Genomic DNA, 144,179 nt, shown 5'->3' on the forward strand with positions numbered 1-144,179 from the left:
CATGGATGATGGTGAGGACTTCTTGGTAAGTAGCCACACATGCTGCCCTTGCACATATGTATACATCCCATCAGAGCCATAACTAGACATTTTGGTGCCCTGTGCCAGAAAGAGCATTCCCCCCCTCCAATGTTTTAAATAAGGACATTAAAGGGGCATGGCACACTCATGTTTTCATTCATATAAGCCCTATCCCTATTTGGGCCCACACATCAGGGCCATTGTTTATCTGATTGTCATTTTTTGGGATATTGTGTTGAAGTCACCCGTTTTTCCTTAATTCTGATGTGAACCTTAGGGAGGGGAGGTGTAGGTTTGTGTTGGATTCTATTTTGTTTATACTGACTCATAACTATTTTTTATTTGATGCACAGTTATTTTACAGCTACACGGTACTGCCATGTGCACCAGGTTTGCCCCCAGTGTCACCAACCTCTATATGGGCCTCTTTGAAGAATGATATATCTGGGGAGGTCCATTTCAGGTAAACCTGGTGCCTTATGGCAGATTATTGATGATTTATTTATTATTTGAAAAGGGGGTTTAGATTTGGTTTCTTCCTTTATTTCTTATCTTAATTCTAATACATTTGGCTTGACTTTCACTCACCATGCTTACTCTAAACACATGAACTTTCTTAATATCGCCCTCTCGGTCAACGACGGGTGTATACATACAAAAACATTCAAAAAGGAGGTGGATTGCAATAATTATTTGCAATCTACTAGTTGTCATTACCATAAATGGAAGTAAAAAATCCCAAAAGGGCAATACTTGCATCTTAAATGCAATTGTTCTAATATAGGGGATTACTATGAACAAGCTCATGAGCTAACTATGGCTTTTTGTGAACAGGGGTATTCAGATGAGGTTCTTTGTAAAGCATTCAAAGAAGTTGAATCTTACAAGAGGGTAAGTTTACTCATCAAGGAGAAGTAAAGCTAAAAAGGATCATAAGTATGAACTATCCTTTATCTCTAGATACAATGTATGCTCAAATCAAATTAGAGGGATCGTGAACAAGAATTTTTCTACTCTACAGATGGATAAGGTCCTATCAGCATATTTAGGTGAGAAACATGTGGTTATTTTTAAAAAAGCAAAAAATTTAAAGAATTATTTAGCACCAAGTTTTTTTGTGAAAGAGTGGGAACACAGTAACTAATAATATAGGCCCCAGTTGGCTGGGGATGAAACCCAATGGATGCCACAAGTGTAGCAGATCCAAATGTATCACCTGCAAGTTTATGAGACACAAAAGTAATGAGTTTTGTTCTTCCTCAATGGGTACCTCCTTTCCGACTGTCAGTTTTGTTAACTTTCAATCAACATATGTAATATATTTAATCACTTGTATCTGTGGGGTACAATATGTAGGGAGGACAATAAGAAGTTTGAACACAAGATTCCTGGAGCATAGAAGGAATGTACTTAAGGAAGGTTCTCTACATAGTGTCTCCCATCATGTAATGTCCAAGCATGGTGGAGATGTCAAAGTACTCTCATTACAAGGTATAGAATGAGTATTACCAACACCAAGAGGGGGGGGGATAGGTACAATCAATTATGTACTAGAGAGGCCTATTGGATCTTTACTTTGGGGACTCTAACCCCGAAAGGTTTAAATGAGAATATAGAAATGAACAATCTAAGGTAATCATCTTTGGAGGATAGGGATTCATGAATGACTGGGGGCTCCTTAGTACAGTGAATTATGGTGATTCCTCTTAATATCTGGTGTGAAGGTATTGTAGTATGGTCTACTTGCCTATTGATGTTACTATTTGTCATATGCTAGATACTCATGGATTAGATTTATTAATCTCAATCTATATTTATAAATATGTGGTAGCTTAATTTTTTTATTATATACAATTGATCATTTAGAATCGACCATAGGGAGCCCTTGAGAGGGCCTAATTTGGTGTATAACTATCATTATAAGAATGGAGGTACGAGTTGATATTGGCCCTCCTTTTTTATGAGTTTGAGCGTTACTTGAAGGATTATAACTTCGTAAACAATCATTAATATTATTTATTTATTTTATTTAGTTTTTAGAATTTGGGTAGTAGTATTTCTCCTCGAATAATTATTAGTTTATTCAAAATCTAATCTGGATTATGACTATAATTATAAAAATAGAGGTATGAACTGATATTTACCCTCCTTCTCTTTATGAGCATGAGCGTTACTTTAAGGATTATAACATCATAAACCATTATTATTACTGATCTTTTAGAGTTTGGGTAGTAATATTTCTCCTCGGACAACTACTAACTCAAAATTAAAATTTGAATTATGGAATGAATGTAATTATAATGATCTAGCTTGTATTAGAACCAATGACCTTTTGCTGATAGAGTCAGTGCTTTAACCTATTGAGCCATAGACTCCAGGTATGTTTGACAGAGAATTTGGGGTTCATTTAAGATCATGATTGATATTGTTACTTAGCGGGAGATTTAATAAAGCTTGGAGAGAGATAAAATTGGAGATAAGTAGCACCAACCAATCCGCTTCTAACTGTCACATTATAGGCTGTGTTTGAAAAATATTATAGATAAGAGAGGGAGTGCCAAGCGCTCACAGTGGGATACTAGATGCGCTAGTGAGTGAAAGGGGCAGCAAGTCTTATAGAAGGAAACCCCTTACCTTCTCAGTAATATAGATCAATAAAGGATGAGACAAGCCAAAAGCTTAAATCAACATGCAAAGACTGCGCCTGTGTGTGATTGTGTGGGTAAGCTAGTATAAATATGAATATAAGGTATAAATATAGATATCACAAACAAATATAATAGCTAAGGCGCCAGTGTGAGTGCACTGTGTGCTTATCTGCTGGTCAAATTATATATTGGTTATTAATCTACATTTCCTTGTTGTATTGTAATTATTAGTTATTATTATTATGAACTGTATTGTATTAGGTGCGGGTGAATATGAATAATTAAGCCTGTTTAAAATATCTATTTAATATATCTGCTTTTTTCTCCCTATGGGTGATATCACTAGATTTGAAGGGATTAGTAATGTTTGTCTTAATTAATTGATTATTTTAATGCACCTGAAATTTGTGATTGGAAGCACTATAAGGTTGGGCTATGACTGACCCTCTGAATACATCCGCCTCTTGAGAAAGCCGCCAAGTGCAGAGAAACGCGTTGAGGACACGGTTGTGTTTTCCGGTTGTGACTCCATCCTTAACTGTATGTTGCAGTGCGAGACTTTTGCCTGTCCTTCTTTCCCCCCAGCAGCTGACACGCTGTTTGGAATACAGCGGCTTGCCGGGATCTTTGTGAGGAACGCAGGTGATCTTTATCACGGGATTATCAGTGCCAAGGAGGGGTCAGTCCTTGCTCCATAATTTCTCTACATTGTTGAAGAGTTTTACTGCTCATATGATCTTATACATATTGTGACTAATTTTATATGAATTAAAATTTTCAAAGTGGTTATTGAGAAGCGCAGCCGATTATTTCCGTTTTTAACGTATTTGCTGAAGTATTTGCACATGCTTCATATTTTGGCAGCGGCTTTTCTCTAACATCAAGTCTTTAGGGGAGCGCTTATACTCATCAGTCTCTCTTTTCTTGATTTTCAAACCGGTAAAGAATACACAATCCGTGACCATATAACATGCAACAGCGAAGGAGTGATATATCTGATAACCTGTCCCAGTGGTCACCAATATATAGATAGGACAAGCAGGAAATAAAAAGTACGCCTCTCTGAGCATATCAGGAACATACGCAAAGGATTAGAGACACACAGTCTCTCCAACCATTTTAAAAATTTTCACAACCAAAATCCCAAAAAGATGGAGTTTATTGGTATTCAGCAAGTAAAAAAGAATTGGAGAGGTGGCAACTATATTAGGAAAATAAACAAAGAAGAATTAAGGTGGATGATTGATCTCAAAACTTTAACACCTCAGGGCCTCAACCTTGACAATGAAGTGAGAGCAGTCATCACCGGGTAACACGACAGACTTGGTAGAATATGTTCCCATTATATTCAATCCTACCATAACCATTATATTCAATCCTGCCATAACCTAAGTTGTCCACACAAATCCACTTAAAGCCAAGGGCCCATATACTGTTTTAAGACATAATCGCATGTGCTACATGCGCAACGTTTAATTTTAAACTTATTATGACCTTTACCAACATTACCTATATCTCTCGTTGTTTCCATCTATCCCCATTTTAATTGTATAGCCACGCAAAGATAAGTGTGATCACCGCAATTGGACAAATGACCTATACCTTCGGATCACCAATCCAATTATTGCCCATATATATATTAAGATTCTCCTTTATACAGCCTCTATTTTATTGTTATTTTATGCATTTTTGCAACTAGTCTGTCAGGACAGATTCTCTCTTTCTCAATCACATACACCTATTTTATCAACGCCCCACCCACATCACCATGGAGACGGATAGCCTCATGACATCATCCATTATTCAGATATACTGTAGATTGCCCTCTTCCAAGATGGCGCCACATCACTCCCTTAAGAAGGCCTGAAGGCTGTGACGCGTCCGGAGTACCCATCTCAGACATCTATTCATCTACCCTGGGAGTATTACCTATCCTCCCTACATATTTATGTCAGTTGATTATGGTGTATAATATATTACATATAGATCATAAAAAATAGGTCTGAATCATATGATCTTATATATATTGTGACAAATTTTATATTAATAAACTTTTTCAAAGTGATTATTGAGAAGCGCAGCCGATTATTTCCCTCTTTACCGGTTTGGGTTGAAGTAAATGTCTTGTGTTTTTTCGTTGTTGATAAGTTTAATCTGCAGGCTTGGCAGGATCCGCAGTGGGAGAAGCCTGGTGTGATATTATGGCCTGTCAATGTTGTTTGTGTTGCTCGTTTCCCTTTTATATGGTTGTGTACCTACAAACTCCAAACATATGTCTGAGGTTTGGCGCTTTTTTGTAGATGATTTTTGTTTTTTCCGGAAGTATGTAGTTTAAAGACTCATCTTCTAATAGGATGTGCCATTGTTTATAGTTCTTGTTGAATTGCGTTATGAAAAATGTATTTGGGCCTTTATGTTTTATTTTTTCATTGTAGGACAGTAGGGTGCTTCTGTCTAGATTTTCTATTGTTTGTATTGTGTTAGATAATATATCTTTTTTGTATCCTTTTTCTAAAAATAGTTTTTCCATTTTTTTTACTTTGTGCCTGATAGTCTGTTAGTTTGCTGCAATTTCTGTGTATACTTTTGAATTGGCCAGTGGGGATATTGCTTAACCAGTTAGGGTGGTGTCTGCTATTGGAAAGGATGTAGCAATTTACATCAAATTGTTTCTGGTACGTTTCTGTGTGGATCTGTCTTCGATGAAGATTGTTATGTCTAGGAAATCAACTTGTGTTCTACTGTAGTTACTTGAAAACTCAAGGTTTCTATCATTCTGATTGAGGTATTGTAGAAATTCTAATAACTCTGTCTCATCACCACGCCATATGAAGATGACGTCATGTATGTACCTACGCCACAGGACTAAATTTGCCCCGAACTCATGCTCTGACCAGATGGTTTGGTCCTCCCACCTGTTCATAAATAGATTAGCATAGCTCAGGGCAAATTTTGTCCCTATAGCGGTGCCTCTGTCCTGTCTGTCAAGGTGCCCACACACATAGCGATATTTTACACGATCTGGCCAATTCCGACGCATTGGAACGACAGATCATGTAAAATATGGCCAAATCGTGAGAAAATCGTTAGTCCCCACTCACGATCACGATGCGCGTCCCCGCTGGTTGCACATCGCATTGTCAGATCTGCCGTGCAGTAGGGCAGATCTGACAATCTGGGACACAATGCACTGGAAAAAAAAAAGTTAAGATGCAAGATAGATCTTAAGTCAGATTGGATGCTTTTTACTCTAAATTGTGTGTAGGAGCTGCCGGGTGAGAGTTCAGGGGAAATCGCACACATCGTGGGATCGTGTGCAGATCGCTATGTGTGTGGGCACCTTAAGAAGTGTCTTCATTCCAAAAGTAATTATGTTCTAGAATAAATTGTATACAGTTGGTGATGAAGCGGGTTTGTGACTCTGTCATGTTCTCGTCTTGTAGTAGTTAATGTTTTGTGGCTTCTAATCCCTGTTGATGTTCTATTACTGTATATAGTGATATCACGTTGCTGGTGCATATCCAAAAAGCTTCAGACCAAGTGATGTTTTGTAGTGTCTGTAGGATATCAATGGTGTCCTGTATGTATGATTTTTGTGTCAGTACTTTTGGTTGTAAAAAGAAGTCAATATATTGTAACAGCTTTGAAGTGATGGAGTTGATGCCTGACATGATTGGGCGTCCGGGGGGATTTGTGGTGCTCTTGTGGATTTTTGGTAGATAATATATTACCGGAATGACTGGGTGCGCTTGTGAAGGAATTTGTATTCCTGTTGAATCAAGATGCCCTTGTTCAAACCCTCTTCTAGTAGAATCTTTAATACCTGTTGGTAATGGGTGGTGGGATTATTTGGTAAGACTACGCATGTTGTGGTGTCTTTTACGATTCTTGTGCATTCTTTCAAGTAATCTTCCTTGTCGAGTAACACTACACCCCCCCCCTTTGTCGGCTGGTTTGACCACTAACTTGGTATTTTTGGTTAGTTACCTCAGGGCGGTAGTTTCTCCTTTTGTCAGATTTAGGTTCCTTGGTTTCAATTTGGTTTCTATATCTTTCCCGACCAATTTCTCAAATGTCTCTATAAGTGGGCCTTTCATGTGTGTGGGGTAAAATGTTGATGGTGGCCTGAGGTCTGTGTGTTTGTATTCTGTAGTGTCTGATGGAGGGTTGTTGTTGCGTGTAATTTGGTTTTTCATGAAATATTTTGGCAGTGCCAAGTCCCGGATGGTGACAGTGGAAACTTACTGTTTGGATATACAGTCCTTCTTCAGATGTGGCTTTAGAGTGTGTGGCTCACCTTGTCCGTAGTTACCTGAGGTGACGGCTGGGGTGAGATTCGTCTCCGGTTGCCGCTGCTTACTGTGCCCTTGGCAGTAAGTACCGAACCCATTTGGGCAGGCACATGAATCTTCTATGATGGGGGTACATGTAGATGGTGTAGGTGTGTTTGCGGTGTGGTGAGTCCGACAATTAAATTAGATTTAATATGTAACAACCTCTTTAAAATAAGGAGCCATGATGCTAGCCACAACCAACGCTGTCAGGCCGCATACACACTAGACAATGTGTGTATGCAGCGATATCATTAGCGGCGGGACCCGGTGGGGGTGCCGACATCGGTAAGTGTATACACACTTACCGATGTCAGCCACGACGAACGACGGTTTGAGCTGCATGTACAGTCGAAGGGGGATATCGTTATCGTCCCGTGGGAGACCGTATTGTTCACTGTTCTGTGCATACACACTGAACGATATGAATGATACATCATTGTACGATATCGTTATCGCTCAGTTTTATCGTCTAGTGAGTATGCAGCATTAGACTCAGGAAGCCTTGTTACTCTTGTAAGAGCGTAATGCTGGGTACAAACTACACGATACTAGATCGTTACCAACGGAACAATATGTCGGTCGGCCATACACACTGACACTAAACGATATATATTGTGTGACTGCACGATATATAGATCAGTGGCCACATCCAGGAACATGGTATCGTTCAAGATATCTTCTGATCGGCCTGCACTGCAGCTTTATTTGCATACATGGGTACACTCTATTATGTGATAGCTACTGTACTGTGAGATTAACTCCTTCTTTAATGCATGATCAGGGCCGTCAAGAGCAGTGAAAATCCCAGGTACTGGGAGGGGGCGTGGTCAAATTGTGGAAGTGCGGCCACGCCCACTCCCAATTTTTTTCAAAAAAGTAAAATGGGAACAGTAGCAGATTTGTCCCAGTCGGCCAGGGGGCAGAAGTAGAGGGGGGCGACGACGATCAGTGCAAGGGAGAGAGAGGAGACTGCAGTCTGTGTTTGACCTAAATTATTAATGATGCAGTTGGTCAGAGTTGTCCTGGAAGTACGTATGTGCTCTTTCCATATAGACACCAAGACGTTTTACATCAGGATGCAGGTAAAATCCCGACAGTTGGGATGCGGCACCTAGAATGCCGACACCAGAATCCCAACACCTGTCAGAATCCCAGTGCCGGCATCCCGACGGTAAGGAGCGGGGTTAGGGGGAGGGCTAGGCACTAGGGAGAGGGTTAGGCACTAAGAAGGGAGTGTTAGATTTAGGGTGCGGGGAGGAGTAGGCATGCCCGCCAAGAGCCGCACAGGGCCTAGATAAAAGGGGGCGTGGCCTAATCATGGAAGGCGTGGCCACGCCCCCTTAGGTAATTAAAGAAAAGTTTTGCAGCGCCGCTGCGCGCTGGTGAGAGGGGCGCAGTGAGCCTCCTCACCCCGGGGCATAACCAGTGGGGGGCATAGGAGCAGTGGTGGAACTCCTGGAGGCAATGGAGTCATTTGCCGCCGGGCTCCAGCCCTTAAGGGGGCACCTGGCTCCATTGACCCCCGGGCTGCTCTGGGCACTGCTATGGAGATGGAGCACCGCTGATCGACGCTCCACCTCCAGCGGCGTCAATACGGTGGGTGCAGCCACACCCCCTATTTGCCGGGCACCCACTGAGTGTGTTACCAGCGGGCGCCCGGCTCCTTCTTTCCCCCCGGCAGTAGCCGGAGGAACGGAGCTCACTCCTGAGCTCCACTTCCGGGTCCCACAATGCACTATGGGACATCACACCCAGAGTTCCGAGGAGCGGGCGCTGGGGACAGAAGGCAGCAGAACTGGAGCGGGGTTTCAGGTAAGTATTGTTTTTTTTGTCTTTTGTATGTGTGCGCGCTTGCGGGGGGGGCTCACTACAGGGGGCATTACTGGGGGCTCACTACAGGGGGCATTACTGGGAGCACTACAGGGGGCATTACGGGGGCTTACTACAGGGGGCATTACTGGGGCTTACTACAGTGGGCATTACTGGGGGCTTTCTACAGGGGGCTTGCTACAGGGGGCTTACTACAGGGGGCATTATGGGGGCTTACTGCAGGGGGCATTTCTGGGGACTTTCAACAGGGGGCTTACTACAGGGGGCATTACTGGGGGCTTTCTACAGGGGGCTTGCTACAGGGGGCATTACTGGGGCTTACTACGGGGGGCATTACTGGGGGCTTTCTACAGGGGTCATTACTGGGGGCTTACTACTGGGAGCACTACAGAGAGTTTACTACTGGGAGTTTACTACAGGGGGCTTACTACTGGGGGCACTACAGGGAGTTTACTACTGGGAGCTTACTACAGGGGGCTTACTACTGGGAGCACTACAGGGGGCTTACTACTGGGGGCACTACAGGAGCCCTTACTACTGGGGCACCGCAACGGGGGACCTCTACTGGAGGTACTGCATAGGGGGACCATTACTGGGGGCCACTATATAGGCGGCACTGCATAGGGGGACCTCTACAGAGGGCACTGCACAGGGGACCACTACTGGGGGAACTGTATAGAGGGGCGGTAGCTTGGGCTGGCATAGGTGCTGGGGGGTGGTACATTTTAATTTGGGGGGGGCACCAACATTTATCTTGCTTCCGGGCACCTGGGATGAAGTTACACCACTGCATAGGAGACTGCCGTGACTGCTTCTTATCTGCTGCGAGCAGTCTCCCAGTGCAGCCCAGCACACAGCAGTGTGTGCTGGGCTGCTGTGATGTAAGAGGGGGGTGGTGCCGGACCCGGGCCCCCACCGGCCTCTCCAGCAAACCCGGGCCCGGGTAATTAGTACCTGCTCCCCCCCCCTCTCGGCGCCCCTGGGGGTAGGTTAGGTTTAGGCACTAGTGGGGGAGGTTAGGGTCAGGCACCAGGGAGGGAGGGTTAGGGTGGGGAGAGGGGGAGGGTTAGATTACTGACCAATAAGTGCTGGTATTCTAACCCTGTCGGGATGCCGGCGTCGGGATTCTGACTCCCGAGAGCCGACATCCCGTACCCAACCCGTTACATCAAATACTTGATGAACCTACCAGAACTTTTATTTGTGTAGAGACACTTTTTTCTTATTTGACTGTTGACTATAAATGACACAGGTACACAAAACAAGGGATCATTTTAATTAACTTGTATTTACATAACACATCAATGTTACAGTTTTCTAAGAAATATTCACAAAGATTTTAAAGAAGATTGCATATTTAAGTAAATACTATATATATATACTATTTATGCTGAGACAATGTAAATATATTTACCAACATTTAAAACTTGGTTCTGCATTTACTAACCCTACAGGTTTCTTAACCATTCCTCACCGTTTAGCAATGGCATACGTCAAGATATTGCTGGTCAGGAAATCTCACATTTACATCTCACATCTGTGCTAAATATGTCCTGTAACTAGTAAAAAATTTTTTTATTAGAATGATGAAAAATAGAGCTGTGCCACCGTAGTGTGGGTTTAATGCTGAGAAACCATAATGGAAAATGGTCAGACTTATATGTAGTGTAAAACATATTTGAACTTTGCAATTTGTCATTCCATAAAAAAAAACACAACACTATTTTGAATAAGGGCTGACTGCTGCTACACTATTGAATATAACTTGACCGCTTGTATAGCTGATAAATAATCTGCGCAGTCTGGACCTCATTCAGAGCCGCTCGCAAAATGCGAGCGCTCGCTCTGAATGAGGGCGGCCGCTTCTAAGTTCAGAGCCGGCCTCCTGGCTGCTTGCTAGGCTGTGGGTGACCACCCACAGCTTTAGCGAGCGGCCAGGCTGATGGTTGCAATGGTCAAGACCATCGCGACCATCGGGGCTTGCGATGAGACCCTTGTGGTAGGGTCCCGTCTAACGCAAGCCCGAGTAAGATTTCAGCTCTTTCAGAGCCGGAAGCTCACCACTGACATCACGAGTGATGTCAGTAGGACCGCCCCCAAATGGCAGGCGTTCCGTCGGGAACGCCTCCGTTTGTGTAGCCACCCCCCCCGCCCCGCCTACAAAACGGGGCGAGCTGACGATCACCATCGCAGGGCCTCAACATCGACCCACTTGCGAGCGCATAGGCGCTTGCGAGCGGGTCTGAATGAGACCCTCTGTCTTTCTATCTATCTACCTGGCACCGAGTTATTTCCAACTCTTTGGACTATTGAAGAAGCACCTGGGTGGAAGGCGCTTCTCAACCAACAGTGTTCAGCAAGCCGTCATGTCCTGGCTTCAGGTGCTTGACACTGATTTCTTCTATGCCGGATAGAAGTATGGGTACTGTGTTGAAAAATAATCTGTACCAAGGTCATACTATTGATTTATACGTATATGTACGAGTTGAATAAAGTTACGCAATGAGAGGTCTTGTTACTTGTTTATTGAACCACCCTTGTATATTTCAAGAAAGTGAACCAAAAGCAACCTTGCATCTGTAGATGTCTGGTAGGGGGGAAATCTTTTTTCCAGGAGTGTAGGGGTAATGTCTTGAGATCATCTTTCAAATGAGAGTGCTCCCATCTTTGTCATTGCCAAGGTTGGGGAGATAAAGGGACTTAGAGACCTCTCCCCAACACCATTTTTTTCTTAAATTTTATTTGTTTATTTTTTACAAAAACGTGCATGTGCAAAAATGGCACGTGCTAACTGAATCACCACCCGTCCACAAGTCCCTGCTGAAAATTGGGACCGGCAGGTAAGATAAATTGTTTTGGATTTTTGCAGCATACTCTTCACAACAGAGGACAAGTGTGCGTATGACGAGTCTCACTCATCCTTGGTAGCAAAGGAGTCAATGATATTTTAGACTTGTCATAAAAGGTAAATAACGAAAGAGCAAAACATGCTTGCTGCAGTGCTTTTGGTGTTTGTGTCTGTATTTGTGTGAGTGCACCTGTATTTATGGAAAGGACATGGTTTTGCAGTCCACTCTGGCAATGTCTGCAGTGTTGCAAAATGTGCTGGCTAGGCACATGAAGGCATCTAATAATGCATATAAGGCCTAAAATTAGATTGAATTTGCAGAATGAGCTGATTTGGGACTGAGGACAGGGCTGTAGAGAGCAATGACAGGTCAGGGTGATGAGGAGGCGTGGTCAAATCATGGTGGCATGGCCACACCCACCTGAAAAAATGAATGAAAACTACTATGCGCATCGCCATGCAGCACAGAGGGCGGGCAGCATTCTTTTCCCTGCACAGCTGACCAAACCCCATTAAATGCCTGGGCTCAGGTAATTAGATTCCACCTACCCCCACCTAGGCAATCCCCCTGATTAAGGAGTTGGAGAATGCATATTGAGAGTGGGGTTCTTTGTTTGGCGGAAGTCGTACATTACTTTCACTCAGCAAAAAGATATGTTGTCAGCTTAGACTTTCAATTAACTAAAAATGGTTTCCCAGGGGCGGCATGTGAGCATACACCAGTGAATAAGCCAAGCAGACAAGTAGATGCATCTACACAAATAGAAAGGCTTCCACATGTTTGGTACTTTCAGAAATGACTTTCATAGTTATGCTGGGGCATTACTCTATCTATATGAAAAAAGGTGCTGCTAGTAACATAAAGTAAGATAATTCAAGATTTAGAGTAGATTCCATACTCTGGACAAGTCTGCAGACACTTATTTTATTCATTTTGTAAATGATTTCACTGATTTCTTCCTGTTTCCAGAACTAGCTATAATTAAAAATAATACGTAAAATAAGGTAGAGATACTGTGATACTGTGTACAGTTGAGTACTATTAGAACAAAACACTATGCTTGCTTTATTGAATATTATGCCTTAAAACTACAGTTCTTCCTATTTATAACTCCATCTTATAACGCAGGCCAAAATTGGTGGCATAGAGAGGGCAGTGTTATATGGGCAAAGGGTGGCAGATAATAGAATTAGTACATTTTTTGCAAAGTCTATACATGTTAGAAAGGAAGGATGGTTGTATAATGGATGCTGGTGTAACCAGAGATGGATGATTGATAAAAATTAAAGCTACTGTTCATACCAGTATAAAACACCTCTTTAGTTAGATAACCTATGTAGCATTTTTATGGGTATCCACATTGTTTTCTGATAGTAGTCATTTGCCCGTGGTATTTGTGAATATTGGAGGATTGGCGCCATCCTAGGGTTAGATACAGGCTGGCACTCAGGATCCCAATGGTCAAAATCCAGGCGCAGGTATCCTACCCCCAAACCTAACCATCCCTCCCCAAAGCCTAACCCAACAATAATACATGGTGGTAACTCCCCCAAGTAACAACCCTTTTAATTACATCTTTTGATTATAATTATTTTAATTTGTACTGGGTATGCTGGTGCTATGCGCAGTTAATTAATGTTAATATTAATTTGTAACTAACTTAATTTATATTGAGGCTGCTTCATAAATGTAGTTGCTTAAAGAAGTGTGAGACCCAAGTACTGCTGTCCTGTAAGATATGGGAGGATATCTGTCCCTTTTATTGAACATTGTACAGGTGCACTCATTGGGCCTGATTCAGAGGTGCATGCAATCCACATGCAATGCCGATGTTCAGGTAGTTGAGCAATTATTTGCTACCGTGCATGCACCAATAATCCTGAAAACCCCTACGACGCATATATTACACAGTGTGCTGCAATTGGGAGTGATAGGCGTTCCTGAGTGGTGATTGCAGGTGGCCAGAACAGAATACAAAAAAAGTCTCATAAGAGTGTGGTGGGCGTATCAGTAACAGCCAGGGCCGTAACTACAGGTGTGTGGGCGGCACTGCTGCTCACCCACAGCCCTCTACATCTGGCTATCAGGGTAGAAAGGATCCTTGCAGACAGAATCTTGGCAGCAGTGCCGCCTGGAGCATCCTTAGTAGACTTCTGACAAGCACCCGCTGCCCTTATCCATTCCTGAGGATGCTCCGAGCATGGCTCTAATTCCCGGCGATTGTGGCCTTGCCCCCTCCATATAATGCCACATGGAGGGGACGTGCCCTGCACCAGGCCAGCTAGTTACATTGCAGGTAACAGCGCAGTGTTCTCAAATGCACAGACACAGCGACAGAGGCCAAGTTCAGACAGAGAAACTGCACCTGCCATAGGCTGGTGTAAGTGCCAGTGGTGGCGTGTCAAGAATCACTGGTGGTGTTACAGCGTTCAGAGACGCTAAAAGTGGGTGTTTCAGGGTTTGCTCATTCAGACGCAGGATACTGCACCAGGGGGAGGCTGATATGGCTTTTGCATATTAACGCTCCCGCGACTCCACAAACAGAAGCAGCAGAGCCCATCTCTGAATCAGGCCGAATGGCTAGAACCATATAACAAGTCCATGGTACTGTAGATATTGTTTTGTTAATTGACACTCTACTGTCGCTCTCACAGTGGATGGATAATGTGGCTTCTTCCAAATGACCACGTGTCACTATTAGGCAGTATTTACAGATTGAGTATGAGACAGTACAATTATTATTTATCTGTTTCAGTGTAATGCTTTTTATGTCATCTAATAGTTGGCAATTTATCAGGCTCAAAATATTGTATTACTATTTATTTGTAAGTAATAAATAATCTAGTAAATGGAGTAATGGAAATTGGCCAGTATTTGTTACACTGGCAATCCTGTCACACATAAACCCTGCAAGTATATGGCTGTGGTATGTAAGCACTGTCTCAGGAGAATATTACATAATCTTTCGCTCGGTAACACAAGTATCTATTCTACATTACTAACCATTAGTCACAGCGTAAAGACAGGGGGATATTAGAAACTAGTTTTCAGTTCTTTCTCGAATGTTTTCTAAGGACATTTTCAGCTGCTATAACCAGAGCTCTGTTCGCTGGTCCTCTTTATCCAGACATCAGGCATATCTGGCTTGCTGTTTGGTAGTACAACTGAGTGCTCACTACCTTGGTTTGCTTGGATTTTCCATAACATATTAGTCTGTTTTGAGGATGTAGGTGAATCAAACACTGTTTCTCTCAGAGCCAGTCTTAGCGTTTCTCTCTTTCCATTCAAATTACCCCTCTCACTGTGGCAGGGGGAATCGGGAACTTCCAGAAAATCTGGTGAACAGCTTGTTGAGTCGGCTATTTTAGAACTCTGGTCAAAATCACTAAGACAAGTTTCATTTGAGTCAAGGGCATCAAAAGAACTACCCATTGAACAGAGGCACCGAGAATATTCATACATGTGGCTGTTTCTATCTGCAGAATGGTGCATGGGACTGCTGCCTTTAGGGCTCTGCAAGTTATTGGGCTGGGTCTGACACTGTGAATTATGTACATGAACCTGATTCACCACAGATCCATTCCACGTCTTGCTGTTCACCCTCTGGCAAATACATTGTCTGCATGATTCCTCAGACTCTTCTCTGTCAGTCCCATAGTTACTCTGTCTGTAGGGCGAAGAGGTCTGCAAAGCAGGGCACTGGCTAAAAACTTTGTGCCCAACAGTATTATCCTGGAACTCTTGGACTTCTTCCTTCTGAATATGCTGAGATCCCATTCTCGGGAACTTATTCTCTGACAACTGCATGTCCTCAGATAGAATAGATGGACGTTTGGAGAGCTTGCTAGTTGTGGTGCTATTGTCAAAACTGTCACTAAGGTTCCTGGCTAAAGGCTGAAGCTCATACTGTTCATTTTCTGTGTTGGATTCCTGAACTTTCCTTAACCTGCCCTGCTTCTCATTCCCACCACAAACAAATGTGCCGTTTAATCTCAAATCATCAGAAGATTCCTTCAGACCATTGGCACACGGCCATAATATTTGTCCACAGTTCTTCTCTGGGCCAAAGAAACAGCAAAGCGACTGGAAGAAGAAGCTGGCAAAGCCGCAGCTGATGCATTTAATCATCATAATAAATATGCCCAATTTTCTGTATGCCAGCACAGTTGCTGGCAACATTATTACCCCAGTGGAAAACATAGTGGAGGCCGCCATCGCTGTGGCACAGCTCATCTGTTTTAACGAGAATGCCACACGGCTGAGGCGGTCAGGATGCGGGCACAAATGATAGGAAATGCAGTAGTTTACTGTAAAGTCAACAGAGAGACCAGCTGCCACTGAAACAAACAGAGATTCTACTACATTTAATTGCCATTCCAAAAGGACTAAGAGACCAACTGTGACCAGCACTGAGCCTCCTATGGCTGCAACAGAAAATAAACTAAGTAAAACATTCCACGTGGTAAGTAACAGAACCACGAATGAAATAGCTACGGAAAATCCAGTTATCATCATGATCTCAGTACTCAGAGTATGCTGCAGGTTAAACAGAGCAAGGTTACTTGAGAACCATCCATTCTGAAGCCCTGGTGGTGCATTCTTTAGTTCATTTGTCAGCCATTGGTTTAAAGTATTGTAGAATTTTTTGCTTTTGCTGTAATTGAAGCTATAATGATACATAGTATGAAACTCCAGAACTAAGACGGTCAGGTTTCCTTCTGCATCAAATCTGGGTCCAATGTCATAAGCCTCAGGACCATCGCCTCCTTGTTCTCTTACCATCATTTTTATGCAGTGAAGTAGCAAATCACTTGCATATGGGAATGAGAATTGGTTACAGCAAAGGTTGTGGTTTTGGTCACTCTGTGAGCATTGCCGACTTTCCATCCAGCGGTGGAAATCTTCCATGAAGCAAATGTTTGACTTTTTATCCTGATCAGAGTAGTAAAAACTTTGGTTTCTCACCTTATGGCAAAGCTCCAGGAGCCACCTCTGATCATCAGCATTACGGAGGGTAAAAGTAGCATCTTTTGTAAGTGTTTCATTTATCTTTGGATTGAGATGATCGCCATTATCCACAGGCATAATGCCCCATACCAGTATAATTGGCATATGCTGTCCTTCTCCATGTTCCTGATGTTCAAACATGAACTGGTGGCAGTATTCAGCATCATATCTTTCAAAGGGGTGGCTCTGCCGAAACATCTGAACAGAAGACATGACTGAGGAGGGCAGTTTTAGTTTGGGGTTCATGCATGCGATGTAAGCACCACCTGCTGCCAGGGCAGCAAACCAACAAATCCAGATGTACCTGAACTTTATCACCCCACAGGGAAGGAGCTTCTCAAACAGCAGTTTAGATGTTTCAGACAGTGTACTCTGTACACCCCCAAGCTTTTGGTAGAGAGAAAGAAATAACCTTTTATGTCCATTGCTGTTCCAGTAATCTTCTGATTTGTAAGTTGTACATTTGACTGTAATATATCTTTCATAAAGTACCATGGTGGCAGGAAGCCAGGTTAGCATAAATGTCATGTTGACTAATACAGAGGTTCCCATGTAAATAGCAAAGCAACGAACCGAGGTTATGCTGCTCATGTAGCTAGCATAGAAAGCAGCTCCACTTGTCACACAAGATACTAACATAAGATAGCCAAAATGGTGCATAGTATGTTTCACCCATTGGAGCATTCCCGCTGCAGAGTGTTGTATTTTGCTGAGGTTCCACAGGTCAAAGAACACAAAAGTGTGATTTGCGCAGATACTACTAAGAATGATAATTGCTATGAGGTTAACAAAGGGGAAGAAAGTCATTCTAAAGACCAGCTTGTACAAAAAGAAAGAAATCATCAGTGAGCCAACAACAGACATCAAGACCATAAAAGTGATAAAAAAGGAACGAAGGTAAAAAGATATACTTAGAAAAATAGCAATTATCGCCAGGACTGGATACACAGTATCCAAAACAAGATAGTGCTGGAACAGTTTTTGTTTCAGCCCCAAGTCCATTCCAGTGATTGCTGTGTAGTTATCAAAGAGATCCCAGGACTCTAAGTTGTCTAGATAAATGTCCATCATTGATGACCCTTTTTTGGCTGGCAAAAACATCATGCTGTACTTCAGAGATGGGACTTGGTAATCTGTGGTCTGGGGGCTGAGAAAGTCCCTGTCAACTAGAAAATGGAGCAGTTGATAAACGGCACTTGATCGTGTGCACTTTTCAGGCACTTTTGTACACTGAGAATGCTTTTCTCTTTCCAACCTGGAACCTATGCAGGAAGGTGTGAGAGCTCCTCTATGGTAATCTGGAGCACAGGAACGGAGAAGAACCAATGTGTGAGCGATGTCACTCTGCGTGATCTCCATGCATGAAGACCGGTTGTACAGGACTGAAATATAGTTTCCAAGAGACCAGCTGGGACAACACTCCTTGTTGTCATCGTGTTCACAGAGCTCTGGGAAACTGGAATGTGAACGGATCTAGAAAAACAAAGCCAGAAATAGTTATTACACAGAAATTACATTTATCTTTCATAATGCTGGTAGGATGTAGCGTATGGATTACCATCCTTATTATGTTGGTTTCTACAATTAAGCTTTATACTCTAAAGATACAAATTAAACAACAGAAAATAACCTACAGGTCCAGCAGCAATTTTGGGTGTTTTACTTTCCTGATATTATATGTATAATATAGTAAGCAGGCATTGGATAGGGAAAACACTTGGTGCCACCTGTTACAATAACATTTTAACATTTAATATTCCATAACTCAATAAACAAAAAATAAAGCAACACAACAATGAATATTTCCAACTAAAAAAATATCCTAGGCCATTAGCAGGGTTACATGATCATTTATTTGTTGAATGTAACCCTCAAATTACTATTATTCATTAATTTCTCACAATTGAAAGTACAATGGAGTCTTGCATTTACTAATTAAAACATAGATATTTTGCATGATTCTCCTCGCTGAATACTATCAGAGAAGGCTACAGCATTGTGTGATATAGACAATATTCAAAAGTACCTACTGAAAACATCAAACATTCTACAATATGTCATGATGCAGTGCACAATGTTAAATGCTTTCATTTTATAATTAAACTACAACCACCAAGCATGTGTATGGGAAAATCCCTATTGCTTTCACTGTGGAGTGGTTTTTAGTTTTTCGTGGGCTAGGGGTCACTAGTCATTCAGATGGCAAAGTCCAGTGCTGGTATCAGCACTTTTGGGGGGACAGCCACACTTTTCATCCCCTCTGATTTTGCCATAACCATAATATGCAACAGATACAATATAGGCTTAAGTTTTTGGTATAGATTATGCCCAACTCTACATCAGGCCCTTAGTGACAATGTGCAATGTACTTTCTAGAGTTAAGGTGGGTACACACTGCACAGATATATCTGCAGATGATGGTCGTTCATACACACGGACCGGCCATCATCTGCTTCTGGCCGGGGGTATGGTGTAGGCAAACCGCCCATACACACTGCCGGATGGACAGATATATTCTGCCATTGGCTGTGCAACACAGCCGACGTCATTCACAGACATATCGCTGGCCGACGGGCACAGACATTATATCTGGCCGACGGGCACCAGATATAATATATCTATCAGTGTGTACCCAGCTTAAGACTCGTTGTACCAAAAGCAGCAGTCACAAGTAGTTTCCCTTGATTGTCGGTTATACTGTAATTGGCTGCTGGGGTGGGATGTTCTGTATGTGCATGTTATTTATTTAGATTACTTTTTTGTCCCTCCAACTATATTGTTAGCTTAGCGACCCCGGTACATTACACTGGAACAACTGGAGGAGATTGCTGGCCAAATGTAATAGGGTGAGAGTTTAGAAAACGTGAAAATGAGAGTCCGAGAACATACAAACTCGCTTGTTTTTAGACTAAAAAATCTCTCACGATTTAAGCTCTTATCCAGATGTTTTTCCATTTTGAAGATAAGACTGGACCAATTTGAGAGGTTACTGCTAAACTCTCACATTTTCTAAACTCTCACCCTATTACTTTTGGCCCTGCATGTTTTTTATGCTGACCCACTACCCATAGACACCAGCTCTATGCTATATAGCCTGGCAATGTTTTTCATTACAGCAGTTGGACCCAAAAGTCTTTGCTGCCTTGTTATAGTGGAAACTAGTCCTGACTGAATAGCCTTGGGCCTTGTTGATCAATGGATAGTCGGCAAGATTCCTGTTTATTAGACATTTATTTATTTTATTACACAATGCACCTTGTGTGAATAGTAGTTTGTCTTGTACCAGTGCACATCACTGTCTGTCTAAACAAAGACTTGACAAGCAGCTCCCGCCATCCCTCCTATGGCCAATGTAGTTGAGTTCCGAGGCATGACACACATACTGTAGGAAGGGGAGCAGGGACTTCTCAAGTTGCTCACACGGATCCAAGATTAAAAACAATGTATGAAACTACAATAAATGCCGCTCAGTGGATGCAATGTGTACTGGTGCTTGGCAGACAGGTAGCAGCACAGCGAATGTTTCTCTCTTGTGCAACAAAGTGATCCTTGTCAGAATTTGAGAATACATAAATGTGGGCACTTCTGTGTTTAATTGGTGTCAGTTTAATGATTAAACACAAATACTCTGCAAATCTGACCCTTGCTGGGCTCTCCTGGAGTTTCATGAGGGCTGCTTTATGTCATGTCTGGTGACTTCCACACTGGACTCCTAGCACTATAGTCTACCCCCTTTGCTACAGTCCTGATCAATGGTGTATCTTCTGACCAGGCCCGTATCCATAATGGCACATGGCAGGGTTGCCCCCTATCCACTTTGTTATTTGCCCTTATAATTGAACCGCTTGCTTCTCAAATTAGATCCCTGTCCAATATACAAGGTGTGCAAGTGGGACATACCAGTCCCAAGATTTCTCTCTTCGCGGCTGATATTCTCCTATTCCTGACCCAACCGGCAATTTCTCTCACTAACCTTTTTTCTATCCTTCATTCCTACAGCAATGTCTTAGGCTGCAAGATTAATTATTCCAAGTCGGAAGCCATGCTGCTCCATATTCTCCCTCGAGAAGCCAAAATCCTCAGAACTAACCCAAAAAGATCAAGTATTTGGGGATTTATCTGCCTTCCTGCTATGATTCTCTTTTTCATGATAATGTCCCACCTCTGTTCTCTAGAATGCAGGCCGATTTGACGTCCTGGAATTGGCTTATTATTTGGTGGCTGGGTAGGATCATAGCCGTAAAGATGAATATTTTACCAAAATGGCTGTATCTTTTTCGGACCCTCTCCATAGCTGTTCCCGCCTCATTCCTCAGTAATATTCAAAAAGCCCTCATCTGCTTTATTTGGAACCACAGACCGAATTGCAGCCAAAACCCTGGGTAGGTCAGTTCCAGGAGGTGGTAGAGGTCTTCCTGATGTTAAACTCTACTATTTGGCCTCCTATTTCTCCCATATTATTGCCTCCTACTCTCCCCCAGGTTCTACTTCCTAGCTTGACATTGAATCGGCTTATGTTAACCTCCCAGATTTGACCCCTCTATGGGTTCTATCCTCTGCACACCAACACAATGCATCCTAACTGCTCCCCAGTTTTATATTTAATGCCAAACTTTGGGATTCCTACTCTCTCAAGATGAATCTTACCTCACCAACATCTCCCTTGACCCATATTTGGCATAATCCCCTGTTCCCTCATGGATTTTCTACCACAAGGTTTCATAATTGGTCTTGAGTAGGATTAAATTCCCTGCTGATTTTTCCGAGCAGGGTTAATGGTTATCCCTTTCTGAACTACAAACCTTCCCAGATACTTAAACCTTATGAATTTCTTCAAATTCTCCATTCTTTACACTCCTTACTCTCACTCTCTTTTCTGCAAGCCCTTATTCCTTTTGAGAGTCTGTGTAAACAATACCCTTTGTCCAAGAGCTTGATCTCCCAGCTTTATGCCATCTTTCTGGACATCACCCTCCCCCTGTTGAGGCTCCATGAAATTGTTTAGGAGCGAGACCTTGGACCTCCTCCACACGATGAGGCCTAGGATGACATGAGACTAGGGATAGCCAAAAGCTCTATCACAACCAAAATAAAAGAGACTGTATACAAGATTTATTATAGCTGTTATTATAAAATGTTCCCGTCCTCCTCACCCAATTGTTGGCGGGGTTGTGGCTGCAGGGGTACCATACTCCATATAGGGTGGACCTGTCTGAATATGGGACTTAGTTCATGGCCTTCTGAATTCCCTCTTGGAGGTTCCAGTACCAAAGGATCCCTGGATATTTTTGTTGTGCTTCCCCCCAGACCCCAGCAAATTTTCCAGAAAATTAGCTGTACACATTTTGGCAGCGGTGAAATCCTTGATTGCTTTAAATTGGAAAAATACCTCTTCCCCGCCTCTCTCTGCACTTGAGACCCTCTGCACTGAAGATTTTACATGTTGCGGCCATGGAGGAGATAACTTATTGCCTTCATAATCGAGGACATGTTTTTACTCACGTTTGGGCTCTCTGGCTGCTTGCTGAACACAGACCCACATCCCCTTTCTTTTGAGTATTATCCTCACGAATGGACCCATGGGCAGCGAAAGACGCGTCCTTTTTTACTTCTTCATTTCCACTTTTGCTGTTGTTTTCTCTTATTTTTGGTTGCTTCATGTATATTTATCCTTGTGATACTGTCTCATGGCTCCCCTTCTCTCCTTCTCTTGCCATAATCCCTGTACTTCCTTCAATCTTCCATTAGTCACCTCACTTTTGTTATTTTCATTTTGTTTACTATTGTCTTTAAAATTTGGTCTGTTTTGGGCTTTTGTTGCCTCTTTTTTTGTGTTTACTTCTATTTTGATTGACCATTCAAAATAAAGAATTTAAAAAAAAATTCTGCCCCTTACTGCAAATGTATCCAAGAGCATACATGAAAGCAAATTAGCTGCATCATTTACAGTAATATTATATTACTGAATAATACATTAAACTGGAAAATGTGCCTTCAGTGAGGTAAACAGACTTGCATTAATGTGTGGTATTTTATATTAATACAGTATTCATTTACACAGTATGTGGTATATGTTAAAGGGCATGTTTTATATGTTACTCACCTTCTCTTTTTCTATGCGGCACATAGATTGGATTGCTTGCAGGTTCCACAAACTCCCTGCTGTTTTGGACATGAATACAAGTTGCGAGTAGCTCTTTGCTGAAAAACAGATTATATATTTGCAATTATTGAGGAATTAAAAAAAAAATTGTTAATAACATTTAATGTATTTTTAAAACAAATTTGTGCACCAATTCTAGATCACCATACAATGCGATTGATGGTAGGAGAGACCTCAATCAGTTTGCATAGTGTACAATAATACATATATATCTCAGATCTGATAACGGGCTATATATTCTATTGCACGGTTTGTCAAACCACACAATAGTAAATCAGTCCTCAATTGTTTATGGCCCAATCCTCAAAAATATATTTGGTGTTGGAAGTTATGTCTTCTGTACTGAGATATGGGTGCCACCACTAAACTTTCATTACAACGATACAAAAACACATCGGACCAAGGGGCCCATTTATCAATCATTACATACTCAATGTGATCTGGGCGCCTTATTAGCACCCAAAATCGGATTGAAGTAAGCAATTATACCATCGGAGTGTATCAAATAGGCTCCAAGTGAAGGGACCACATCTCTTCACTCCACCCTCGGGACTCCTACACATGTGCAATATACTGACCACTCATGTGTGGCGGCTATTGCTGGGGTGTGTTCCGAAGGAACCCTCTCTTGGCGTCTAATGATATCTTCGCATTCCGGAACTTGGTAAATCTGACAGCATTGCAACCCCCATAGAAACCTATCATAGGAATCGATGGAGGCTGCGGCTGCTGTCGAAAATGGAGGGACTGCAGCAGATATCGGGGATATACATTCAGGGGATACATAATATTTGCAGGTACCCCCCGAAAAGGGGTATTTTCGGGGAGTATGCCACAAATATTTTATGGTAACTAGGCCCCCAAGTAAGTTCTCTTGCTGTGGAGCACTTAAAGGTCAATCATTATTTTATGAAAATATAAAATTTTTATTAATTGGGGATCCTTGTCAGCTATTAGCAAAATATTTTAAAAAACTTAACTTATTTTTGTACTTTAAAGAGCATTTCTAATTACTTTAAAAAGTAAATAAATAGAGCTATGTCTTATCCACTTTATTAGTATTTGTTGATATGGGAGACAGACTAATTGAATATTGGTTTGATAATCCAGTATTTTCTGTCTCCTCCATTACATTAGATTATATTTAGCTTGACAGATTGATTGGTGTTTGTAAAACCAAATATCTGTTAGTTTATATTATATTATTTGATCACACTTCCCTTAAGCTGTGTTTTGAATAAGATGTTTTGTGATTATTTGACCATGTTCTACAGATGATGAAGATTTTCATTCATCCTTTCTGTTGTGTGTGGATTAATAGATTGACAGTCAATGGATAGACACCAGAATGTAGACCGTAAATAGGTCGACATGGTTAATAGGTCGACAGGTAAATGGTTAACATGGATTTAGGTCGACATGGCCAAAAGGTAGACTTATGTTGTTTTTGTTATTTTAATCCCGACCATAACCCTCCCCCTAGTGCCTAACCCTAACCCTCCTCCTGGTGCCTAATCCTAACGCTCCCCCTGGTACCTAACCCTTCCCCTGGTGCTTAACGCTAACACTAGTGCCTAACCCTAACCTTCCCCCTAGTGCCTAACCCTAACCCTAAAAATTATTAAAAACAATGTGTCGACCTTTTAACCCTGTCAACCTATTCACAGTCTACCTACTGTTGTCTATCTATTGACTATCTAGTTTTATCTAGTATGAGGAGATTGTTTACACACAGATATTAAACATAGCACATATGTTAAAGCATTATTCATTCCCAGCCATGTCATGTTATGTAGCTTTTGTGTAATACATTTCATTTGTATGCATCAGAGGCGTAACTAGAGTGGTGCAGTCGGTGCTGGCCACCGCCGCTGTCTGTAATGGCTGGGCTGCTGACAGCAAGTGGGTGCGACACCTGTTTAAATTTGACGCCATCCGTGAGCCAATCACGGCTCGCGGATCGGCAGCCAATCATGACTCACTGCATCATAGCTCCACCCACGGCTTTTGACACCAGACGCTGCCAAAGCGATCCTTCAGTTCAGCAGACATCTGATGAAAAGCCGCCGCAGAAGAGGTGAGAAGACAGCGCCGATTACCAGGACGGGCCAGCGGCAGAAGAAAGAAGATGAGGACCCGGAGAGGGCTGCAGCTGGTGGGAAGCAAAGAGCTAAAGAATGCTCCCCACTGCAGCCTCTCCTAGCTTAATGATTTGACGGCCTTGGCCACCAATAATTTACCCCCCTTTGCCCCTCCCTAGACCACCAGGTGTCCCACGTTAGGCCCGTGGGTGCAATCAAGCCTGTGGGGCATGTTGGACGAGCAGAGGGTCTGTGCCACAAGTATAAGTGACTCGGAGCATAGGACCAGGTCACTTTATGTGCCCAGAGGTAGGCAGGCAATAACCTGAGCCCCGGGGATTGGCTGGGCATTAGGCCCAGGCCACTCTTTACAAACGGATAGGTAAGTGGAGTCCTACTGTGTGGCATAATGTGTATAGGGGCTGTACTAAGTGGTGTATGGGGCTGTACTGTGTGCTATAATGTGCAATAAGAGGCTATACAGTACTGTGTGGCATAATGTACAATAAGGGGTACTACTGTGTGGCATAATGTACAATAAGGGGCTATACTGTGTGGCAGAATGTAAAATAAAGGGTACTACTGTGTGGCAGAATGTGAAATAAAGGGTACTACTGTATGGCATAATGTGCAATAAGGGGTACTACTGTGTGGCATAGTGTGCAATAACGGGTACTACTGTGGCATAGTGTGCAATAAAAGGCTATACTGTGTGGAATAATGTGCAATAAGGGGTTATACTGTTTGGCATAATGTGCAATAAAAGGCTATACTGTGTGGCATAATGTGAAAGAGGCTTTACTGTGTGTCGTAATTTAAATTGGTACTGTTACGTGGCCACACCCCTTCCCTGCAAGACCACGCCTCATGCCTCGGTTATAACTAATATTATACGTATGTTTGTAAAAGTCTCCATGTGTTTGGCAGAACTAATTGCTGGCTGAAAGTATTTTGCATACAATTCTAGGCACGTGGTATAACTCAGCCTATATATTGAGAATATATATTTCTAATCCTCTGCACAACATATTTCATAAATTTGTAATCCATATGCTGTGGTATATATTTACAGAATAATTACTGATTGTGAATGACGGTTGTGTTATCCAAACCCTCATGTATTTTATAATCTGTGTACTGTGTTGCTCTACCAAACAATTTTTCATCAAATAATGTACATGGATTATAGTTATGTTATCCAGTTATAATTGTGACATGTCACATAGGAAGAGGAATAGTGTTAACTTTATTCCATGATAGATGCTATATGTACAAGGGTTGTTCAAAAAGTAATGCCTAAATGCGCACAACTCAAATTTTATTATAGATACAGATTTGAAAATGTGCAGTAAAATACTCTGAAGTCTTAGTAACAGAATGACTATACTCAAAAAATTCACCATCTGCCCTCAAAAATCTTCTCCACCTCTCAACCCAAGCTGTGAATCCACTTTGGAAAAATGCCAGTGGTTGGTGTTTGACCCAGGAACGTATGGCGTTTTTAACAACCTCTATGTCTTCAAAATGTTGACCACGGAGACAGTTTTTGAGAGGGCCAAACAGATGAAAGTCAGAAGGGGCCAAATCAGGACTGTATGGTGATGTGGCATTATTGCCCACCCCATTTTGGCAATGGCCGCAGATGTTGCCATCGAAGTTTGAGGTCTGGCATTGTCGTGGTGTAAGATGACATTTGACAGTGGAATTGTTGACCTTTTTTTGTGGATGGCTTCTTTCAGCTTCTTAAGTGTAATAATGTATCGATCACTGTTGATAGAATGGTTTGGTTCCAAGTAATCAATGAGAATAACACCTCGGCTATCCCAGAAGAATGTGGCAATGACTTTGTTTACGGATCGCTGTGATTTAAACTTTTTTGGCGAAAGTGAACTTGGGTATTTCAATTGCTTTGATTGAGCCCTTGTTTCTGGGTAATAAAGGAATACCCAGGTCTCATCTCCTGTAATTACATTTTCCAAAAACATCTCAGGGTTGGCTTCAAAGTTGGTCATTGCACACTTCCACCCTCTGGGCCTTATGATCCCTGGTTAATTGCTTTGGAACCCACTTAGCACACACTTTACAATATCCCAAATCATTGATTAGTGTTTTTACAGTGCTATGGCTACATTCAAGTTCATCACTGACATCTCTGATGGTGACACAATGTTCTTTCTAAATCATGGCATCGACTTTGTGTCGGTTCTCTGCTGTCACTGCAGTTGATGGTCTGCCACCACGAGGTTTGTCGTACACGGACGATTCTCCCAATTGAAAACGCTTCATCCACCTTCTGACATTGCTATAGTCAATTGTACGCTCACCATACACTTTTTTCAGTCTTCTGTGGATTTCTGTAGCACTGCAGCCTTCTTTTTCCAGAAAATCAATGACGGCTCTTTGTTTCATGTTTGATTCCATGGTATTTCTTGGACTACCTAAACAAAAATACATATATAGCTAGCAGACATATTAAACTACAAACTGACAAAGTTTCAAATAAATATTGCATATTATTTCAGAGTTATGAGCATTTAGCCATTACTTTTTGGACAACCCTCGTAGATACAGTAGGCAGCATAGGAGATGAGTTAATAGTATGAGAAGTACGTAAGGTCAGAAGTACACTTATCATACTGTTACCAGGTTAATAGTTTCTGGCTTCGTGAGTAGCTGAACTTTAGCTTGATTGATAATCGGGTGATATAAATTAATTGAGGGCGCACTCTATTTCTGCACAGGTGCTATGCTTAAAAATATCACAGCTACCTACTGTTAAAATGGGATGTAGTTACACGGCTGCTGGTCTCAATCCCGATGCTGGAATCCCGGCAAGGGAGTTAAGATCTTAATCCCTACGTCGGAATCCAGGAGGACGCGTGCCCGAATGAAGGTAAGCAGGGACGCCCTTAGTGTTAGTCGCAGAGGGGAGCGTTAGGTTTAGGTAAGTTAGCGGGGTTAGTGTTAGGTTTTGGGGGTGGGGGAGGTTAGGGTTAGGCATCTCTAGGGGAGAGGGTTGGGGTCAAGCAGCACTGGGGGGGTTAAGCACTAAGGGGGGAGGGTTAGGTTGAGGCATGAAGGGGGAAAACATAGGTTTAGGCACTAAAGGGGAGGTTTAGGGTAAATATGCTTACCCGACCTCTGTTAGGATACCAACCATCTGGATGCTGCTGTTGGTATTGTGACAGGAGGCATCCCGACAACCGGTATTACATACCCATTCCGTTAATATATAGGACAGCTCTTTGTTTTGTGTTCAGTCAGTTCTACTTAATGTGCTCTAAGTAACATCACTGCTATTAATTATAGATTTGTTTTGAGATAGCAGAGTGGAAACATCATTCATGATATTAAATAGTCATTACTGCAGGATTTTTAGTAGAGGGTTTCTTTTGGAACAGAGGAGCCACTGGATCCACCCCTCCCTTTTAGTGGCTTATCAGTGTAAGGTAGTGGGTATTCACACATAAAAAGTGAATACTGTACTAAAGGATTGATATGACATTTCATTATACTGAAATACTCAGATCACACTGTTCTAAAATGTAGTGAAATATAATAATAATGATAAGCTTCTATTCATAGGGCATTTATATTGCCATGCACCCTGGAGAGTATGGGATTAACTGGGATCATCTGGGTGCAGGCTTTTCTCATAGATATTTCCTATCAGGGGCAGAACAATGCATCATTGGGCACCAGAGCAATATATAAGTAGGGGCACAATCTCCAGGATCCCCTGTCCTGGTGTCAGCCAGGAGCTTGCAACCACTGCACATGTGCCGGTCAGATGAGCTCTCCGAGCTGCCCTATAGAGAGCTGAGTGGGGGTCTCAGGCAGCGATCAGTTTGAAAGTTGACAATATCGTACTTTATCATATACTGTAGCAGTTGTACTGTAAGTAGTAATTTGGTATATTAAGCATTGATCATGTATGAATCCCTGTCTGCACTTCTAATGTTTTGCCTTTACTGCTATTCTGTAAATAAATGTGTATAATCTACTACATAATTAAATGTGGTAGAAGCACAACTATCTTTTAGAGGTTAGAGTAGCATCAAGTGACGGTAGGGATGGCCATCGATTGTTTCACCATCGATAGTCTCCATCAATGGCTCCATCGGAACTTTACATTGATATTGGTACTTTACATTGATATAAGGAAACCATTTATGTAAAACCATTGATAGTTTGAACCATTGATGAGCATCACTACTGTGTGATACTTGAATGCATATAAAAAAAGGATTTTCCTTCTGCAATCCATCCTAAATGCCGCAGTGAGTCTGGTGTTCCTCTACCATCAGCTGCACAATTCAAACTTCTCAACCTCACCTTGAAGACCCATACCAACTCATCCACTTCATACATCCTTCACCGGGTCACTAGAGACACTCCCACTCATTCTCTTTGATTTGTCTGACATATGCCTCTCTGGTAACCTCTTTCCCCCAATCCTCACCCCGTCTGACCAGACTCTCCCCCACCCTCAATCTTTCAAGCACGTTCTCAAAATACATATCTTCCTGTTAGCCTTTGCTAACCCCACCTGGTACACCTCTCTCTGCATGTTGTAACTGCTCTGGTTCCATGTACATTCCAAGTCGCACTAGATGCTGTTGTCTCAGTTTTGCCGTCTCTCTCTAGACAGTAAGCTCTCACGAGCAGGGCACTCTTACCCTTTGTCTCACGTCTGCACATGTTTCATCAACCTCGTCTGTACTTGTTTTAGTTGTATGAGTGACTGTATTTGGTATGATTTGTAAGTCTGAGTGTTGGTGCCTTACAAATAAATGATGATGATGATGATAGTATGTGGAGATCAGCAAGGCAAATGTGCTATGAAAGGAGTCTGTGCGATGTAGCAAAAAAGGGTTATGGGCAATGGGCCTGATTCAGAGCTGTACGCTATGCCGATCAGCAATCTGCGCATGCATCTGAGTCGCACTGCACATGTGTCAGGGTACATTACCGTAGTCGCTCGGAGCAACTTTGTACTCATAGTGTGATTGATGGAGAGTGAGCATTTGGGGAAGGCAATGGGGAGTGTTGGTAAAGAACACAGATGTATCGCTGATGATTTGGGGGCTGGTCACACCCTGTGTCTGCAATCTCGTACGCAAGAAATATGGCTCCCGTATCTCAGCTCCCACGCCCGTTCTGCAGGACTGCACTTTGACTGCAATAATCGAATGATCTGTGACCGATGCTGCGTCTTTGTACTCAGATGTTTGGGGGGGCATATCAATACATCGACCGCCGCCTGCGTCATTTGCAGCTGCGTTCAACTCTGAATCAGGCCTGATATGCAATGGCACAAAGAAGGGATGTGTGGTTGGGGCTGTGTGGATTAGTTATCTGCACTTTACATATTGTTTTGCACAACAGTCTTGCAGTTTTTCTCTGTTCATAGCCTAATACAATTTGGAAAAAAAATTACATTTCAATTCAGTTACAATTTACATTTTATTACAGAACATTTTGTTGAGATCTGCAAGTACCTGTCTGAGAATAAGAGGCTGGTCACTGCACACTTCTACCGGAACCTGGAGGTTTTACAATGATTATCTTTGAAAGTTTGGAGTGACCAGAGAATTATATTTTTGTACAAAAAGATTATGACTAACAAACAATCATTTTTGTGCATCTTTTAGTGTATTATTCTCCATTTTTATGTTTGCACAAATGTATTCTACAGTAACAAGCATATATTATCAACTATTCTACATACCCGGGGGCCCACAGAAAAAGCCATCTACACCATCTTTTTGCTCCACCATCCTACGGTAACGAGTGTCTCTTCTGGTTACTTGAAATAGCTTCTCATTCCTTCTGCTGGTATCAAGGTCATCCAAACTGACAACAAAAAAATGAAATAAATAACAAAACATATTGAATAAAAACTTAAGCTGCCCACACACATAGCGATATTTTACCGATTTGGCTGATTTCGACGAATCGTGACGACAAATCGTGTAAAATATGCCCAATTCATGAGTTTCTACTCACGATGCCGATGCGCATCCCCACTTGTTGTACATCGCATCTTCAGATCTGCCGTGCTGTAGGGCAGATTTGCCAATCTGAAACACAATGCACTGGATGCACGATAGATCTTAAGTCAGATTGGCCATTTTTTACTCCAAATCGTGTGTAGGACTGTCAGGGAGCTGCCGGGGGAGAGTTCAGGGGAAATCGCACACATCGTGGGATCGTGTGCAGATCGCTATGTGTGTGGGCACCTTAGTTACTCTGGTGTATCAAATAAAGTCATTACATTTATTAGAACAAGTCACAGTTTAAAATAAAGACAGATGTGTAATAAAAAATAACAATCACAATATTCAGTCAAATAGGGATTGATAAATTGCCACATATAAGTGGAAAGTTGGTATTATACGACTTTTCTACTTATACACTGAATAAATTCAATCCACGTGTGCTCAGTCGATAGATTCAAAGATATGGAAATAACGAAACATAATATTATTTCATGGATCATTCCTGCAAGATCCATATAAATGTCCACAACCCATTCAGGATTCCTCCCAATAGTCTGGAAATTAGAAGCTCTGTTTGGAGTAAGGAGGGTTGCTAATCCCAGATGGACGGTATCCAGAAACCCTCCAAAGAGAGGGCCTGATTCAGATTTGGGACTAGAGTAAAGGTCCCCATACATCTGCGACGGACCACCGTGATGTTGCGATGGGATCGGAAACACTGATCCGCTGGTCGGAAATGCCGGCCGGGGGCCATCAATGTTCCGTGATCTGTCGCAGGATCGGTGAAATTCTATATGTTAAAATTCACCGATCTGCCAATAACGATAATTTTTTGATCGTAATCGGCATATCTGTGAAATCCAACATGTTGGATTTCCCCGACCCTGCGATGCCGGGTTGCAGGATGGCTACATCCCAACGATCTGTCGCAGATGTATGGGGGCCTTTAGAAAGAGCAAGTAACTGATCATCTTGGTAAAACCATGCCGCACTGCAGGTGGGGCAGATGTACAAGGTGCAGAGAGATATAGGCCCTCATTCAGAGCCGCACGTTAACAACAGTACGCTCGTTGCGTTCCGATGTTGACTAACCGCGCATGCGTCGGTGTTACACTGCGCATGTGCGTACGGCAGATTGCGAGCTTTTTTTCTCTCGTTCCTAAAATAGCGTACAGGAAGTGACATGTCAAATGTGATTGACAGAACAGGGCGTTTTTGGGTGTTGACGGGGGTGGAGATGAAAAAACGCAGGCGTGGCGAGGCGTTTTTGGGGCGTACATACATTAGCAGATGCGAACGTCAAATGTGTTCGGACCGTCTCATACGTCACTGAAACATCCGCTTTCCCTTCAAAATGCTCGCACAGCTTAGGGTCAGGATTACTCGACCACATTGGCGATGGCCATCTCCTCCGTCCCGGGACTCCACGATGGTGCAGCGATTAATCGCGGCTGGTCAGTAAAGTAATTAGTGTTGGATTGAAATCCGGCTTGGTATGTGTTTGGAAAGCAGTTTATTGGGATAGCACAAAAGCGTACGCAGGTGGAAATCAGAGCTGCTAATGTCATGATTACACAATCAATTAGCGTACATTTTTGGGGTTTTATTTTGGCCACAATTTGGTGGTTATGGCCTATTGTAACAATAATGTCATCATCTTTTAATTAGCTCCCCTTTTTTTTGGTTTACTGTGGCATTTGCATCGCTATGTGATTTTTTAAACGTTCCTTAAAGAGGCCTTTTTTTTTTTTAAAGAGGGTCAGTTTTTGCGTTTAAGGCCAGGATTAAATGTAACCCATTTGTACAATAATGTCACAATACAATGTCAGTGTTTTTTTTTTAATTTATTGTTTACACACAAACAAATTGGCCTAATATTGAATTGCCTTTTTTTGTGGCCAAGATATTTGATCCAAAAAAAAATATAACATAACTACTAACATAAGCGTAAATACAAAATTTAAAAACATTTCACAAGAAAGGAGAGGGAAGTTTTGACCAGAAAGGAATATGAGCCAAGCACAGAAGGAGTGTGGGAAAAGTCGCCATTGCTGTCACCGTTTTCTCGCCCGTTTGGCTGGGTGAGGGTGGGCGCCAGACCGGGTCCGGGATGCCATCGGGCTGGCCTGTCCAGAGGCAGATGTTGTGGCCTCTGGACTAGGCACAGGGCTAGGCACATTTGGAGGATTGGCTGATGTTGTGCCAGAGGTGGAGGATCCGGATGTTCCGGCAGGAAGGGAGGTCGGCTCCACCATGTGCTGGCGAACGAGCTGCTCCAGGGCATCGGTGATGCGGATGTTGGCCCTGGTATTTTCCGCCAGGGCCTGACCAATGGTCACGATGGCCGCAGCATTTTGCTCCAGGGCCTCAGCCACCCGTAGCAGACTGGCGTCCATCCTCTGCAGAATCTCCGTATGGCAATCCGATTTAAAATTGAGTTCTGTGAGGAGGCCCACTGCCTGCGAGGGGGCACGCCCTGGACTGGCTTCTGCAGGGTCCTCAGCCGGATGCACTGGTTCCTCCCCTGCAGAGCCAGCAGAAATTCTGCGCCCAAGGCTCCCCTCTGGAGCAGACTCATCCGCCTCTGTCTCTGTTAGGAAATTGGAGAAAAGACTCACATTAGAATCTACATATTGGCACAATAGCATTTCAGAGTTGGTGACATCACAAGACTTACCTTGGCCAACATGAGGAGCCGCAAAGTCTGGCATGTCCGTATCCATGTTGGACACGCCAAACACCTCCACAGCCTGCACACACCCCTGTGCCATCTCTTCTAAGTCTGTCAACTCCAATGACACAGGGGTGGGACCCCCACCTGTCCCCCTTGCATGCCTAGCCCTGTCGGCAAGTTTTTGCTTTAGACGATATTTGAAGTCTGCCCATCTGTGGAATGAATTTGGAACCATTATCCTTTTTTTTACAATGGGGTTTGTTTATAGGATGGGAAAGTGTTTACTTACCGCCGTTTGACATCCCGGGCTAGACGGACATAATCACCCACCCTATTGACAGCAACGGCGACCTCCTCCCACATTCTCCACTTCTGGCTTTGGCTCATATTCCTGGCTGCCTGGGGCAGGATGTCAACGCACTTCTGGATCAAAACCTCCATCTCCTTGCTTGTGAAATGTGGCTGCCTTTTTTTTTTGGCAGCTTTGGCGGGTTGACTGGGGCCAGCAGTCTCTTCCATGTCATCCTCCTCACCTATTTGGGTAAATATGCAGATTTAGCCACTTCACAACTTGCACAATATTATGTTTTAAAAGAATCATTGACACAAAATGCATGAAGGCCTTACCGCCGCAATTTTGACCATTGTTTCCCTGGTTTGAAGCCATGTCTCTGCTTCCAGCATGAAATCATCCAGAAATTCTATGTGATTTCGTGACGTATTTATACATGCGTCCTTAGTTTGCGGCCGCATCATTGATTGTGCGTCCCTATGATTCATCCTTAATTTGTGCGGGAAAATAAACCCTATTTATGGCTTGGTGTGTGTGGAGTCGAGGTGGGGTTGTTGGAGTGTTGTCGGTTAAGTGGTTTAGGATTTGGTTGTTTGCGTTTGGAGGATTTGGCAGAGTTGGTTTTTTGTTTGTTTTTGCTACATTTCTTTGGTTTTTCCGTTCGCATTTCTTTCATTTTTTCCACATCCTTTCCTGATTTGGTAAGTTTTGTGCATTCAAATTTGTGGCCAATTGGTGTATTCTTCTGTTTTGTGGTTCGTTAATTTGTTTAACACTCATTTCATCTTTTTTAGTTTTTTTTGGTTTTCGGACCCAAAGAAGTTTTTTGTGGAAAGCTTATATATTCGATTTGGGTAAGTCCATTTTTTGACTTGCATTTGCGAATTAATTAACGCATTGTTGACTGTTGGTGTAGTGACTTGCATTTGCGAATTAATTACCGCATTGTTGACTGTTGGTGTAGTGACTTGCATTTGCGAATTAATTACCGCATTGTTGACTGTTGGTGTAGTGACTTGCATTTGCGAATTAATTACCGCATTTTTGACGGCTTATTCATCATATAATCCAGTTTTGCTTTTCCCTTTTCCATTTTTTGGGTCCATTTGAACCCTATTTGACGTACGGTGTGCAATGTCGTTTTCATCGATGGCCAAATGTGTTTTTCCGCTATTTTCTGTGTTGGCTTGCAACAATTTTTAAACCAAAAAAACACCCTCTAAATTTTTGAAGTCTCATTGTTGGCTTTTTTACAGTTTATACGTATCATGACAATACCCCGGCATGTAAGCAGCTATGGATGGTATCAGAAAGCTAAGTTGTTTTTTATTACTTTTGGGGTGGGTCAAAAGCCTTACATTGTAAACTTTGAATTTCAGGTAGATCTGGGGCGAATTGTTCTGGCCCTGCTCCCGGAAGACGACCAACCTCAAACTCGTCCCAGGCGTAGGCATCGTAGGCATGCAAGGCCCCAGATATTTCGAACACGTGTCACCCTTTTTGGAATGCCCGATGATGAGGTTTTAAGACGCTACCGTCTACCTCCCAAAATCATCATAGACACTCTCTCATTAATAGAAAGTGATCTTGAGCGGCAAATTGACAGTCCAACAGCAATACCACCACTGACGCAATTTATGGCGGTGTTACATTTCTGTGCCTCAGGATCGTTTCAAACAACAGTGGGAATAGTGGCGGGCATCTCACAATCCTCCTTTTCCAGGATCCTGAGGGCAGTGATGGAGGCACTTTTCAAGCACCTCCATCATTTTATTCAAATGCCTTTGGATATGGGTGCCCTTAGTGTGGCCAAGGCCAATTTTTACCAAATAGCTGGCTTCCCACACATCATAGGGGTTGTGGATGGTACTCACATACCACTTCAGCCTCCAGCACGGCTGGAGGCAATATTTAGAAACAGGAAACACTATCACTCCCTGAATGTAATGGTGGTATGTGATGCCTCCCTCCAGATCCTGTCCCTGAATGCTAAATTACCCGGAAGTGCTCATGACTCCTTCGTCATCCGGCAATCAGGGATATGGCAGAAATTAACCAACCTACAAGCTGGTGATGCGTGGCTTCTGGGTAAGTGGAGACCTTTAGTACATAACAATGTTAAGCTTGATACACAGTGTTCCTGATGTGGTCTATTTTTGTTCACAGGAGACAGTGGATACCCTTGCATGTCCTGGCTGCTCACTCCTTATTTGGCTCCCACACCAGGGCCACAAAGTGCGTATAATTCCGCACTTACAGCCACCAGGCAAGTGGTGGAGCGCTGTATCGGCCTTTTAAAAGGCCGATTCAGATGCCTCCACCGCTCTGGTGGCGAGCTCATGTATGTGCCAGATATGGTGTCGAAAATTGTGGTCCTGTGTGGGATATTTCACAACATTGCCATAAGGAGTGGTGTCCCAATGCAGCCAGAGGATGCCTTACCTGAGGATGGCCCCCCCGAGGTTGGTCGAAGGTCAGTATGTGGGGGGGCCATACGCGATGATGTGGTGGCCAGATTTTTTAGGTACGTTTGAACAAAACTCCAGTGTTTATACCTAATGTGTTTGTGTTTTTTGGCGAACATCTAATTTATTTTTATTTTTCTCACCATCTTCTGTTTGTTCACATAATCTTTGGCACTCCAACGCTCACTACTTCCTGCTACCCTTACCAAACCTGGATCTGGTCCTTTTGGGCATATATTCTGGAACCCATATCGCAACGCCATGTTTGTGGAATCATGTTGGCATGGTCCTTCGTCAACCAGTTCTTGATTTTGTGTTTTTATTTAATTATTTCTTGGTATGTGTTGTATTTGAATTTATCACTGTGTATTTTTTTTGGGAGTGACCACTTTGTTTTCTCTGTTATGTTGTGAATAAATGTTTGAAGAGTGAAATGGTCTTCCTTTGTTGGGACGTTAACAGCAAGTGTAACCAGGTTAACACAAGTTACATTTGACTAAGGGGTAAACCAGTACTGACGCCAGTTGAGCAAAACTGAAATATGTTTTCAGCTTCCCAATCCACACCAAAAGGAAGCCTGGCCCAACCTTGGGATTTGTAAGATTGGCCTAAGCAGCTTGCGCACCAAGTAGGAACCTGGAAAATGTAGAAATCTGTAATTGATACTACACCCAAAAAGGGACATGACATTGTTACTGTTATGTGTTTCTGGTGTCTGTTTGACATACAAAGACAAAACACAATCTAACTTTTAAAAAATGGAAATCCTTGCAGGAACTTATGTCAGGCTAAACTATCTTGGTTTTGGTTTTTAAAAATGAGCCACAACGTATATTTGTCTAAATAAATTTATTTGGGAAATAGAAAAAAAAAAAAAAAACTAATGCCGAAGGAGGCCAGACAGCCGGTCGAGGGCCACCAGAAGGCCGATTACATTTTGGCGCATCTGCCCCACAACATCCGCCACCTGTTGCCGACGCCTCTGTTCCTCTGTGGGTGAGAAAAGTGTGTGGGTTAATACAACAATAGGGAATCCACAGAAAAACTTTAAAAAAAAACAAAATCACTCCTAAACCAAAAAACAGAAATAAAAAGGGTGGGCTGGCAAAAATACAAGGCCTAGGTACAAATTCCCACAGGTATGATATGTGTATGCTTAAATCACCAGGAAGAGGTAAAGGCAAACCTTCACAATCAACAAAAGTCAAGCCACAAAAACACGAAGAAAGGCACGACACATGATTACATACAAACAGTTTGTGCTTTAAAAAAAAAAAAAAAAAACATACCGGGAGACAAATCGGGAGCTCCGGCCAAACCTCCATGATCCTCCTCGGAGGATCCGTCATTCCCCAAAGAATGGGGCGGAGTTATGCTGGACTCCGGGGAGGGGGTAATTGGAAGAGGGGTGGGTGGAGGAGAGGGGGAAGTGGGACGGAGGGGAAGGAGGCCCGAAATTTCCGGGAGAGGGTCTGGGAAGGATGGGGAGGAGTGGGGAATAGGGGAAAGATTTGGGGTGGAGTGTTGGCTGGGGGTTGGGGAGAGTGGGCGGGAACGCCGTCTGGATGGACGTTGAGGGCGGAGTCTTGGCTGTCCCCCTAAAATATGTCAAAGAAATTGCGTTTAGTTTATGGACAAATCCGGGCAACCAAACCAAATAAAAAAAAAAAAAAAAAAAATAGCAGTAGAATTAAAAAAACAGAAATAGAGGGGAAACATGCAGACGCAGATATGAGTACCAATAATAAATAGAACAGACAGGAAAACATGCAGACGCAGATATGAGTACAAATAATAAATAGAACAGACAGGAAAACATGCAGACGCAGATATGAGTACCAATAATAAATAGAACAGACAGGAAAACATGCAGACGCAGATATGAGTACAAATAATAAATAGAACAGACAGGAAAACATGCACACGCAGATATGAGTACCAATAATAAATAGAACAGACAGGAAAACATGCAGACGCAGATATGAGCACAAATAATAAATAGAACAGACAGGAAAACATGCAGACGCAGATATGAGTACCAATAATAAATAGAACAGACAGGAAAACATGCAGACGCAGATATGAGTACCAATAATAAATAGAACAGACAGGAAAACATGCAGACGCAGATATGAGTACCAATAATAAATAGAACAGACAGGAAAACATGCACACGCAGTTTGCCCCACAAACACAAACATTAAAACCACAATACATAACACTTACTTGCCACGATCTGCATGCGAAAGCATGCCAGCAAGCGGGGCGTTCGCCGTTGCAGGTCGGACCACCTGCGCTCCAGCTGCCCGATGTTGCGGCGTGAGCCGAAGGACCGCAGGCGGGACCGTACCTCCGCATACGCGGAGCGCTTCTGCCGGTTGGTCATGGGTTGAGGCTGGCTGGTGATCCGGCGATCCATGACCTCCGTAAGCACCAGCAGCTCACGCCTGGTGAATGCGGAGGCTCTCATGATGGCAATGGTGTTTTTCTTAAAAATCATTTTTGATAAAGTGTGTAAAAATTTTCTGATTGGCTAATGTATTTTGGAAATTAACAGGAGCAATTTTATTGGTTAGTGTATGAGTCATGTGTTCGACAGGGCCAGAAATCTCTGGAGAGTTATGATAGGCTTGATGCAGTGACATGCATAAGCAAATTTAAATAAAGAAATGAACCCAGGGAAATATGCGGGGATCCACAGCAATAGTACAATTGTTTAATTGTGGTTCACATGTTTTTTGAACAATAAAAGCGAATGTTTCATCCGTACGTATTCTGCGGGTAAACACAAACACGGACAAGAGTAAAGTTTCTTGCATTGTGTTGAAAAAAAACAAACAATTAAGCTAATTGATACATTGATTGGCATGATACGATTGATGGAGGTAGGCAGAATAAAGGAGCAGGTAATCGACATCTGACAAGGCCACTTCCTGTTTATACGTGTGCGTGCGTTCCTTTCAAGCCATTTCGGGGATGTACGCTCGCTATTTCGTACGCTCGTTAGTTAGAGGAGGGGTCGTCAGAGTTTAGGGAGGAATTTTAGATGCGAACGAAAATACGAGCGAGCCCTTGAATTTAAATATTTTTGTACGTACGCCTAACGTACGTGCGCCCGCTTGCGAGTGGGTCTGAATGAGGGCCATAGATTTGGGAGGTGTGTCCAAACTGAAATCTAAATTGCAGTGTAAAAATAAAGCTGTCCAGCATTTGTGGGCTGCATGCAACAAAAAGAAATGTACTTATTTGCACCCCTTGCAGTGCAGCATGGTTTGTCCAGGTACACAGTTACTTGCTATAACTTACTCTATTCCTAAATCTGAATCAGGCCTAGTGAAGCTAACCTGGAACATTCTCTGACCTAAGGCTGGAGCCTGCTTCTTATTTTAAACTGCAGTGCCTGCATTCCCTGTGTAATCTGATAAGACTGCAGCCGCTGCCACGTACATACTGCAGAGAATAAACAGAACTCCTTAATACCTCTGTACTCTTTCCCCGCCTGTTAGTGACCATTGCAGTGGCGTCCCTTCAGAAACACATGCTGCTGCTGTTCTGAGCAGACACTACAGCTCCCACATTTACGCTGTTACTTCATCTGTATCGGCCAGATCAACTGCAGCTGGTAAGTATGTCCTGCACGCTGAGATCGTGGTAAAAATTCGGACCTCAAAGTGGACCTTCAGAGGTAAAGCAACGGAAAGGGCGCGAGGGGGCTCTAGGCTGGAATATAAGGTCACATGGCAAACTGGCCTATATGGGCATGAGGGGCTCTGGGCTGGCCTGTATGGGCATGAGAGGGCCCTGGGCTGGCATATAAGGGCATGAGGGGACTCTGAGGCATATAAAGAGGCATGAGGAGCTCGGGCTCTGGTATAATAGGAACATAAATGGGCATGACTGAATACATATAAAGGGGCATGTGAGGACTCTGATCACCTGTAAATTGGCATGTGAGGGCTCTGATGGCATATAAGGTGCTTGTGGGACTGATTGCATATAATAAAGCATGTGAAGACCTGAAATCTGAGAAATAAAATGGTTATAACCCTACTGAGGTTTTGGCCATACTCCCTTTGCACTTCCCCTGCCTGGTAACCTGAAAACAAAATGTGGTAACCATAGGTGTCACATTTGGGTTTTGCAATATTGGCTCTTTTGTGAACTTAGAATTGCACTTGTTTATTTTATGGTGAAAGCAGTAGTAAATCTATCTATTGGTGTCTGACGCTTTATTAGACTTTCTAAGGTCATTGAGAACTAATATTTGCTAATATTCTTAAAAGGGTTGTCCACCTACAAATGCCTTTAAAGTTTAAAGGGATGTGCAGGCTTGGATAGGTTCGAGTTTGCACGCTGAGTTCGGATTTTTCCCTCCAAAAAAACGGAACTCAGAAATAGGCAAAACGTCATCTTGCATGGACAAACATCATCATTCCTGGTCCAGGAATGATGATGTTTGTCCATGCAAGATGACGTTTTGCCTCTTTCTGAGTTCCGTTTTTTTGGAGGGAAAAATCCGAACTCAGCGTGCAAACTCGAACCTATCCGAGCCTACACATCCCTACTTTAAAGTAGGGATGTGCAGGCTCGGATTTACTCGGATTTACTCGGTTCTTATCGCCACTTTACCACAAATTCGGATTTATTATATTGGCTATCCAAAACACATGATAGGCGATAGCCAATAAAATGCCGTTTTGAGATCCGAGTAAATCCGAGTAAATCCGAGCCTGCACATCCCTACTTTAAAGTATTGGATTGTGTTTGCTAAACATTGATGTGTTCTTCTAGCTTCATTATGTTGTTAGCCATAAGTACACATCTGGCAGAGTGGTTTATTTTCAGCAATTATAACAAAACTGTGTCATAATCTAGATCAATGTTTCCCAAACTCATTCCTCAGGGAGCTTTAAAGCTGGCCACACATCTAAAGATTATCTGTCCAACCAGCCGAAGGGTTGATTGGTTGGAATGAAAATCTGGTTAGGTATGAAAGCAAATGACAATCAGCAATTTGCTCCCAAACGCTGGAAAATGGACAAACACTGTTTGAACAAATTGTTTAGATCAAACATTTAACAAACTTGTCTGAATGACCATTTTCATCTGTTTTCTGGCATTTAGGAGCAAATTGCTGATCATCAGTTACTCCCATACGTTACCAGATTTTCATTCCAACCAATCAAGTAGTTGGCTGGTCGGACAGATAATCTTTAGATGTGTGGCCAGCTTAACAATGCATGGTTTCCATATTTCCTAATAAAACAAATTATAACAGCGCTTCACAGGAAGGTTAAGTCCTTTGCGGGAGCTGCTTGACAAGCGAGAAGTCCTATCTCGCAGGGTTTAGTAGTTAATGAGAAGTATGTCAAGCGCTACACCAGTGTCAAATAATATGCCTATGTGTGCACCTGTATATTCTATAATAGAATGTATACACAATCCAATAATTGTAGCATCAATTTTACTATTGCAATGCTTGAAATGGATAAATAATTGTGCAAATATCACATAGCATATGATATACATCAATTAAATACTTATAGCATATAAAATCATTGGCAACACTGTGGTACTGAAATGTGTTGCTGACACAAATAAGTACTGACTGTCTGTCAGGTGAAGCGATATTGGTAGAGTCAATGTCCTAACGAGTGAAAGGAACACGGCGTCCCGTGACCTCTGAAAGTTTATGTTCCAGTAGTAGGAAGTCTCAAATGAATTTTGAAAAGTTTATGCTTTCCGATTAGTGCTGGGTGTGCTGGTATGTTGCCCAGTATATCTTCAGGCTTGGAGGGGGGACAAGTGTCCGCGTGATCAGTGTGTTGGCCCGGACCTGCCACTGACACCAGTGGTCTGTGGCAGCTCTATGCTTCTATAGGAAGTCACACGCTGCTGTGACCCTCTGAATGTGTCTGAGCCGGTCTGGGGAGGAGGCGTGCACTGGCTAGGGTGTGAGAACCTGACACCGGGTGCTTCCTCCACACTATGGGGCAAACTTATCTGATCCAACGCTGGATATGCCGTCCTCCCGCCTCCTTGTTGCCCTTATCCTGTATATGGATCTTCCGTCTTCCGCCTCCGTCCAACTGGGATGTTCTCGCGAGATCCCTCTGGTGACGCGATCACGTGATCAGAGCTGTGTGGAATGATGCTGATGCTTGTAGCCAATAGTTGCCAGTAGTTGCCAATGTTGGTGTCCTGTGTTTCCAACGCATTTCAGCCTGTAAACGGCCTTTGTCAAGGATCTTGTGATGTCAGTGGGGCCAGCCCCAGACGGTAGGCGTTCCCATGGGAACGCCTCCGTCTGGGCAGCAATGCCCCCGGCACGCCCACCAAAGGGGGCGTGCGTCACTCAACATCGACAGCACGCCCCCTTTGGTACGAGCCAGCTCCGTCATGCGCATGTGCACTGGGCCACCATCGACTCGCTTGCGAGCGCTCAGCGCTCGTGAGCGGGTCTGAATCAGGCCCTGAGTTTGGGAAACACTGATCTAGACCAATGGATGTAAATGTCAACATGATTCTATAAACACAGTGCTAAAAAGCACAGAAGGTAGATAGAAAGACAAAACAATCTTGTTAGTAAAATATGCAGGAGCCATCATTAATAACTAACCTGTTTCCTATGATTTACTGTATGTCTACAAATTATTCTTTGGTAGCAGTGGGGTCACATAAGATAACATATGGCAGCAATAAGAAATATTTTTTTGTGCAAGTAATCAGTAATTAGGCAATAGCCTGTCACAGAGAAGAGGCCTGCAGTGAAGTGGCAATCGCTGCACACAAATGTTTGTGCAAGTTATTAATATTCTGATAATAGCCTGTCCCAAAGGGAATCAAGCTCAGAACGCAATTGCGATGGAACAGAGTGTAGGAGCATGCTGAGTGCCAGGGATGAATCAAAAGATCCTTCTGTAGCAATTCTCCCCATACGCACAGATGGTAATAGCTATCTGGGCCAAGCTCCAAAAAGCTACAGTAAGCTGGCCCAGACTGCAGTCCCTATTGAGAATAAAGGGGAACGCTGTCTGAGGTGTTACTGTCTGTTGGAGCTATCTCTGATATCTCCTGTCTCAGGAATTTCTCAAATTGCCCTGATGCCCAAACGATACGGAAATGGTTTTAGCCTTAATTATTATTATTATTATTATCCTTTATTTATATGGCGCCACAAGTGTTGCGCAGCGCCTTACATAGTACATAGAACTAATAGGTGAACAAGAAACAAGTAACATACAGTACATTACAGTACAGGACAAGGACACAACTTATATACATTGCTGAAAGAGTGATTAAAGCACTCACAATAAGCTGCCGGGAATTGGCGGTCCCGTGTTAGGTGCCCTAATGGGGAGTAGAGAGTAGAAGAAAATGTAAAAAGAAGCACATGAAGGAAGAGGTCCCTGCTCGTGAGAGCTTACATTCTAATAAATAGCCCTGACTGATGTCTAAAATACTATTGTTTGTTTGGTGTGACTGCTGTCTAGCTCAACATTTCTGTAGGTGTTCTTTTTTACAGTGACTTAATTAATCTCTCTTGTAGTTCAACTAGGGCAGCAAGAGAGTAACCTTTCAATCGTGAGGTGTGTTGCTTTCTATGTTACAAGAAGCTTAAATCAGAATCCCACATTTTTACATATACTTTGGAGAAGCAACATGTATGCAGTTTATTCATGTCATGCATTACACAATATATATGACTTTAGGGCATATTTGAATACTCTCCAGAAATTTCCTGGAAACTCCAGAATTTCAGGGAGCTCTCCTGGTATTCCTGAAAAGTAGGCCAGATTCCCAGAACCTGGCCACATCCCCAGTGAAGTGGGCGATACAGGGGTTCGATGATGCCATTCGTGGCTAATCACTTCATCGTGGCTGTGCACCCTGAGGCACAATGCCAAAATTTGCAGCATTGTATGGTGGGGGGCAGGGCAGCAATGACGTGAATATCGGCACCACACTCCCCTGCACCCCATCTGGATCTCCCCTCTCTGGAATCCCGAAGAGGTGGACAAGGGTAGGATGGCAAGTATAGTGGCGGTTGAGAAGCACCATATACATATTAAGTTTTTTAACTGTTATTTTCTAATACTAATCACAACCAGAGAAATGTTACCTTTGCATCTATTAATAACACTGTAAAGATACATTTCTCTTTTGGGTATATGACATTTCACTACATTATATTGTGTATTGTGTACGAGTAGGACAATGTAACATTTGAAATTGCTGCTAACACTATCACTATGTTATAATGGGACATAGGTGTACTAATTTCTATGACTGATCTATGCCCGATACAGACATATTGCTGTGCTTTGAGTTGGATGTACTGTATCTTGGGATACATTTAACTCAACATACACAGGTTAGTATACTTATATTGCTACAATATTTTTATGAGTATGTTTGGAGTGTCAAATATATCCAACTCTAAATGAGACACCTAGTGTAGTCCTTTATTTTTACACTGGAGATACAGTCGTAAAAATAAAGGATCAAACTTGTCCCGTGACTTGTCTCAGTAAGTAGCATTCAAAGCAATTGAAACTATTCATGTAATTAAAAAATAAAATAAAATGTATGTTATTGGTGTCCTAACCACTGTGGGCCTGATTCAGAGTCGAACGCTCTGACCAGAGCGCTCGCTCTGAATCAGGGCCCTCCTCCAAGAAAATGGAGCGTCCTCCTGGACGCTCGCATAGCTGTGGGTGACCACCCACAGCTATAGCGAGCGTCCATGATGATGGTCAAGACCATCGCGACCATCGGGCTTGCGACGGAGGCCCTGCGGTAGGGTCTAGCTGCCGCAAGCCCTGGAGTGATTTTGGCTCTATCAGAGCCAAAATCACTCCCACTGACATCACTAGTGATGTCAGTGTTGCTGGCTTGAGACGGTAGGCGTTCCCATGGGAACACCTCCGTTTGGCAGCCACGCCCCCAGCACGCCTACCAAAGGGGGCGTGCTGTCACTCAACATCGACAGCACGCCCCCTTTGGTGCGAGACCCGGAGCGACGGAGAGCCCGTCGCTATCCGGGTCTCGCGCATGCGCACGACGGAGCTCCCTCCGTCATGCGCATGCGCAGTGGGGCAACATCGACCCGCTTGCGAGCGTCCTGCGCTCGCGAGCGGGTCTGAATGACCCCCCTGTGTTCCATGACAAAGTTAATGCTGGGCATACATTATACAATTATCTAGGTGATCCCACTGATAAGGGCGGATCGCACAGATAATGGTCCTGTGTATTTGCACGACATACAGTATCTCAAAATATTGATTGGTCGGACATGCTGAATCGTCCAGTATGTCCGTCGCGGTAATTTCTGTAGTGATGTGTGTTTAAACTGCGGCATCTGTTTTCTTTTCTGTCTATAACTTGGACCCATAGTTCATTAGCTGTTTGAAATGGATAACAAGCTGATGGCCTAAGTGAGATCTAGTCATAAAACTAATGGTATACCTGTTCTTCTCCCCATGCGGATAGACAGACAAAGCCTTTTTGTAGCCAGTGTTGCTCTGTATATTTTTCCAGGTTGTTAATTTCCTCCCAATTTCTGTGTCTCTGGGCTCAAAACCCTGCTGTAGACAGAGAATTGTAAATGACAGATGTGACAGGAGATGGGAGAATGCGAGCATAATAGTGGTAAAATGCATGAAGGTGTTTATCTGACCTACATCTTGTGCCTATTATTCACAATATGCCCATGACTTGTATTTCTATAGTACGAGACAATTATTCCACTTGTCTAAGTCTAGCTGCAATTTCAAATTACTGTAGCAAAAATCCTTATACATTTGATGTATACTACACTATGCAAAAGCTACTAATCATTCTTATGGGGTCTATTCATGATGTTAATTATCAGGGTCTGTCCGGACCCTGATTAACATTTTAACTCGCCAAGGATTCCGGTGCAATTCAGAAGTGCTCCAGCGCAGTGACAGCTGATCCAAAAATCAACTGTCCCGTTAGCGATTTCACTGTTCACGCATGGAGTAGTGAGACAAGTGCATATGAGTGATCTACAGGTCATGCATGCGCATAAGGGCCCTGACGTCTGGGGGAAGGAGCCAGACAGGGGCGGAGGGATCTGAAAGGATTCCTTTCCGCAACCCGGAACTCCTTCCCATAGGGAAGGAATGGGTATGCAAGCCCGGAGCGGGAGCACTCGCCATCTGAAGATGGCGAATGCTCCCGTAGTCAAGCTCTGAAAATATTGCATTTTCAGAGCTTGATGAATTCTGTCCTCATACTAGTGTATGGGGACAGTGGGCCATTCCGCCAGAGGAAGGTAAGCAGGAGATATCTGTGATACTAGTGTACGGGGACAGTGGGCCATTCCGCCAGAGGAAGGTAAGCAGGAGATATCTATGATACTAGTGTATGGGGACAGTGGGCCATTCCGCCAGAGGAAGGTAAGCAGGAGATATCTGTGATACTAGTGTACGGGGACAGTGGGCCATTCCGCCAGAGGAAGGTAAGCAGGAGATATCTCTGATACTAGTGTATGGGGACAGGGGGCCATTCCGCCAGAGGAAGGTAAGCAGAAGATATCTGTGATACTAGTGTATGGGGACAGTGGGCCATTTCACCAGAGGAAGGTAAGCAGGAGATATCTGTGATACTAGTGTATGGGGACAGCGTGCCATTCCGCCAGAGGAAGGTAAGCAGGAGATATCTGTGATACTAGTGTATGGGGACAGTGGGCCATTCCGCCAGAGGAAGGTAAGCAGGAGATATCTGTGATACTAGTGTATGGGGACAGTGGGCCATTCCACCAGAATAAGGTAAGCAGGAGATATCTGTGATACTAGTGTATGGGGACAGCGTGCCATTCCGCCAGAGGAAGGTAAGCAGGAGATATCTGTGATACTAGTGTATGGGGACAGCGTGCCATTCCGCCAGAGGAAGGTAAGCAGGAGATATCTGTGATACTAGTGTATGGGGACAGTGGGCCATTCCGCCAGAGGAAGGTAAGCAGGAGATATCTGTGATACTAGTGTATGGGGACAGTGGGCCATTCCACCAGAGGAAGGTAAGCAGGAGATACAGTATCTGTGATTTCTCCTGCTTTACCTTCATGATGAAAGGCCTGATAACTTATTCATTTTCACCTGCTTTTGTAAATATTAAGTGATGAGGAATAGACCCCCCCCATATGTTATAACGAAACTGGTAAACTAAACATAGGAGGCTGCTTAACTAAGCAAAGGTTCTTTTAATGCATTGATTGATGATTTAAAGAGGAGCCCAAACTATTGTTTTGACGTATGTCCTGACATTTTTGAGATGTGTCCGGTTTTCCCTTAAGTCTGTAAAATTGGTGCTTTGCAGTGGGAAAAAGCTCACCATCAAAGGGTTGGAAAAGTCTGGCATTTGTCCAATCAGGAGCCCTGCCAACGTACACACCAACATCAGGACCAAACAGATTGCCAAGATGGGTAGTGGCCAGTCAGTTATCAGCTGAGAGTAACTGTAAGTAAATCACAATTATATGAATTATTTATTTGAATTTCTAATTAGGTAAAGTAGCAGCATAATAGTTATTGTTCCCATGAGCAATTTACATTTATTCAGTTTACTTTTATTATAAATAGTGCGGTGAGAATGTTAGCATAATGTCTACATGTAGTACCACATATGGGTTTAGAAATAAAAAAGTGCACTTATGGTTAGGGGCAAAGCGAAAAAGAGGAAGTGACTTTGTGTCTGATTCAGAAGGGGGCACAATGTGATATATTTACACAGTTGAACGATTATCGTCTGACTGCACATGCATCTTGGTAAAACTGCGCAAGTGCCAAGGTATCTTAGCGATGCCGCTTGCAGTCAGGATTTCTTTGCAAAGTGATTGACATTCAGGGGCCGCTTTGGGGAAGTTATGGGGCGTGGCAGCAAAAATGCAGGCGTGTCGCAGACATTTTTGGTGCCGCGTCTCAGCATACTACTGTGGTCTTGTATGCAGAAAACATGCCGCCAGTGTCTCAGTTCCTGCGTCAATAGTGCACGACCATAGGGTTACTCCATCATCAAAGGATCCTGGACCACCGCTGCGTGTTTGTATGCACTTGCTTAGATCTGCGGAGCTGCTGGTGGGCATCTCAATACATTTCAAGTCGGCTCCATGCATTAGCGTATATTCATATGGGATCACAGCTGCGATTGCATTAGCATACAGTATCTGAATCAGACCCTTTGTACCTTGGTAAAACCATGTTGCACTGCATGTGGGTCCGATGTAATGTGCAGAGAATTAAGCCGAGTACACACTATACAATTATCAGGCCGATCAGCCAACAATTGTATGATGGGTCTGATAATTGTATTATGCTCCTGCAATGGACAGATGGAGAGGTCTGGATCTGATGTACTGCTCACGGATCTGTGTGCACCCGTTGAAGACAGCACAGAATGAGCTAAAAACTGCTCAGTGTAAACGGGTGCACACAGATCCGATAATTGCTTTGTCAGGTCTGAGCGTTTGTTGGATCTGCAGAATATATATCTGCTAGTATGTACCTGGCTTTAGACATGGGAGAGCTGTGTCCGAAAGGAAATCTAAATTGCAGTGTAAAAATACAGCTGTTCTGCATTTGTGGGCTACATGCAAAAGCAGCCAGTGTTTACCCCACATGCAAGGAAAACAATAATAATTTGCACCCCTTGCATTACCACATGGTTTGTCCAGGTGCAAAGTTACTGGCTTTTTTCTGCTATGGTCCCAACTCAGAATCCGACACTTAGGGCCTGATGCACCGGTACTGTAGACACTGCTATGTCCACTCTGATATCTGTTGCCGGAGTGGCAGCAGCGATAATATGCAAATTCTAGTTTCTCCCTTCCCCTGGCATAGTAGCCTGCGTTTATGCACACTGTAACACTGTCAGTGATTATTCACATGCCACCATCAACGCACCTTCCCGGGCAGCACCGTCACTATGCTTCTCCACCTGACCATGGCCGCTGTGGCTGCGGCTGTACATCTGAGAACGCAGCCGCTGTCACTCTTACACCCGTGACACTCCCATAACACGGCCATGAGACAGACTTTTTTTGCGCTCACTACATGCCACCTCCCAGGAACGCCCATCACTCTGCTGCCCAATATCTGATACTGTCCTTCCCCAGTTGCAACAGTATCTTTGTGCGTGCACTCCATATAACACGTGCGCCATAGGGGATTTCTGAACTCTTCAAGCATGCACAGTGGGAAATAATGCCAAAACTACGTGACCATCAGCATTGCGTGCGGATTGCGTGCGCCTCTAGCTCAGGCCCTTCATTTCTTTCAAAATTTCACAAAAATCTTTTGTAAAATGAACGTATATTATACATTGTAGAGCATGGATACAAATACATGCACAGTGCTTTTTATACATTTGTATTTGGGCATATAAGTAGGAATGCTCTGTTATATTGTTAGATTTCATCGTGTGTAATTTAATTTGTGATCTGAACTTCTAATTGATCTATTCATGATGGAGCTTACATTAATGTTAAGTTACACTTAACAATAGCGGTGTTTAGGTATATAAGTTTGAATAAATATATAATATTGCAATTTGCTATACACAATGACACCTAGGATTATATTGGACATACAGACACATACATATATATTATTATTACTTATATATCATCACCTTGAAAGAAGACTAATACTGTCGAAACGCGTCAGTGGTGGATAGGAGCTACACTGTTATCGGACAGGCTGAACATCAGAGAATACTATTAAGCTTCTGATATGCCTGTTTATTGCTCTTGTCTGGTACGCAGTACGTGTTGTTTAGGTGTGTGGTGATTAAAGGATTTTATGCTATGAGAAGCATCTTTTCTGTTCTTTTTGAGGTTCAAGATTTACTACATTGGCTCAGAAAGACCCTGGCTGGCGAATACTTCGCTAAAACTGGATTTTTTTATTTATGAAATTGAGACTTTGGGAAATTAATTACTCCTGTAGGTACAGTTCCTTTACCTATTTATCTTTGTTCATGTTTTCCCAATAAGGAGCGCATGTCCTATTCTGTTTATACTCTGATGGAGTTGCTTCACTGTCACAATATTATAATAGAACCAATAAGAAGACTAGACTTTAAGCTTTCAATCAACTTGCTCAGGAATTATCTGCCCGCATCACACACAAGATCAACTGCAGTCAGAAAACCAACTGCCCCTGTCTGAAAACTTCTGCAGAAATATTCAGTACTTCCACCTTTTTCTGTAAAAAAAAGAAGAAAAAAAACCTGCAGGCAATATTTAAACTTAAAGCCTCATACTTATGCCACTGAGCATGTCTGTATTGCATTTGTCCAATTTTGCTAGAACTTTATGCTTTAGAGACTCATTGGATAGATTTCTGCAGGCCATGATATCAGGATTCAGAGCATATTACCACAGTTATTGCTCTAAGTACTTTAACTCATTGGAGGGGTTCTGCAGAGAATTGTTGCTCTATGTACATTCTGCAAGATGTGGTGTTTAACAGTGGATTATTCTTCCGAGTTACAATGGGGGGCAATTCTACTTTGGTGGTTTGATTCCTGTTGCCATCAATATAGAATAGGCTTTTCAGATGCATTTAAAGATGCCTTAACCAATTTTCCAATTGACAGCCACATTATTATTATTATTATTATTATTATTATTATTATTATTATCCTTAATTTGTATGGCGCCACAGGGGTTCCAGAGCGCCTTACAAAGAACATAAAAAAACAGAGACTTACAGTACAAAACATTGTAGGAAAAGGACGTGGTTTATAAACATTGCTGCAATAATGATCATAATACTCAAATAAGCAGCAGGGTGACCAAAATCAAGGATTAGGTGCCGTTGTATGGAGTAGATGATAGTATAAGTAAAGGACATGATGGAAGAGGGACCTGCTTGCGAGAGTTTACATTCTAAATGGGAGGAGCAGATATACAGGGGTGACACGAATGGAGGAGACAGTGAAATGGGGACAAAGATTTGGATTAGCTTGCAAGAAACTCATTGCTGACTTTTGTGAGGGCAGTTTCAGTGGAGTGGAGAGGACGAAAGCCAGACTGAAATAGGTCAGACAGGAAGTGGGAGAAAAGCAAGGCAGTTGTATACAGTACGCTCAAGGAGTTTGGCGGCATATGGGAGGACAGAGATGGGGCGGTATTTAGAGAGAGTGTTAGGATCAAAGGATGGGTTTTTAAGAATCGGGGAAACAAGGGCATGTTTGAATGCAGAGAGGATGAGAGGAAGAGATTGAAGAGATGTCCAGAATGTGAACTGGCAACAGTTGGTGGCGGGAGGTTATTGGGATCATGGGGGGAGATGTAAGGGGGGAGGGAATTGAGAGTGTCAAAGATTCAATGGGGTTTGGAGGACTGGGAGGAGATAAGGTTCTTAAAATATGACTGTTTAGAGAAGGAGAGGTCTGCACCGTAGATTGAGAGCATAAATTTGAAATGGAGGAATTCTGCATTGGAGCACTACTTCCTCCAAGGTCGCTCGCCAGTTTGTGAACCTCAGCCCTCAAGGCTGCATCTCTGCAATTAATATTTCAGCTCTCCAGCTGCACCCCAGCAGTCCAGCTGCACCTTGGTTTTCGTAGTCACATCTCGGCCCTCAAGGCCGCATCTCTGCTGGAACTTCGGCTCTCAAAGCCACATCTCAGACTGTATACCTATCAGCTGTTCAAGCTGCACCTCGGCTTTTAAAATCAATATCTAGCCCTCTAGGTCACATAGTTGTTGGACTATAAGTTCTTTAGCCACACTCTGTCAACTTCTCCCTTGCATATCTCACTCCCTCCTGAGGTCCTACAATCTGTTGATGCCTTCTTCCAAGCCTTACATCTCCTCCCAGATAAAGCAGCTATGGCTGAGGCAAATCTGTGTTCTATTAAACAAGGGCGGAAAGCGGCGGTGAATTATTGTACCGAGTTCCGTAAATGGTCTGTAGATAGCAGATGGAATGACCATGCGCTATGTAGTCAATTCTGTCTCGGTCTGTCTGAACAAATTAAGGATATCCTGTTCCAACATCCGATGCCCGAGACTCTGGATAATCTTATGTATCTCACTATCCGCATTGACTGCTGCATAAGGTGAGCGTAGGGTTGAAAAGGACTTTTCAGCTTTGTCTCCTTGGTCTCCAGCATGGGATTCCTCGACAGAGCAAGGAGAACCCATGCAGATAGGGGCATTTTGCCTGTCCACAGAAGAAAAGCTCAGGAGATGGACTCTAGGTCTCTGTCTATACTGTGGAGGTAAAGGTCACACTGCCAGCTCCTGCCCATCAAAGTTAGGAAAATCTGCCGGGAGAACTACATGTAGGCCTAGCATTTGTTTCTTTCAAAAATTCTTTCCTTGTACCTGCCCTTATCCAAGTATTTGGAAAGGAAATAGTTACTACTGGATAGTGGTGTGGCCGGAAATTTTATGGATGTTTCCTTCTTTAAGACTCTAGGAATTCCATCTGAAGTTCTTACGTCCTCCATCTCCATCTGTGGGCTTGATGGTAGTTCATTATCCAGTGGTGTTATTAATTCTCAGACCCTGTCCATATGTCTCACAGTGTGAACTTTACATACTGAGTCCATCTCCTTTTTCCTGCTACTTTGTCCCTTGGCTCTGATTGTCCTTTTTTTTACCATGGCTCAAAAACCACAACCCGATTCGTGACTGGAACTCGAGTGAGATCATCCGATGGGGTTCTAATTGCATATGTAGGTGTGTTTTTCTAACAGTCCGGACAGTACAACTTAATCCATCGTCTGCTTCTTCGGAATTGCCTGTCTCATACTATGATTTCCTCAATGTTTTTTCCAAGAAGAAAACTGATACTCTTCCCCCACATAGGCCTTAAGACTGCGTCATTGATTTGGTTCCTGATGCTAAGCTACCCAAAGGTAGATTATACGCTTTATCTATTCCAGAGAGTAAGGCTATGAATGAATATATCCAGGAAGCGTTAGCCAAGGGCTTCATTCATCCATCCAAGTCACCAGTTGGCACAGGTTTATTTTTTATGGAAAAGAAAGACAGGTATTGATTTTTGAGGCCTCAACAAAATCACTGTCAAGAATTCTTACCCTTTACCGTTGATCTCCGTTCTGTTCAACCAGTTAAGAGAGGCAACTATCTTTTCTAAAATAGATATTAGTGGAGCGTACAACCTGATCCATATAAGAAAGGGTGACGAGTGAAAAACGGCATTCAATACACACTCTGGACATTATGAGAATTTGGTAGTGCCATTTGGTCTCACCAATCCCCCAGCAGTCTTTCAGGATCTTATTAATGATATTCTTTGGGCAAATTTGCTGTAGTATACCTTGATGAGATACTGATTTATTCCCAGTCACTGGATCAATACCGTAATCATGCCAGATCAGTACTACAGAGACTGCGTGAGAACCATCTTTGAGCCAAACTCGAGAAATGTGATATATCATCACTTCTAGTGGATTTTCCATGGGTGTTGAATTGGGTCTGGCCAACGACTCTTAAGGCAATCCAACGTTTTTTCGGATTCACTAATTATTATCGGAGGTTCATCAGATCCTTCTCCGGTATCGTGGCACCAATAGTGGAGCTGACTACAAAAGGAGCTGATAAGGTTAATTGGTCCACACAAGCTATCCAGGCTTTTGACAACCTGAAGACCGCTTTCACCCTTGCTCCTGTCCTTCGACATCCAAATCCTGAGTTTCCATTGTTGTGGAGGTGCACACTTCTGAGATTGGAGTTGGAGCCATTTTATCTCAGAAGAATCCTCAGGACAACAAATTGCATCCCTGTGCTTTCTATTCCAGGAAATTTGTCGTCGCCAAGAAAAATTATGATGTGGGTAATTGTGAATTAATTGCTATTAAATTGGCGTTCGAGGATTGGAGACACTGGCTGGAGGGGGCCAAACATCAGATCACTGTCCTGACAGATAATAAAAATTTGTCATGCTTTGAGACAGCTAGGAGATTAAACTCCAGGCAAGCTCCTTTGGGCATTATTCTTTACACATTTTAATTATGTAATTTCCTTTCGGCCCGGATCTAAAAACATTAAAGCTGACACTCTCTCTCAAAGTTTTTCTCCGATTCAGCAGTCTACTGCCTCTGATGAGCCCATTATTCCTAGTTCTCAGATACATGTAGCTCTACATGTAGCTCTACCCGCTGATGCCCTTCTATCTTTTCAATCGCAAGCTCCATCTGGGAAACCTCCAGAACTATTATTTGTTCCCAAAAGACTCAGAGAAGCAGCTCTGGCAGATTTTCATTCCAGTAAAGCAGCAGGTCACCTGAGTATTTGCAAGACTCTTGAATTACTCTCCCATTCTGTATTGTGGCCATCCTTTTCCAAGATGTTTGTGAGTTCGTTTTGGCCTGCAACATTTGTGCCAGGCACAAGACTGCTCAGGTCACTCCCACCGGCCTTCTACTGCCACTCTAAGTGTCTTCTAAATCCTGACCCATATTGCTATGGATTTTGTTGTGGAACTTCCTCCTTCCTCACGATGTACTGTCATTTGGACTGTGGTGGTTCGATTTAGTCAAATATCAGATTTCATTCCGTTAACCAAACTCCCCATTGCTAAGGAGCTGTCCACTCAATTTCTCCAACATATTTTCAGACGCCATGAGTTACTGCTGGACATTGTTTCGGACCGAGGGACAGAGGACCTCATTCAGAGGTGCTCGCAAAATGCAAGCGCTCGCTCTGAATGAGGGCGACCGCATCCACTTTTCGACCCGGCCTCCTGGCCGCTTGCTAGACTGTGGGTTACCACCCACAGCTTTAGCGAGCGGCCAGGTTGATGGTCACAATGGTCAAGATCATTGCGACCATCGGGGCTTGCGACGAGATCCTTGTGGTAGGGTCTCATCTACCGCAAGCCCCAGTGAGCTTTCGGCTCTATTAGATCCGGAAGCTCACCACTGACATCACTCGTGATGTCAGTGGGGCCGCCCCAAAATGGCAGGCATGCCGTCGGAAACACCTCCATTTGTGTAGCCACCCCCCGCCCACCTAAAAAATGGGACGAGCTGTCGATCACCATCGACAGCTGCCCCGTTTGTAGTGAGTCCCGGAGCAAGAGAATTTCTCACTAGCTCCGGGGCTTGCGCACACGCAGTGCGACCGCTGCGCATGCGCAGGGCTCAACATCAACCCACTTGCGAGCGCATAGGTGCTTGCGAGCGGGTCTGAATGAGACCCAGAGTTCATTGCTCGCTTCTGTTCTTCTTTGGGCACCAGTCTTAGCTTATCCTCTGGCTACCATCCCCAATCCAATGGGCAGACGGAGTGGGTTAACCAGTCTCTGGAACAGTATCCCCGATGTTTTGTTTCCAAATGCCATAACGACTGGGTCAGCCATTTACCTTTGGCTGAATTTGCATTTAATAATTCATGTCACTCTGCCTCCGTAGTCTCAACTTTCTTCTGTACCACAGGACTGCATCCCAGAGTGATTTCCTTTGAACCTAATGCCTCTTCGGTCTCTCGACTCCGCTCCGCCTGGAAAAAGGTACACCATTGTCTCCTCAAAGCTTCCTTACGTTCCAAGCCACTGGTAGACAGACACCGGAAACTAAGTAATTTCAAAGTTGGGGATTTGGTCTGGTTATTGGCTAAAAACATCAGGCTCCATCAGCCTTCGCAGATGCTTGGTCTTAGATATATTGGACCATTCTGGATCATTTCTTGGGCTAATCCTGTCACCTTCTGGCTTAAACTGACCAGCACACTCAAAATTAATAATAAGCCAGTATTCTTCTCTAAGTTCAGATTTAAACGTCCTGGAAGACCATCTTCTGTGGTTCTGTGATTCTTCAACATCGGATTCAAATCCATCAAGTTCTTCAATTCATCAACAGTAATCTCAAACCGAGCCAGCTCTCAATCCAGCATCTTCGGTCCCAATCCGATTCTGCCCATTCCTTCGGTATTATATATCCAGTCCCATTCCAACCTGCTGTTCAATAAAGTCATTCTATTCCTGCTCTCGCCTTCGAGCCCATCATCCAGTGCCGTATCTCTACTTCCCCACATCTATACATGAGAAGTCCTGACTCAAGCCACCTAAGTTCCTTCACGCCTCTCAAGTCTCCTCTTCAGCCTTCCACGTCTGTTCCAACCCAAACCAACCCTCAGACATGACACAGGGGAGATGAAAACTAGTTGGTCATGGTGTGGATGTGAGAAAAAGGGGGAGGAAGACCAGTATTAGGAATGGATGCAGTATGAGATAGAGACAGTGCAGTAGATTTGTAAAAATACAGGAGAAAGCACAGTGTGGGTAAATATGTATGCACAAGGACAATAGTTTATATTTAGGAAGAATAAATGTGGCGATTTTATGGGTGCAGAAATTAAATACTAAAATAGACAATGAGACATGATAGAGATTATGTAAGAAAGTACACCTGGTCTTTCAGTCTTCACAACTCCCACCACCATATTAACTGAGTAACCAATGCTGATTGGTACTACCCTACTTACACCAGAAGAAAAAGATCTTCGGAGATCTCAGAGACTTTATATGTACTGCAGAGGGAAGTGGCATTTGCTAAGTTATTCTCCAAAGGGCCTGAGAAAGCCCAGCAGCTAGGTATCCTCATGGAGACTTAAATAGACAGTTCTCTGACTCTCTTAAGCAAATCTTGCTTCCAGTTACCACCCACATTTCTTCCACTGACATTTTGTTAACTACATGCAAATAGATTTCACATGCCTACATGTTATCCAAGTTCCCCTTAGCGGAATAGAACTACAAATCTAAATATTGGGGCAAATGTATCAAACCTTCTAAAGAGTGGAGAAGTTGGCAATAGCAACCAATCAGCATCTGCCTATCATTTTATAGAATGTACTTGATAGGTGCTAGCTAGAGGTTTATAGGTTTCTACTGCATGGGCAACTTCTCTACTCTTTTGAAGTTTTGATAAATGTCGCCCATTGACAGCTACTTACTATCAGCAAGTTCCGATTCTACTGCAGTAAATAAGGTGGTGCAATGACATTCAATAAAGCCTTGACCTTGATATTTGTCCTGCAAGTCAAAAGGGTATATTTACTAGAGTGTGTGTTTTTAGATATGGAGATGTTGCCCATAGCAACCAATCAGATTCTACTTAACATTTATCTACCACCTTCTAGAAGATAATAGCTAGAATCTAATTGGTTGCTTTTGGCAACATCTCCACTTCTATAATACCACACTTTAGTATATATAACCCAAAGATTTGTTTAGTCTGTCCAATCTGTTCATCATTCTCCTCAGCAATGTACACAGGGACTCACTATAATTGTAGACCATATTCCTATAATGCTACACTGTATTCCTTTCCCCACGTTGCCTTCCACACTTGTCAGAAACTCCATCCAATACATCTCCTGTCTACACAGCTTCCCACAGATCATCATATCTGATAGAGATAATGCAATGTGGGTGCTGAAGTAGATTCCAGAATAGATCAGTTGGTTTCTTTTCTTGGTTTGATTTTGTCCCAAAATCTCTGACAGAAAAATACAGTTTGTGTCTGTTACAAGCATTTTGTTCCCAGATGGGGTCCAGTTATATTGCTTCAGTTTCTCCTTCCCATACAAGTGGCCCTGATGGTGAGGATCAACCAGGAGCAAATTACAGTAGATACTTAAATTGTTTTGTTTCTGACCACCAGGCTAATTTTGAATTACATCTGGATTATCTCTTGTAATGGATTTCTTTTTAAAAGGATTACATCTAAGGATCACTCAAACAACAGAACTGTGGATCAAATGTTACTGTTAAAGATAATTCAATACAGAGACATTTATATCTTGTTGATATATTTCCACAGCATCATATTAAGAAGATAGCTGCAACTAATATTGCGACTTACCTCCCAGAGTACACACAAGGAGTGATCCCGCTATAATTAGCAGTATGCGTTGCATATAGTTTTTTTTACTGCACCGTCTGTTGATTTTGTGATTGTGGATTTTTACAATTTGTTATAAATAATTACCTTTATTTGTAATTTTCATTTCATTTTCCCACTATTTGTATGAGTGCATGGATTATCCATTGATTAAATACAGTATACGATCTATTTATGTAGATCATGAGCTACTAATCTGCAGCCTTTTTGTCTGTTTCATTTAGTTGGATGCATTTTAGCAAAAAGCTTTACAGGTAAAGAATGGAAATGTCCTACCTTTTTGGCATCCTGAATGCTTTATCGTGTCTTGCAAAAGAATAACAGATGAAAAATAGTTAATATGATTCATTTCTGAGATCAACAAAGAGATAGAGAGCTGAACTGAGACAATCCTACGCCTTAAATAACAACATTAATATGAGACAAAAATAATGAAATAAATGCAATTTCTAGGCACATTAATAAAGGGTGCAGTGTGTGCTGTGCACAATGGTCCCTGGGTCAGGGGTGACCCCTGCACTGCACACCCAGCACCCTGTGCATACCTCACACTACTAAAGGGCTTGCCAGCAATTGAACCTCTTTGGCCGATGCCAGCTTCCCAGTGATAACTTGGAAAGATGGCGCAATGCTTTGAAAGCAAAGACTCTGGCACTGTGCCAGTCATTGTATCTCCTGCGCATTCACCATTACTGCAAAGATGGCACCGGCCACAGAAGATAGGGGGGGCGCTGCATACTTCCCCACCCACCCAGGCGGTAATATACCTGTGATGCAACTTAAAAAGAAAAATTAGTCGATACCGCAAAGGTATTTGACATCAACATCCTTATTTTGTAACAATCATACTTCAGATACAAATGTTCTTAAAATGTCCCTGACGATGGTCCTGATGAACGTGCAGAGTCATTCATACACACTACTACCATGCAGTCTGTGATCCTCATCTCTAAAAACCATTTGTGGAAAAGACCGTGACTCCATACATACATACATACATACGCTGTTGAAGGGGGATGTAGTCAGCATCCCAGCATGTGGGATGCTGGCGGTCTAAATACTGGCGGGATCCCGCTACCAGTATCCTGACCGTCGGCATCCAATGGTAAGTATCAGGGTGTTAGGGGGAGGTTAGGGTGCGGGGTTAGGGTTAGGCACCGAGGAGGGAGTGTTAGGTTTAGGATGCGGGGAGCGGGACCAGTGGCATCCCGACAGCCGGGATTTCATACCCAACCTGTTAAAGGAGCATTGGCAGAAGCCTTTGACTGAAAGGTTGGTAGTACATACACACTTCCAGGTTTACCTGAGATTGTACCATCGCATTGCAATAATATTAGTACGAATATAAAACCAAATCAGCAAGCGCAACCTGTTTTGTTGTGTTAAAACATCATAGGTGCGTACACAATGTTACAATATCTCAATAACACTATCTGCAAGATATTTGTGTAGCTGTGTACTCATCTTATAGCAAAAACACAGAACAAAAAAAAACAAGGTGCTTTCAAACATTAGTAGAATAATATAGCACAATAAATAAAATCAAAATTCAATTTGCTGCAGAGAACCAACTGTGATGGTTCTAGAAAGAAAATGCAAACAGAAAGAAAATAGAATACCTGTGCAGTAGGTATTAGCACAAAACCAGGTATCTCATACAAATGATTTAATAAGTAACAATTCTAAAAAGTGTACATTGTTAAAATGCCAAACTGTCTAAGATATATGCTGTAGCTAAAAAGTATCTACTTGTGGGTGGTCACAAGGGTAATGCACATCTAAATCAGGAATAATCTTTTCCGTAGGACCTTGATAAAAAAAAATAAAAAAAGGAAATGTCCAGTATTGGTTTTTAAATGAATACTCCATAATATAGGAATCAAAACAGATGTGCTCGCAACCGGGTCGATGGGTAGCCCTGCGCACACGCAGCGGCCGCACTGTGCGTGCGACCGAGAGGGAAACTCTCTTGCTCCGGAGCTCGCTACAAAAGGGGCGGCTGTCGATGTTGATCGACAGCTCGCCCCTTTTTGTAGGCGGGCCAGGGGGGTGGTTTCCAAAACAGAGGCGTTCCTTAAGGAACGCCTACCGTTTTGTGGGCGGCCGCACTGACATCATCAGTGATGTCAGTGGGGAGCTTCCTGCTCCATCAGAGCATAAAGCTCCCTGGGGCTTGCAAGTGCCCAGACCCAACCTTAGGGTATGGTCGCAAGCCCCGATGGTCGCGATGGTGATCACCATCGCGACCATCACCCTGGTCGCTAGCTAAGCTGTGGGTGGTAAGCTTGCGACCAGGAGGCCGCATCAAAAAGAAAGAAGCGCCCGTCCTCATTCAGAGAAAGCGATTGCTTCTTGCGACCGCCTCTGAATGAGGTCCAGAGTTCCAAAGAAATGCAGCAGTCTGCAAAAACAGGTAATCTAAGCTCAGAAAGTCACGTGAGCGTGATGAAATGCGTTAAGGGCTCCATTACCTAATTGTCCCATACATCGGAGAACCTGAATGCCTTTACCCCGACTCTCCAAGGTCTCTGCAGCCGTTAGCAGGAGAACTGTGAAGCACAGAATCCGAGGACGCTCGGACGGACCTGCTACCTACATGTGCTTACCTTTCGGGCCTTCCTTCTGGTTACAGTAAGTGCCAGGCCGCCCACTACAAACACCGGGATTCCCGGACTATACGGAGGAACTGTTAGTCATCGGCTACCCACCGCTACCTGTTATTAACTGGGATTAGATTTCACCACTACCAAAGACTAAAGAGCTAACATCTCCTAATCTAAATACAGAACCATATATCCACATTATTGTTCTGAATGGTGTTATTAACAATTGGTTCACGGGTGTTTTAATACAGGAAGAATGGATATCCCTGTTTTAGCAGACTGCTGCATTCCTTTGGAACTTTGTATTGATCACTTTATTGTGGAGTATACATTTAAAGACCAATACTGGACATTTAATTTTTTATTTTTTTTTTCAAAGTCCTACGGAAAAGATTATTCCTGATTTACATGTGCATTTCCTTTGTGACCACCCACAAGTAGATACTTTTTAGCTACAGTATCTATCTTAGATAGTTTGGTATTTTCACAGTGTACACTTTTTAGAATTGTTACTTATTAAATCATTTGTATGAGATACCTGGTTTTGTGGTAATTCCTTTTATTTTCTTTCTGTGTATATTCATCTTATGCCTGATAGGTAAAATCTCCTTGACAAGCCCATCTCCAGAACTGCCATTGACGGTTATAACAAAAACATATACTTAGATTTCATAAATTCATAAGACATCTTTGATAATGTGTGTGGACATTCCAAACTACACTTAAAGGACGATTATTTCTATGTGACATAAAAGGGCATTTTAAATCTTACCTTACAGTCACTACATGATGTTGCATTGTTTGTGTTGCCCTCTGGTTATTTCCCCACTGCTTCCACAGGCAATCTGTGGTCTGATGTGAAGTGTCTGTTGAAAGATTGGCACTAGGCTGATGGGAACACAGTGTGCTCATATCTTCATGGCCTGGTAGTTGGGGTACTGTGTAGCTTGACTTGCGCTCCTGGTGGTTGCAATGACAACACTTTGGTTGGTTATGTGTATCACTTCCATGGGGAGGTAGTTGTCCATTGGATCTGTTCATGGCAGGTGTGTGAAAATAATTAGATGTAGGCGTACGGTCTCTCACACAACTGGCTGGCTCCTTTAGGAAACAGTGATGGAGCTCTTGTACATTTCTAGTGTTTGGAGTTTCATGATCTTGTGCCATATTGTCATTGCCACTTTCTTGACACTCTTCTTCGTCCATTAGATTTATGCTAATTAAGAAAAAAATGTCCACATAATTATTTAATATGGACCTTTTCATTCCTACTGAGGTAGGAGACACCAACAGGAAATTAAAAACATTTGTAAACATTCTTAAAAATAAGCATTTTTGGGAATAAAAAATATAAAAGTAATGTCTACGAATGAATGCCCACAAAGGGAGTGATGGGCATCATACTAGGCAGCCGCTAACTATCCAAGAGATAGACACAGCAATCATAATCAAAATATATACCAAGATCAGAGCAAGCAACATAAGAAACATTTCCAATCCAGGCACAAGGTCACAAGCCAGTTAACACATGCTCACACATCACTGGGCTAAGCGGTATTGGCTGTATGTCTGTCACTTCTGATAGAGCACCTTATGTGGTGCACTAGGAAAGGTTCATTATGACTACACTGTCTCTTCCATCCATGCTACAGGGTGACAGTACATCTTGCATTTATTTATACACAGGGGCTGATACAGAAGTGGATGGTAATCACACAGCTGCTGCTTCTACGATATTATGCAAATGCAGCAGGAGGCTTCTTGTGTAAATAGAGACCTACTACCAGCTTCTGTGATCTGCTAATGTGTCCAATGACAGATCACCATTGGGCAGGCATCAGCCATCTGAGTAACCCTAAGGTTACTGAGAATGGCCACCAGAACTCTGCTGCAGACGACGCAGACAGTGGCCACTGCACCCCTACAAAACGGGATTTATGCCCTCGTTTTGTCAAATGCACCCAGTCCCCGCCCCCAAATGGCCACAGCTGTCCAGGCTGCAGTGTCCAGGGCCTTGTGACCAGGGCTGCAGGACCATTGCTAGACATGTGCTCTGCAGCTCTGGGACATGTCGGTATGCAGTCGGGAAGCCGGCGGACCTTTTACCGACAGCCGGCTTCCCGACTGTCATATCCCGGAAAGGGTTAAATGACAGGCGTCGCAATCCCGATGCCTGTCATTTTACCTACGCCGGGAGACCGGCGCCCGGCATCCCGATCGAAGGGATGTTGGGCGCCGCTGCGGACAGCCACGGGGGGGGGGGTTAGGTTTAGGGCTCCTGGTGGGGACTTGGGGTTAAGCACGCTCCCGGGAGGTTAGGGTTAGGCTAGGTGGAGGGAGAGTTAAGGTTTAGGCGGCGGGGAAGGAGGGGTTAGGTTTAGGCACTTAGAGGGGGGATTAGGGTTAGGCACTTGGGGGGAAGGTTAGGATTAGGCATCCTAAAGGAGAGTTAGGGTTAGGGGGTTAGAAATAGGTTAGTATATACTTACCTTCGACGATCGGGATTTCCTCCTCTGCCGGGCTTGTGGTGTCGGGATTCCAACCGCTGGGTCATACTGATTCCGACATGTCCAGTTAAACATAATCAGTATAGTATCCACCTCTGAATCAGCCCCACAGTTCTTAAATAATAGCTACTGCATCTCACTGAGCTTTACTTAGTGTACCCAGAGAATACATGCACCAAACAAACATACAAGTATAACTACCATTCCTGCATCCATCCCTGCCCTAGTCCCATTAAAAGAAGCCAGAGAAAGCTAGAAACCACATATGTGACAACTTTTCTTTATATCATAAAAAAGAAAATGGAACAGACATTGAAGATTAGCATAATAGCATGTAATTAAATGAGAATAAAGTACTAAAGTATTTAGGGTTTATATGATGCCTATGCCTGAGCTACTTGGAGTTAGTGTAGCTCCATCTGAGCAACCTATTAATCTGCATATTCAGTAGCCACCTGCAAGTCATGAGCAGTGTACCTACTCCCGCCTCCAAAGGCACAACTAAAAGAAGAAGGAAACAAGAAGCAGGGAACGGAGTCTGTGGACATTCCCAAGCCTCCACCATGCAGTCTCAAAATGGTGGTGACCTTGTTTGCGTCATCACCATCCCTGCAGGACTCATTAACCGCTACTCAAATACCCCAAAGAACAATGATATATATACAGTATTGCTGATCCAAAATAAGTTGTGACACACAAAAGACCCAACAGCCTCTCGCTTTTTCTAGCATATATATTTCTAAACCTAGTGATCATTATCTCATAACAATATAAACACTTCAAACTTATCTAAGAATAAACACACGGAGACAGTAATAGATTTTAAAACAGACCAGCTATTTATTTAAGAAATTAATTCAATTATTTTAAATATTGTATGGTAGCTGGAAGGACGGCACTTACACAGAGCAGCCCAACAATGCAAACTCAACAACAAAAAACAGCATTGTGGGCGGAGTCTGCCCCGTGGATGTCAAACCCTGCACTTGGGTATTAAGCATAGACATTCTACCAAACACAATACCATCCTTAGATGGCTGTACTGCCCCCGTAGAGGTGGTACAGTACTTCTCTACACATAATAGAAGGTGAGCACACCCAATGCACACACACTACACCCGGGCTGATGATAAGCCGTACTTCCCGCCACACAAGATTATAGCTAACAAACAATGAAACTTGGGGAAGAGAGCGCGGGCAAATTAATCCCAGGAAAGAGGCCTTAGGCTTGTAAGCCTGGCCTTAAATACACTCTGACCCTACTCCTCCCACTAGGGATTTCGTAGGTTGGCCCCAACACAATGATCACCACCCTGGCCAAAGCCCAGCCTCCTGGTTTAAGTCAATCCTGGCTCATTCGAGCCCTCCGTTATTCTAAATCTAGTAACGGCTGATGTGTTCCCAGTGTGTGTGATCATTATCTCATAACAATATAAACACTTCAAACTTATCTAAGAATAAACACATGGAGACAGTAATGGATTTTAAAACAGGCCAGCTATTTATTTAAGAAATGAATTCAATTATTTTAAATATTGTATGGTAGCTGGAAGGACGGCACTTACGCAGAGCAGCCCAACAATGCAAACTCAACAACAAAAAACAGCATTGAGGGCGGAGTCCGCCCTGTGGATGTCAAACCCTGTACTTAGTGTTGATTTTAAAATGAACCTCTATATACCCCTGCCTATACCTTCTAAAATCCTTCCTATAAACCTCTAAGAATAACGCCAATTTGCGTATGCAGTCTGACCGCAAATAAAGACAGGAGTGGAATCTGTGGTTCCAAAGCACAAGTATTATTCAGGTAAAAGTTCAGTCAGTTACATGCAATTGATACATACACAATTTAGGCGTAAAAGGAAATAATACAGACCCAAGTACAGTATACATACGCTGCGCCTCCGGACACGGAGATAGGCATCAGTAAGAGACCCTCAGTTCATACAGCATTCAGCATGGACTAAAAAACCAGTATCCGGGCACACATATTTATCCCCCCCAGACTAAAACAGGACAATGGGGAAGTTTCTTGCTGATGTCATTGGTTCCCAGAGGAGAAGCATATGTTACAGCACATTTAACAGGCTGGTTCAAATAGACTCTCCCTGCCTCTAACAGCAGGGGAATCTTTCTAGTAACGCCCTCTGTAACATTCTAACATTTAAACATTCTGCGATCCATAACTTGAGTTTGATGATGCGATATCTCCACCGATAACACCGGAATGCTGTAAAAAGCGTACGCATCAGAACAAAACCAAACACAACTTGCTTATCATGTATAATACCTTAGTTATCAAATACCTTTATTTCTCAGCATTTAAACTAACTAAACCAACTTAAATCATACATTTTGATGCTTATTAAACCTTAGGAGTGAATATGAAATGTGTGGGTATTCAGGGTTTGGTATAAAGATGTATTAATATGTGTATGAAGAAGGGTGCAGTTAACTCTCACTGAGTGAACATTTTAGCAGTGTGACATGCTGGGCTAGATAGTTCTACATGCCTTCAGCAGGCCCCCACTTGTCCTGTGTTCAAAGGGAAAAACCTATTTTGTTCTCCTAGACTCTTGTGTGAAATGCAAATGTATTATCACCTCAAGCTGTGAAGTTTGGGGCCATCCTGTCTAGGATTCAGACAAATCCAATTGTGTATATCAACGCCTGGATTATATTACAATTGCCACAACTTTACTTTATCTGCATCCAGGGATTCCCAATTTGTATGTAAAAATACCCATTGTCTATTTCTATTTACTTTTACTCAGAAAGCTTGTTTTTCCAGTTGCCCTTGGTAGATTAACATTGCCATCTGTTCTTAGCTCCTGAGTTGTAACTTGAAATGACGCTGGTCATAAAATGGCGTCTTGCAGAGTCTTGTTTCTAAAATGGAATCTAGCTGCCATTTGCAAGATGGCGTCGCGCACGCTTCAATTTTAAACTGATCTTGTCTCAGCTAATAATCCAGTTTTGACATTAGGTATTAAGCATAGACCTATTACCAAACACAATACCATCCTTAGATGGCTGTACTGCCCCCGTAGAGGTGGTACAGTACTTCTCTACACATAATAGAAGGTGAGCACACCCAATGCACACACACTACATCCGGGCTGATGATAAGCAGTACTTCCCGCCAATACAAGATTCTACCTCAGAGAATCACAGCCAGTCACCATACACACTAAACCACCTGACCTATGCTAGCTAACAAGCTCCCCACAAACAAGACCAAACCAGCCTCCGTCAAATGCACCCCATCAGGCCTATAGAGATGCTTATCACTGTACCGTATTACGGATGTGTAATAACAAAACTTCTATGAGACAGCATAAATTTCGCCACAGCATCATCGATCTTTTTCGAGCCTCGTCCAAAGCCTTAGGAGAACGAGCGCCACACCACTGTTGCCTAGGGGTAATGCAGGACCACATAACCGTACAGCAAGACCAAGCACCCATAATGAGGAGGAGGTCTGACACAATGTTAAGCCGTAAATCAAGGGCAATCCTGGAACCAATATCGTTCCCACCTAGATGTATCACCAGCACTTTGTGTACCCCAAATGCCGTACTGCGGCTACAAGAAAAATTTGTAATTTAAGATAGGGTACATAACAGAAAAGCAACAGACAGGAGCGTCACACAAAAATTTTTGATTATAACTAAATTCTAAACTAAGCAGTAATTAATGTTTAATTTGAATGACAAACTTTACAGTATAAAATTTAAGTTAATTAAAATATATTGTATATCCAGTTTAATTTTAGCTGCCTAATGAAACATTGAACAAGCGCATTTTAATTTTAAGTTTTTAATCTAGATTAGCTTTGACAACATTAGAGAACGATAAGGAAAAACCAGGGAGGGAAAGGGAGGGGGGTTGGATGGAGAGAGGAAAAAACAAAACAACTCGGCGAGAGGAAAACCAAAAACCTGCTGAGGGTCCGGCAAGCTTTCTGGGGGCCAGCGAAGAAACAGGTTTCGAGCAGCCGGAAGCTGGGTGGGCAGTGACGCATTTGCTACAGAGGTGGCGAAAAACGACACTGTTGGCCAAACGAACATTGAGTTAAATTAAACACGAAGCACTTACCCTACTGCTGGTGGACGAGCCTGACCGCCCAGCGCCTAATTTTTTGCTTTTTTGTATATTTATTTTGTTTTAATAGATTGGTTTATGTGTATATTTGTTGGGGATATGATATATGGCTATCCCGGTTTTCACTATATTGTATAATATAGTTTTATTTATATATTGTTGTCTATCCATAGACATTGATTTCCAGCGATTATCTCATCGATGGTGAACTATAAATACTCAAGTCCAGGAATGATGATGTTCGTCCATGCAAGATGACGTTTTGCCTCTTTCTGAGTTCCGTGTTTTTGGAGGGAAAAATCCGAACTCCACGTGCAAACTCGAACCTATCCGAGCCTGCACATCCCTAATATATACACACACACAAACGTCAGGCCCAGCACTCCAGAGAAACTTCTAAATAAACTTCAGGTGGTGCCCTCACAAAGTAATGTAATATACCAAGGTGAAGGTGCGGCACTCGTCCCAGCAATAAATGACACTCAGATCAAATATAAGTCATCAACGTTTCAGGGTTTATTCACTATCTACATCCTGAAGATAATGTATAAACACTGAAATGTTGATGACTTATATTTGATCTGAGTGTCATTTATTGCTGGGACGAGTGCCGCACCTTCACCTTGGTATATTATATATATGCTCCAATAGGACCGGCACCTTAGTCCTAATGGCTCCGTGCCCTCTGGATCAGTTAATCTATATGTACAGCACAAACAAGCAGCGGCACTCTGAGACTTTTTTCAGTGTCGAATAATTGTATTCACACAAGGTTTTGAAAATGTAGTTTGTGTGAATACACTTATTCAACACCAAAAAAAGTCTCCGAGTGCCGCTGCTTGTTTGTGCTGTACATATTTATATATATATATATATATATATATATAAATGGCATAAAGCTTGGCACTCCTCCTCAGTCAGTGATTTTCGGGTGCCCTCCGCAAGTAACAAAAAACTATAATGTAGAAAGTGATAGCAGCGGCACTCCTTAGTAATAAATCAATAAACAGATGAAGTTCTAAACTTCTTTACTTCAACGTTTCAATCTTTTGGATTTTCGTCATATGGATATATGGAAAGCCTCCCCATACAATCCTGCCCACACAGGGTCGGTGTGACCCTGCCTAGAACAAGTGTCCAGTGGCACCTGTTCCCGGATGGGGTCGGAGCTGCTGCTGATGTGTTCAGAATGCAACCGCACAGTCAGAGCACAGGTCGGCTCCCGAGTCCCCTCATCAGTGTCACGTGACATATCATGTCTGTGATGCTGATCACTGATGTCGGGCTTCAGGAGCCGCTCTGCGCTCTATGCAGCAGCGCTGACTGTGCTACTGCATTCCAAAGAACACAGGGCCTGATTCAGACCTGCTCGCGAGTGCTGAGCGCTCGCAAGCGGGTCGATGGTGCCCTAGTGCGCATGCGCGAGACCAGCATAGCGACGTACAAGCCGTCGCTATGGGTCTCGCACCAAAGGGAGCGTGCTGTCGATGGTGAGCGACAGCACGCCCCCTTTGGTGGGCGTTCCGGGGGCGTTGCTGCCCAGACGGAGGCGTTCCCATGGGAACGCCTACCGTCTGGGGCCAGCCCCACTGACATCACTAGTGATGTCAGTGGGAGTGCTTTTGGCTCTGATAGAGCCAAAAGCACTCCTGGGCTTGCGACAGCGAGACCCTACCGCTGAGTCTCGTCGCAAGCCCGATGGTCGCGATGGTCTTGACCATCGCGACCATCTTTTTGGCCGCTCGCATAAGCTGTGGGTGGTCACCCACAGCTATGCGAGCGGCCAGGAGGCCGCTCCAATTTTAGGTAGGAAGGCAATGATTCGGAGCGAGCGCTCTTGTCAGAGCATCCTGCTCTGAATCAGGCCCATAGAGCCATCCCATAAGGTAAGTAATCAGGCAAGGGGGGAAGTAGGCTTTGTGTGGTGGGGGAGGGACTAGGCTCCATGTGGCGGGGGTAGGGAGGGTAGGCTCCGTGTGGCTTGGTGGGGGCCCCCACAACTTTGTTGCTCGAGGGCCCCCACATGCCTTAATCCGGCCCTATTTGTTGAGCATTCAGAGAGCGAATTAATGCACGATACATTTTACTCTGTATCAACCCCATATTCTCTGTCTTCACAAAGTTGTTAAAAATTAGTTATCTAGCAATTTGAAGCTCAGTAGTTACCCTTAACGTCAAGTCTCACAGGTCTCTAATATACTGACAACTGTCCCCAGCAACATACAGTATATACAGTTAAACATTTAAGGAGATAGCATCAGTCCTGACCTCAGCCCAAATTTAATATAGATGAGGTTTCCCATTCTGTCTGGTAGTCCTTTTTAATCATTAGTTTTTTTATCTTTTAGGAATTTAGGAAGTCTAGCACAGTGGTTCCCAAACTTTTTTGAACTGCAGAGTGCATCAGAATTGTTATCATGGCACCCCTAAGCCAAAAGTGTGTTATTGAGAAATTCAGAAAAAAATGTAGTGAAGTAGTAAAGTGAAGTAAATTGTGCTTACCTGTCATCCTTAGGTTCATTTATGTAGTGGATGACAGGTTTGCGCTTCTGTTTGTCCACATATTTACATTACATTGACCATAAATAATTTGATTTGGTGCTGGACCACCAACCTGAGGCACCCCTCACTGGTCTAGCAGATAGGGCATAACTCAGTCTGATGTGGTCTCCTAGGAATTTGGAATGATCTAGGAAGACTTGAGAGGCAACTAGATCCCCTCAATGACCCACACTGGCATATTGTAAGTAGGGGTGTGCACCGGCCACTTTTTGCGTTTTCGTTTTGGATCTGGATCTTTCTTCGTGTTTTAGATCTGGATTAGTTTTGCCAGAACCACCCTTCCGTGTTTCGGATTCTGGGTTTTGTGTTTGGATCTGTATTTTTTTAGAAAAAAGCATAAAAACAGCTAAAATCACAGAATTTTTTATTTTGTTTTGTTCCTATGCTATTATTAACCTCAATAACATTAATTTCCACTCATTTCCAGTCTATTCTGAACACCTCACACCTCACAATATTGTTTTTAGGCAAAAGCATTGCACCGAGGTAGCTGGATGACTATGCTAAGCGACACGAGTGGGCGGCACAAACACGTGGCCCATCCAGGAGTGACACTGCAGTAGCAGACATGATGGCAGTTTGAAATACTAGGCCCCAAAGAGTACATACCTGGCGCTGCTACTTTGTTGATGCATGTGCGGCTAAGGCGCACACAAACACAGAAAAAGAAACAAAAATAAAATGTTTTCATTTTTTGGGGCACTTTGGGGGTAACACCACCCTTCAACAGACTACCCAGCCCTTGACTTATGACACAGGCGCACGCTTGGCGCTGCTACTTTGTTGATGCACGTGTGGCTAATGCGCACACAAACACAGAAAAATAAACACGTTTAAAATGTTTTTATTTTTTGGGCACTTTGGGGGCTATACCGCCCTTCAACAGACTACCCGGCTCTTGACTTATGACACAGGCGCACGCTTGGCGCTGCTACTTTGTTGATGCACGTGCGGCTAAGGTGCACACAAACACAGAAAAATAAACACTTTTAAAATGCTTTAATTTTTTTGGTCACTTTGGGGGTTACACCACCCTTCAACAGACCAGCCGGCCCTTGACTTATGACACAGGCGAACGCTTGGCCATGCTACTTTGTTGATGCACATGCGGCTAACGCACACACAAACACAGAACAAGAAAAAAAAGAAAATGTTAAATTTTTTTGGGCACTTTGGGGGTTACACCACCCTTCAACAGACCAGCCGGCCCTTGACTCATGACACAGGCGCACGCTTGGTGCTGCTACTTTGCTGATGCATGTGCAGCTAACGCGCACACAAACACAGAAAAAAAAAATTATTTTTTTGCACTTGGGGGGAGCACCCCTGATGGACAAAGCACCCCCTGGACAACACTGCAGCACCCCTTTAGGATTACAGTGACATAGGAGCCACTATAGCCCCCCGTCTTGTGTGTGCACACAGCTACTATGGACAACACAGCCTTTATGGGACAACACCACTGTACAACACAGCCCAGCCAGCCCATTTGGACATTGGACACAGACCCTATGGACAACAGCAGCACCAGCACAGCAACCCCCACCCTCCCTCTATGAACAACACAGCCTTTATGGGACAACAGCACTGCACAACACATCCCAGCCAGCCCCTATGGACTTTGGACACAGCCCCTATGGACAACAGCAGCACCAGCACAGCAACCCCCACCCTCCCTCTTCACTGTCCACAGCCGGAGTGAAAAATGGCGCTGATGCGGGGACCTTTTATAGAATCCAAAACCCGCGAGAATCTGACAGCGTGAGGATGCCTCTTTCTGGGAATCAAGTCTGGCAGGAAAACCCGAGCCGGACTCAGTTCCCGGATTGGATCAGGGGTCTCAGGGGGTTTCGGATTTCTTAAATCCGAACCCGATCATGCCTAATTGTAAGTCAACCAGGTTGGGATTCCTTACTTTGACCACCAAAACACAGACATATTATTGCATGCATTAGGTACATCATAAACCTCATTACATTATGGCAAGTCAATTGTACAACCCTACATACCTACTGATATTATAACAAAACCAATAGTAAATCAATTTTTTGTAAAGAAAATGTAGAAAGCTGTTGCAACATAATTTTATGGAGCATGACTAACACCCTGCTATCATTTCTACATGCCCCAGATGACCTGTAACCACAATACCATCATAGAGCTTCTGTCACAGTGTGCCAGACCCTGGTCATCTCTTACCGGTCCGGCAGCACTGGTGTACTGGCGAGCAGCGGGTGGGGAGAACCCGACGCCCGCTGCCGGCAAAGCCTCCTCCGGCTCACTATCCTCCTTCTCGAAGGACGGCTGCTTCCGGCTTCTGCTGTGTGCAGGTGGCCGTGGCTCCCTAGGGGCATGCGTGCCGTCCTGCAAAAGATTTAAAGGGCCACTCATGATGACGTCTCCAGAGGCGTCTATTAGCCCTACCTTTAAAAGGAAGTTGCTGGGAACACTCCTGTGCCAGAGTATAGGCTCCATAACATTCCCTCCAGCATTCCTAGTGCCCATCTGTTATCCTGATCTTTGACCTTGACTTGTTATGACTCCGATTTTGCCTGATCCCTTGTACTGCTCCTGATATCTAGTTTGACCTCGGCTATTCCCTGTGACCCGTCTACGTCTCCTCCCTGGTACCATTTCATCTGTTGGTATTGACCCGGCCTGTCAACTACGTTATTCTTTTGCACGACATCCAGTACTCACCAGCAACTGTATAGGGAAACCTAACCTGAGGGCCGTGACCTGTGTGTCGGACGCAGCAAAGTCCAAACCTTCTTGCGAGGATCCCTGGTGAATACTGCCGGCACATTAGCCTCAGACACAGGTCTAGCCAATTCCTTAAATATGGGCTGCATCCACTATCCGTCCGAGAGTTTGCGAAAGAATACTCTGGCCCCAAAAACATGGATGCTGCTGGTAACCCGAGATCTGCTCGAGAACTTACTTGCTAGAATTGAGAAGCAAGAACAGGACCAGGCACAGATTATGCAGTGTCTGCAGACCCTAATGCAGCAAGTCGGGTCCGCTCAAGCACGTCCGGTACAACCAGGTCCATCTGCTACTGCACCTGCCGCAGGAACTTCCGCACCAATACAGATTCCGAATCCAACAAAGTACGATGGGGATCCTACAGGCTGTTGTGGATTCCTGAACCAGTGTTCGATCCAGTTTGAAGTACAGGCTGCAAGCTTCCCTTCAGATAGGACAAGAGTGGGTTATATCATCTCGCTATTGTCAGGTCAAGCATTGGCCTGGGCCTCTCCATTGTGGGAGAGGAATGATCCGCTAGTCAACAACAGCACTGAATTCCTGAAAGCCTTTCGGAAGGTCTTTGATGAGCCTGGTTGGGTATCCTCTGCAGGGCGGCCATTTTACAGCTGCAACAGGGAAATCAATCTGCAGGACAGTATGCCGTGCATGTCACGGCCAGGGTTTCTCGGCATGGTAGTCACCGGGTATTACCTGTGAGGTCATTATGGTGGGGGGTCTCTGGCAGCGGTGCTGGTGTTTGGCGAGGGGCATTGGCTGCGCGTTGTTCTGTGCTGACACATTGTCACTAGGCCTGGTGAGGTCTGGTGGTGTTTCCATTCCATTTGCATGGGCGCCACCATCTTGCCTGCGGCCATTTGATTCCAGCTGTCCTATCCTGGTAGGTCATGTACTCATTCCAGCCTGTCACAACGCGGCACTGAGTATTTAGGAAGGTCCAGAGCCTTCCTTCCTTTGCCAGTGCAACGTGTTTCTCAGCTGCGACTGAGAGAGAGTACCTGTGCCTTACCTGCCTGCTTGTAATACGCTTCTAGCCTGAACCTTGCCTGCTCCAACCTGCTGGACTTACCCTGCACCCTCCACATACTTTTCACCTGCCTGAGTACCTGAACCTGCTGTTACCTGCACCTTGCCTCCCTTCACTCCCAGATGGACTGAATTACCTCGGTCTGCATTTGTTACAGCTCACCATACCTGCATTCATTACAGCTCATCATTCCTGCATTCAGTTACAGCTCATCATACCTGCATTCTGTTTCAGCTCACCATACCTGTTTACTGGACTGTTCCTGCCTGTCACTATCTGGACATTTTCCCGTTAACCCCCACTACAGTTATCAAGTGCACTTTAGTGCTATACCTGGACTTTTCATTTGCCACTCTAATGTCTTCTAAGTCACCTATTAAAAATCCCACTTTTTCATTTAAGTCTGCTTCTGTGTCTGCTCCTATCATACCACCCCGAATCCACAACAAATTCAGAACCTCACAGTGCAGTTCTGAACCCTTGCTTCTGAGTTGGGATGGAACAATGAAGCCCTAGTGGCCGCATTTATGCAGGGGCTGTCAGATCAAATTAAATATGTCTTTGCATCTAGGGAATTGCTGACTTCTTTGGATGACTTAGTCTCCTTGTGTATCCGAGTGGATCTGCGCCACAGAGAAAGAGCACGTGAAAAGGAACAGTCTCGCCGCTTCACCTTTAAGCTTGCTCCACGTTTCACAGCACCTACTGAGCCTCTAGAGGAACCCATGCAGAGAGGAATAGGAGGTTCAAGAATAAACTTTGCTTGTACTGTGGCGAACCAGGTCATCTTCTCTCTGGCTGTCCAAAGCGTCCGGGAAACGGGAAGGCCTAACTGATCAAGGGGTAGTCAGGTTAGGTGCATTTTTTCCAATACACCCCAAAAAACAGTGTTACTTCCCAATTTACCATCTAAGTAACTCTGGTCGTGGGAGATTCATCTGAAGTCGTCAAGGCCTTCTTAGATTCAGTTGCCGATGGCAATTTCATTTCAGCTGAGAAAGTCTAAGAGTTAAGGACTGCGAGTATGTAGCTGCAAAAACCCCTTTGCATCATTGGAGTGGATGGGAATAAACTTACTATGGCTACCATTCACTAACGGACAACCAAAGTCACCATGCAAGTAAGGGCTCTTCATCAAGAATTAATAACAGTCTATATTCTTCCGTCAGTCGAGAGTCTGATCATTCTAGGTCTTCCCTGGCTCCGCAAGCATGCTCCTGTTCTAGATTGGAAGGAACCTCAAATCCTCTCATAGAGTTCTCAGTGCCGTGGGTCTTGTTTATCAACTGTTAGACCTCCACACCATGTCATTCAAAGCTCAGTTGTCTCTCCGGAAGACCAACTTCCAGTTCCATATCAAGCCTTTAGAGACGTATTTAGTTAAAAGGCTACAGAGATGCTTCCTGCTCACCGGGAGTGGGATTGCGCTATAGCCTTACTACCTGGGAAGGTGCCACCCCGTGGAAGAGTGTTTCCCCTTACACTTCCTGAATCTCAGACTGTAACCGAATACGGTAAGGAGAATCTAGAGCGGGGGTTTATCAGGGAGTCTAAATCACCCGCTGGAGCTGGCCTGTTCTTTGTTAAGAAGAAAGAAGGAGGATTGAGACCATGTATCGATTACCGGGGATTGAATGCAGTTACCATTAAGGACCGGTATCCCCTACTGCTGATTTCTTAACTTTTTGACCGTATAAAAGGGGCAAAGATTTTCATTAAATTGGATCTACGTGGGGCTTACAATCTAATCAGAATCTGGTCAGGAGACGAATGGAAGATGGCCTTTAACACTCGTGACAGCCACTACGAGTACTTAGTCATGCCCTTTGGATTAAGGGCCTGATTCAGAGCCGGACGCTCTGACCAGAGTGCTCGCTCTGAATCAGGGCCCTCCTCCATTAAAATGGAGTATCCTCCTGGATGCTCGTATAGCTGTGGGTCACCACCCACAGCATATACGAGCGTGCAAAAAGATGGTCGCGATGGTCTTGACCATCGCGACCATCGGACTTGCGAGGGAAACCCTGCGGTCGGGTTTCCCAGCCACAAGCCCTGGAGTGATTTTGGCTCTATCAGAGCCAAAATCACTCCCACTGACATCACTAGTGATGTCAGTAGGCCGGCTTCAGACGGTAGGCATTCCCATGGGAACGCCTCCGTCTGGCAGGCACGCCCCCGGCACGCCCACCAAAGGGGGCGTGCTGTCAATCAACATCGACAGCACGCCCCCTTTGGTGCGAAACCCCGAGCGATGGAAAGCCCATCGCTCGCCGGGTCTCGCGCATGCGCACGACGGAGCTCCCTCCGTCGTGCGCATGCGCAGTGGGGAACATCGACCCACTTGCGAGCGTACTGCCGCTCGCGAGTGGGTCTGAATGACCCCCTAAGTAATGCCCCAGTTGTGTTCCAAAAATACATGAACCATATCTTCCGGGACCTATTATACAAGTGCGTGGTGGTGAATTTGGATGATATCCTGATATTTTCAGAGGATATGGCAAGTCATCGCCAACATGTGTGTGAGGTACTGTCATGACTCCGGGCTATTCAGCTCTTTTGCAAGCTTGAGAAATGCTCCTTCGAGCAAAAAGAACTTTCATTTTTGGGGTACATCACTTTGGGTTCCTGTCTTAGAATGGATCCAGAGAAGATTGCCGCCATTGTAAACTGGCACCGTCCAGTCAGGTTGAAAGCTATACAATGTTTCCTGGGGTTTTGCAATTTCTACCATCAGTTCATCAGGAATTATTCAACCATCGCAGCCCCCATCACTGCTCTTACCAAAAATGGTCAAGACACTTGGCCAATTGAAGCAATGCTTCCTTTCAGCGCCTATTCTGAGGCAACCCAATTGTGATCTACCTTTTTTTTTGGAGGTGGTTGCTTCCACGGTTGGTGTGGGAGCAGTGCTGTCGCAGAGAGATAAAGAAAACAAGTGGTACTCCTGTGGGCTCTTCTCCCAGAAGTTCTCTGTGCCAGAAAGGAATTATGCTGTCGGTGATAAGGAACTGCTGGCCATCAAGTTGGCTCTCCAGGAATGGCGATACTTGCTGGAGGGAGCTAAATTTCCGGTGACAGTATATCGATCATAAGAACTTAACGTATCTCAAGACGGCCCATTGTCTAAATTACCGTCAGTCCAGGTGGTCGTTATTTTTTGATTGGTTTAATCTTGTGATTACCTACCGGCCAGGTAATAAGAATATCAATGCCGATGCATTATATCGAGCATTCAGTTCTGCTGAAATGGAGGAATTAAAGGAGGACAAGGCTATTCTAAACCCTGCTTGCTTTGTAGCTGTTACCAACAAGGTCAAGATTCCGCTGGGGAAAACATTTGTGGCACCTGAATTCCAGTCCAAGTTGCTTCAGTGGGCACATTCTTCACGTTTTAGTGGGCATGCAGGAGTTAACAGAACTCTGGAATGAATCCCCAGGGGCTATTGGTGGTCGACGGTCCGTCAAGATGTTAAGGATTTTGTGGCGGCCTGTCCTATACGTGCTCAGCACAAGATCCCTCCACACTCTCCATCAGGCCCTTTGTTGCCACTTCCAGTACCTGATTGTCCTTGGAATCACATTTCCTTGGACTTCGTGATGGATCTACCTTCACGCCTAGGGTTCAATACTGTTCTGGTGGTGGTGGATAGATTCTCCAAGGTGGCTCACTTTGTTCCATTGAAAAAGCTACCCTCTGCACCTAAGTTGGCGGAAGTGTTTATTGGAGAAATCTTTAGGTTGCATGGTTTTCCTAAAGATATTGTTTCTGATCGTGGTATACAGTTTACCTCTAGATTCTGGAGAGCATTATGCAAGTGCTTTGGCATCAATTTGAGTTTCTCTTCGGCCTACCATCCACAGTGCAATGGTCAAATGGAGCGAGTAAACCAGGAATTGGAGAAGCTTATTCGGATGTATGTTTCGGCCAATCAAGATGACTGGGTTTCTCTGTTGCCATGGGCTGAGTTTGCCCATAATAATTTGTACCATGAAGCATCGAGGCATTCTCCATTCTTTATTCAGTACGGTGTGCACCCCCTGTTACCCGAGTTACGAGGTCTCCAGTAAGTACCACTTCCAGCTGTACGTGGTACAGTTAATCGGTTTTGCAATATTTGGAAGGAGGTAAAGAAAAATTTGTACAAAGCCTCTTCAAGGTATATATTTTTTGCAGACAGGAAGAGGAGGCAGGGCCCATTGTTAAATCCAGGTGATAAAGTCTGGCTCGCAACCAAGCATCTGAGATTAAAAGTTCCTACTATGAAGTTTGCTCCCAGGTACATCGGTCCTTTTCAAATTCTTCAAGTAATCAATCCGGTGGCATTCGGTTTGAAATTACCAGGTACACTTAGGATACCTAATGTGTTTCATGTATATCTCCTAAAGCCTCTGGTGCTCAATCATTTCTCTACATCTTGTAGTCCTCCTCATGCAATTTCAATAGATCATCAGGAGGAGTATGAGGTGAAGCAAATCCTGGACTCCAGGTTTTCAAGTAGATCGGTACAGTTCCTGGTAGATTGGAAGAGACATTGCCCGGAAGAATGGTGTTGGGTCAAGGCCTCTGACATTCATGCACCGCAACTTCTTAAAAAATTCCATCAGAAATTTCCTTACAAATCATTTGTGGGGTGTTCGGTGCCCACCCCTAGAGGGGGAGGGGTAATGTCAGTGTGCCGGACCCCGGTCATCTCTTTCCGGGTCCGGCAGCACTGGTGTCCCGGCGAGCAGCGAGCGGGAAGAACCCGGTGCCTGCTGCTGGCAAAACCTCCTCCAGCTCACTATCCTCCTCAACGGATGGCCTCTTCTGGCTTCTGCTGTGTGCACGCGGCCGCGGCTCCCCTAGGGGTGTGCGCCATCCTGCAAAAGAATTAAAGGGCCAGTGCACCACTCGTGATGACGTCACCAGAGGCGTCTATTAGCCCTGCCTTTAAAAGGAAGTTGCTGGGAACACTCCTGTGCCAGAGTATAGGCTCCATACCATACTCTAGCGTTCCTAGTGCCCACCTGTTATCATGATTTTTGACCTTGGTTTGCTGTGACTCCAATTTCGCCTGATCCCTTGTACTGCTCCTGATATCTAGTTTGACCTCGGCTATTCCCTGTGACCAGTCTACGTCTCCTCCCTGGTACCGTTTCGTCTGTTGGTATTGACCCGGCCTGTTGACTACATTATTCTTCTGTACGACATCCAGTACTCATCAGCACCTGCATAGGGGAACCTAACCTGAGGGCCGCGACCTGTGTGTCGGACGCAGAAAAGTCCAAACCTTCTTGCGAGGGTCCCTGGTGAATACCGCCAGCACATTAGACTCCGCGCCTCAGGCACAAGTCTAGTTAATTCCCTAAATTCGGGCTGCATCCACAATCCGTCCGAGAGTTTGCGACAGCTTCTCATATCCTGCTGCAACCGAGATCATATCGGGCCTGTCTTATCCATCCCTTGTAACATCTAATAAATATATTTTATTCACATTTGGGGATGTATTCTTGTTTTACTACCCATAAGCAAAGGAAGCTTGGTAAAATTAAAAACAAGATCTAAAAATGCTGTGCTTTGGGACAAGTAATCTCATATCTGTGTTTTGCTTTAATTATCATCAATATTAATTGAAGCTGAATTTCACCACTCACTGTAATTAAAAATGTCTACCTCTTTTACCATCGGGAAATGAAGACTGCCCCTAGTAGGATGCTGCATTGGTTTATTTTGCTAATCCACTGACTTTTTGGCATTATGTGTTGTGATAGCTCAGTGCTGGGGAATTTGCATCTGTCTGTTAATTAACTGAATAAAGAGATTTGAAGGGAACTAAGTAGATCCAGAAAACAATGAAATCTTTTCCCTATTCTCTATCCTTCATCACAGCAGGCTGTACCCTAAGCAGAACAATCTCAGAAGTATTAGTTCTAACCCAGTAAGGAACATCTGCTTCTCTTGAGAAAAGCCAACAGAAGGCAAATATTAATTTTATCTAGTGTATTAATTAATCAGTTCCACCACTATAATAAGGTGCATATAATTCAGGCACTGATATTTGAACTATAAACTTAGGAGATATGCAGTCCGTATGTTGACGTTCACTATGTCAACATCAGAATTGTGACAGAAAGGATGTTGATGGTGAAAATGTTGACATCTGGAAAACGTCGACATGGACACAAACTGGACATGCCATGTCGACATAGTGAAAATGTTGACATTAGGATTAGGTTCAGGGTTATGGTTAGCATTAGGATTACCTCAGAAATGGGTTGTCGCCATAATTACCATGTTGACATTTCATCAGTGTCAACATATTGAATGTCAAAATGTTATCCGTTAACATTATCTTCATGTCAACATTATGAATGTATATATGGTCACTGTCGACATTTGATACCGAACCCACTTTGGGAACACATCACTGATACTAGATATCTAACTTTGGTTGCCTATCCCTAACCACAAAGTACCATTCCAATTATTAGGCCTCATGGTTATTCCAATTGGCCAAACAAACTGACACATGGATATTATGGTATACAGTTGTGCATAAAATAATTCAGCCCCAATGAAATTACTTGTGTTAGGCTAAATATCCTGCAGCCACTGTATTGATGAAGGTGCAGAAAAGAATTGCAAAGATATTTCATAGGAACTGAGCTACAGAGGTGCCCAGTAAAAGTTCAATGTCTGTGCCCATCAAATGTTCACAAACAATGGGGACCATTTTAAAGTGACCTTTCTCATAAAGCAGGCAAACTTACTGGTACTCAGCTGCCAACAGGTCTTAATCATAAAGCTCCAGATGAGGCAGGAACCTAACAACCTGGCCATCTTGGCTCTTGCTTCCTGTATAGGCCTTATAGCAACCACATTTTGTAGTATTTTGTACTATTCAAATTTCCATAGTCTGTTATCTACTGTTATTAATCCCAAGACAAGGATTCAAGCTGCTGGTCAGTGTTTGCAGTAAGGGTGTCTCATCTAACAGTAATTGTTAGGTGATTAGTCTTTCTAATGAAGCTTGTCTCTTAACTCCTGTGTCTGTAGGCAGTGCCTCTGCCTTGCATACTGGAACACCTTGTTGCCAGACCTTAGAGCAGACAGGAACGGCCTCTGCCCTTGCCCTGTACATTTGGATACCATTTTTACAGACTTTGAACCGGACTTGCCTCTCCCTTTGCCCTACATACTTGGTTAGCTTGTTGCCAGATCTTGGACTTGAATTACAAGCTGTGTGGCTGCCCGACCTGCGTCAATGTTACCAATGTTTATGCTCTTGTATGTCGTTGGACGGATATGAGAAAAAAAGGTTTTGTGCCCATCCATAATGAAAGGAATACCACTATAACTCTGGGCATGAGTCGAACGTATCTATGGCCACTTTTCCCTCCAGCCGCAGCAGCCTGCTTACTACCGTATATTAATCTGCCCATCTATAATCATTTTTATATGGATGGCTGGCCCGCCCACAGTATTTTCATCCGCAGTTGTCATCACTGATATCGGAACTTGAACCCACCCCATGCTGGGTGCAAATGCTTCATCTGAAACAGGGGTCCCATCTCTCCCATGCTTCAAATGACCGTGGGACTTAGCATACATGCCATAGACACTCCCATGACACTCAGGGCCTGATTCAGAGCCGGACGCTCTGACCAGAGCGCTCGCTCTGAATCAGGGCCCTCCTCCATGAAAATGGAGCATCCTCCTGGACGCTCGCATAGCTGTGGGTGAACACCCACAGCTTATGCGAGCGTCCATGTTGATGGTCGCGATGGTCAAGACCATCATGACCATCGGGCTTGCGACGGAGACCCTGCGGTAGGGTCTCGCTTCCGCAAGCCCTGGAGTGATTTTGGCTCTATCAGAGCCAAAATCACTCCCACTGACATCACTAGTAATGTCAGTGGGGCCGGCTTCAGACGGTAGACGTTCCCATGGGAACACCTCCGTCTGGCAGCCACGCCCCCGGCACGCCCACCAAAGGGGGAGTGCTGTCAATCATCATCGACAGCACGCCCCCTTTGGTGCGAGACCTCGAGCGATGGAGAGCCTGTCGCTATCCGGGTCTCGCGCATGCTCACGACGGAGCTCCCTCCGTCGTGCGCATGCGCAGTGGGGCAACATCGACCCGCTTGCGAGTGTTCTGCGCTCGCGAGCGGGTCTGAATGACCCCCACGGTTCCCTCAGTTCCATGCAATTTATCCACCTAGTTGCTGCCTAGACAGGGCAGCCAGGTCATCATAGTAGGTGGTGGTGGGGCTACGGTGACGTGATTCAGCATTGTCATCGGCCACCCAAACTGACCACTTCTTTGGGGAAGTATGGGGTGCTGGGCGGATGCGGGCAGCTCTGGGAGACTTGAATACTTTTCCAGGCCAGGATTGCCACCCGAGTTTTGGGAACCTCCATCTGCACTTTTAATCCCCATGCACGTCCTGCGATTATGTCCTGTGGCGCAGTTTGCAGATATCCATGGGATCCATCCCCATTGGACTTGGGATGTCTAGTCAGCACTAGCCCCTCTGTATTCTCCACCCTATTATATAATTGAAATAATCATATACTCAAAGACGCACCATCATTTCTGTCTGTGACTCCATGCCTCTCTATAATACCAGATGCTCTTGTACAAAAGTGATATCAGAGAAAATTGTGTTTTTTACGGAAGATATTTATTTTATTTATTTTTAAACTAAAGGATAGAAAACTGAAGCCTAAATCTGTGTTTAAAGCTGCCAGGCAACAATTAATTTTTTTTGGCTCATTTACTAAGATATGCTTGAAAAGTTTAATTAGGATCCTTCCTTGCACTGGTAAAAATAACTCTAATGAGAAGGACGATCTTTAGTACTGATGAAGACTATTAATTACTGCTTTGATTTGTAGAACTGTTTTGGGGATTTTTATCATTAACAATGTAGGAGAGGAAATGAGAGATGCTTGAAGCAGAAGACGCATTTTTCTTGGATGTGGCATTATCTAAATCCTGGTGACAAATACAGGTCTTAGAGCTGCACTGCAACATAAAAAAATTATTTCATACTTTTTTAGAAATTTGCCCCAAATAATACCCCTTTTACATCACTAATGGCAGGTGCGACCCGCCTGAGTCCCCTTTCAGACTGGTGGCCCGACCGGGCAATAATGCCAGGATGATGACGTCACCGCCATCGCTGCTGAGCCGACACTGGGAGATGATCTAATCTCCAAGCGCCAGCTCTTCCTATGAAGTGAACGGGACCCAGGTCGCCTCGACCCAGGTTACCCCTTCACAACGCACCGCGAGCTGGTTTGAACTCGTGTTCAACCGTACTCGCTACCCGAGTTGAAATGCCGGGTTATTTCAACTGGCCCCTTTCACGGGTTCATATGCAGTAACCCGGGTTATTTGATGGCAGTGTGAAAGGGGTATAACTTGGAAATGTACATATTTTTTTAATGTGTTATATTTATGTTTACCAGCAACCTATTTTATTAACACAAATACTGTATTATATCTATGGACTCTGCCTCAGTATTGTCAACAAATTTTGATTGCAGGTATAAATTGAATTAACTCTTATGCTGTGGAAATTAAGTTAATCTCTTCGCTGCAGACAATGAATGGGACTTATCTTATGCATATACCTTAAAACTGCGGACAAGTCCCAGTCTTCATCCACAGTGAAGAGTTCCATTAAAAAAAAAAAAAACCTAACCTTCCCCACCACCAGTATTGAACACCAGTAGGGAGTTATGGGCAGCAGCAGAGGTGGTCCCGGGCATCAGTTTTATAAGACAAAAATACTGTATGCTAAAGAGTGGGGAAAGGGTCTATAGGTACGGAATCGGTATGAAATACCGCCGGCCGCATGGTTTGATTCCCGGCAGTGCCTGGTCGACAAAAGCAGAGTTCCCGGCAGCGGAAGCCAGACATCGCTGGAAATCCTAATTGTTGCTAAGGTAAGTATAAACTAACCTAACCTAACCCTCCTTAGGGGTGCCTAACCCTAACCTCCCCCCCAAGTGCCTAACCCTAATCCCCCCTCTAAGTGCCTAACCCTAACCCCCCCTTCCCCGCTGCCTAAACCTAAGTCCCCCTGGGGGGTGCCTATCCCTAACTTCCCCCCGGGGGTGCCTAACCCTAACCCTCCCTCCCCCTAGCCTAACCCTAACCCTCCCGAGGGGGTGCCTAACTCTAAGTCCCCACCAGGGTGCCCTAAACCTAACCCTCCCCCCCACGTCTGTCTTCGATCGGGATGCCGGACACCTGTCTCCCAGCGTCGAGGAAATGACAGATGTCTAGATATAGACGCCCGGCATTTCACCCTCGCCGGGATATGACAGTCGGGAAGCCGGCTGTCGGTATTAAGGCAGCCGGTTTCCCGAATTGTATACCATAGGTCCTTATATCTCTCCCCACTATAGTTGCTAGAGATATGGGGGCACAAACGACTACAGGTAGTGGAATAACCACTACTAAACTTCCTGGTGCTAAATCAAATAAAACAGTGAGTTTACCTGTAACAGATGAAAGAAGTATGTGCAAAAACTTCAACAAGAGACCAACAAAACAAAAAGAATTCACTGCGTTGGATGCACTTATAAATAATAATATGTACCTTGTTTGCATATGTGAGGCTACAACTTTCCGCACCATTAATTAGCTTGTTGAACAAACTGTTCAAACATTCCCTTCCCCTGTACCAATTAACCCAGCTTTTCCTGCCAAAGGGAATTATTTGAAAGCTTGCACACACGGGCAGAGGCGTCACCGGGTGGAAAAGGTGGGCGTGTCCTAAATATAGGAGTGTGGCCTCGTGGGGGATCCCAATAACATCACTCCGGAGGACGCCCAACATCACCTGTTGATGTAAGCTGGGCAGAACTTTGACCCAGGGAGCCTGTTCTGAGCATTCCAATGGATGGATTTGGACAAAAACATCCCAGAGTGGTAAAACTGAATCCCAAAAGACATACTAGGGGGACCTCCCATTAGTGTATGCTGGGCAGAAGTTTGACCCGGGGAGCTTATACTGGGCCTTCCACTGGATAGATTTGGATGAAAACTTCACACAGGGGTGGCAATTGGTCTGGAATGCCTACATTAATAACTTGAAGATGAGATCCCAGTTGGACTTCCCGTTGGTGTATGCTGGGCAGAACTTTGACCTGGGAATCTTGTTCTGGGCCTTCCACTGAATGGATTTTGATGAAAACTTCACAGAGGGGTGGCAATTGGTCTGGGATGCTTAATTTAATTACGTGAAGATTTACACCCAGGCACTACCTGGTACTTCAACTTCAGCTAATATATATTTATATATATATATATATATATATATATTATATATACACACACACATACATACATACATACATACATGCATGCATACATACATACATACATGTGTGTATATATATATATATATATATATTCATACATACAGTAATATAAATAACATGGCACTCCACAAAAGATAACTAGATGAATAAGTCTATTATGACTGAAACTTTGAAGTAAAGTAAGGTCTTTGGACCCTTATTCATCTAGTTATCTTTTGTGGAGTGCCACTGCAATCGCTGCCTTGTTCACACAGAGGGAATCCAATGATTATGTTTCCCAGAGGAAACTTTGTGCTGTTTTGTAAATCCATGGAGTGTTGCGTATACCTTGTCTGTTTGTGAGTAACCGTTGGGGGTCTTCAGAAGTGCACCCGGGTACTTGAATCTTTTAAATGGAGTGCCGGTACAAAATTATAGATAGCTATTATAAAGCTGACTCAAATAAACGGAATTCTCCCATAGAGAATGCCTGAGATGGGGGCATGGTGTTTGAGGGGCTACATCTCAAAAGCTATTGGACGTACTGAAATTTGGCATGGACTGGTAGAACTGTCGCTCGGTGCTGCATGACAAATTTAATGGCAAAAAAAACTAAACAAAAAAACAGTAATTGGGAACAATCTAAAGTTTAAACTGTCAGTTTTATAAGTCCACTCCCTGACTGGTCAAAACTGCCACATTTCTGCTTTAGTCTGAGGGATTTTTGGGAAGGCCTAAGTCAGGGTAGAGTAAAAATTAAGACTTGGGGTTTGTTTTGTTAGATAGCTCTTGTTTCAGTGTAGGGCCTTTTGGGGTTCAGGTAATTGAGAAAGTTACAGTTTTTAAACTATTAGTCCACAAATGCCCCATTATAGAGATAGGAAATGTAAACTTGCTGCCCATGCTCAGTAGGTGGCCTCCTGCAGGGAGTGTGCAGTGGCTTCACCTGGGTGCACAAACATCACTGGCGGTATTGGTGTTAGTGATGGGACCCGGTGGAGGTAGTGGACGTTAGCGGCGGCAGGACCCGGTGGAGGTAGCAGGTGTTAGAAGCGGCAGGGACACAACGGCGGTGCGGGCGCTAGTGGCGATGGGAGCGGCAGTACCCAGCAACTGTGCAGGTGCTAGCGGTGGGACCCAGCGGTGGCAGCTGCCATGACGGCAGTCCCTGCCAGCCATTCTACAGAGTTTGGCAGCAGTGCCAAATGAAAAAATGGCACCTCATCGACATATTTGAAATTCAACGTCATCGCCCCGCCCCCTCGGCTGGCTTATATAAGCCAGCGCGAGGCAGCGGCATAGCAGTCCGTCAGCGGGGAGGGAAAGTGGAAGAGCTCTTGAAGAAAGAAGACCGCCGAAGTCCTAGCGGGCAGCGGCCAATCAAAAGAGTTAATTGGCTGCCTCTCCCAAGGTGAAGACACCGGAAGCCCTGGTGGGATGGCATGCCACGCAAAAGAGCTATTCGGCCACCACCCAACAGGCGAAGGCGCAGGAAGCCCTGGTGGGTCGGCTCCAGTCAGGCGAAGATGCCGGAAGCCCTGGGTGGGCGGCGGCCATGAAAAAGAGCTTAAAGGTCGCCATGCCTCAGATGATAAAGACAGCTGTCCCCCAGGTGAAGACACTGGAAGCCCTGGGTGGGCAGCGGCCCCCCAAGTGAAGACGTTGGAAGCCCTGGGTGAACGGCAACCATGAAAAAGAGCTTAAAGGCCACCATCCCCCAGGTGAAGATGTCGTAAGCCCTGGGGAGGCAGCAGCCCCAAGGCGAAGACTCTGGGGAAGTCCTGGGGGAGTCGGCAGCCATGTAAAAGAACTTGAAGGCTGCCACCCCCCCAGGTAAAGGTGCAGCAAAATAAAATATTAAAACATTCAGTTTTAAGTTTTTATTTTAATATTTATTTTACTGGGGTACTATAAGTACAAGAGGGCCTTTAATGCCCAGCTTGCTGGTACTTGTGATTCTAGAAGTACCAGCATGTGGGGGAGGCTTGTTGGGACCTGTAGGTTACCTGCAAAAGACAATATTTTTACTTCTTTCTTTGCACTACACTTTCACATAATCAACCTGGCACCCACCACCCAGGGCTGCCGGGGATAGCCCCGGGCTATCAGCCCAGGCCTGGGGTGCACTGGAGAGGGGGACCCCTTTATTGGGTGGGTTCCCACCTTCCCAGGGATCCCCGGCCTGGGCTTACTAGTAGTCAGGGGTAATGCCTTACCCGGGGGAAATGGTGAAATTGTCCCCTGGCTGTCACATTACTCCCCCTGTTAGAAAGGGTCTGGTGCTGGTTATGGATAATACTGGGGACCCCTACACTTTTTTTCCCCTGTATTTCCAAAACCAGGACCAGCTTGCTGAGCCCAGTGCTGGTTGTGCTAAATACAGGGGACCCCTACGTCTTTTGTCCCCTGTATTTTCACAACCAGTAGTGGCTCTCAAAAGCCCGGTGCTGGTTGTGCTAAATACAGGGGACTCCTATGTCATTTGTCCGCTGTATTTTCACAACCAGGACCAGCTGTGAAAAGCCCAGGGCTGGCTGTGCTTTAGGGATGGGAGGGGGGGAACACCTCATTATTTAACACAGATGCATGCCACACGAATCACACTGACCTGTGGTTGCATCTGTGAATATTTTTTTGCTGCACAGATGTCTGCATCACGGATCACACTGATCCGTGCATGCAGTCAGCTATCTTTATATCTTAGACAATAGTTCTTATGTCAAAATGTTCTGTTTAAACACCTCGTGTCCTGGAGTGCTGAGGAGAGTTCAAGTGAAATCGTTCACGTTATCGAATCATGAGTATATCGTTCCATGTGGAGGGGCCTTAAGAAGCAGTTCAGGGCTGGGACCATCAGCGCCAGTGAGCCCCTCTGTCCCCCGCTGCTGCCCCTGTGCACTGCCTCACTGTCCTGCACCTCCGTTGATGCCCCTGTGCACTGCCCTGCTGCTACCTCTAAACCACATGCCTGCAGCATGCCCCTGCAACCGTCTCTCCCTCTGCACCCCTGAAACACATCCTGTGTGCTGTCCCCTCCACCACCTGCGTTAGTGTACCATTTTCTTGCTCTTCTCCCCTGCAGGTGGCCCAGCTTGCTGCTTCCATCCCTGATGGTTAATAAACTAAAAAAAGCAATGAAATTCCATAGACAAAAATCTTTCACATGTCCCATTAAAGCTTCTTAGATATGATCTGAAATTTCACAAAACCTACTGAATTTCTGACACTCAAACTTAAAAAGCAATGAAATTCCGATCATTAAGGCTAACGCCTTAATGGACATGTTCCTTGTGCAATACAGATATGGTATGCCATCATATCCTGTGGTTAACTGCAGATTCAGCACACTCGCAGAGTGAGATTGCTGTCACTTACAAAATTGTGCTAATTCACAGAATTGTGTACTCATTGGAATACACACATGCAGTCTATGCAACTGAGGTCTGAGCAGTTATGTGGCTCCCACATCCCACTCAATGCCCACAATCTGTTAGGATCTGAGTTTGTTGTGGACCTGGGGTAGTAACAGGAGCAGACACCTGAACAGACTTAAACTGAAAAGTGTGTTTTTTAATGGGTGAACTTGAAGACATGTACACTGATAATATAAAGTCCAGAATATAGATGGGGAGGTGATGACTTGAAACTGAAGTGAAGCAAGAGAGGGTAATGTCCAGGTAGTGACAGAAATAATAAAAAGTATTTGTAATCCAAATGGTTACTGCAAGGCTGCAAACAGGATATCAGGTTACAAATTGATACTGGTGTGATGAAATCCAGAGAGGTTATGGAGTAGTTGAATAACTGATGAGTTTCACTGAGATGGCTCAGTGTAGAAACAGGATAGCTGCAAAGATCTAGGTAACTGGAGGCAGTGTAGGGTTAACTGCACACTCAGGTCTTTAGGCAGGGAGAGGGTTAATGGAAGGTGCAGGGTGGTTCCAGCAGGAGACTGGGAGCAGGCAGAGCAATGCAGGCTGCTTGGAAGCTGGGATCCAGCAAGAGCACAGGTGAGCATGGAACAGACAGGTCTCAGGAGCACAGGAACTCTCTCACAGCATACGCTGTGAAACACATTGCACTGGCAACTATGGGGAGCTCTGAACTCCCTTAAGTACTCAGTGCAGGAGCGTGAATGTTCAGAGAGAGCATGTGACATGCCAGGATTAAAGCAACTAAGTCACATGACCAGAAGCAAGATGGCGGCACCCATACCAGAACGGAATGGAAACACCACCACGCTTACCCCAGCCAGAATGACACAGTGCCTGCGGAACACCTCACACAGCCAACGGCTGCCACCAGACACCAGTTCCTCCGACGGAAGGACCACGCCACAGCGCCCTCACAAGTAATACCCGTCGTCCCCTATGCTGGGAAACCCTGGTCGTGATACAATCTTCCTATTGGATCACCACAACAATCTCACTGGGTTCAAACATCCTTGTCACTCCATACATCCATCTTATTCGTTATACTCATTCAGCTCCCTAATTGCTAAAACTATCATTCTCTGTCTATGCATGCACACTTTCTTCCCCTATAAGCATTAAATTAACCGTAAGTTTTTTTATCTATGGAACATACTGTATATATATGTATATATATACGAGAAAAAAATTATCCGCACAGTTATACTAAAACGTCTGTTGGCCTCACAGTCTTATCAACTCTTTCCGTACTATGGGCCTGATTCAGAGATGGACGCTAATGCAATTTTCACGCAGATGGAGAGATTGTTTGCCATTGCACATGCGTATGCACTGCACTGTGTGTGCCCTGCAATCGCATAGCAATCAAGCACACACAGAGGAATCCATTGCCAAGCGAGTGACAGACTGCCAGGTTTTGGGGGGTGGTAATTGGGTGTGCATAAATTAGCCACTGTGATTGCATATGCAGCTCTGCATGACAGAAGAGCACCCAAGGCTGCGGCAAGTAAGACCTGCCTCAAGGGTAAGATGGCCACCGATGTGCTTCGATTTACCAATGTTTACGTAGGTATGTGTCGTCACATGCAGATGAGAAGGCAGCAGTGGGCATCTTTATTCTCAGGTGATCTTTGCAAACATTAGCATATGTTCTCAACTGCATTGCGTACGAAAACGCGGTTGCGATCGCATTAGGGTCCGTCTCTGAGTCAGGCCCTAGATCGTTGTATCTCCAGTCACTGCTGTGCAGGTTTGAACGTGTTACGTCAGGTCATTTGTATCTGGAGTGCAAGAAAAAATTGCTGCCTCACAGAAGAGCAGCATGCAATTTGTTGTTTTGTGGTCTGAGGGTCTGGTGTCTGGTGCCAATTTTATCGATGACTTTGTGCGCACTGTGGAGAAAGTGTTTTGTCGCAAAGAAGTGTGTATGAATGGATAGAGATGTTCAAGGAAGGTCGTACAAGTGTCAGCTATGATGAATTAGCCGGATGCCTGTCCACGTCCACAACTGAGGAGAACATTGAGCGTGCAAGAGAACTTATTCTGTTGGATAGACGAGTGACAGTGGAATATGGGCATGATTCAGAGCCACTCACTAGATGCGATCGCTCGCACGATGTGTATGCAAATTGCGTAGGCAGTACTACTGCACAGCAATGCATTAGCACGCCCAGTATCTCTTAGAGAGCGATCACTTAGTGTATACAGACACCCACCAGCCTGTTTTAAGACGCCCACTTGTGCACGTCATGTGCAGGAAGTGTATGCAACCATCAGTACATCAGATGCTATTGCAGCGCTTGAGGTTGGCCAGACCCTGCCACAAGCACTGCGAGCACTTCAGTGTAAACACAAACCAGGTGACATGTACTATGATGCTGCCTCTTAATTATGCACACCTCTAATACACTGTTGAGATGCTCAGGCATGCCTACGTTTGCACCTCCACTCCCCCATTTTTAATGGCCAGCCCCTGTTAACACCTACAAATGTCTTCCCCTGTCACTCACTCTGATGGGCTGTCTATGCACAGCGAGCGAATGCATTGTGAACTTTCACTAAAGTATGCGCATGCGCACTGCGATGCATACACACTGCACACCATCGGCAAGCAGCGAGAGTATGCATCATAGCGAGCGGGTCTGAATCAGGCCCTATGTTGCAAATCAGCCATGGCTCTGCCTATGCAATAATCCACGACAGGCTTGGGTTTGAAGACATTGCAGTCGTGCATTCATGGCTCACAGCTCAGCCTACAACATTTTTTTAATAAGGGAATACGAAAGCTTGTTGACAGATGGACAAACTGTATTGAAAAGCAGGGAGATTATGTCGAAAAATAATGTATTTTGTCTTTTCTGTAATTTGATTAAAATAAATTCTACAGCCAGAGTGCGGATAATTTTCATTCACCCTTGTATATATATATATATATATATATATATATATATCAGAGATCAGAACCCACCAGAATTTCGGGGATCCGGGCGATCCGAGCGATGCCTGCCCCAGATCCCTCACCCGATGCAAAACCTCGCGACTCGACAACTTGTATTGAGCGGGCTTAACGCTGGTTGGCTGAGAGAGCCGTCTGTCATGGTTCTCAGCCAATCAGTGTTAAGCCCATTGAAAATTAACACTAAAGAAGAAGAAGATGGTGCCTGCCATCCCCTGCTGCCTGACACCGCTGGCACTCCCTGCTGCCGACACCGCCGGCACCCCCACTGGCAGCATCCCCTGCTGCCGACACCACCTCTGCCAACACCCCTGCACTGCTGCCCCACGTACTGAGGACACCATCAGCGACCCCCACACTGCCGACACTCCCACACTGAGGACACCACCAGCAACCCTGCACTGCCGACACTGTCAGCACACATACACTGAGGACACCGCCGGCACCCTGCATTGACAACACCCCTGCACTGTCGACACAGTCAGCAATCCTGCACTGAGGACACCGCTGGCAACCCAGCTCTGCCAACACCCTTCTTTGAGAACACCCATGCACTGTCGACACAGTCAACAAACCTGCACCGCCAGGAACCCCAGCACTGCCAACACAGCCAGCAAACCTGCACTAAAGACACCGCCGGCACCTCTGCACTGCCAACACAGCCAGCAAACCTGCACTAAAGACACTGCTGGCACCCCCGCACTGCCGACATCACCGGTACCCTTCACTGAGGACACTGTGCGCCACCTACCCCAGGTCTGCAGTGGAGAAAGAATAAAGCTTCCTGGTTCTCGTTTGGGCTGGTATCCTATTGGCTGTGGTAATTTGCCTCGGTTATCTAATCCTGCGGGGGCTATCCAAAGCCCCGAAAGCTAGCACTTATTGGGGATTGTTGGGGATTGTGTTTCACCTGCCTTAGGCAGGCAAAACACAATCCTCGGAATCAGCCCCATTTTCGTTGAAGTGATTGCGAAAACACACAGGTTTTACGGGCCCCATGAAACTCCTTTTCATATATCAAAGATAATGAAGTGACCAACAAAATTCCTGCCGACAAATTATACTTTTTACATAAAAAAGTTGTACTACCATATAGGCATTGAGCGGAGCATTATAGCTCCATCTCCTCCAAGGAGCTGATGGTTTTCCATAGGCTCAATGGATAGCCTCAAAGCACTAACTGAAATAAAAACAGGATGTGGAAGGGGAATATGAGTGGGAGGATCAATAAAAAACCACAGTCATGGACACCACAGCTTCCCATTGGTCCAAGCACTCTCACTCCCTATCCTGGAGCCCTTTTAAAGTGCAGAACAGTATTTTTACCAGTTTAGGCCATAATACAGGCTTAAGCACCAAACTGGTCACAACAGGAGGAATAGTGACATGCTTAAAAAAGAAAATAAAAAAAATCTAACAGTCTAGCAGCACCATCAATAATTATGAACTTAAAAACATTGATGTCTTGTAGTATTTAAAGCATTCATATACTGGACACATTTTATTGATTGTTAGATTATCATTTTTCTAAATACAAAAGTTATGTTTTTAGGACATAGTGTTGATTAGCAGTGTGCTTTTGCAATAGCATTTGCCAGAACCAGTGCATGGAGCATTATGCAGCTTCAATGAAATAAAAAACGTGGAACTGAATATTTTTATTAGGTCATTTATATTTGTGAATGTATGCTTTTTAAGTAATAATAATTTACAATTTTATTGCAGGGCTTGGTATTGATTTGAAATATCACATATATCTATTTGAAGTTAGAATTTGCATAATAAGGGATTGTACAGTGGTGTTGAAAAGCTATGCTAGAAAAAAAACTTCTACTTTGTCCTCTTTTTAACAAAACATAGACTAACATGTATCAAAGCTCGACTGTAGCATAGCGTATTGTATTTGCAATAAGGTTTTCCATCTACAGTAGCTGTATTGCATTTTACTGGCAATTTGAACTTTACCTACAGTAAAACAAAAACTTGTCAGATAGTGTGTGTGCATACAAGCCCATTTATGTACATTATTTTGTGACCATCAGCATTATATCACATTTAACAGTCTTTCAGAATGAGCTTTAAATGTTTAAAATGAGCGCCTGTGTGTACGAGGCCGTAGCTAAGTAAATATTGGTTTACAGATTGTTACATGACTGCATCAAGCTGAAGTAAGGGATTATTTGCTGCTTTAGACAGTTATACGGTATTGGGAGACTTTGATTAAATTATTATAATGAGAAATGTTGTTACATGTTTATTTATTTTACAGCTGATTTGTAACATTTATATGGTTTAAAACATGTTTATTTATTTTACAGTTGATTTGTAACATATGGTTTAAAAATACTATAAGATCACATATGAACATAAATCTGTTATTGTAAGATGCTCTGAAATGTAGCACTGGAAGCAATAATAATGTATTATCTGTTTGATATACTGGATGGAAGCAGAAACAGTGACTGTATTGTAGATTACACAAATAAACTACATAAGAGTTTGAAAAATGAATAAAATGATTACATGTGACAGATAATAAGGGTAATAGAAAAAGGTATTGATGGAAAGAGAGTTTTATTGATAAACACACTTGGAGGAGCAGAGGGCATGGGTGAGTGACAGTGTAGTAAATGGAGGAAATATGGTAGGAGAACAGGCATGATAATGTATGACAAGGATCAGAGCTTGCAGATGGCGAATCATGCAGAATTTGAAGTACAGTGTTCTTGATACCTGGATTCCTGCTTTTGGCTGTCCACCACACAGCTGCATCCAGCATGTCCTCCCAGGCAATGACGTCTGTCCATAAGGCAAAATATAAAGATTGTGTCACCTCAGAATTGATTTGGCATGTGGCAGATTTCAGTCTTCAGAGAGCAAAGACCAAGAGCAGCAGCTAACCAGTATCCTGCGTTGTCTGCCCTATATCCATTAGTAATCCTGATTGCTTTCCAGTGGATAATGGAGATGGATGCTGTCCAGCTTCAGTGGTGCTGAAGTGCTATTCAGCTTCCAGTGAGGTTGAGGTCAGCCTAGGATGGAGTGCTGCTGACTTCTGTGCAGTTGATTCCTTACATCCACTCTGTGTGCATGCGTACTACAAGCTGTTTAGCCACCCTGTCACTAAACTGATGCTTGCACACAAAGGGAGGAGAATTCGGCTCGAAGATAGCAGTCACCATGCTAACACAGAGATAGAGCTGGAGCCTATCAGACAGAGGCTGTGAAATGATACAGCAAGGTCACTCCACCAATAGCAGAGAAACAGTCTATTGCAGTAAGGTGGAGTTACAGCCATCACAATGAATAAAGAAAGCTAGGATTCAGAGGAGGTAGGGCTACTACAAATTGATGCACCTTTCCTAATGCTAACTCTTCTTTGATTAGAGCAACTTGTTATTTTATTTTCTGCAAGGCTTATAAAATGGTAAATTGAGTTCAGTATTGTACATCTATATAAATATATGAATTGCACATATATCTATCTATCTATCTATCTATCTATCTATCTATCTATCTATCTATCTATCTATGTGTTTGTGCATGTATTTAGTAGGATCCTTGGTCTGTGGTAGACAACTGTGACAATACATGAAGAACCTAATTACAACGCAGCAATGTTGAGGGGCAACTAGCACACACTAGCAGCGCCCTCTCTTTAGGCTGGCTCTAACAGAGTCTCTGTTCTCACATCATGTCATGTGCAATACACCTTATTATCGCACCTGCACAGCTGGAGGCAGTTACTTACCTGGAGCTAACAAGACTTATATCTGCATTGGTTATATATCAAGTATAATCCACTGTCTTCTAAATGAATATATTCTCATAGGAAATAATTCCTCTCTATTTACTAGCTCAAGGTGGTGCTGCCAAGCTAAGTCATCTAAATTCTCTACTCAAAAGAAAAAGGAGTAATATAAAATAATGCACTAGTGAGAGAAGTAGAAACTGGGCCGAACCTGAAAATTTTGTGCCTTAGGCAAGATTTCAGCTGGTGCCCCATAAATTGCAGCCAATCGTTAGGTAAACATGTGGAAGTTACATTGGTGGCAATAGTATATTGTATATATTCCATATGAATCAGCTACAATTTACTTCCTGGAGCTGTGTAACCCACAACTGCCAATACTTCATTGGGACAGACAAGAGTCATGTGTTAATATAATTATATTCTTAACTGTGCATGGGATGACTAGGGGAGGCGCTGAACATTACAATCTCTGTACGGTTTTGCAGTTTCTTTCTCAGAGCCCCCTCCTCTCCCAGAAACTCTGTTCGTTCTGACGGTGACCATGCAGCATCAGAATCCAGGCAGGGCTGTAGCTAGGGTAGTGCAGCCGGTGCCATCGCACAGGGCACCACAGGTCAGGGGGCACTGTTTGGGCCTGTCAAATTTCTGTTTATTATAATTCTTGCTTGTAGCTTCCTCTTATTTCATCCCCAGCATCTCCTGGCCTCTCCTATCTCTTCCCTGGCCCTTCCCCATGAAGCCATTCCCCTTTTTTGGGTGCATTATGTCCCTTAGAAAAATGAGGGGGGCGCCAATGCTCTTTCTGGCACAGGGCACCAAAAAGTCTAGTTACGGCTCTGGATCCTGGAACTTGTTTAGTAGAGCTACTTCCAATTGAGGGAGCCACCATCTCACTACACCTGGAACACAGCAAGATAGGACCAATAGCGCATTGCACAAGTAAGTTGGACAATCGGTGGTTTTGCAGCCACTATAGAAATATAGGACATTCTGAGACAGTCTGGAGAGATGCACTGGTAGTTAGACACAGAGGAGGCGCTAACAGATGTAACCTCTTTCAAAAGCAATATAACAGTCAGTGAATTTTTTTCTGCATTTTGATATTGCCGAAATAGTACTGCTGCTGAGGTCACATCTCCTGGCAGCTCTTCCTTTCAGTGCGTGCTCGGTGATGTCTGGATAGGCCACTGTGCCTGTTGGGAGTCTGCTGGAGCAGTGGTGCAATAGGCATTATGGCCTATGCCCAGAGCCCACTCTGAATAGAAAACATTGGTTCTATAATGAAAGATTGGTTACTGTAACTAGTAGATTTAAAACAGCAATATAAATCATCAATTGAAAAGTCCATATTGTTAAGTGGGGTAATTTTCAGACAAAAACAAAACTTTTGCTGTAACTCTGATACTTTCTAGAATTGTTTTATTAGTTTTTTTTTGTATAAAATCCTTACATCCCTAGTCATTATTATGAGACATATTTAGACTGTTATCCCACATTAGATACAAGAGAAAAAGTAAAATTGTGTCTGGAAAATACCCCATGGGATGGGGTAAATTACAGACATTTGTGTGGTAGTTTTAAGACAGCTGTTTCAAGGGCAATTTAAATGGCTGATTTGAGCAACAACTAGGGTAATTAGCAGACATCATTTTACATTGGCATGACAAGAAATTGGGGTATTATTAGACCACAGGTTCTCAAACCCGGTCCTCAGGACCCCAAAACAGTGCATGTTTTCCAGTCTCCTCACAGAATCACAAGTAAAATAATTAGCTCCACCTGTGCCTAACCCTAAGTCCCCCAGTAGACTTAGGGTTAGGAACCCCACAGGAGGGTTAGGGTAGTGGAAGGGGGAATTAGGGTTAGGCTTAGCGTGTGGGGAGGTGGGGTTAGGTTTAGGCATTAACGGGGGGAGGTTAGGATTAGGCACTAAGGGGGAGGTTAGGGTTAGGCACCCCTAAGGGAGGGTTAGGGGGGGAGAGGAGAAGGTTAGGGTACTTACCTTCAGCTGTCTGGATTTCGACACACCGGGATGCCACTGTCGGTATATGATCCGGCGGCTAAACAGCTGCCGGTATTACATAACGATTTCCTGTGCACCTGCTGGGTGACCTGGAAAATGTGACCTGTGTGGGGTCCTGAGGACAACTGATTTAGACAATTCTGAAAATCTTGACACTCATATTTTTGCTAAATGTAGTAAACCAATGCTGCAGTAAACAATAGGCAAATCATTTCCCACAGAATGCGCACACAGATGTAGGAAAAGAACTGATCACAAATTAAAGGTTATTTGACAAAATTCAGATTCTATGGGAGTAGTGTGGCTGTCTGTTAATTACCGCCGAGATCCCTGTCTGAAAATTACTCTAGTCCGCCCAATGGAAAATAAAGTGTCTTAAATTAGTGCTCTGATTTCTTGTTGTCTTATATATTATGTTCTCTTTAATAAAGTTTTCATTATATTTAGGATTTAAATTTACATTACCCTGTTATATTGTCTCACATAATGTATAAAGGTAGACCCTAGGGGAAGTTGAACTATGATGTTATTATATAGTTTGGGGAAACCAGTCCGATAACGATAACCCATCTTCTAAGGTGACCACTGTAATTAAAGATCATTTTGCCTTCTGCGATAAGGGATAAGAGATCATGGGCTAAATGTAATAGCCTCCAAATTTCCGACGCCGTAGGGATTTATGCGAGTCTCCCAGTATTTTTAAAAGTGACAATTGTTTTAAAGGCTAAACCAAGCTGGTTTAGCCTTTTAAAGGATTGTCACTTTAAAAATACGGGGAGACTCGCATAAATCCCGCAGTGTCGAAAGTAAAGAGGCTATTACACTTACTGTAGCCCCAAATGTCAGTACACTCCAATTGGCCTCAACTGGACAGATATGGCAGATAGTTTAATAAGACCTGTCACCCTATTATGATTAATATGTATAGACTCAGCAGTGCCGCAGTCAGCGTAATCGCGTCTTTTTGTGGTACTGTAGGTGACTTATGGTTTGTGCAGAAACACAAAGTCATTTAAACCAGTTATAATTGTCCATAATATATCAAGCCATTTAGTCAGACTTCCAAAAGGAGGTGATCTCTCTTATATGATTCTGATATGATTATTAATAAGTGATCACATGCCAGAATAGGCATTCTTTCTACTAATTACCATTTCATATATGTAATAGAACCCTATATTTTGTGTTATACCGCTTAAATGTTTAACAGTCAGTAAAAGGCTGCTGCCAATGGTACTAATACCAAATGTACCTAATAAACTATATTGTTAAGAATTATTGTCTGGCTTCATATGCATACATTAATTGGATATTAAAACAGTCCTATTAGTTAAAGGAATTTACCCAGAAAGTATTTCTAATATTATCCCCTCACAAAAAGATAATGATACTTCAAGTTGAAGATTGATGGTGCTTTAAGAGTATACAAGGCATAAAGCAGGTGGATGGTGCCTTTATGGGGTATATAAAGCATAAAGCAGGTGGATGGTGCCCTTAAGGGTATATAAGGCATAAAGCAGATGGATGATGCCTTTATGGGTATAGAAAGCAGGTGGATGGTGCCCTTAAGGGTATATAGGGAATAAAACAAATGGATGGTGCCTTCAAGGGTATATAGGACAAAAATCATATGGATGGTGCCTTTAAGGATATATAGGGCATAAAGCAGATGGATGGTGCCTTTAAGGGTATATAGGGCATACAGCAGATGGATGGTGCATTTAAGGGTATATAGGGCATAAAGCAGATGGATGGTGCATTTAAGGGTATATAGGGCATAAAGCAGATGGATTATGCCTTTAAGGGTATACAGGGCATACAGCAGATAGATGGTGCCTTTAAGAGTATATAGGGAATAAAGAATATGGATGGTGCCTTCAAGGGTATATATAGCATAAAGCAAATGGATGGTGCCTTTAAGAGTATATAAATCATATGAATGGTGCCTTTAGGGTATATAGGGCATAAAGCATATGGATGGAGCCTTTAAGGGTATATAGGGCATAAAACATGGACTGTGGCCTTGATTCAGAGCTGGACGCTCTGATGGAGCACACGCTCTGAATCAGGGCCAGCCTTCTTGTTTTTTAGAGCAGCCTCCTGGCCACTCGCTATAGCTGTGGGTGGTCACCCACAGCTATAGCGAGCGGCCAGGAAGATGGTCGCGATGGTCAAGACCATCGTGACCATCGGGCTTGCGACGAGACCTGTGTGGTAGGGTCTCGTTGCCGCAAGCCCAAGAGAGATTTCGGCTCTGACAGAGCCGAAATCTCTCCCACTGACATCACACGTGATTGCAATGGGGCCGCTCCCAAATGGAGGCGTTCACATGGGAATGCCTCCGTTTGGGCAGCCACTCCCCTGGCCCACCCACCAAAGGGGGCGTGCTGTCACTCAACATCGACAGCACGCCCCCTTTGGTACGAGACCCAGAGCGACGGTTTGCCCATCGCTATCCGGGTCTCGCGCATGCGCACGACAGAGCCATGCGCATAGCGCTCGCGAGCTGGTCTGAATTAGGCCCAGTGCCCCATTAGGGTATGTCAAAACTGGATTATTGGCTGAGACAAGATCAGTTTAAAATTGAATCGCAGTGACACCATCTTGCGACTGGCCGCAAGATGCCATTTTGCGAATTGGCCACCTAAGCGCCATTTTAGATAAACTCACACTTTAGTACATGTGGCGATAATACTATTAGCATCATGCAAATGCATCTGTGACCATTGCCATAGGTTACGGCAATTCACCAAAAGCCCATTTCATTACTTTATGTATTATAAAGGAAATATATTTCAGAAATGGCTTTACAGTATGCGAAAATTGCATTAGCTGAATAGAGCAAGTGGCCAAGTGACAACTAGCTTGTGTAGATAAGCTTCCTGGACAGTGTCTGCTCTCACTACACATGGGGTGGCTAGAATACACACCTTACATTAGCAGGCTTCCTGCAATGACATGATTTCAAAGACTAGAGTGTCATCTTAGGTCTGTCTCTTGTAGCTGGGCTATTTGCATTTCACACAAGAGACTGGGAGAATAAAGAGTTTTTCTTTTGAAGCCTGGGACAGGTGGGGGGGACTGCTGACAGAGTGGGCATGTGGAACTATATGTTCACTTAGTGAGAGTTAAGTGCACCCTTCCTCATACACAAATTAATACGTCTTTATATCAAACCCCGAATACTCACACATTACATATTCACACATAAGGTTTAATAAGCTTTAAAGTATTTGATTTAAGTTGGTTCAGTTAGTTTAAATGCTGAGAAATAAAGATATTTGATAACTAAGGTTCTATACATGTTAAGACAGCCGTGTTTGGTTTCAAACTGATGCGTACTCTTTCAACAGAATTCCGGTACTATCGGTGTGGAGATCGCATCATGCATTCCCAACTTATGGACCACAGAGACTACAAGCAACAAAATGTATATTTTAGGAACAACTGTTAGGATGCAGCATGGGGAGGCGGGAGGGAAAAGACCCTCAGTTGTTAGAGGCTGGGCGAGTCTATTTGAACCAGCCTGTTAAATGCACTGTAAACCCACTCCCCTGGGAACCAATGGCATAAGCAAGAAACTTCTCTATTGTCCTGTCTATTCTGGGGGGTATAAACATGTGTGCTCAAACACTGGGTCTTTAGTCTTCTTCCTGAATGCTGATTGACGGAGGTTTTCTTTCTGAAGGCCGGGATCTGGTCCAGAGGGGCTGCGTATGTATACTGTACTTGGGTCTGTATAATTCCTTTGCACTAAATTGTACACAGATCATAGCATGTAACTGACTGTACTTTTACTTGAATAATACTTTGTGCTTCGGAACCACATGTTCTGAATCTGGAGTCTCTATTTATTGTATGACTGCATACGCAAATTAGGGTCATCCTTAGCGGTTTATAGGAAGGATTTTAGAAGGTACAGGCAGGGGTATATATAGGTTCATCTTAATATCGTCAGATGGGGGCTCGTCGAGTGAAGTCACTTACCTACTCAAACGGCACATACGGCTATCGATATCTCAGCAAAGGGTGGAGTGGCCACATGCATGGTTTTCCTGCAACCGCTTTGTGCTGAAAAATCGCTATATGTTTTCGTGTGAGCTAAGGAAGCTGACTAGAATCCAGGGACAAGAGAGGAAAAAGTTTGTTTTCCTTTGTTGATAGAACCTAATGTTTAAAAGGGGTGCCGCAGTATTGAGTACGCGGCTGAGTCGCAGTTTTGCGCACAGTAAAAGACACACTTTTGCGTACACAGTTAAAAAGTCATACGGTTGTGTGGTAGTCGCATTATTTTGTATGTGGCTGGTCACACAATAGCGTATACGTACTTCCGGTTGTGCTGCCATGGTGTTTAAACAAAGCCGTTGAGGTTTAACTTTTTCAATTGTTATCAATATCTGGGTTAACGTGTATTTTTCTGCACAGGAAAAGTGTGTAACAGTGAATATTTGTTGGACAAAGTTAAGGTATCGTATGATCCTTAAGGTCTAGGTGCAAGGGTTAGTCTAGCCGCTCGGTAAGTAGCTTTACCGTTCTATACACAGTAGCAGGTGTACATGTTGTCTTTGATGTAGAGAGGTGCATGGGAGCGGCCGACATATAAACTCCCATAGGTGTGGAAGTTGCCTTACTAAATCTTATCCGGTTGTGGAAGTTGCCTTTTTCAAATCTTATCCAGGTGTGTGGGCGCCGCCGGCTTAAATCGTCCACAGGTAAGTGAAAGCATCTTGATTGTCTTTCACCAGCTTAAATCTTTATTGAAAAGCATAGGATTTTGTCTCAGAATGGGAGCCATGCAAACAATAGAGATGTTAGACAATGATGTGCTGCTAATGGAGGCGCCAATCGGATCAGCCCGTTGTATTATGCATACTAAGTACGGTACTTATGCAATAAGGTATTGTGATGTATGGTTTAAAATGACGATGAAGAGTGTTAGACCGTTTCCCAGAATTGGTAGTTTTGATAAGGATGTATTAAATAATGTCTGGGATCACATCAGTCTGATGTGCTCCCGAGAGAAAAAGGTAAAATATAGTGAATGTTTAAAATTGTGGCAGCATGAGGGGGATGCGTGGCTTAAAAATGTGCAAGCGACGCAAATCAGCGTCGTGAGCGCATTGCCAGAAAACACATCCGCGACGCTAAATTGCAATACGGGCGTGCCGCCAAATGGTGCACACGTGCGGCAAGGTAGCGTTGTGGAAAGTATTGCCAGCAGTTCACGCTCACCTCCCCCACCTTATGTGGATGGAGGTGCAAGTACAGTTACCAAAAATACCCATAAATATGTAACAAGCAATTTGTACCCTCTCAAGCAACCATAAAGAAAATGTTTATGATGTGGATGATGAGCCTATTGTAATGTCTGCCATTTCCCATGCTGTGCAAATGATAGATGCTGCATCACCAGAATCACGAGTGGTGCCGCCATCTCCATCGGTAACAGCTAGGGAAGTGTTAACACAATCTGTACCCATAGAGGAAGTTGTTAATACCACATGTAGCAGCAGATTAAACCCCCAGCCAGGTAACCAGGTCAGAGGTAGCAACGCTACCGGTCTGCATCCCATTCGGACGATAACTGTCCCTTAAGGGTATATAGGGCATAAAGCAGATGGATGATGCCTTTATGGGTATAGAAAGCAGGTGGATGGTGCCCTTAAGGGTATATAGGGAATAAAACAAATGGATGGTGCCTTCAAGGGTATATAGGACAAAAATCATATGGATGGTGCCTTTAAGGATATATAGGGCATAAAGCAGATGGATGGTGCCTTTAAGGGTATATAGGGCATACAGCAGATGGATGGTGCATTTAAGGGTATATAGGGCATAAAGCAGATGGATGGTGCATTTAAGGGTATATAGGGCATAAAGCAGATGGATTATGCCTTTAAGGGTATACAGGGCATACAGCAGATAGATGGTGCCTTTAAGAGTATATAGGGAATAAAGAATATGGATGGTGTCTTCAAGGGTATATATAGCATAAAGCAAATGGATGGTGCCTTTAAGAGTATATAAAGCATATGAATGGTGCCTTCAGGGTATATAGGGCATAAAGCATATGGATGGAGCCTTTAAGGGTATATAGGGCATAAAACATGGACTGTGGCCTTGATTCAGAGCTGGACGCTCTGATGGAGCACACGCTCTGAATCAGGGCCAGCCTTCTTGTTTTTTAGAGCAGCCTCCTGGCCACTCGCTATAGCTGTGGGTGGTCACCCACAGCTATAGCGAGCGGCCAGGAAGATGGTCGCGATGGTCAAGACCATCGTGACCATCGGGCTTGCGACGAGACCTGTGTGGTAGGGTCTCGTTGCCGCAAGCCCCAGAGAGATTTTGGCTCTGACAGAGCCGAAATCTCTCCCACTGACATCACACGTGATTGCAATGGGGCCGCCCCCAAATGGAGGCGTTCACATGGGAATGCCTCCGTTTGGGCAGCCACTCCCCTGGCCCACCCACCAAAGGGGGTGTGCTGTCACTCAACATCGACAGCACGCCCCCTTTGGTACGAGACCCAGAGCGACGGTTTGCCCATCGCTATCTGGGTCTCGCGCATGCACACGACAGAGCCATGCGCATAGCGCTCGCGAGCTGGTCTGAATTAGGCCCAGTGCCCCATTAGGGTATGTTAAAACTGGATTATTGGCTGAGACAAGATCAGTTTAAAATTGAATCGCAGTGACACCATCTTGCGACTGGCCGCAAGATGCCATTTTGCGAATTGGCCACCTAAGCGCCATTTTAGATAAACTCACACTTTAGTACATGTGGCGATAATACTATTAGCATCATGCTAATGCATCTGTGACCATTGCCATAGGTTACGGCGATTCACCAAAAGCCCATTTCATAACTTTATGTATTATAAAGGATATATATTTCAGAAATGGCTTTACAGTATGCGAAAATTGCATTAGCTGAATAGAGCAAGTGGCCAAGTGACAACTAGCTTGTGTAGATAAGCTTCCTGGACAGTGTCTGCTCTCACTACACATGGGGTGGCTAGAATACACACCTTACATTAGCAGGCTTCCTGCAATGACATGATTTCAAAGACTAGAGTGTCATCTTAGGTCTGTCTTTTGTAGCTGGGCTATTTGCATTTCACACAAGAGACTGGGAGAATAAAGAGTTTTTCTTTTGAAGCCTGGGACAGGTGGGGGGGACTGCTGACAGAGTGGGCATGTGGAACTATATGTTCACTTAGTGAGAGTTAAGTGCACCCTTCCTCATACACAAATTAATACGTCTTTATATCAAACCCCGAATACTCACACATTACATATTCACACATAAGGTTTAATAAGCTTTAAAGTATTTGATTTAAGTTGGTTCAGTTAGTTTAAATGCTGAGAAATAAAGATATTTGATAACTAAGGTTCTATACATGTTAAGACAGCCGTGTTTGGTTTCGAACTGATGCGTACTCTTTCAACAGAATTCCGGTACTATCGGTGTGGAGATCGCATCATGCATTCCCAACTTATGGACCGCAGAGACTACAAGCAACAAAATGTATATTTTAGGAACAACTGTTAGGATGCAGCATGGGGAGGCAGGAGGGAAAAGACCCTCAGTTGTTAGAGGCTGGGCGAGTCTATTTGAACCAACCTGTTAAATGCACTGTAAACCCACTCCCCTGGGAACCAATGGCATAAGCAAGAAACTTCTCTATTGTCCTGTCTATTCTGGGGGGTATAAACATGTGTGCTCAAACACTGGGTCTTTAGTCTTCTTCCTGAATGCTGATTGACGGAGGTTTTCTTTCTGAAGGCCGGGATCTGGTCCAGAGGCGCTGCGTATGTATACTGTACTTGGGTCTGTATAATTCCTTTGCACTAAATTGTACACAGATCATAGCGTGTAACTGACTGTACTTTTACTTGAATAATACTTTGTGCTTCGGAACCACATGTTCTGAATCTGGAGTCTCTATTTATTGTATGACTGCGTACGCAAATTAGGGTCATCCTTAGCGGTTTATAGGAAGGATTTTAGAAGGTACAGGCAGGGGTATATATAGGTTCATCTTAATATCGTCAGATGGGGGCTCGTCGAGTGAAGTCACTTACCTACTCAAACGGCACATACGGCTATCGATATCTCAGCAAAGGGTGGAGTGGCCACATGCATGGTTTTCCTGCAACCGCTTTGTGCTGAAAAATCGCTATATGTTTTCGTGTGAGCTAAGGAAGCTGACTAGAATCCAGGGACAAGAGAGGAAAAGTTTGTTTTCCTTTGTTGATAGAACCTAATGTTTAAAAGGGGTGCCGCAGTATTGAGTACGCGGCTGAGTCGCAGTTTTGCGCACAGTAAAAGACACACTTTTCCGTACGCAGTTAAAAAGTCATACGGTTGTGTGGTAGTCGCATTATTTTGTATGTGGCTGGTCACACAATAGCGTATACGTACTTCCGGTTGTGCTGCCATGGTGTTTAAACAAAGCCGTTGAGGTTTAACTTTTTCAATTGTTATCAATATCTGGGTTAACGTGTATTTTTCTGCACAGGAAAAAGTGTGTAACAGTGAATATTTGTTGGACAAAGTTAAGGTATCGTATGATCCTTAAGGTCTAGGTGCAAGGGTTAGTCTAGCTGCTCGGTAAGTAGCTTTACCGTTCTATACACAGTAGCAGGTGTACATGTTGTCTTTGTTGTAGAGAGGTGCATGGGAGCGGCCAACATATAAACTCCCATAGGTGTGGAAGTTGCCTTACTAAATCTTATCCGGGTGTGGAAGTTGCCTTTTTCAAATCTTATCCAGGTGTGTGGGCGCCGCCGGCTTAAATCGTCCACAGGTAAGTGAAAGCATCTTGATTGTCTTTCACCAGCTTAAATCTTTATTGAAAAGCATAGGATTTTGTCTCAGAATGGGAGCCATGCAAACAATAGAGATGTTAGACAATGATGTGCTGCTAATGGAGGCACCAATCGGATCAGCCCGTTGTATTATGCATACTAAGTACGGTACTTATGCAATAAGGTATTGTGATGTATGGTTTAAAATGACGATGAAGAGTGTTAGACCGTTTCCCAGAATTGGTAGTTTTGATAAGGATGTATTAAATAATGTCTGGGATCACATCAGTCTGATGTGCTCCCGAGAGAAAAAGGTAAAATATTGTGAATGTTTAAAATTGTGGCAGCATGAGGGGGATGCGTGGCTTAAAAATGTGCAAGCGACGCAAATCAGCGTCGTGAGCGCATTGCCAGAAAACACATCCGCGACGCTAAATTGCAATACGGGCGAGCCGCCAAATGGTGCACACGTGCGGCAAGGTAGCGTTGTGGAGAGTATTGCCAGCAGTTCACGCTCACCTCCCCCACCTTATGTGGATGGAGGTGCAAGTACAGTTACCAAAAATACCCATAAATATGTAACAAGCAATTTGTACCCTCTCTTAAGCAACCATAAAGAAAATGTTTATGATGTGGATGATGAGCCTATTGTAATGTCTGCCATTTCCCATGCTGTGCAAATGATAGATGCTAGATCACCAGAATCATGAGTGGTGCCGCCATCTCCATCGGTAACAGCAAGGGAAGTGTTAACACACTCTGTACCCGTAGAGGAAGTTGTTAATACCACATGTAGCAGCAGATTAAACCCCCAGCCAGGTAACCAGGTCAGAGGTAGCAACGCTACCGGTCTGCATCCCATTCGGACGATAACTGTTCCGAATGGAAATGCAGATGCCAACGGTGTAGTGCCCATGAGGGAAGTAGTAATGCATTGTCCCTGGACAAGAGCAAAACTAAATGCCATCATAAATGATTTCCCTGGTCCCAAAAAGGAACTAGCCAAATGTCAAAGATTTTTGAGAAATTTGGGTAGCTCACATGAGCCAACTAATAAAGATTGGCATGTGGTCTTAAGGGCCTGTCTGCCATGCAATACCGACATGTCAAAATTTATCACAGATTGTGTATTGGATGGTGATGTTCCCTTAACAGACCAAGTAAACCAAGGTAACATTTCCCGCATTGTAACTCAATTGGGTGTATATTTTCCAGTAGTAGTTAACTGGAACAAAATTTTCACAATTAAGCAAAAGGAGAGTGAATCTGCAGAGGATTATAGTGATATGGCTCTGCAGGCTATCACCCAGTACACTGGGATAGAAGATATTAAAGATAGCACTCACCACAGGGGAATGATAGTCACGGTACTCATGGACGGTCTGAAAGACGACTTAAAGACTCGGGTTCAGACCTCACAACCTGGCTGGTGGGGAGTCACAATAGATAACCTCATAGAGTCTGCCATAGAACATGATAAAAATATCACAAAGAAGAGAGAGACCCAGAGCAAAAAGCTAATGGCTGTCAGTATCCAAGCTCTGGAAGGAATGACAATAACATCACAGCCAACCGACACACCTGCACCCACACACACACCTGCACCTGAACAATTACACGTCCTCACCTATCCCACACCACAGCAAACACATCCTTACCCCATATATCATACACAACCACAGGCCTCATAATTCCCACAAACTTCATACCTCCCACAATACCCTTATCCTTCACATCCTTACCCATACCCACCATCTTTCCCTCTTGCTCAAATCCCACAACAATCTTTTCATCCACCCAGCTCAAAAACATGTTTTAACCGCAACCAAGCGGGACACATAAGTAAGAACTGTAAAGTGAAGAACACCACACATGAACACGAGTTTCCCATGGGTTCATAGGTAACCCCAGTATCTTCTCCCAGGGCTTATATGACTGTTTACAATCTTTTCAACCTATCAATGGATCTGTTCTAATGTAAAATGTGGATAATTTATTGTTGTATTTTAGGTCATGTTTAAATGATATTAAACTGTTGTGCTTTATCTCCCACTCATAGGACACAAGGTTGCCAAGGATAAATGGCAGCCATGCCAGGCTGAGATCGACTACTCGGAATACTATCCAACCCAGTGGCCCAGACATTATTTAGAGCAGTACCTATTAATAACAAGATTTAATTGCAGGAACCTGTATGCAGATACTATATCCCTAGAATTATAAAAAAAAATGATAGGGGGACTTATTTTACAGGTGACGTTTCCAAGAACATGTGTAAGATGATGGGTAACAACACTGAGATTATCCCAGACTATCTTTTCCTTTATTTGCCCCCCTTTGAGATACTGTTCAAACAGGCAGCCTCATGTGAAAATATGATAATGAGGTTACTGTGCAGGGTCTCACAAAGATGAATGAGAATAACCGAAATTGAAAGTGTTATTAACTAACATGTCTAATGCAAACTGTCATGATGTCTCTGGTTGTTTGACTGATCGGCAGAATACAACATCCTCAAAGGGTGGCCAAGGAAGATACGTGGGTCCATTCCACTCACTATAGGGAGGTTAACCAACCGGTGGAGATACAAGCCGGAGACAAGGCCGATAACGTGGACCTGTCGATTGCAAGCTTGTGCCAAAAGGATTAAAAAGGTGATGGTGAGATATCTGAGCTAAAGAAATGTGTAGATCAGTGCTTCCAGCAATGGAGTGGTCTGCTGTGGTCATCTTAGTTCTTTTTTTTTTCTCCAGAGTTTTTGTTGTGATGATCTGTTTGGGGATACTCAGTGTCTGTGATGGAGGACCGATTGAGGAAATGGGAGCTGATGGCAGTGCTGATGGAGTGGAGTCAGGTGGAGTGCAATGCCAATCAGGGGAGTGTCTGACCAATTTTAGTATTGTAATTGTTATGTTATTTGGGAAGAATACTTCCAGAAGTTATGACCCTCACACATGTTGAAATGCTTGGTATACATAAAAACACACCATCACCATATCTTCACACGCAATATGAACACAGAGGCAAGAGAAATATGATACCTGGTGATGTGCATAAAGCCGCTCAGTAAATTAGCGAGACAACTGGCTTCCAAGTTTTAGTCGCACTGGATCCCACCAGAATTGCTCGGGGTACATTAAATTTTAGATATATTCAGGAACTTGCTAAATTGATAGATAATATCACCGAGATGTACGATGACACATTCAGGTATACAGGGAGAGAATTGCAAGCGTACAAGAAAGAACTGGTGCAACACAGGCTAGTGTTGAATTATTTAACTGCTGTTACTGGAGGGTATTGCATAATGTTAGCCACCCAATTTGGAGTAAAATGTTGCACCTATGTCACCAATGATACCAGCGACCCTAAGGAGGTGATAGACCGGAAGATGGATGAAATTCTGCAGCTAAAGTGGGAATTTCGTAAGAACCATAACGATTCAGTGGCTGAAGTAGGGGAGAAGATAGAAGGATGGGTTTCATGGCTGAACCCAGTGAAATGGTTCTCAGGTCTAGGGGAATGGGTCCAGGAAGTGATCGCCAGCATAGGCAAATTCTTAATCCTTATACTGCTTGTCATCATAATAATTGGCATATGCGTACGGTGTGTTCCTATTGTGTTGAAGTGTGGAAAATGTAAAAATAAAGTAAAACAAAAGAATGAAATTATGATAGTGGCCAGTATGCATACCGAGGTAAATACAGAACTGCATTACAACCCTGAGCTAGGAAATACCATCATTTAATGTATTATATTTAGCCATGCATAAAAATTTATTATTGAAATGTTATTTTTAAAACACCTCAGATAATGTAAAGTCTCAATTCCCCTTTAAGACTGCTTTTATAAGACTGGTGCATCCCACACCTTTCACATGATCTTCCAAGATCCACGGTGTGCGTATAATAGTAGTTTTATGTCCCCAACCAGAGACACATTATTGATGGATTAAGAACCACCTTGTGCCATCCCATAATAACACTAAATAATATATAAATGTAAGCCTAAATTAAATTTTAAGATCAGATTGTGATAGCATGTTGTTCGCTATCAAAGGGTGGACTGTCAAAACTGGATTATTGGCTGAGACAAGATCAGTTTAAAATTGAATCGCAGCGACACCATCTTGCGACTGCAAGATGCCATTTTGCGAAATGGCCACCTAAGTGCCATTTTAGATAAACTCACACTTTAGTACATGTGGCGATAATACTATTAGCATCATGCGAATGCATCTGTGACCATCGCCATAGGTTACAGCGATTCACCAATAGCCCATTTCATTACCTTACGTATTATAAAGGATATATATTTCAGAAATGGCTTTACAGTATGCCACAATTGCATTAGCTGAATAGAGCAAGTGGCCAAGTGACAACTAGCTTGTGTAGATAAGCTTCCTGGACAGTGTCTGCTCTCACTACAGGTGGTGCGGCTAGAATACACACCTTACATTAGCAGGCTTCCTGCAATGACATGATTTCAAAGACTAGAGTGTCATCTTAGGTCTGTCTCTTGTAGCTGAACTATTTGCATTTCACACAAGAGACTGGGAGAATAAAGAGTTTTTCTTTTGAAGCCTGGGACAGGTGGGGGGGACTGCTGACAGAGTGGGCATGTGGAACTATCTGGCTCAGCATGTCACACTGCTAAGATGTTCACTTAGTGAGAGTTAAGTGCACCCTTCCTCATATACAAATTAATACATCTTTATATCAAACCCCAAATACTCACACATTACATATTCACACATAAGGTTTAATAAGCTTTAAAATATATGATTTAAGTTGGTTCAGTTAGTTTAAATGCTGAGAAATAAAGATATTTGATAACTAAGGTTCTATACATGTTAAGACAGCCGTGTTTGGTTTCGAACTGATGCGTACTCTTTCAACAGAATTCCGGTACTATCGGTGTGGAGATCGCATCATGCATTCCCAACTTATGGACCGCAGAGACTACAAGCAACAAAATGTATATTTTAGGAACAACTGTTAGGATGCAGCATGGGGAGGCGGAAGGGAAAAGACCCTCAGTTGTTAGAGGTTGGACGAGTCTATTTGAACCAGCCTGTTAAATGCACTGTAACATATGCTTCTCCCCTGGGAACCAATGGCATAAGCAAGAAACTTCTCTATTGTCCTGTCTATTCTGGGGGGGCATAAACATGTGTGCTCAAACACTGGGTCTTTAGTCTTCTTGCTGAATGCTGATTGACGGAGGTTTTCTTTCTGAAGGCCGGGATCTGGTCCAGAGGCGCTGCGTATGTATACTGTACTTGGTTCTGTATAATTCCTTTGCGCAGATCATAGCGTGTAACTGACTGTACTTTTACTTGAATAATACTTTGTGCTTCGGAACCACATGTTCTGAAACTGGAGTCTCTATTTATTGTATGACTGCGTACGCAAATTAGCGTCATCCTTAGAGGCTTATAGGAAGGATTTTAGAAGGTACAGGCAGGGGTATATAGAGGTTCATTTTAATATCGTCAGAATATAGGGCATAAAGCAGAAGGATGGTGCATTTAAGAGTATATAAAGCATAAAGCAGATCGATTATGTCTTTAAGGGTATATAGGGAATAAAGCATATGGGTGGAGCCTTTAAGAGTATATACAGTAGGGCATAAAACAGATGGACTGTGGGGTCGATTCAGACCCGGGTGCTAAGCCGCTATCGCTCGCATCCAAAAGGGGCCGAGTATGCAAATTCCGCGATCTCACTGTCCAGTGTAAGGACGCCCTCTATGTATTTGAGAGCAATGGCAGAGTGAGTGCACGCTGGTGTAATGACACCCACTTTTCTTTCTTAGCACACGTCATCTCCAGGAAGTGTATGATTATTCAGTAGCATCGAGAGCCATCAGAGCTGCACATAGCGCTTGAGGTAGTCCCTACCCCACCGCAAGCACTGCGATCAGTGTAGGCTGAAATACAACCAAGTGACGTCTACAATGACGCGTCCATGCTAATTATGGACGTCCATTAAATGCCATTTTGATGCCCAGACACGCCTGCGTTCGATCCACCACTCCCCCATTCACAAGCACCTTCCCCTGTTACCACCCACAAATGGCACTATCTGTCACACAAAGGAGCGTCCAGTCTGTGTACTACGAGCGCACGATTCCCAGATGCAGTGACTGGCTCGCGCAGTGCGATGCATACGCATGCGCAGATGGATGATAATCACCCATAGCGAGCGATCGCGGCTTAGCGTTAGGGTCTCAATCAGCCCCTGTGCCTTTAAGGGTATATAGGGCATAAAACAGATCGACTGTGCTTTTAAAGGTTGTGATAGGATCACTGGTAAAGTGGTCAGTGATAGATACGTTTGCCCTAGGTTTCTGACCTATGTGTTTTAAAACCCCCAGGAGAAAGTTTGCAGTGAAGCAAGCTTGAGTTTTGGCTTTTTGAAAAGCCGGTTTGGGACCGGGGGGTGTGAGGAGAGGGTGGGCTCCATCCACAACCCACTCCAGGTTTTGGTTTTGGCCTGTTAGCAGGCTCATTAGGGCTTCCACCTGAAACTGGTGGTGATAAGCTCTGTTCAGTTGTAGCTGTGGGTCTCATACCTTGGAGAGCAAGGACGCTGGCTGGCTCAGAAACTACCTGTAAGGTCTGTGCATGCCCTTGTGTTGATGGTGGAGGCAGTAGGCCCCAATGTTTCTTTAGAGAGGGAACCCCTTGTTTAGTTAGCACGCAGACGGGCTAGTGTTTGCTTTTATGTTTTGTTTTTCCTTTTACTTGGCACAATAAAGACTGGCGCCGACCAGTTAGCACAAGACCCAGACTGGTGTACTATTTTCCGGCTGCTGTGTGTGTGAAGAGGGAGTCCATTTACCCCAGGAGAGGGACCCCTAATCCAGTCCTGTTACAATGTATATACAGATGTTTCCTCATACCTCTAGCCTGAATATGCTATGTGGTGCGAGATACCTGGGATCAAATGTAATAGGGTGAGAGTTTAGGAAACGTGAGAGTAAACTCACGTTTTTTAAACTCGCGCAATGTAATAGAGTGCGAAAACAGGCAAACTCACATGTATTTCATTCTCAAAAAACTCTCAAGATTGAAACTCTCATCCAGATGTTTTCCCATTTTGAAAATACAACTCGACCAATGTAATAGCTTACTGCTAAACTCTCCCATTTTCTAAACTCTCATCCTATTACATTTGGCCCCCGGCGTGAGTGAGCAGCCAGGTCCCTCGCAACTCCACTGGCACCTTTTTTGCATCTTTTTTTTTTTGCCTGAAAATGTGTCATAGTAGCAATGCACTAGGATGACTAGGATGCACCAGGAGACTGTCCTGATTAATTTGATTTGTGACACTTGTATATCTGTTTGCGCCTGAGTCTGTAAAAGAAGCACAGCAGGACTTGGTGTGGAAAAAATCGACGGCCAATGCATCGTAGAGACAGTCGCACAAAACAATATATAATTGTCACATATCGAATTAATCAGCACAGTCTCCTGGTGCGTCCTAGTCATATCACATTGCAAATAAGATGCGTTTTTGGGCAAAATAATGTGAAAAAGACACCCAGTGCTAGCAGAGTCACAAGGGATCTGCCGAGCCAAGATGATCTGTTTGATATGACTGCAGCAAGAATGTACATGGACCTTTGAAAATACTGTACACAGTATTATGTTTTAAAATGTAATGGTGCATCTTTTAAAATACTTTTTATTTAAAGAAGCATAAAGGGTACACAGGTATAGAAATCGGGATGGAGTTACTTCTGCCGATATACCAAAATTGGAATCCCGCAGCCAAACCGCCAGAATTCCGAACGAAGGATCTGGGTAAGTATCAGCGTTAGCACAGGGATGGGGGGGTTCAGTTTAGGGACCCCCAGGGGGAATTTAGGATTAGGCCCCCACGGGGAGGGCTAGGGTTAGGCTGTGAGGAGAGGGGGGTTAGGGTTAGGCACCACCGGAGGGAGGTTAGGGTTAGACACCCCCCCTTGGGAGGGATAGGTTTAGGGTGTGGGAAGGGGGTGTTAGGGATCACCAGGGGAAGATTGGGGTTAGGCACCCCCTCCAGGGAGGTTAGGGTTAGGCACCACTAAGGGAGGGTTAGAGTTAGGTGGGAGAGAGAGGAGGAATTGGGTACTTACCTGCCCCTGTCGGGATGTTCACTCATCGGGCTTCCGGTGTCGGGATTTGAACCGGTGGTTATTCAGCCAACGGTATTTCATACTCATTCCATAACAGAGAAAACAGACATACAGTATCTTAATCATAGTAAGCAGAAAAACTGAGATAACAAATTGCATGTGCAACCAAGGGGCCCAAATCTGATGAAACTTGTCCTCTTTGTTGTGTAAATAAGGAGTGATTTGCTTTTCATGCGAGCATTATACCAGATATAAGATTGCAATGCTGAGATGTGAGGTGGCTCGGAGGGAGACCTCGTTTGAGTGTAAATGTGAAAGGGGAGGAAAAGACTAAGGACCTCATTCAGAGTCGGTCGTTGCGGCCGCACGGTCGTGTGCCACCGATGTTTGCTAAACTGCGCATGCGTAAAGTTCGCAATGCGCGTGCGCAAACTAGCTGCGACGATCAGAAATTTCTCTCTCCTTGAACACAGCCAGGTCGGTAGTTTGAGTGACAGAATGAGGCGTTTGTGGGTGGTAACAGGGGAAGGTGCTTGAAAACGGGGGAGTGAAGATCCGAACGCAGGCGTGCCTAATTATGCGAACGGCGTTTTATGGGAGTGCATAATTAACTAAGTAGTGTCATGGCACACGTGACATGGGTGGTTTGTAACAAAGCAAAATTATTGTGTCATCCAGTGGCGCTGGATATAAAATGTTGCAAAACACAAAGTATTGGGATAGTACTTAATCCTTGTCAGAAATTTGAAATCATGCTGGTCATCCTTTTGTATCTGGAGTTCTCAAAATCTTCATACTTTGTCCATATGATACATGTAACAAAAATAGTAAAGGAATGTCTTAATAGTCTGATGTAATTTTCCTATTAATGTTCATATGCAGAATGACGTTGTTCTTATCAAATAGGCACATATGGTTGATGCGTACCCCACTCACATTAGAAAGTGTGGTTTAACTCCTAAAAAGGTTTCTTTACTCTTCCTTCCTAATTGTTATTCCAAACAAGTCTTTTTATATCGTGACACACAAATGTTTATGAGGGGTGAAGTGATGCGTACCCTACTCACATGGTGTAAATGCTGTAACCTGCATATAATGGTTTCTTTTCAGATATCCTCCTGGAGTATCCTCGGGGTTAATTCCCATATGATGTTTCCTCATAAAGAAGGAAATGGTATATGTTTGCTAAAAGCTTTTAATAACATATAAGATAAACTCAAACATACATAAAAGTGAAAAATAAAAAATAAGTAAATGTTGACCTGATAGTAGCAAAATAATCCTCCGTCTCGTCAGAGAGGAAACAGCCAAAGTTGTCCAATAGTTAAAAAATCCCTGTAGCCAACGCGTTTCGACCTGTCCCTGCAGGTCTTTTTCAAGGTATAGGGATTCATGTATACACTAGTGTCTTAAATACCCTGTGTAATCAATTAGTCTCAATTGTCACTTAATTGGTGTATAGACTACACGTTTCTGTAGAGATCTACCTTCTAGAGGTGGAAATACATATTCCGGGGTTGGTGGTTACTTAATGTCTCCCAACCGGATTTCCTCCAGAAATGGTTAAGCACGTTCGTCTCCTATTGAGTTCCCCCAAGTTTCGCTACCCACGTGTATGAGCGTTGAACTTCCTCCACGTGGGTAGCGTGCGCCCGTGCTCCTAAGTCCACAGCACATCACGTTGAAGCCGGCCCCGGCGTCCGACCGGAAGCCGCGTCATTGGGCCATGACGCACGTCCGGCGACAGACAAGCTGGGGCACAGCATACGGAGGGAATGTCTCACATTAGCGGCGGCCATATTGTAGCCTCATGGTTTCAAAGGGGGTGTTTAAATACATAAACTTAGTGTAAAACACAATAAATAAATAAATAAAAACATATAAATATGTGATATATAAAAAATATTATACAAAAGGGTGGTTTGTACACTGACCTGATCGTAGTGCTTAAGAGAGGGTATGGTCAACCTTAAGCTCTACGACCAGTTTCGATGGTTACCAATGGTCTCGATTAATCCTTATATGGCCGGAGATGACGTGTAATGCGTATGAGAAGGGGGCGTATTTTTTGTCTTACGGCCGCATCCTCCCCTTGGTCGGCCAGCTAACGATCCGATCTCAAGGACGCAACTTGCGAGTGCATCATTTGCATATCCGGCCCCTTTTCCCTTCCGACCATGCGGCCGCAGCGACCGACTCTGAATGAGGTCCTAAAAGAGGGAAGATGAGAGAGGGATGGGGGAATTGAGTCTTAGCTGACACAACAGATTGAGTGGACCTCAAAGGAAAAACGTATAGAGAGATTAAAGGCTAGGGCACAGAAGGTGCAGCCAGTGGAAATAAGAAGTCCCACACCACTCCCATGCTGGTCACCCAAGTGAGAGGTGTGAAGGAGAGAGAGACTCTGCAATGAGAGCGCAATGGGGAAGTGGTGTCTGAGGAGGAGAGCCAGGTTTCAGGGATGTTTGGATAGTTGGAATTTAAGTGGTTGTTGATGAAGGCCACTTTGTTACATACAAACCTGGCATTCTAGAAGGCACAGGAGCAAGGGAGGGAGTGATGAGTTTTTCTTCCTTAATGGTGCACAATGTGGATTGAGCATGGCTGTAGGATTGAGAGGGGGAAAGGACACAGGAGTGGGATAAGGGAGTTGACATCCAGCAGGGGGAGGGTGGTAAGCAAGTTGCTTGGAAGCAGGGGCTGGCTGGCAACTTTCAGCCTGGGAGGCAGACACAAACAAATAGCCCGGCTTTTCTACCAGTGCATGCAACAGAGAAATGGGTGTAATAAAAAATGTTGTGAATGTGGTTTAAATACAGATTGCAATTTGTGACAAACGGTTATGTAAAAGAGCTATGGACACATTACCTACCAGCCCCATCTGACCAATGCGGAGACTATTCTAGTGAGCGATAAACAATAAATGAACCACTCAAGTGATATACAATGCAGGGGCCATTCCACTCCATATGCAAAACAATAATATTACTGACTTGACATGAACTTTTATCTTCACCTATATGCATTATGCAAATGTCGCAGCTGCAGGAGTTTGTACTGAGACGCCCACTAGTGGCGACTATAGATTCCTACCTATCTATACACTCTAAATGTCGCTAAATAGCATTATAGGTCACACAACAAAATTGCTTTCCAGACTCTGTGGTTCCGAAGCACAAAAAGATATTATTCACCAAAAAAGCAGATAGTTACACGCTGTGATCTAAATACAATTAGCGCAAAGGATTATACATAAACAAGGTACATTACATACATTACGCAGGCGCTCTGAATCCAGATTTCCGGCATCAAAGGTGAAGCCTCCGTCAACAGAAAGAATATGATGACTGATTAGCAGGTTCAGGGAGCTTGCATATAAACCCTTGCAGAGATAGGCAATACAATAGAACAAGTTGGCATAATCCCATTGGCTTCCTCCTTTTTTTTCTCTTGTTACGATGCAGTTCATAGGTCAGTTTGTATGATCACAGTCCAGCCTCCAACAGCTCTTTGTGTCTATTTTCCCACTGAAGAACAAGTCTACCCTGGCTGCATTACAGAGTACATTTTAATGCCTATCTCTCTATGATCCATAATTCCCAGACAAATGTTGCGATTTCCTCACTGATGGAACCGGAAATCTGCAAATACACAATGGCTTAGAATAGCACCAAACACGGTCTGTTTATCATGTACTAAACCTGAGATCTTAAATACAGTCGCTTTATTACACACTTAATAATGAATAAACCTTGAATATTAACCTTAATGCTAGGGAACCTTTTTATGTAAGTGTGCAATGTGTAAGTGTAAGAATATTGCATAGTTTCGCTAATATGTGCGGTGCGTTTGTGTTTTGTGCTTTGATATATTTATATGTTTTATTTAATGTGTGTATGCATGTAAGTCTGTGTGTCTTATGCATGTAAGTCTATGTGTGTGTGTTATGCAATAAAGTGTATTTATGATGGATTTAATATATATATTATCCCTTTCTAACATATTTTAAAACTACAGTGCAAGGTATTACAAGCAGATAGGTTCACTTTCAAGCAGGGTGGAGACCTCCAGCTGACTGCCATTGCCACTTCATCTGAGAGCTAATTCAAAGGTTTTTCTCTGCCTATTTAGAATACACTTGTCAGTACTTCTTAAGCAAACCTCCGACCATTGTTTTCTAACTTCTCATTCAGACAAATTCAGTTGTGCATATCAGTGTCTGGGTTATATTTCAGTTGCCACAGCCATACTTGTCTGTATGCAGGGCTTTCCAATCCACATGTAAAACACTCACAGTATCCTGGTGTATATATCTTTCAACTACCTTTCCCAGGCATGTATACAGAAGCTGTTTCTCATTACTAACTAGACCCTGCATGAATATTGTGTTTGTCAGTGTGAGAGTGTTGTATATTATTCGCTATTTAGTGTTGTGCGAATGTGTGGCTACGTGCGCACATAGTCATGCATAATAAATTATTATCTAATGTCCTACATGGTATGACACAGTTAGGTCATTGAACCATTAGTAATGTGCCTCGGGAAGGGGTAAAACAACCCTTATATGCACTCAGTGGATCTATACGGGACCATGGGCAGGATGTGGGATCTCATCGAACCTATAAGAGTGGAGTGGGGGAAATGGAGACTACATTAACTAGGATGTTTAAATGAACATTTGCAATATTTTATCATACATGACCAATCCTAAGCAATCACCTGATTGTACACTATAGTTCAGGATTGTAATATAGTGTGTCATTTACCTTGGTATCCGTTCTGTTACTACTGACCACCATCATAATTTAATTCATTTGATTTACCTTATCTTTACATTTTCCATATATCAACACAGTAGGAACACATATGACACATAAGCCAATTATTATGATGACAACCAATATGAGGATAAGGAGTTTACCTATGCTAGCTACTATTTCCTGGACCCACTCTCCTAGACCGGAGAATCATTTCACTGGGTTCAATCATAAAACCCATTCTTCTACCTTCTCCCCTACTTCAGCCACTGAAGCATTATGGTTCTTCCTAAATTCCCATTTCAGCTGCAGAATTTCATCCATCTTCTGGTCTATCACCTACGTGGGGTCACTAGTATCATTTGTAATATATGTGCAACACTTTACACCAAATTGAGTGGCCAAAGTTACACAATACCCTCCAGTGACAGCTGTTAAATAATTTAACACTAGTCTATGTTGCACAAGTTCTTTCTTATAAGCTTGCAACTCCCTACCTGTATACCTAAACGTGTCATCATATATCTCGGTGACATTATCTATTAATTTAGCAAGATCTTGAATATATCTGAAATTTAGTGTACCCCAAGTGATCCTGGTGGGATCCAATGCGACTAAAACTTGAAAGCCAGTTGTTTCACTAATTTACTGTGTGGCTTTATGTACATCACCAGGTATCATATTTCTTTTGTCTCTATGTTCATACTGTGTGAAGATATGGTGATGGTGTGTTTTTATGAATACCAAGCATTTCACCATGTGTAAGGGTTATAACCTCTGGGAGTACTCTTCCCAGGTAACTCAAACCTTCGGAACTCGGAGAGAGACACTTATACGCTTTCCTTCCACATATAAAATATACATCATCGGGGAGAACATAAGGAATAGAATGTATCATGATCATTCTACACATTTCCCTAACAAATGATCCTATCTCAGGTTCCCCCATCTGGTTAACACACGTTTCTGGTTGTATAACTTTGGCACAGTACCCTTCTGGTACCCTACCAACCATTTCTTTGGTGGAACTTAGTGTATATTTATACCGGAAGTGTCTTCCACCTAGTCTAATTGTGCATAAAAGTTCAAGGTTTATAGGTTTGCTATCAGCTCTTAGTGAGAAGGTCATTGTCTGGTTATTCCCCGTCACCTCCCAACTTCCTGGTTTATTGAAGTTGGTGATGTTCAAACATAAAAGTGATCTATCTACTTGGTACTGGTGGAGTTTAAAATGAGGTGGTTTGGACTTAAGAAATTTTCCATCCAGTGCATCCCCTCTTTGCAGTTCTAAGACCTCAGAGACATTTAATGGGAATGGCACTAACCCTACATTATGCTGTCCCTGAGGCACATGAGAACACACCCAACAGTCAGTCTGGTGTAAAACTTTTCCCACCATAGTATGATAATCCTCTAAAGGATACCCACCCCAATACTGGTTATACTTAGGTTGGCACTGTTGGATTCAATTCTCATCAACTAAGGACCCACAAAACTCACACATACAATAATCCTCAGATGATAGACCTTCACACTGGCTCTGAGTTTCCAACATAGCAGATCTCTTAACAATTACTGTACTGAGTTTGGTCAGATACTCCCCCGGTTGGTTTAGCACTCCTTCTCCCAACTCCACTCCATTGATATCACCATCAGCTCCCCTCTCCATTCTCTATCCTCCATCACAGAAATGAGACATGCCAAGACAAACTAAAATGAGAAAAAACGAGGAAAAAAGACCCCCCATAATCACAGCCCGCCACTCCATTGCTGGAATAGTGGTCTGTATATTTCTCTAGCTCTGGTGTTCTACTGCAGTCACCAACTCTCCCGGAACAGACTCGCAATCGACAGGTCCACGTTATCTGCCGTGATTCCGCCTTGTATCTCCTCTGGGTGATTAACCTTTCTGCAGTGGCTGGAATGGACCCAGGTATCTCTCTCGGCTACTTTCACAGATATCGTACTTGTCAGCAGCACCTGATACGGTCCTTTCCACCGGTCAGTCAAACAACCTGAACGCAAGAAATTACGGATCATTTCATATTCTCCAGGTTCAAAATCATGACAGTTTGTCTCAGGCATATCAGGTGACAATATTTTCAATTTCTGCTGTTGTTGTTTCAATAGCTTACTCATTTTTATAAGATACCTCACAGTAACCTCTTTATTACACTTTAATTCATCCTGTGGACTTACAATCAAATGAGGATGCTTACCGAACAGTATCTCAAAGGGAGACAGATTAAGATGTGGTCTGGGGGGTGGTCCTGATGCTATTATTCCCCATCAACTTACACATGTTCTGGAAGACATCACCTGTGAAATGAGTACCCCTATCACTTTCAATAATTCTAGGGATACCGTATCTGCATACAGACTCCTGTACAGCCTTTTTGTCAGTGAATACAGCAGTATTAGTGGCAGCTGGATATGCTTCTTATCCAATTAGAAAACACAGCTGCACAAACTAATACATACTTAAGATTCCTGCAGGGTGGTAATTGGATGAAATCAATTTGTATTACCTGAAAAGGTCTGTCTGTTGGAGGGATGTGTAATGACTTGGACGGTATTGTTTTCCCAATGTTTTTCCTCAAGCAGGTCAGTGTCAGACCATGCGCTGCCTCAGCCAAGCTTGGGTAATATGCCTTAGGAGCCACTGGCGTACCTTGTTCATCTCTCCAGAGTCCAGAGGACTCTGGCTCACATCCCTTTGATCTCCAGACTGCATTTTCCTGAATGGAACACAAATTTTGCATCTCAATTAATATCTGCATTTCACCAGTTTGAAAAACCACTCTATTGATCAACCGTCATATTTATTCTTAAACTTGCTGCCCCTTTTTGCAGCTTCATCTGCCCTGTTATTGGAACAGTTGTTAGCAGTAATGTTGTAGACCCTGGGTTTAGACAAAGTGCCAAGTATTTGACCCAGGTCTGGTATGGCCGTAGTTTATTCTTTGCAACCTTGTGCCCTGTTTATGAGAAATGAAGCTCAACAGTTTAGTATCATTAATCATGACAAACAAAATCCAAGTACAACAATAAATCATCTACATATCAGATCCATTGCTTTAAAAACATGCCCTGTATAGTTTCACTGCAGATATACTGCAGGGGTTAGTGTGCTTCAGTTCTTAATCTCAATATTTACTGTAAGCAAGGACACTTGATTTTACCAACATGTACAATGACTTGAGGCTTACACACACTTATTACATTTCCTTAGAGGTGCAATGTCCTAGAGGTGACTTAAAACACATTTTAATGCTAATAATATTCCCCCTCCACCCACGCTCTCCACTACTCTCACCGGTTTCAACTTCTACCCCTGCTGGTTGCAGATTATCAGCTTGGGCAATGGCTGAATTTACGGTGGATTCATCATCTATAATTACATTTTCCTGTGGGTGACTTAAATCAGGGTATAAGTTACTTATTACGATTTTTTTTTTTTTTATAATTTTTTAGATTGACTGTACCTTCACCCCCATCAGCATAGGGCGGTGGTGGTGCGCATGAACTACTGACATTACCTTCCGCAACGCTACTTTGCTGTGCGTGCACGCTATTTCATGGTGTGCATGCAACGCTGTTTAGCGCTGCGTGTGCATTCCCCTGCATCGTGCATGCAACGCTGGTTTGCATCGCATGCACACCCCTAAGCCACATATCCCCCTCGTGCTGCCATAGCTTTAAACAATCGTTATACTTTGTCTTTTTCTTTCGAGAGTGCACCATACAGAAGCTATCTCGGACATTGTTCAATACCTCCTTATCAAAGCTGCCAATTCTGGGAAATGGTTTCACACTCTTCCTCATCATTTTAAACCATACATCACAGTACCTAGTTGCATAAGCACCATACCTAGTATGCATAATATGCTGTGCCGACCCGAGCAGCGCTTCCAAACGCAGCACATCATCTAATATCTCTACCGTTTGCCTGGCCCCCATCTTGGGAACATAACACTAAACTTTTCAATAGAGATTTAAATCGGTGAAAGAATGTCAAGGCTACTTTCACTTACCTGTGGACGATATTAACAGGATGCGCCCACACACCTATGGAAGAATAACCAGGCTGCTTCCACGCATCTAAGCCCTTTTTGAGTACTTTCCACTGCTAGCATTTAGGCATTCCAATAACACCTACCCTTTTCAGTGATTTCGTCCACCACTGCTCAGTTCACAATCACAATATGCTACAACTGTGCAGTTCAATTACAGTGCCCAATAACCATAACTAATCACTGGATGCTGCGATCACACTGAGAGCCGATACCTAACACAAAACAACAACTACACCTGCTTATGTGTATAGACTGCGGTATCTACTACCGAGCCACTAGGCCGACACCAGGCGCCTAGCACTTAAGGGTCCTACGATACCCCTAGCTAGGGAACATGTTACCCCTACCAACACACATTCACTGTTACACACCATTTTCCTGCGCAGAAAAATAAAAATTTTCCCAGATTATGGCAGCACCGACTAAGGTACTTACAACAATGTTATCATGCTATCAATATCACAATGCAATCTCAATGGCTTTGTTTAAACACACGGCAGCAATACAGGAAATACATATATGCTATTGTGCGACTGGTCGCATACACAATAATGCGACCGCTACACAAAACGTATTATTACCCTTACGCTATTGTGCGACTTCTCCTTTTAGCATGAAATTTTATCAACGAAGGAAAGCAAACTTTTCCTCCCTTGTCCCTGGATTCTAATCAGCGCTTTAGACTGTGTAGTGCAGCTTTGGTTCATTTTTGGGGCGTGGGTTCCCCTGGATTGCTTTGGTTGATCTATTTCAGGGCACCACATTGTAACACATTTTTCCCTTATAGCACATTTTTTAACCCTTCACTGTTTGTTTATTATATATGTATATCACTTTTTATTTTCATTCCTTATATGCAGCCTGGCTGCTCTTAACTATCTCTTTTACACTGCACTTTTCTAACTATGGTGGTGCCCTGGCAGTGCCCTGGGGCGGCTTGGCTGGGCCAGTTTGGGGGTGTCCTGCGCTCTGGATTTGAATCTTAGTATGTTAGGGACCTACCCGACAGAGGTTACCCGGATGCGGTGGGAAGGCCCATAAACTTGGCCAAGATTATGCCAAAAGCCTCTATTCATTGCAAAAATTTATTTATTTATATACAATCAGTTAATTTGGAGTTGAGCACCTGCACTTCTTTTTTGTGTACACTTAATAATGAATAAACCTTGAATATTAACCTTAATGCTAGGGAACCTTTTTATGTAAGTGTGCAATGTGTAAGTGTAAGAATATTGCATAGTTTTGCTAATATGTGTGGTGCTTTTGTGTTTTGAGCTTTGATATATTTATATGTTTTATTTAATGTGTGTATGCATGTAAGTCTATGTGTGTGTGTTATGCATGTAAGCATATGTGTGTGTGTTATGCAATAAAGTGTATTTATGATGGATTTAATATATATATTATCCCTTTCTAACATATTTTAAAACTACAGTGCAAAGTGTTACAAGCAGCTAGGTTCACTTTCAAGCAGGGTGGAGACCCCCAGCTGACTGTCGTTGCCACTTCGTCTGATAGCTAATTCAAAGGTTTTCCTCTGCCTATTTAGAATACACTTGTACTTAAGCAAACCTCCGACCATTGTTTTCTAACTTCTCCTTCAGACAAATTCAATTGTGTATATCAGTGTCTGGGTTGTATTTCAATTGCCACAGCCATACTTGTCTATATGCAGGGCTTCCCAATCCACATGTAAAACACTCACAGTATCCTAGTGTATATATCATTCAACTACCTTTCCCAGACATGTATACAGAAGCTGTTTCTCATTATTAACTAGACCCTGCATGAATATTGTGTTTGTCAGTGTGAGAGTGTTGTATATTATTCGCTATTTAGTGTTGTGCGAATGTGTGGCTATGTGCGCACACTGGGTGCGTGCGCACGCAATGTTACATCGTGGATTGTACCAACATAAATCGGAAAGTGGACGATCAAATCGTCCGATAACAGTTGAATTGCGGTCGCATTCAATTATTCGACTTCGACACGACTGAAAACCGTTGCTTGTATACAAAGATGCACCATCAGTCATACATCCATCTTCTGAGCAACCCTGTGGTCATTCAGAATGTCCGTCACAAGTAAGCACACACCAGGGCCTTCACTGTGTATAAATTCACATTCACAGGCTGAGATACGCCCCCCAAACGCCTAGACACCTGCTTTTGCCTCGCCATCCCCCCGTTATCTCCCACAACTGACCCATCAATCACACTGCATCCAAGTCCTTACTGCGACGGACACTGGTAATCTCACTTTGCACATGTGCAGTGTGACACATACACATGTGTTGTATACAAAGAAATGCTCAATCAGGCCCTATGTAGCATATTATGCCAAATGCTTTACCCTGCAAACCCTGCCTTCATTATGATGGTATCTGTTGTGTATATAGTTCTCATTGCTTTGTATGTATTATTATTTGTTTATATTAGTTGGCGTATGAATCTCTAGTCTGTGTCTTTGTTTTTCCTGCTGTTTTACAGTAAAGAAGCATGCTCACTGTCTGTGTCCAAGTTATTAAGAAACCCTTATTGAAGTTTAGTCACAGACTTAACACTGGCGATGAGGATAAAAATCTTCTTCAGCATTGCTCCAATGATCAGTGAGCACCAGTGGGCTGACAGCACAATTGCAGGTGCAAGAGGAGCAGCACATGCAGACTGCCAGCATCACTTAGACTGAATAAAGGGGCATGTGAGTTATATCATTCTGTCTCTAAGGAAGGGAGGAAAAAGGACATAAAGCAAAATGTCAGGATATATTGGCACAATAGCTGCTTTTGATAGTACTATAGAGTCCCGGGCCCCACAATTGCTAATGGCAGCCCTGCACACTATACAGATACATCTGCAGATGATGGTCATTCATACACACTGAACGGCCAACATCTGTGTCTGGCTGCAGGACCCGGTGGCCAGGGGGCGTGTCCCGCCCCCCTCCCCGCTGCTCCCGCTGTGTGTGTATGGGTACACACTTGTCAATGGACAGATATGTCTGCAGACTTATCTGTCCATCGGCTGTGCAACGCAGCCAATGCGATATGTCGGTGAACAACGACGTTCACTGACATATCACGGGTACACACTGGCCGATCAATTGATCGGCCAATATATCTGTCAGAGTGCACCCAGCTTGAGGAATGGAGGACAAGAGTAGTGAACAAAGGCTTAATAATAAAGAGAAGCAAAAATAAAACTGAACAATGGTGGACAAGAAAATAAAGGTTAGATGGTGTCAGAAAATACTACGCTACACAGTATTATTTATTTATACAGGGCAGTAGAATAATAAATTAACATAAAAGTAAGTAAGCCACAGTGCTAAGTTGCTGTGATGAGAACAAAGGAAAGGTAACACAGAAAGTGATGTATTAAAACACAGTTATGGTGACAACAAAACAAGAAAAAGAATAAGGCAAAATTACATTCAGTGAAAAAGTAAAAATAAGAATATACTGTAAGCATGAAATTACCACACTACTACAGGTCCTGGTGAGCAGCTGAGAGGGCATTACCGGCAACAGGGCAGCCAGTCCAGGGTTAAAAAAAGCAGGAACTAGGATGTCTTAGAGTGAGAGCAGTGTCCAGGGGGCAAAGCAGGACTAGGGAAGTCAGGGCATGGAGAGATTACACGGTCAGAGGGGGATCCTCAAGGCTCAAAGAGTACATCAGTGAGTGGGAAATGGTGGGCAGGACGGAGGGTCCAGGAAAAAAGGAGCAGGCACAGATAGAAGGCATTCAGGAAACAGTGTACCAAGCAGCTCAGGGAGGCTAGGAAGAAGATGGAAGATCAGTTGAATATGGTCATCTATGCAGGGTGAAGGTTGCAAGGGCCATATATTTGGCCTTTATTCTGGGAGAGAACACAGCAAGGAGTAGCACATAAACAGCCTCTGGTAGAAATGGCTGTGTTTGTGGAAAAGCGAATGGAGTCAATAACAGGCTCAGGGAGTAAGGGACCCAGGTGGATAACCTGAGTCTAGGGGGATGCATACGTTTAGCGGAGAGAGGAAGGGTTGGTAGTATGACAGAAGGATCAGAGAAGATGGCAAGAGGCAGTGGAAATCAAGGGCAAGGCTGGAGCCACAACCTCAATTGTTGAAGCAGACAAGAGTGAGGACAGGACGTGGGAGGGTTCATTGAGTTAACAGTGAGGGATGAAGAGCCTGGTGGATGTTCAGACATCACAGTGCGAAAATCAGAACCAGCGAGGAGATAGTTGAGGGGACTAAAGAGCACGGCCTCGGCAACTCCAAGTAATTACAGGTCAAAGTCTGCATCACAGTGGAAAGCTCATCAGGGAATGTCACTGAGAATATTTGTGCAGTACCATGTTCTGCTATTTAGAAATCAGGATGCAGTCAGCATCCCGATGTGTGGGATGCCGATGGTCTAAATATCGGCGCCATAATCCTGACAGCGTCAGGATCCCGGCTCTAGTATTCTGACTGCCGGCATCCCAAAAGTAAGTATTGTGGGTTAGGGGTGGGTTAGATTTAGTCACTAGAGGGAGGGTTAGGGTTAGGCACTAAGGAGGGAGGGTTAGATTTAGGCTGCGAGGAGGAGGAGGTTAGGTTTAGGCACTAGAGGGGAGGTTAGGGTTAGGTACTAAGGGGGGAGGGTTAGGTTTAGGCTGTGGGGAGGGGGAAGTTGGGTTTGGGCACTAGGGGCGGAGGATTGGGTTAAGATAGGGGTAAGGGTTGGTTGTACTACACTTACCGACTGCTTTCGGGATTTTCATTGTCAGGATGCCATTGTCGGTATTCTGGCCAGCGGCATCCCAACCACCGGGAACTCATACCCAACCCTAGAAATCAACTGGGTATGAAATGAAGTTTGTTTATTAGCCTTTGGGGCATATTCAATTGCCTACAAGGTTTTGACCACAAAAAAATACGTGGACCTCGCAACCAATTTTGAATTACTGTGGTATCCAATTTGAAAAAATTGTTTGCAGGGTTTTTTTGTGGTCAAAAACTCACCTGTTCCGCATACTCTTCTGCCCAGGTTGAGGTAAGTGTCTGCACACTAGCAGGAGGTCACACAAAACTCACACTGGCAGGGAGGGTGGGGTCAAACACACTGGCCAGGTGACAGGGGTCTCACACACATTGATCTCTTAAGCATGTCAGGGATGCTCCTCCAGATTACAGCGCTGCCAGAAGGTAAGTAATTCATAGACTAATCTAATTGGAAACTTCCAATTGCTTAATTAGTCATGGTGGGGGGGTCCAAGGAAATCAGAAGCAAATCCATACAGTTTTTCCTAAAAATAATGATTTAAGGAAAAATTAGACTTGCACTGAAGCTGCGAGAATAACAAACATGAGCACCCACCCCAAGAAAAAAATCTCTCACCCAATTGAATACAAAAAATCTACCAATGACTTTTTCATTTCTGACTCAATAAATCTTAAATGTGTTTCTTGCATCAGGACAATTTTAGCCTGCTTGTCTTCTGAATGTTTTAGTATCCTAAGTGGCAAAGAGGATTCTTTGCCATGTTCAGCTATAAAGAATATGACTCATTCCGTGGAACAAAGAGGCTGGATACCTTTAAAACACAGCTGTACCACATGGGTTAATGTGTGTGTGCGTGTGTGTGTTAGGTTAGTATTAGGGAGCCATATGCGGGAAGTAAATGTGCTGATATAACATTTTGCATCAGTAAAAAAGCCATCTGACAATGACAATTGCTGTCAAGTGTGTTTCTTTGTAAGGAGAATATTACAAAGTGGTGTCATTCGTGGGTTCCTTCTGCTAGCCGCAATCTGCATGGCAGAAACTAGATGCTGTTTTATTTGGTTGGTGAGTGAGGTTAACCGGCCTGTAAAAATTGGTTTATTTGCGCCTGTGGAAAAGTTGTTCTGGGTGCAAATGTACTTCAGAGTTTGGCCGATGGTGAGTTTATTCCAGTTTGCAATCTCACCCGAGTTTATCAGTGAAAAGAGAGAAATCTCACCCGAGTTTGACTTTAGTAAATTTGCGAGTTGAAAAAACTGCCTAAACTCACACGAGATTGCAATCTCGACCAAACTCGAATCTTAGTAAATTTACCCCTTAGTATCAGTGATTTATTCTGAATTGCTAAATATGCATCATAACAGTGAATTGTTGTTTATTCAGTTGAAATGGGAAGCTGTTATTGGGATAATAGTAGAAGACGTATGGAAAGAAGCCTTAGGGACTCCCCGTCTGGCCACCACAGCTGTTATGTATCACCAGATTCAATTATGTTTACTTCACAGGCTATATATAACACCTGAACAGCTGTTTAAAATTGGGGGTAGGTCTGACTCAACTTGTCCTAAGTGTAATTCATCTGAAGGAACCTTCTGGCATTTGTTATGATCATGTCCTACCTACAGTCAGGGGCGGATTCAGGTCTGTGAGGGCCCCTGGGCAACAAACGCGTGGGGTCCCCTATCAATAAAAGTTGTGTATATATATATATATATATGTACACAAAAACACACACGCATATATACACACATGTGTATATGTATGTACAGTATGTCTATAATTTTAACTATATATATACTCACACACATCGGGGTACCTGCCTGATGTCCAATACACCCTGTAGTTGTGCCCCTTCTCCAATGCCCCCTGTAGCTGTGCCCCTCCTGCAATGCCCTAAGTTGTTGTGCCCCTTCTCCAATGCCCCTTGTAGTTGTGCCCCTTATCCAATGCCCCAGTATTTGTGCCCCTTCTGCAATGCCTCCAGTAGTTGTGCCCCTTTTCCAGTGCCCACTGTAGTTGTCCCCCTTCTCCAATGCCCCCTGTAGTTTTGCCCCTTCTGCAATGCCCCTGTAGTTGTGCCCCCAGTACTAGCTCCCTCTCCCTGCCCACACGCCTGTGAAGAAACTTACCTGTCTTCGCTCCACGCCGTCAGGTCTCCCGAGTCCCACCGTTGCTGCTGCTGCCTGCTGGATCTAACTGGATCCAGTTAGAGGCACGAAGGCTCCTCTCATTGTGGGTGACGTCATGATGTCACACGTGCACTGCATCACAGGGAACGCTGGCCTCTGAAGCGATCAGATAATTCAGAGGCTGATGTCCAATGCACCCTGTAGTTGTGCCCCTTCTCCAATGCCCCCTGTAGCTGTACCCCTCCTGCAATGCCCTAAGTTGTTGTGCCCCTTCTCCAATGCCCCTTGTAGTTGTGCCCCTTCTGCAATGCCCGTGTAGTTGTGCCCCTTATCCAATACCCAGTATTTGTGCCCCTTCTGCAATGCCCCCAGTAGTTGTGCCCCTTTTCCAGTGCCCACTGTAGTTGTGCCCCTTCTCCAATGCCCCCTGTAGTTTTGCCCCTTCTGCAATGCCCCCTGTAGTTGAGCCCCCAGTACTAGCTCCCCCTCCCTGCCCACACGCCTGTGAAGAAACTTACCTGTCTTCGCTCCACGCCATCAGGTCTCCCGAGTCCCACCGTCGCTGCTGCTGCTGCCTGCTGGATCTAACTGGATCCAGTTAGAGGCACGAAGGCTCCTCTCATTGTGGGTGACGTCATGACGTCACACGTGGACTGCATCACAGGGAACGCTGGCCTCTGAAGCGATCAGATAATTCAGAGGCCAGCATTCCCAGTTGCTTCAAATAAGTAAGTTGGTTGTGCTATTGTTTCCACGGGTATATCTCAAGACACACTCACCCCATTAGTATGTATTTTAGATGTGATGGATGAAGAGGCAGTAGACAAACACACCAAATGTTATATTATTAATCTGTGTATGCTTACTAAGGCACAGTGGGCCTGATTCAGACCCGCTTGCGAGCGCTGAGCGCTCGCAAGCGGGTCGATGTTGGCTCCATCGTGCGCATGCGCAAGACCCAGATAGCGACGGGCAAGCCATCGCTATGGGTCTCGCTACAAAGCAGGCGTGCTGTTGATGGTGAGTGACAGCACGCCCCCTTTGGTGGGCGTGCCGGGGGCGTGGCTCGCCAGACGGAGGCGTTCCCATGGGAACACCTACCGTCTGCGGCCGGCCCCACTGACATCACAAGTGATGTCAGTGGGAGTGCCGGGGGCGTGGCTCGCCAGACGGAGGCGTTCCCATGGGAACACCTACCGTCTGGGGCCGGCCCCACTGACATCACAAGTGATGTCAGTGGGAGTGCCGGGGGCGTGGCTCGCCAGACGGAGGCGTTCCCATGGGAACACCTACCGTCTGGGGCCGGCCCCTCTGACATCACAAGTGATGTCAGTGGGAGTGCTTTTGGCTCTGATAGAGCCAAAAGCACTCCAGGGCTTGCGGCAGATGAGACCCTACCACAAGGGTCTCGTCACAAGCCCGATGGCCGCGATGGTCTTGACCATCGCGACCATCTTTTTGGCCGCTCACTAAAGCTGTGGGTGGTCACCCACAGCTATGCGAGCGGCCAGGAGGCAGCTCTAAAATTCAGAGGGACGGCCCTGATTCAGAGCGAGCGCTCTGAAAGAGCGTCCGGCTCTGAATCAGGGCCAGTATGTGTAGCCAGGGCTTGGATGGCATCAAATGGCCCAAACTTAGGGACATGGCTCTCTTTGGTTGATGTAGTCGTGGCACATGAGAAATATGTTTATGCAGCTAGAAAAGCAGAGAAAAAGTATTTTGATATATGGGCTAGATGGCTGGATTCACCTTACAATTGTTGGGAGGGTGGAGTTTCTGGATCTAATTTGTCTATTATCAAAAGAGTAACATAATTGTGTCTATGCATTTATGCTTAAATCAATGTGTATTGTTTTCCTGCTAAAAATTTTCACACTATATATGGTCTGTAAGCCACACTTTATGTACTTACGAATATGTATGATTCTCATTGCTATATGCTAATATATTGCTTTCATATTTTTTGATTGTATAGTTAAGAATTGAGGGTCTGATTCATCACGGATCGCAGTTGCAAAGTCGCACGTACTGCGCATGCATATGCTTTGCAGTGCGCTTGTGCGAACTAGCAATTGCAAACAGAGTTGCGATTGCAAAGGCTATGCAGACCCATGGCAAAGTGATTGACAGAAAGTGCCATTTGTGGGTGGTGACGGGGGTTCTCGGGCGAACGCAGGCGTGCCAGTGTGTTTCAACGCCGTTGCAGAGACGTGCATAAATTATCCTCTGCGATACCAGATACCGCCTGCGGCATCATAGTGTGCACATAAGTAAGCAATTCCTGAGTGAGGTCTGGGCTACTCTAACTGTCCGATGTTACTTGATGTTACCAATTGTTTCACTATTTTGGTCAAGTATACGGATGTGAGTAAGGGGAAGTGGGCGTCCTCTTGTCAGGCAATGTACACAATGTGAATGCAATCAATAAAATATCACCGCTGATATTAGCAATGCAGTTGCATGCGTATAAGCAGAATAGCGATCCGTGTTGAATCAGGCCCTGAGTCCACACATGTACTGATATGTAATGGTTTTTATTTTTGCATACCAGACTGATTACTACTTTCTGTAATAGGCTGTTATTTTTTTATTGTTTTATTTATGGTTCTATGTTTAAAATATCAATAAAACTTATTGAATTTAAAAAAAGAAAAATGTTGTGGAAATGAATGGAGTGTGGAAGGCTGAGGGACTTGCTGAAAAAGAGCCATTCTTTAGAATAAAAGGGGACCTGCTATGTAGGGTATCTAGGTTCAAGGGAAACAAGTCAAACAGCTCTTGGTGCCACGGTTACTGGTTCCTTTGATATAGGCAGCGGCCCATGTACACCCCAAGGGAAGGCATTTGGGAGAGGAGAAAACTCTCAATTGGGTATTCCAGAGGTTTTACTGATTAGGCATCTGCATGGCAGTTGAGAGGTACTGTCAAGCTTGAACAGTCTGCCAACAGACCGTACCTAGTCCTAATTATAGAGTTCCCCAGGTACCCCTTCCTATAGTCCAAGATTCAAAAGTAAAGCAACACTTAAAGAGGGCACAGGGGCAACAAAAAAGGGGTTCTGATGCCCGAGCCTCCATACTCTCCTATAATCCAGGCAACAAGGGGCTTAACCAGGTGCCCACCCAAAAGGGCAAATGGTGTGCACATGCGCCCTTCCGTCCTTGACCTCCACTTCAACAGATTACAGAAGTGTCACGGTCTTGGTATTCTCTAGATCAGGCTCAGGACCGTTAGGTATGATGGATGTGCATAGGAAACGAGGAGGCTTAATAATACTTTGGCTCATAGGTATGAACAGGAGTATAGGTACACTAGTGACAGTGTAGGAACCACAGACTTGTGTTATGCATGGATACTGAACTGGAACCGGAGTGAACAGACCAGATCCACTGACGACCTAACCTAGTGACCTGTGAAGGCCAACAAGACCAGAGGAATGGAATGTCAATCTCTGGCTGTTTCAGGTTAGGGGCTGAAATAAAAGCTTGTTTTAACTGCTGGAAAGCCAATTGGGCTTCTTCAGGCCTTTTAGCAGGTTTAGAACCTTTTCTGGTTAATGCTGTGATGGGTGCAACTACGATGGAATAACCTTGGATGAACATCCAGTAATAGTTGACAAACCCCAAGAAACATTGTATTGCACCAAAAGTGGATGGCTGTGGCTAATTCAGAGTTGCCTGTACTTTTTCGAGGTCCATGGACAGACTGGTGCCAGAAATAAATCTCAGGAATTGAAAAGATGTGGTTTCAAAAGTGCATTTCTCCATCTTGCAATACAATTGATTTTCTCAAAGTTTCTGAAGCACTTCCTTTACATGACCACGATGGCTTTGAATGTCAGAAGAAAAAATTCATATATCATCCAGATATTACACAAGGGTTTTGTACAAGAGGTAATGCAAAATTTTGTTCACAAAGTTCTGAACTACTGCTGGTGCATTACTTAGACCAAATGACCGAATGGCGTCACAAGGTACTCATAATGACCGTTGTCACGGACCGCCGTCACAACTCTTCCCAGATACGACAATCTGAGAGTCGCCGCCATGACCTTACACCAATACCTCAGTGTGTATGGTTATTAACTCCGGTATCTGCCACCAGCAGAAGACTAATTTACAGCTAAAGAATAAGGCAAGCTTCTGCTCTCACCTGTACACACAACTTATCAATATTTAAACAAAGGTAACATGCCAAACATGAGCTGTTTGGGTCATAAAAACACAGATTCCAAGAACTAAAATTAGTTTAGTTTAATTCAAGAAATATCTTCAAAGCTTATGCACAAAAATTACAAGGGATATAAGGATGTTACAAAAAGTCACAAACACAGTTAATCACAATTTCAAGTAAACCAAAGAAAATAATAAAATGGGAGAAAACAGACCATTCAGATCGCGACGGATAGAACAGCTTTGGGATGAGGCCTTCCCAAGGAAGAGTTCAGGTGCCCTGTATCTTGTTGGCAGCCTCAAGCAGAGAATCAACTCTTCTGCCCAGTGAGCCTGTATTTTATTCCTGTGTGCCGAGCTATTTCCCCCCTCACCCCCCTGGCGGGGGGAATACTAACCCTCCAACAGAGAGTGGATGATTGGCTCACCCAAACTGTTTAAAGTTGTGGGACAGCAAACTGATACCACTTATACAGGTCAAAGTAAGGTCCTTTTTATGCCCAGCTGCACATCCTGACTCCAGGGTTTATAACCCTGTACTTTGTGTTCAATACCCACAACCACAGATTTTTACAGTTGACCAAGTTTTATGATGCTGTGGGAAGGAAAGCCCTTCTAACATTCATCCCAGTTTCAAATAACTACACTAAGGTTTTGACACCTAACATTAGACTTTAGCACGACATTATACAGATACACCTTCCTACAGAGAGACACATATATATTGACATTATATTCTGTATCAGGCCCCACTTCTTAAGAAAAAAATGTACTTTTTCATCACAACCGTCTCTGGTATTGACTGCTGTTTTCCATTAGTCACCTTGCCGTATACGGATCAATTGTATGCTCCACAAAAATCCAATTTCGTGGCGCCTTTGACTAGGTTATGAGAAGTAATGGATATCTGTTTTTAACTGTTATCTCATAGAGGCCACGATAATCAATGCATGGCCACAGTCCTCCATCCATCTTTTTTACAAAAAAGAAACACCAGCTAGAGATGAGGAAGGACGTATGAACCCACATTCCAAATTCTCTTTGATGTAATCAGACATGGTTTGGGTCTCAGGAACCGATAACATATAAACCCATCCACGAGGAGGAATCTTCCCAGGGATGAGATCAATTGGACAGTCCCACAGCCTGTGAGGTGGTAAAATCCCATGGCTTGCCTACTGAAGACATCGATGAATTATCGGTAAGGCACAGGTAATCCCGAGGCTTTATCTTCAGAGGTAGAACAAGTGGTAATGTAGCCTGAAGACAGGACATGGTACAATTGGGACACCAAGATAGAATATGTGGAGATGACCAGTCAATGTGTGCATTATGGTACTGTAACCAGGGAGATCCAAGAATTATCTCACTAGTGGATTCAGGAATCACTAACAATTATATAGTCTCTGTATGTAATACGCCAATAAGAATTGTCACAGGAAAAGTACAGTATTTGATATGACATCCAGGGATGCCATCCACAGCCATGAGAGAAACATGAACTGGTAATTCCTGTAGAGATATGGAAAGTTCTTTGACAAGTTCAGCAGACCTAAATATTTCTGCAGCTCCAGAATCCACCAAAGCTGTTTATAACATGAGAACCTTGTGGATATTTTACTTGTGCAGATATAGCACAGGTTTTATTTTTTTGGAGAGTGAAGAGACACTCCTAGATTAACCTCTCATCTAGGAAGGAGCGTTTCCCGTTTTTACGGGGACAATTCTTCAAAGAATGACCAGAGGCTGCTCAATAAATGCATAATTTCTCCTTAATTCGGTGTTCACATTCTTTTAGGGAAAGATGAGCCTTGCCAAGCTGCATGGGCTAATCTGCTGAAGGTAAAGATGACCTTAATTGAGAAACGGACTGAACTTCAGGATGCTCTGCTTTATTATTCTCCAACTCTCTTGTCTTTCTCTGAATTGAATATCCACACGATTGCACATAGTAATTAAATCGTCCCGGTCCTGGTGGGTAAATCTCTGTCTGTGAGTTCATCCTTAACTCGTATCAGATAGTCCTTGCCAGAAAACTGCTACCAGAACCTCATTATTCCATGAGAGCTCAGAGGATAATTTCCTAAAATGAATAACATATTGCCCTACTGATTGATGACCCTGTTTCCGATGCAAGATGTAGATGCTGCTGAAGAAGATCTGCCTGGCTCATTGAATATTTTGCGAAATGTGGATAGAAATCCTTGCTAGACCCATAAAATGGAATCTGACCTCTCCCACAATGTTAAAGCCCACGATAATGCTTGCCCAGTCAGGAGAGAAATAATATAGGCAGTCTTAGTTCTTTCAGTGTAAAAATTTGTAGCTTGTAATTCAAAATGAATACTGCATTGGTTAAGAACCCCGCGACAATTTTTAGGGTTACCATCATACTTGTCCAGAATGGCTAACCTGGGATTGGATGTACTGTAGGAAAAGTATTAACAGTGCTGAGAATTTCGGCCAAAGAAGCCTGAAAAGTTTTTATCTGAGATGATGACTCCTGGAGATAATGAATAATCTTTTGTTGAACTGTTTCCTGTTGGGTCACACAATCGATTAAATCAGACATGTCTGCCTTTAGGGTATGATCCCCTGCTCGATCTATATTGCCTGAAAAATCTGTCATCGTCTTGATATTCTGTAGATCCAGCTAGGGACCTTTCGGTATTACGGATTTACATAGGAAGAGAGGAGGATTAATTATACTTTGGCTCATGGGTATGAACAGGAGTTTAGGTACACTAGTGACAGTGTAGGACTTGTGATATGCATGGATCTTGAACTGGAACTAGATTAAAACAGTCCAGATCGACAGGGTGACCCCTCGACTAGTGACATGTGAAGGCCAGCAAGACCAGGGATACACTCCACGGACAAGGGTGATCTCCGGAACTCAGAACAGTATAGTACTGGTAGATTGGAACTCAGGGGCTGATTCAGAGCCGCTCAAAAGCCTGGCGTTTGTGGGCGGACCTACTGACATCACTCAGGCTTGCGGGAGCCGAGACCCTACCACAGGGTCTCGTCGCAAGCCCGGTGGTCACGATAATCGCAATGGACTCCAGGCCGCACGCACAAGCTGTGGGTGGTCGCCCACAGCTATGCGAGTGGGCTGGAGAAAAAAAACAAAACACACCCTGATTCAGAGCGAGCACTCGTTCTGAAGCAGTGAGTGGCTCTGAATCAGGCCCTCAGTCTTATGTAGTCAAAATACAGCTTGAGGAAGCTGCAACTCTGGTACTGCTCTGATGCAAGACCTGGAACTGGAACCCAGTGCGGAACTCAGAAACTGAAAGTCAGGATAAGCAATACAGCTTACTGAACACCTCAGTGTACAGACCGTATACTGTACACTGACCCCTAGCCCTGGAACCAGCAGCCTTCTCTGAACCTGCCCAAGACAATAGCACACATTACAGGGAAACCAATACAAGGTCAGTACTAACCCAATGACCTAAACAACCACCAAGCAGAGAGTAATACAGTATAGATAACTTGCATGCACCGCCCAGCAGTATGATGGAATGAAGACCGTGGCTGCACTCATCGGCTCTGCACAGAGAAGTAGCAAGTTGGTATGCAGCATGGAAGCCGCCGTGCTGAAAAGTGATGATACACTACAGTAGATGGAATGCTGGCCTGTATACTCATTGGTTGAATGAAGTGGTTGGAGCAGGTCTGTATGCAGAGTGGAAGCGCCGAGAAGCCGATCAAACTTGACTATCTAGAGGAAGTAAAAGTCATAACAAGGTTTCCGTAGTAAACCTTTTACCCACACAGCGGCAGATGGAAAGCAGGTCTGTATACTTGCTGGCTGAACTAAGTGGTTGGAGCAAGTCTGTATGCAGTGTGGAAGCTGACAGGTGATGATACACAGCGGCAGATGGTAAATAGTGAGAAATCCACAGAGTAGCAAAGAGACAAAACAAAACATTTTTTAAAAATAAATTTCCTGGCCTACCTCCACACAGGGAGACTCCTCATGTGCCGCTCGTGGATGGCTGTCATTGTCTCGCGAGCTGCGGTGCAGCACTTGAATCCGCGTTGGCGGCGTCCCAGATACAGGACTAAGACACGCGACAGTGGCAAACGCTGGATTTCTAGAAGGGGGGTCTCCAAATGCTTGATTTTAGAGTGAGTGTGACCAGTCCATGAAGAGGGCATAATTAGCACTTATCCAGCTTTAATATGTTACATACAAAGTATATTGCGTTGCATAATTCCAGCATATACAGGACCAGCAGTCACAGTATGCCATTAGATGCGGCAGTAGGTCCATCCTGTGTGAGCAGAATGTTTTCTTTTCAGATGTGGGCATCATTCCAGAGCATTGGAGCAAGTCCGAGAGTCTGGGGAAGCAGCAGAAGAACTTAGCACTGCCCTGGACATATATGTACATATTGGTCTCCTTATGTACTGGATAGTGTATTATTATACAGTATTAATTATTATTCCTATTGATGGTCTATAGCAGTGCACCCCTAACATTGCATGTTTTCCACATCTCCTAGTTGGTGCACAGGTATATTTATTATTGGCTGACACATTTTAAAAGATCCACAGTTGGTGTTAATCATTTAATTTGTGATACTGAGAAGAACATACAGCACTAGTAACATTCTATTATTATACGATTTCTATTGTGATCATGGTGTATGCTGGGGAGGGGGGTTTCCAGGCAGACGGAAACCCCCTTTGCGTTTGCCTATGCATGCAACTGTGCCAGCCAAAAGCTTGTGGCAGCTCTGAGACCCTTGAAGCTCAGTTACCATTGGTCATGATGCTAGAAATTGTGCAGCAGTGCCACCTCGTGGACAGATGCTGGAAGCACCTGTATAACATAAGTAAATGCCTTTTTGTTCTACATTGCCAGGACAGAGTAGACGTGGACTGTCCAACCATATACAACTTTCCAGCTGCCCTATCTGTACAGAGGATTTACTGTGCTGCTGCGTTTACGGGCCCCATTAACTTAAAGGAAGAGGCTTCTAGATCTTTCATGTCGCAGGTAATGGGGGAGGTGGATTACATTACAAAAATAAAAAAAACTGCACTGCTTCGAAGTTACTAGAAGTGAAAATGCAGAGGGACAGTTATGTTTATCATATAATTATTTCAATATGATTTCATGATTTTTGGCTTATTAGTGGCCGGTCATAACAGTGCCAAGAAGTAGGTAACTGCGGTACTTGGGCTACTTCTTACTGTATAATCGCTGGAAATAGAAACACTTTTTCCATTACTAGGAGCCAGCGCTGACAGACAAACATGAATCACCTCTGTCACTACACAGCACTACCTCACCCTGAGAGAGATGCACTATGCCTTGGAGAGTAATAAAGTACTAACCAATCAGCTCCTAACTGTCATTTTTCAAACAGCCTATTTTAGCATCGGTCGGCCACACACACAGTAGGATGGGGCGGATCGGCCCGATAATTGTATAGTGTATCCCGAGCATTAGAAATTACAGCTTTGTGGATATCCAAAATATCAGGTGCCAGCCTGAGGAGAGGAACACGACTGATGGAACAGAAATTCCTGTGACAGAGTGAACCTATAGGTAAGTAACCGCTGTATTGTATAGACTGGCCTTACCATCCAAATGTCAGGTATTCCCCGCAGGTCACCAGGTAAATAATAGGCACAGGGGGAGCCAACAGGTGAATGGTGATCTGTGGGCACTCCCCTGTTCTGCACCTAATTGCTGCGGGTAAGAAAACTGACTTGCAGCCGTACTTGTCAGGGGAGCTCCCGTTGGGTCTGCACAGCCGTCCAGGGATGACCCCCTGGGAAGTAGCTTGTGTGAGCTCCCGCAGTGGAAGCCAGCAAATTTGGAGGACGGCTTCAGCTGATCGAAGGTCAGATAAGATTGATTGGTGAATGTGATCCTCAGTCCATAAACTGCCACAAAATCAATATAGTGCACAGTTCAATGTATGGAATAAATCACTGATACAAGGCTTAGAGCATGGACACCCTTAATGCGTTTCTTTCGCTAGGAGAATTTCTTCAAAACCAAGGACAGAGGATCACATTCATAAATCGAATCTTATCTGACCCCAGCTTACACAGAGGCCAATGCAGTACAGATTTTGTTACTTTGATTCCAAAAAATCAACCACAAGAATCCAATACAGCTGGACCCTACAGTAAAATTAAAGACACGTAAACTGAATGCCCCCCTTGTATGGATTCTGAGCTGAAAATAGTAAGATGAGACCAGACTTGTATAGAGATACTAGTGAGCCAGGGCAGGAGCTGACTGGCAATTATTAGCCTGGGGGAAGCACAAAGCACTGCCCCATGAGCAGTGGCTCATTCTAAAAGGGGCTAATTTGTTACTGTACCATGGCAATTCCCTTATTACTCTTGCCATCTCAGAAAGGTGATACAGTAGCAGGGAATCAGTTAAGGAATGAATGATTTATTATTATAATTAAAAAATTTTACCAAAATTCTAAATATTTTGTTTCCATAATCACTTCCCCTCCGAGAATGCAAAGAGACACATTAGGGACTTCTATTGGGACTTTTTAAATAATCACAGAGACACTTTACAGTGCAATCCTGTAGATATAACCAACAGATGGACGGCCCACTACCGTAATTACTATCTCCGATTCACTAGAGCAACACACTGCAGCAGACACAGCAAGCCCTGTGTCTTTATCCATACTTGCACACAGGATTACCCTGTCAGGGATGTAGTCATGATCCCGGCTGTCAGAGTGGCCGCGCTCAGAATGCCTGCGCCGTAATCCCGACACCAGTGTCCCGACCGCTGAGTATTGGGGTTAGGAGAGGGTTAGGGCTAAGTACTAGAGGGACTGGGGCCACATACACTGATGGGGGTCACATGCACTGACGGGGACCACATAAACTGAAGGGGGTCACATACCCTGAAAGGTTTCACATACACTGACGGGGGGTCTCACACACAAGAATCTCCCTGTGCGCTGCGGACGAAATCGTGGAAAGACTGAGCCACTTAAGCATGTCAAGGATACTCCTGCCAGAAGGTAAGTAATTAATGGACTAATTAATCTAATTGGAAACTTCCAATTGCTTAATTAGTCATAAGGGGCGGTGTGTCCTGGGGCTCCAGAAGCAAGTCCATACAATTTTTCCTAAAAATTACGAGTTTAGGAAAAATTAGACTAGCTCTGAAGCAGCGAGAATAACAAAAATGAGCGCCCCCCCCAAAAAAAGAAAAAATATCTCATCCAATTGGATAACAAAAATCATGCACCTTTGGGAAAAACCCTGCAGATGCGATTTTTTTTTTTTTTTTTGTAAACTCTCACCTCATTGAATATGTCCTTTTATCTAATCACAAACAATAAAGTAACCAATAGTCTTAGTTTATTATTTATTATCAGTCCTTTAGCACACATATTCAACAGCACTTTACAGAGAATATTTGGCCATTCACATCAGTCCCTGTCCCAGTGGAGCGTACAGTCTATGCTCCCTACCACATGCACGCTAGGGTTAATTTTTGCTGTGAACCAATTAACTTACCATTATATATTTTTGAAGCTGAAGTACCCGGAGGAAACCTCGCAAGCACGGGGAGAATATACAAACTCCACACAGTTAGGGCCGGGTGGGAATCAAGCCAAAGACCTCAGTGCTGTGAGGCTACATTATACCATCCATGCTGCCCAATATCTGTTTTGACTTTTACCATTTGTAAAGGTAAAAATTTGGAGAATAATGCATTCACACCTCATTTTTATTCATTGCCGCTAAATTAAGTACCTACCAATGACTTTTTCATTTCTGATTCAGTAAAACCTAAATGTGATTCTTGCATTAGGACAATTTTAGCCTGCTTGTCTTGTAAATGTTACATAGTATCCTAGTCCTCTGCACTAAAGAATCAGGGGCCTACTGTATTTAGGACGAATAGCATTTTCTGTCCTTTAAGTATCATCTCTTTTCACAGCTATTCTCAGCATTAAGAGCTACATTTAGGGAATCATTTATTATTAGTGTTTTACCAGATCAGTGCATCTGTGGTAAAACAATGAACGTCCAGGATTTGGCCTGGCGTCTTTACTACGGACGGGCAACCACCTGTCAGGATATGCGCACAGTCCAGCCTGCTGGGGAGGGATCCGAAGATCTCCCACAGGGGTGAACTGGTCATAGGGCTTACCAGGAAAATTATACGTGGGCTGCTAGCTTGATGGGACCATTTGGAGATTGGATGTTACTTACGAAATATATATTTTTTTAATGTAGTCTTCTTAGTGGCATCAAAAATGTGGATAATAGGGATCGTGGGACGGCTGCTTTATAGAACAGCTGCCCTGGCACTGATGCATTTCTGCATTACTCCGCTGCCAGGACAGCTGCGCCAAAAAGCAGTGTCCTATACTGTAACCTTTCATCGGTAATGTTTGATTGTATATATATATATTACAAAAAATTAGTCTAACATTCCATGCTTAAAAACAGATATCATCATTGTTAACAGTGAAATACCTGTAGGATGAGAGCATGTATGAGGGAGCGAATAGCAAAGATGCAGACAATGCTGTCTATGGTGTAATGCTGCCTGTACTAACCTTACTAAATACACCACCCGGTCACTGAAATATCTCTCGCCCATCCATCAATGCAGTAAACCTTTTACCCAATAATACTCACAGATACCATCCCTCAAACACAAAAATACCCGTCACCATCACTCCCTGGCATCATACCTCACCCACTGTAATACTCACTCGCTCTCCATTGCTCCCTGGCACCATACCTCCTCCAATGTAATACCCTCTAACCACTGCTCCCTGACACCATACCTCATCCACTGTGATACCCTCTTGTTGGCTACTGCTCCCTGTCACCATACCTTACTCACAGTAATCCCTAATCTCTCAGCACCACTCCCTCGCACCATACCTTATCCACTTTAATACCCCCTTTCTTGGCACCGCTCCCTGTCACCATTCCTCACCCACTGTAATGCCTCCTTACTCGCCACCACTCCTTGTCACTATACATCATCCACTGTAATACCCCATTACTCACCACCACTCAGTTACCCTACATCACCCACTGAAATACCGTACTCCACTTTTACCACCACTCACTTGCACCATACTTCATCCACTGTAATACCCCCTTACTTGCCTTTGCTCCCTTAAAATACAATATATAATACAATATATGTGCAAAAAAAGGTTGTATTCATGTAATCATAAAAGATGATAATCACCCTTGTATATCCAACATCAAAGTGGATGAGGTCCTGTTTATTTAGCACTTCTGAGGAAGAACCAATCTGGTTCGAAACGCGTTAAGCGGTGTGGCTTCATTAAGTATTGGATGTCCCTGGGGTGTCTGCCTGTCTGTCTCGGCCTAAGGAGTGTGGAGTATCCGGAGCTCTGAGCATTACCTTTTTTAAAGAGCTGGCCTGATGAGTATATACTGACCCTCTACACATGCCTTTGTGTTACATGCCTTTTAATTCATTATGTTTGAGTGCAATATTTTTAAATATTAAAAATATTTTATTATCATAAAGGTGTCTGCACTATTGGATTTCTCTTTTTAATTTTATATCATCGTGAGTGGTGCTGTTGGTACATCAACTTTCCTAGATTGAGGAAAAAAAGAGGACTACTGTGATTGATTCATATATTAAAGTGCTAAATAAACAGGACCCTCATCCACTTTGATGTTGGATATACAAGGGTGATTATCATCGTTTATGATTACATGAATACAACGTTTTTTTGCGCATATATTGTATTATATATTGTATTTTAAGTCTTTGTTGTGGGAAGTTGTGTGAACCTTCTCAGTAATACATATGCTGCATTACTTTGTTTGTTTTTGCGCATAAACACAGAAAAAGTTTTTTCATATTGCCTTTGCTACCTGGCACTATACTGTACCTCATCCGCTGTAATAACCCTCACTCACCCCTGTCCCCTATTACCATACATCACACACTGTAATACCCCCTTTCTCACCACTGCTCCCTGGCACTATACCTCACTGATTGTAACACCTCCTTAATTGCCACTGCTCCCTGTCACCATA

The 144,179-nt window shown here is 43.8% G+C and overlaps 1 protein-coding gene across 1 annotated transcript; it reads right to left on the reverse strand.

Annotated features, from left to right (window-relative positions):
- Positions 1-10,088: 10,088 nt before the first annotated feature.
- Positions 10,089-94,334, reverse strand: LOC148454537 (protein dispatched homolog 2-like). The gene is made up of 8 exons (XM_088460798.1): positions 94,261-94,334; positions 61,651-62,094; positions 58,552-58,581; positions 47,725-47,848; positions 45,835-45,953; positions 30,665-30,789; positions 22,793-22,890; positions 10,089-18,162 (listed from the first exon to the last, which is right to left on the reverse strand). Exons 1-8 carry the CDS (start codon positions 94,332-94,334, stop codon positions 14,764-14,766), a joined length of 4,413 nt encoding a protein of 1,470 aa, XP_088316924.1. The 3' UTR covers positions 10,089-14,763.
- Between the last annotated feature and the right edge of the window lie 49,845 nt (positions 94,335-144,179).

The sequence above is a fragment of the Taudactylus pleione genome, unplaced genomic scaffold (assembly GCF_031769625.1).
Source record: "Taudactylus pleione unplaced genomic scaffold, aTauple2 ptg000985l, whole genome shotgun sequence".
NCBI classification, from domain to species: Eukaryota; Metazoa; Chordata; class Amphibia; order Anura; family Myobatrachidae; genus Taudactylus; species Taudactylus pleione.

Coding starts and splice junctions, on each gene's coding strand:
- LOC148454537 (XM_088460798.1), bottom strand. CDS start 94,334: ATGGACAGACGTCATTGCCTGGGAGGACATGCTGGATGCAGCTGTGTG. Junction 62,095..94,260: donor AGCCAAAAGCAGGAATCCAG/GTATCAAGAACA, acceptor TTTCTTAATTAG/CATAAATCTAATGGACGAAG. Junction 58,582..61,650: donor CATCATGTAGTGACTGTAAG/GTAAGATTTAAA, acceptor TTCTTTTGCAAG/ACACGATAAAGCATTCAGGA.